This window comes from Pinus tabuliformis, chromosome Q, assembly GCF_031772625.1.
Source record: "Pinus tabuliformis cultivar Carrire ecotype Pingquan chromosome Q, CPIR1, whole genome shotgun sequence".
Taxonomy (NCBI): domain Eukaryota; kingdom Viridiplantae; phylum Streptophyta; class Pinopsida; order Pinales; family Pinaceae; genus Pinus; species Pinus tabuliformis.
In genome coordinates, this window is record NC_142296.1 from 394,772,984 (window position 1) to 394,917,162 (window position 144,179).

At 38.9% G+C, this 144,179-nt stretch overlaps 3 pseudogenes; all 3 read right to left on the bottom strand.

Annotated features, from left to right (window-relative positions):
* Positions 1–5,628: 5,628 nt before the first annotated feature.
* On the bottom strand, positions 5,629–6,389 carry LOC149219848 (replication factor C subunit 3 pseudogene; annotated as a pseudogene).
* A 5,037-nt stretch (positions 6,390–11,426) lies between these two features.
* LOC149219849 (replication factor C subunit 5 pseudogene) lies at positions 11,427–12,214 on the bottom strand (annotated as a pseudogene).
* A 738-nt stretch (positions 12,215–12,952) lies between these two features.
* LOC149219850 (BTB/POZ domain-containing protein At5g48800-like) lies at positions 12,953–91,838 on the bottom strand (annotated as a pseudogene).
* Between the last annotated feature and the right edge of the window lie 52,341 nt (positions 91,839–144,179).

The window sequence follows — 144,179 nt, forward strand, 5'->3', positions numbered from 1 at the left end:
GCACTGTATCCGTGCACTCTTGCAGTGAACCGTTTGATTCATCACTCCATAACACTATTTGATTCATCACTCTGTTTGAAGGTCGCGCATTTGAAGGTCTCATATCTCGCACAAGGGGAACGTCCTTCATCATCTCATTCTTTTTCTTGCTTGGTAGGCGGAGGGGTCTTGCTCGAAAGCATCGTGGAGAACCAGAGGATTGTCCACAAAATTTTTCTGCTGTTCTATTCCAAGTTTTGCCGGCGGCATACTTTCGGGGTTTCAAACTCGTGATCGATTACTGAAAGTATATGGACTCTTTCCTCTCTCCGAATGGAAAGTGCAGGCAACTTATAGTCCAGGAGCCCGCGATTGCGAACTCGAAACCTCTCCAAGAAGGCTGTCTACAAGATTTCGCTTGTATCTGACCGTTTTTTCATTCCGCTGTTGGTAGACGAGCAGTGGTACACGACCACATCTAAAGCAGGCCGAGGGTCGAGGTTTCCGTCGGCGACGAAAGGGATAGGAAACAGTTCTATCGATTTTCTGCTTTGGAGATTTGACTGCGAGATTCTGACACGGTTGAGGGCTGAGAGCGTGTGGGGCTGTAATCGTTAAAGATGGTTTAATTGGAGGGAACGAGAATTGGAGGTGGAATTCTTCGGGAGCCTGCTAGAGGATCTTGGGACAACTCCTCAGCTGATCAGACAAGGCATCCCCAGAAGTGGGATTTTGTTCCAGACACTAGAATGTGGAATGTCAGATGAAGAGGCACTTACATTTGTATCAGTTCAGAAGACTAATAAGTTAGGTCACTATGATGAAGCATCACATACAGCAGCTTTACGAATCCAGCGGAAGTTCCGTGGTTGGAAGGGTTGCAAAGAGTTTCTAATAATTCGTAAACGCATTGTCAAAATCCAGGCTCATATAAGGGGGCACCAGGTGAGGAAACAGTACAAAAAGGTTGTTTGGTCAGTTGGAATTGTTAAAAAAAGGAAATCTTGCGTTGGAGGCATAAGCGAGTTGGATTACGTGGTTTCTGGGCAGAGGCAACAATAGCAGATTCAGAGTCACAAGGGAAAAGTGATGAGTATGATTTTCTGCGAGCAGGTAGAAAGCAGACAGTGGCTGGTGTAGAAAAGGCTCTTGCACGGGCGCAGTCTATGGTCCGTTATCCAGAAGCACGAGATCAATATCGGCGGCTGGTGACAAATTTCCAGAAAATCAAGGTTGGTAGGGGACAGATTACAGATGACGGTGACTCCCAGGAGGAGAAAGAGAACAAGAAAAATGAAAATGATGAGCTGATGTCCATGATTGACTAATTCATAACACCTTTCAGTTTAGTCAATATACGTTAATTTTTTGAAAGGATCATTTCACGTGGCCATGTGTGACTACTAATTCATAATCCCAAGAGAGAAATTGTAAATTGTCTCATTTTGATGTATCTCTTGGAACGACTTTAACCTTCCTAGAGTACACATGTCTATATCTAATTCTCACTTCTTTAGCTTCTAAACAATAGACAGGAAGTTCAAAAACTGTGTTGCAGGTGATGTACCTCTGCTATAGAGGGTCTCAAACTTCCTCATCTCATTGGATGTGTGGCTGTGAATATATTGAAGACACTCCATATTTATTTCTCTGTCTTGGAGCTGAATACGTTGCATATATTATCACTGTGGTGTTTTCTCTATAATGATGGAGCTTCTTTGATGTTATAACACTTATCTACAGCCACTGTTCTTCCTAACATTTGCTGGTATATTCTACTTCAGATCTCTGTTATTATTAGAGTTGATATATCAGAGGTATATGTAATCCATTCCTGTAGTTGAAGTTCGAATCTCAAAGAAGGAAGAAGTCATTCAGTTGTGCATCCATACAAAGCGTATCTTGGTATACCTGAGCATTTTAAGGGTGAAACATATCTATTCTATCTGTGTTGGAAGGACTTTGAGCCTCTCATTCTTGCTGGACACAAATCTGTTAGTGATTGGCTAAATTCTTAGCTGGAATTAGTTGAGTGCCTTTTGAATACCTTCGGTGAAGTTTGTTACATCATTGGGGTCATTTCCAATAAAAAAAAGGGGTTGAGATTTATTATTGAAGGAAGAGGTCAAGCTACCCTTGTGTATATTCGTGGAGTTTGAGCCGTGTCTCCATTGCTGGTATTCGCGGATTTTTTTATTCTTTTGCATTCCTGAGCTTCCAGAAGGGATATAGAGGCAAGTTCTATAAAGTTTGAAGGAATCAGCTACGTAACTTAATTTAAAAAGTCTAGTCAGATGTGAAATTTCTACAGAATTTAAAGAACAGAATCTCTGAAAGTCTGGTATTGGACAATGTATTTTTCAAACTGATATTCTTAATTTTTGAAATCTTCAATAGTTGGGGTTTGTCTAGACTTGCTATAGTCTCCACTAGGATTGTTGAGTGTTCATTTCTTTGTTGAGACAATGGCTAGATTTGATGATGTATTAGAGTTACTGAATACACTAATACACTCCACTATTGGTGGGAAGGTAAATGTTAGCAAAGACACTCTTTGTGACATTCAGACCTGCCTGCATGATGCACAAGAAAAGATTGATTTTTTGCAACTAGAATCTCAGTTCCAGCAAGATGAGCTTCAACAGATTTGTCATTCCAAATTGTTTTCTGCTCAAAACAATATGTTGTTCAAGGTTAAACCAGCAAGTGGTGAAATTAGTAAGATTGAGGTTGAATTAGATCCAGAATCCAATAAAGCAGCAGTTGTACATGCAGATGCAGAAACTCAGTCTGCACTTCCCAAGCCCATCATCAGACCTTGGGAACAACTTGTCCACAACAAGCACAGAACTGGTCTTGGATATGACAAGGACTTGTCCTTTCATATTCCAGACTATGCCAAGCCCATTCAGTTTCAGAGTGCTGGATTCATTCATGACAGTTCAGCTTCAGCTGTTCCAGACTCTGCCCCTCTTCCACAGCAGCAGCAACAACAACAACAACAACAGATCATAAAATGCCAACACTGTGATCGAGTTGGCCATTTGAAAGATCACTGTTTTGATCTTCATCCATGTAAGCACTGTCATAAAACCAGCCATTCTTCACACAGATGCTTTAGAAACAAACGTCCTACAAGAACAAAGATTCATCTTGGATGGATCGCTTCTTGGCAATGGGCATCAACAGCCAAGAAGATATTCCAAACACATGTCAGAACTTGTTCTAGAGTATTGAACAGTCTTGCAGTTGAGTTTTCTCCATCTTCTCACCTTGTATCTGACAGGGGGGGAAATGATGGTCATCTACAAGCTTCAAAGTCACATCAAGCGAGCCTGAGCCACAACCTGCCACACCAGTTTCAGAGTTGTAGCCAGAGACAAAGATGCCCGTGAACATGCCTTCAGTTGGCAATCTGGGACACTTCCTCTAGCAGAAGACTTTAGCTTCTTGCCAGATTCGGAAGCATTCCAGGAACACAATTGAGAACACTTCCTCTAGCAGAAGACTCCAGCTTCTTGCCAGTTTTGGAAGAGTTCCAGGAATTGCATTAAGCATTCCAGAGTTGTTGGTCATCCTTAAACCATCATAGGTTGAGACTTCCCTTTTCAGGTTGAAGTTTTACCTTTTATGCGGGGTGAGACCTCCCTTTTATGGTTGAAGGTTTCCCTCTTTAAAACAATAGGATCACTTCCTCTAGCAGAAAACTTCAGTTTCTTGCCAGTTTTGGAAGAGTTACGGGAACTGCACTAAGCGTTCCAGTGTTGGTGGTCATCCTTAAACCACTGCCCTTTATACCAACATTTCATAGAGCACATTCAGCCTAGTGCTGCCATGTATTTTTTGCACATTTTGTATTACAGCTCTCTTCTTGGACTCATACATAACCCTTCGGATTAAGGGGGGGAATGTTGGACACCTAATCCTAAATGGGTTAGTGTGGAAGTTGAATGGAAAAAAGCAGTCCAAGAGACCTTGGGATCTGAAACCCAAGAGTCACGTATTGTACTATAAATGTATATCTCATGTTAATAAAAAAAACATACTCACATGATTTATCTTTCCTATTCTATGTTTCCCATGTGTGTTTAACAATATATATATATATCTATATATATATATATATATATATATATATATATATATATATATATAGATAGATAGATAGATATATATATATTATTGGCATATGGTGGGTAGTACATATACAATTTATACCATATATATTGTTGGGAGGTATAAATGCTAGATTTACACCTACACTTAAATTGTCAATTCGAGGTTGTAAGACTTAGAGACGTAGCACCATATATGCCAGAATACGACCTCAGAGACTTGTAAGATCAAAACAATTTGAAAAGGGGATCATTCAAGAAAAGACATTCCAAAGTAAACAAACTACAACAAATAAAGAATGCAAAGCTTCTTAAAAGACTAGAACTAAGCTGCAAATATGAAAGCATGAAACAAATTCAATTTCAAACTATTTTAAAATATGTACTTAAGAAAAATCATTAAATGTTTCTTGCTACTAGAAAGGAATTGCAGTGTTCAATTTAAGAAATTTAAGTTTGTTGATTGGAGATATCTTCAAAGAGTTTTGTTGGATAATTCAGGAACTTGCACTGAAAGTATCCTCATGTTAGTTATGGCATTAGATTATAATGATGAAAATTTAAAATCCTAGGATTAAAAATGCTTATGAATGCCAAAATAGTATTAATTAATTAAATCGGAGTTTCCAACGATCATATCATAATTATTATATCCATTATAAATCCTTGCAATTGAAAATCTATTTCATTAGATAATGAATTGAACATAGCAAAGAGTGGAAATGATGAACACAAATAAAAGAAATGATGGATAACTAAATATACTTAGAAATAAATTCTAGAATAACGACATCACTGAATTCATGAATCAAACCTGCATAATTAAATATCAAAACATAAAAGAGATCTAAAAAATGAAATTGCAAAATCAGAATTTAAATCACTCACGTATGAAATCAAATGCAGTAAAATAAATCACACCAATAGGAAATAAAATGTAGTGAAATAAATAAATCCTAAGAAATTTAATAACGAGTTGGCTGATGGGCCCAACCACCCAGCTCGATCTTCCTCTAAAAAACTAAATCAAAACACCATCTTCAGAAATTCGAATTAGCATGGAAAATATAAATTAATTGCAAAATCATATTTTTATTGAAACCAAATTGCATGAATGCTAAATAATTAAATGCTGGGCTCCAGTGGTCCCCTCCAGGGATCATTCCATTGGGCTCAGATTCCTCTCATGGAACAATTGAAATCTTGACTCTAAAAATAATACAATGTATAGGTTTGATTTCCATGTACCCTAGCATTCTTCTGCAATCCCAACGATCATGTGCGATCCCGACCTCCCTATGCATGAACAACAATCTCCATTATATAGCAGTAGTGCTGCCTCTAATTAATCGAATTGATTGTTATATGGAATATAAATTTGGGATCATTGTCAATATAAATTAGTTACAATCAAAACAAGAGGATTTGTTTCCAATTGGGTTCGGGCTGGTGATTTGCTTCTATAAATAATTGACTCTTACGCATTGTTGGCAGAGGCACATCAAGGCACAGCTGGTTGAGCTTCGGTGGTCTGCTATATTTGTCCAACTCCTTTCCTCAACAGCACAACAGACACATTCACCACAGTATTAAAGAGATATGCCTTCCCTTGTTTTTTCCATGGTGATCCAAAACATAAAAGAAGCCAAATGAAGTTCCAATGTTGTACTTTGCAAGCCTCAAAGCAAAGAATTGCTCTCCTTAAGTCTCTATTATATTGTTGAGATATACGACCTATGAATCCCAAAGGAAGTTGTAGTCCTTCTTTCTTAGCAATATATTCAAGTACTTCAACTATTTTCTCCTTTGAAGGTGAATTGACGCGAATATTCAGACAACGGAATCTCACTCCTTCAAGTACGTTCGACACACTATCACAAATAAAAACGTTCAGCATGCTCCACTGTAGACTTCCATTGTGCATCAGACAGAGTGTTGAGCCTCTTTAGAAAGCTTATCAACTTTATTGAGAACAAGCACTTTGAAGCATTTATTCCCATTTAAATAAATGTGCCTACTCTTAGCCATTTCTTTGATAATCTCTTAAACAACATATTTATCTTAGAAACCTGCATTACTATGATTCAATTCCACATGATGATTACTTGATACTGTTGTCAACTCCACATCAATGGTCTTTGTACCAGCCTCAATATTCGATGGCTTTTTTTCTACCTTCACCTTCTCAGCCCTTGGACCAAATATATCCTTAAGTAAATCCATTATTAAAGTTTCCTTTCCAGCACCAGATGGACCATAGAATAGTAGATGAGGGCAGTCCTACTCATAAACCATTTGGCTTCTACGACGACATGGCATGGAGGCTTATCCAAACACCATGAAATATCTATTTAAACCAGTGTTGTGAGGAGCACACAAGATCAATTTTCTCATTTTATTTACCGCCATGACTTTGGTGTTTTCCTCTTGCAAGACCTTTCTTTTTCTTCGCTTTTGACTTCAAGCATACAATGAAGAGCATTACCCTGGCCGACCAGCACATGCAAGGAACCTCTCACCATATGTAATTGTTGGTGAGATAGCTGAAACTTCAAACCAGTTTGAGTCAACATCCACAAAGCACATTCCTCCGACAAAACCTGGACTAGCATAGATTTTAGTGAATCACGTCTTTGCTCATGGACCTGCACTCTCCTCCATTCGTTGGTTGAGGACTTTGCATCATTTTCCTTGATTATTGTAGTTGTATACAACCATTCCATATTGTTGATGTTCCAAGCTCATAGCCATGGATGCGCACTGTACTTGTATACTCATTTTGTAGCATTGGACTGCATACAAAACCATTCTCATATTGCCAGAAATTGGGAACCTAGCAATAAACATTTCTTGCATTAACAATGAAAATTAATGAACTAGCATTCTCAGTCAAATCAATTTTTTCTTGTGAAGAATCTCATAACCATAAGATATTCTTGACAGTATCATATGGTTGTTGTTAAACTTTTCCTGAGAGAGTGCAATCTTGCCATGAAATGGGCTGATGAATGAGATAGTGTAGGTATGTGGTTTTTACATCTTTGTCATTGAATTCGTGTTGTTTCTTCTGTGAATCCGTACTCAAATATGTTTCCTCTTCCATACTCAAATGCATTTTAAGAAGCACTCCTGCACTACTGGTGCTAGACTTATTCATCTGCCACCAAGAAGACATATTATTAATGAAATTTACACACAAGACATTCTTCGAGAATGATTTATTAATTTAATAGATATTGTCTCTAAATGCCTCTAACTATCAGATTAAGAAGATAATAATGATTAAAAACACTAGTCACAAGCATAGAATTATTCGATAAAAATTGTAAAAATCTGGGCAAAAAGGCAGCTCAACATCCCCCCATGTTGATCTTCTTGCACGTCCTTGTGCAATCCAAACCTTTAGACTATAAAACTATGAAATAATGCAGGGGAAGTGTTTGAAGATCAAACTATGCTTCCGATAAATGTCAGCAAAAATTTCAACAATGATGAAGATGCCTGGTATTTTAAAGCATTCATTAGCTTGCAACATAACTATTACAATACCAATACTACAATATCGGTTGAAACCATGTTACAATTCTAATGATATTATCAATTGTAGGAATGTAACAAGATCAGGTACAAAAAGTAGACATTATGGATAAAACATATTGCACATACCTGTTATCTTGACCCAAATGAACTCCTAGTTTTGTTTCTGTCCAGAGTCTTATGATAAAAATCAAATTTTGCTGAAAAAGGTGCAATTTTCAAGAAGACTATCACAAGATTTCTGCACCTATTATAACAATATTGTACCTAAGTCATGTATCATGTATTTAGAGGTAACTACAATCAATACACATTGCTGCCAATCAACACTTTGTGAGTAAACATGATTGAGTATTTCATCACTTCAAATACCATAAGAATTAAAGTTATGATACTAGAAAAGGGAAAGCAATATGACACTTTCGTGGACCAATCAATAACCTCTTTATTGAACACTTAAATTTCGTTAGCATTCGGATTCGAAACAAAGTTTCTTCTTAATCTAGTACAAAGAATTACCTTCACTAAGGGTACCACTTCATTAAAGATTCTTGATTTTTGAAAGATAGAACTCAAAGCATCATATCCAAATCGTCTTAAAACCATTGTCCAAGAATTAAAATGACGAGTTTCAGGGAAAGAGAAGGATAACCAAGAAAATCATAGTATATGATCAAATTTAATACCACAGACATGGCCCTGCTACCTGCAGGTGTCCATAACCTCGGCAGGGATGTCTTTTAACCCAATGAAATGTTTGTGTCCCACTTACTCGATATAGATTTAGAGTTAGATTATTGGACTTTTAGATGAAGGCCACTGTCCTGGCTTGGTAACCAGCTGATGGAAGTTCCACTCACAAAACGTAACATGAAAGAATAGGCCAGCTCGTGATGAGACCTCTTGTCTTACAACTTTTTGGCTGAAAGACATTATTTTGGCTTGGTGACCAACAACAGTAATGTCATGCATGTTAGGTCTTATGATCGTGGTAGGTCAGGTCATCACAAGACCTCCTATCCTTTCTTGAATCGTTTATAAACTCTGATTATGATTAACCTTTAAAAGTTACTAAATAAGTGGGGAGACAGATCTACTCCTTAAGAGTACAGGATGGCGTGAAGAGTTTTTAATGACTAATCATTACTGGCTACTTCCTCTACCCTAAAGGCTTATTAAAAATATCCCAGATAATGATTGAAAGATTCTTTGAGTTAATAATGCTAGTGTTCTCATGAACAACTTATTATGATCTTTTACATGAGTGTTACACCATAGGAGGCTCTCCAATAGTACATTGTAAGAGAAACTAAAAATATATATCTCAGATGACAAATCATTAGAGTGATTAATCATGGTTACTTTTGAAAAATCATGAGGTATTAGAGTGAATCGTACTCAACAAGATTTGTCACAGATGTGTGTGTTCACAACTAATAGGGATTAAAAGCAATTTCAGTGGCAGTTCTTTAAAAGTCAAAACCCTAATAATATTATCATAACATATTTTATTCATGGCATTAATTTATTCTCCTACCCTATTCTAACCTAAAAAGCAGAAGACTCCTTTTTAAGTGTAGGATTACTTCCAATGCATCCATGTGTGCAACAAAAGGATAATTATACTCATGTTCAAATTCGAAGAGTATATACGAGAAAATACCAGAACATGAGGTACCAACTACACTAACTGATGTCATGCTACAAGTTGTCGAATGATAAAGGAGGAGTGGATACTGATAGTCATTTGGAACTAGGATTCTATGGGATCCATATACTCTTGGTTACTTGATTCATGGGAAACATCCAGCGCATCGTGCAAATCCTCCACATTTCCTTGTCTATCCTCTAAAGTGCAGGTCAGATCAGATAGATGTTTTGCTTCTAATGGCTTCTCCTCATCATGCATGATCCACAACTTCTCGGTCTCCTTAGGAAGATCTTCTAGATCTTCATGAATCTTCTCTTCCAGAGGAATAGACCTTTCTCTGATTGATGCCAAAATGTGATCTTTTTGTGAAGTACAGACCCCAGCTTCTGCTAGAATTTGAGATAATTCTTGGAATAACATCACACTTTTTGACATTCCTTGCTAGATGGAAAATCTGATTAGCACCAAACTTGAAATCTTTGTTTATTTGGGAAACCAAACTTTGGAGTGACCCAAACAAAAGTGGATGCATGGATCTTCACTCAAGTCTTACCGTCATCTCCACCCTTTAGTTTCCCTGCGATGGTAAAAGAAAAAAATAAATAAATCAACAAATCTCAATTGTAGTAAAGAAAACTTGACTTGTGAGCTTTCTTGCAATACTGTCCAGTATGCTTCAGCAAGCAAGGGAAACCTCATTAATCTAAAAATTCAATTGCGAAGAAAAAGCATAGCAAATCATGAGGCCTTATCCTACAACACCTCCCCAGCAACGGCACCAAAATGTTGGGAGGTATAAATGCTAGATTTACACCTACATTTAAATTGTCAATCTGGGGTCGTAATACTTAGAGACGTAGCACCATATATGTTAGAATACAACCTCAGGGACTTGTAAGATCAAAACAATTCAAAAAGGGGATCATTCAAGAAAAGATATTCCAAAGTAAACACACTACAACAAATAAAGAATGCAAATCTTCTTAAAAGACTACAACTAAGATGCAAATATGAAAGCATGAAACAAATTCAATTTCAAACTATTTTAAAATCTGTACTTAAGAAAAATTATTAAATGCTTCTTGCTACTGGAAAGGAATTGCAGTGTTCAATTTAAGAAATTTAAGTTTGTTGATCGGAGATATCTTCAAAGAGTTTTGTTGGACAATTCAGGAACTTGCACTGAAAGTCTACTCATGTAAATTATGGCATTAAATTATAATGATGAATATTTAGAATCCTAGGATTAAAAATTCTTATGAATGCCCAAATAATATTAATTAATTAAATCAGAGTTTCCACTGATCATATCATAATTATTATCTCCATTATAAATCCTTGCAATTGAAAATCTATTTCGTTAGATAATGAATTGAACACAACAAAGAGTGGAAATGAGGAACACAAATAAAAGAAATGTTTGCTAACTAAATATACTCATAAATAAATTCTAGAATAATGACATCACGAAAATTATGAATCAAACCTGCATAATTAAATGTCAAAACATAAAAGAGATCTAAAAAACGAAATTGCAGAATCAGAATTTAAATCAGTCAAGTATGAAATAAAATGCAGTAAAATAAATCACACCAACAGGAAATAAAATGCAGTGAAATAAATAAATCTTAAGAAATTTAGCAACAAGCTCACTGATGGGCCCAACCACCCAGGTCGATCTTCCTGTAAAAAACTAAATCAAAACACCATCTTTAGAAATTCGAATTAGCCTGGAAAATATAAATTAATTGCAAAATCATATTGCTAAACCAAATTACATGAATGCTAAATAATTAAATGCTGGGCTCCAGTGGTCCCCTCAAGGGATCATTCCACTGGGCTCATATTCCTCTCATGGCGCAATTGAAATCCAGACTCTGCAAATAATACAATGTACAGGTTTGATTTCCATGTAGCCTAGCATTCTTCTGCAATCCCAGCGATCCTGTGTGATCCCGTCCTCCCTATGCATGATCCCATTATATAATATAAGTGCTGCCTGTAATTAACCAGATCATTTGTTATATGGCATATAAATTTAGGATCATTGTTAATATAAATTAGTTACAATCAAAACAAGAGGATTTGTTTCCAATTGGGATCGGGCTGGTGACTAGCTCCTAGAAATAATTGACCCTTACACACTACTGGCAGAGGCACATCGATGAACAACTGGCTGAGCTCCAGTGGTTTGCTATATTTGTCACAACTCCTTTCCTCAACATCCAAACAAACACGTTCACCACAGTATTAAAGAGATATGCCTTCCCTTGTTTTTTCCATGGTGATCCAAAATGTAAAAGAAGCCAAATGAAGTTCCAATGTTGCACTTTGCAAGCCTCAAAGTAAAGAATTTCCCTCCTTAAGTCTCTGTTAGATTGTTGAGCTATACGACCTGTGAATCCCAAAGGAAGTTGTAGTCCTTCTTTCTTAGCAATATATTCAAGTACTTCAACTATTTGCTCCTTTGAAGGTGAATTGATGCAAATATTCAGGCAACGAGATCTCACTGCTTCAAGTACTTTTGACGCACTATCACAGCATAAAACTATTCGGCATGCTCCACTGTAGACTTCCATTGTGCATCGGAGAGAGTGCTGAGCCTCTTTAGAAAGCTTGTCAACTTTATTGAGAACAAGCACTTTGAAGCATTTATTCCCATTTACATCAATGGGCCTACTCTTAGCCATTTCTTTGATAATATCTTAAACAACATATTTATCTTGGAAACCTGCATTACTAGGATTCAATTCCACATGATTATTACTTGATACTATCGTCAACTCCACAACAATGGTCTTTGTACCAGCCTCAATCTTTAAGTAAAGCCATGACCAAATATCTCCTTAAGTAAAGCCATGATTAAAGTTTCATTTCTGGCACCAGATGGTCCATAGAATAGTAGATGACGATAGTCCTTCTCAAAAACCATTTGGCTTCTATGATGACATGGCATGGAGGCTTATCCAAACATCGTGAAGTATCTATTCAAACTAGTGTTGTGAGGAGCACACAAGATCAATTTTCTCATTTTATTTACCACCATGACTTTGGTGTTTTCCTCTTACAAGACCTTTCTTTTTATTTTCTTTTGACTTCAAGCATACACTGAAGAGCATTACCCTAGCCAGTCAGCGCATGAAAATAACCTCTCGCCATACGTAATTGCTGGTGAGATAGCTAAAACTTCAATCCAGTTTGAGTCGACATCCACAAAGCATATTCCTCCAACAAAACTTAGACTAGCATATATTTAAGTGAATCACATCTTTTGTCGTGGACCTGCACTCTCCTCCATTCATTGGTTGATGATTTTGCACCATTTTCCTTGATCATTGTAGTTGTATACAACCATTCATATTGTTGATGTTCCAAGCTCAGAGCCATGGATGCACACTGTACTTGTATACTCATTTTGTAGCATTGGACTGCACACAAAACCATTCTCATATTGCCCGAAATTGGGAAGCTAGCAATAGACATTTCATGCATTAACAACGAACATTAATGAACTAGCATTCTCAGTCCAATCAATGTTTTCTTGTGAAGAATATCATAAGCATAAGATGTTCTTTACGACATCATATAGTTACGGTTAAACTTTTCCTGAGAGAGTGCAATCTTGCCATGAAATGGGCTAACGAATGAGATAGCGTAGGTATGTGGTTTTTCAATCTTTGTCATTGAATTCGTGTTGTTGCTTTTGTGAATCCATACTCAAATATGTGTATGCTTCCGTATTCAAATGCATTTTAAGAAGCATTCCTGCACTATTGGTGCTAGACTTATTCATCTGCCACCAAAAAGACATATTATTAATGAAATTTACACACAAAACATTCTTCGAGAAGAATTTATTAATTTAATAGATATGTCTCTAAATGCCTCTAACTATCAGCTTAATAAGGTAATAATGGTTAAAAACACTAGTCACAAGCATAGAATTATTTGATAAAAAATGTAAAAATCTGGGCAAAAAGGCAGCTCAACATATACATAAACCAATGTAATGGTCATACAACAATAATGACAAAAATTGGCAATAGTTATTTCAAATGGTTGTGGTCGACATTTATTTTAAACAAAGTTTAAAAACCATATAAAAATATGGTTTAACAACTTTACATCGTAAAGTATGACGTTTTCTATAACGATAATGGGTATGGTCACAGGTTTTGACCTCAGACCTACCCAAACCTAGTGTTTTAACATCAAGTGACAACCGACAAACTTAGGCAGGGGCCTTTGTTTATTTTGCCCAGAGGTTTTTATTTAAAGCCTAATTCATTTTCATGGAGGGGCGTGGAAGAATGGAGCGTCGAACGAAGGAACTATGAGTAGCAGAGCCAGGTGAAACCATGCCCAGGTGGGCACGTTTTTCGAGCATTTTTTAGAAAATATTTGAAAGGAACATTCCACAAAATATTCCCATGTAGAATCTTGATGAGAATCTTTGAGATTCTTTTTGAGCCAAAATTTCACTATGTCATATTCATGCCAAGTTTATACTCAAACGAACCAGAATTTCACCATGAGTCTAATGGTGCGATTGGTTTTCTAATCTGAGCAATGGAATTTTAGTCAAACTGCAGAACAAAATCTTTGTGGAATCATGAGGAATCTAAAAGATTCCCTTGGGGATAATTTTTCATAGTGACAAAATCATGTTAACTTTATACTCAAACGAACCAAAATTTTTCTAGGAGTTTGATGGTGTGATCGGTTTTATGATTTGAGCAACAGAATTTCATTCAGTGTGCAGAACATAGTATTTGTGAAATCATGAGGAATCTAAAAGATTCCCTTGGGGCCAATTTTTCACAGTGACATAATCATGTCAAATTTATACTCAAACGAACTACAATTTCACTAGGAGTCTAATGATGTGATCGGTTTTCTGATTTGAGTAGCCAAATTCCAGTGAACTAGTGAAAAGGAATCTTTAAGATTCCCGGGGGTCCAAATTTTGACGGTGTTAAAAAGGGGTCGATTTTAGGGTCATTAAACATGATTTCATGCCACAAATTCAATGATGCAGTACATTTCATCAGTAGAGCTATGCATTTTTAGGTCATCCCCAGAAGTGGAGGTATATGATGCAGTGATTCCATGTCTTTCATTTGATTTGTTGAGATGATGATTTTGTTGTTGAGATCCATGTTACCATTATGTTGAAGGATGCTTGTATGCCACATCATTTGAGAATTTATTATCTTCTCATGTTGAAGGAAGGCCCATATGAGTGTGATTTCCTATAGGAGAATGTCTCATGGAGAGACATGCCACTCTAGTTGAGGGAGTTTATCCTTGTAATGACAAAGAATGTACAATGTACTCATCATCATCTTGCAACATTTAATGAAGTGACCTCCCCACTCTTGACACCAGGCCCGAAGACATAACCCACATTGGGTGACCTCTGTTATCAATGTGCGTGTGTATTTGATTTGATGGTTGTCATTATGTTTCCTCTTCTTTAAAGTATGCACATGTGGTTTCTCATACTCTTTCGCATGAAGTTTTGCTAACATTACAGAAGTAAAAAATCTTGGTTAGTTTCGGTAGCTGAGAGATCTGGATCAACTATAGGTTTGACACATAACTTAATTTTCATCTAGCCACTTGTACACATTTTGTTTGATTGTTCTTTTATGCACAAGGTTTAGCATTATCCTATTTCTATGTCTACACTTTCAAGTTCAATTTGAATTTCATTTTGGAGAAAAGCATAGTGACTTATGCCATGCCTTTAATAGATATTCAAGGATTTCTTTGAGGTTGGAATCTCTGTTTTTCAACCATGCATCCCAACTAAATGTATCGAATTTATTACTCGGCTTCAATCTTTTCCCTCAAATAACCTTTAATTATAATGAATTTGGCACCTCACCTAATCATCCATGTGAGGGCTTTTACAAGTGCCACTCATTGGATTTTCTAGACTCAAGGTTTGTTGAAATCACGTGTTGTGGAAACAATTTATGACCTCAAGCTACCTTTGAGTCTATAAATGATTACGGTTCCATATATCACAACTTCGATGGATTTTCCAAGAGTTTTCTACATCCAAATCTAGAAACATATTTGGTTTCTTTCACATTAAAAGAACTTCCCATCGAGGTAATGAATCTCCCCCACAACCTTATGTATTTGTATTAAAAAGGTATCCAATGATGGCCTCTATCCATTTCTTGCATTCCCTGCCTTTTACAATGGATTACTTCCATGTAGAGCCTACTAAAGTATTTTATGTCACCCCTTCAATCAGTTTTCAAAGTTATTTTTTATATGTGACATATAATTTATGGATTTTATTGGGATTTCATCCATTCACAAGTTTGTTTGTTTCTTATTGTTAGTTTTTTTTTCCAAACCTATGTTGATGACTAGTATGTGAAAACTATTGGAGATGCCATCAATGAGGGTAGAAAAACCAATTGGAGGCCTCAATTAGACCGACTTTCATTTGGAGTGGTAATCTTCGACTAGTAAGTGGGATCGGTTGCCACTCCCACATAAGGAATTATTTTGTAAGCTATAAACTATGTCTATTTTTAATTAACATTTTTATCCTTACATTTGTAACTATTTTCATTTACAGGGAATAATAATTCTTTTAGGATCAAAGAGATTAAGTTATAGACTGAATGGAACTAAAGAATGATAAGAAATGTTATTTAGAAGTAAATTTTAAACGATTGCAAACTTACCAAAATGTTTATTCATTCTACAACCTTTAGAAGAGAAATTCACATTAAGGCTAATCAATCAATTATAATTAAATCTTTCCATTCTCATAAGTTTATGTAGATACACAATATTCTCACATTGTAAACATTAACAATTACCATATATTAGAGATGCATTTATCTTCTCGACAAGTCAATTGCATTAACTAGAAAATAAAGACTTTGTTATAAAGTATCGCAAAAGGCTTTTTAGTGGGAAATTTAAATGTTTCAGTTTTTTACTCCCACTTCCTCACATTTCTTCACAATGGGGAGATTTTCTACTTATACTTTGAACTACAGTTACTAAAATTGCAATATTTAGGTAACTCTTTTGGCATTGATATAACTTTAGCAGTTCTTTGGAGTTAATTGTTGTAGATACTTCTTCGAGGTTACCTAGATATTCAAGATTTCAAAGATTTTGGGAATGTCCATCTTCAATACCTGTTGCTCCCCTTTCAATGCTTGGTTCACCAACCTTTTCATATATGTTTTCATAGTAGTAGTGCAACAATCGAGTTGAGTTGCTTCTTTGGTGGGAGTGGTGATAAATTTGTCTATTGACTCATATTCCCCTTTGGAATCTATTTGATTTCGGTGACCACACTGGCCCTGGCTTTGGTTATTTCTTCGATATTCAATGTGATGGGGGTTGAAATGGGTATATATTCCATGGTTTCAATATCATATTCCTCTATAATATCCATGGAGGTGTCACACATTTTCTTGGCCATCTTTTTAGCTTCATTCATTATTTATTTAATTGTTTCACACACTAATTTCCATACATCGATCAAAGATCAATATTTTCATTTTTTCTATTTGTGAACTTGGGGTACTGAGTCTGGAGTGTCCCAATGCGTCTTTTTCCAATAAATGATTTTCTTGAGAACTTTGCTGGCTAAATTTTGGTCTTCCAATTGGGTGTTACTTTCCTTGGCTATTCACTACAATTGTACAAAGTATTCTTGGACCTCCCCAAAGTTTCCCATGAAATAAAATTAGGTGTTTTGAAAATCATTATTAATTTTAATGACTTGTGCTTTAAGTACTTGAAGGTCAACTTGGGCCTTCTGAAGTTGTTCCACTTTAACATTGATATCTTTCATGTGACTCTCTTTTAATGCCTTTATCTCATTAATATGAGCTTACTTCAACTGCACTATTTACTACTCATATTGAGCCCCAAAGTACTTTGACAGTCCTATACACTTTTCTTCTAGTCTATCCTATCATTCAATATCCTAAAACAAAGGTTGTGTCCATTGCGGCCTTTTGATTGCTTTAGCTGGAAACACTCCATATTATTCTTTTCTTGAGGCCCTCCAAAATGAAATATTCCTTTGCTATTCATCCTATATGGACATTGTCGATGATGGAATTTTGATATTTTCTATAATAATATTCTCCTAATTCAATTCATTATTGAGAGTCTTGGGATGATCAACATTAGGCATAATAATTGCTTGCTTAATGACCGGTGGAATGAAGGAAATTGAATTTTGGGGAATGATATAACTTTGTACAGGGGTAGTTTCTAGAGTTCTTGTCTCTGATACTTCCCTTTTTCAAGAAGATTCCAAGGGACACTCTAGCTCCTTCCCATTGATGGTATCCTTTTTTTATGCATCCACCTCCTTTTGTGCTTCCTCTTCATCAATAGTAATTTATTCTATAGTTGGGACTCTAGCTTGGGCCAACATTTCCTGTTCCTTTCTAATTCTGGATTCAATCCATTTCTTTTCCAAGGCATCATATTTCACTCTTTCCTTTTCATATTTTGACCTTTGGATTGATTCTATCTTTACAAAGCGTTGTTTTCTTTATCTTTCTCTTTTCACTTCTTTAGGATACTAGATGGGTGATATGTCTACTTGTTCCCTCCCTTCTATTCTTCATTTTACCTCTTAGACATCTTAGAACACTGAGTCATCAGGGAGGGACTCATTTTCATATGCAATCAAAATCTTCAGGGACCTATAGTGTTCTTTAACTATTCCATGGGGGTTACATGTCTTCTGAAAACACTGATGGATATCAGTATTGCAACAATATTGTTGCAACTCCAATAAACTCCTTTAATTATCAACTTGGGGTTCATACAAACTTAAGAGTAGTCAACATTGTATGAAACAAACATCTTCCTCTTCCTAGTCTGACTCCCTTTTATGCAAGTGAAAGAGGGAAATGAGACAACTTCATATGAGCAAAGATCTTGGTAATCTTCTAGTCCTAAGTTTTAGAAGGTAAGTAATAATAAGAAAACCTATTCTAATTTTCTGGAAACTGAATGATAGAAATAAAATATGTTCTACTTGCAATAATATAAATAACACATCTTATATTAATTTTGCAGAAGGGAAACACTCCTATAATCTACTTTTGCAGGAAATAAATCACATATTGTTGAATGTAAATTGCAGGAAAGGGAATCTAATCTAGTTGCAGAAATTAACATTTAATAAACAATCATTGTGGAAGCTAAATGGTGTCTCTACCAAGCCTCATCTCAACCAAAGCGGTCTTAGAACAAGGGAGAATCTTGAAAACTAGCTGCTATAGGAAACTCTGTTTTGCTACAGGAAACTACCAATAATCATGTCTGTCGAGTTAACTTGCCAAATGATTAAGCTAATAAAGTGTAAATACTATGGGTTCGAATTTGTAATTAAGTTGAAATTTTTCAAACATCAATCCACATGGAATAATCTGAAAATAGCTTCATTAACACATGCTAACATTCAATAGAAATTTACTACTAAAACCAGAAATTTTAGAACAATGAACTAGTAAGCTAATCCAAGTAACTCAGTGATGAAAATGAATTTGTAGTGCTATTTTAAGGATGCATCACACTTATAACTATATGAATGGCATGAGAACAATATTAATTCAATAATTTAACTAATTTAACCTACAACAAATGAAGCATGAAAGATAAGTGAAAAAATGATAAATGTAACTAAGCAAAAAAATGTTGGAAATAAGAGAAATAAAATACACAAGTCTCTGAGGCTAATGGGATGGACAATCCCATGGATACTCAAAGTACTTTAAAGTAAACCAAGCCTTAGAAGCTAAAAATGAAACCAAACCTAGAATCAAGTTAAGTGCATCCCTACTGGAAATGAATGTAGAACTACTAAATAATATTTTTTCTTCACAAAAACACAAAAAATTCCTCACTCTAGAGGCTAATTCTAATGAGTACTTATAAAAATTGATGGGGAAGAAAACTCCTTGAAGGGAGAGATTATTTCCCCTCCAAAAACCCTCAAAAAGCATATCTGGTCCCCAACAGCTAGAAACTTCATTAAATGTTGAGTTCTCGCTTCTCTTGTAGCAAGGAAAACATCCTTATATTTTCTCAATTAGTGGATCTTCAAAATCTGTTCAATAATTTCATAATATACTATTCGTTTATTATCCAATCCAGTTCCATACTATAGAGAAGAGCAAGTCCCTAAATTCTCTAATTCTTCATATCATCAAAATTTGCCGAATATTCTCACAATATTTTGCAAAATAAATAATATTAGGCACATAATCAAGAAGGATAAATATAATTCCTAAGGACACATTAAGACTATGAATTGGCTCTATAATGTGCAAGTAAAGGCGGTAAACAAATTTTTAAATTGCTTAGTAGTGATCAAATGGGCCTTAATATATACATTTTTAGGGCCCATGATCTCCCCCCTACTGAAACTATTCCTCACCCTTGAGCAACTCATTCTTCTTCATTTTCCTTGCTTTTGTCATGGTTTTCCTTTGCCTCTTCTTTATGTCCTAGGAAGTTGTACAGGTGGTTGCTTCAACTGAATAAAACCCTGCATGCTACTCAGTCTTTTCCCATCTTGTAACTTCATCCTCCTCACTCAAGTGTTCTTCAAAGCTAAATAGGAGTAGAGGGTCATATTGCAATCTAATTCAGTTAACCCCTAACTTCTTCATGATCCTCTTGTACAAAGAATTCCTTTAATTCTCTTGTTCCTCCATTTGCCTTTGTTGCTAAGGTGTCATTGGCTCCCCTGTTTTGTGCTCTGTAGGTTGGCCTATCTCATGCTCTGGTTTTTGCTCTATTTTTTGGTCTATGTTTTTCTCCTCTTGCTGCCCATTTTTCTACTCTTCTATTTGCATTCCTTCCCCTGTCACATTTTCCCAAGGAAGTCCTAATTTAGGTTCAAGATACCTCTTCCTCTTAGGTGATTTTTCAACTGCAATGGGTTTAGTTTGTGAGGGAAACACCTTACTTTTGGTTTGTCTTATTGGTCTTCCTTTGGCACATCACCTCGCAAAAACAAGGATTTATTTAGATTCATTGCCTCATGTCTGAATTCCTTATCCTAATGCACTCCCCATAGGTAAAGTGGTGATTCTACTAATTTAATTCTTATTGAAGTGGATATCCAATCCTCTTACTGCTAATAAAAATTCTTGGCCACTTGGATCTTGTAAATTGACTGCAAATTGAAGTGAAATATCTTCATCATACCCCATTAGCCTTTAAAAGAATCCCATTTAGTTGAAATTTTGGAAAATGGTAAGCACTTCAGGATGCTAATGGATTATTTCTATGTTCGTGGGTTCTCTCCTGTTAAATCCTCCTCCCATATTTGCAAATTATGAATTATGTGTGCCGGGTTATGGTTTTTCTTGTATCACTTAGTTTTTAATTAATAGGAGTTTAGGTGTCCTTGATACCCCCAAAACACAAATTGAGGGATCCCCTAATGTATTTTCCTTCTAGCCTTTGTAAAACTCCTCTCAGAGGAAAAACAAACAATCTAGTGGAAAACAATGGCTACTATAGGAAGCAAAGTTTCCTGTGGAAACTTTGTAAAAAGAACAAAATTTGACAATAGTTCCCTCAAATTTCAATTGCATGAGTACTCTCTAAATTTTTACTCATAACTCATTGAACTAACCACTAGAGCTTTGTGAAAAATCTTGATAATTATTTAGCATTCTAGTACTCTGTCACCTCATTCATATATGGGAAATATATGACACAAAGTTCTTTTCCTTTCTTTTAGAGAGAGAAATGATGATGAAAAAAATAAGGAGTTGGTGATACAATCAACATAATGAATGAATACCTTTATCTCTTGGATAATTTTATCACTATGTAGCTCTAATGACCCCTGAGAAAACCCTCCACAACAGTTCTTTTGTGTTTCTTTACCCTGTAGCAATTAATTAATCATTGTCCAATGCCCTTTAAACATATATTTTGTATAGTAGCTCTCTTGTAGCAAAGTTTTTATATAACAAATCCCTTGCAACATGCAAACTTATTTAACTATTTATCCTTGAGTTGAGGTGGCAGATGGCATGCTCGAGTTGTTGGTATGTGATGGTACACACAATGACAACTACCCCATCTATCACTTGTAATTTAAAATTAAAATAATGAAAGATCATGCACCCCACCACATAAGTTAACAAACACCTTTTTGATTGATATATCCTCTTTTGTCTCTTTCTATCCCCACATGTGGGAGTTGTGGTAGGTAAATATTGAGTTTTGCCGAGAACTTAGTCTTTTGTTGGCTACTTATACTGACCCCTAATACTTAGACAGACACAAGAGCAATTACATAATGTTTCATGAAATCCAAAGGGTTTGATTTGCATATCTTTATTACTTGTGGAGTTGTTTCATGGTACTTTGGAGCAAAATATTGTGTTGTAGGTGTTGCATGGAGGCTTTCTTCTTCATTTTTGACTACATGGAGGTTTTCTTCTCATTTTTTACTACAAGGAGGTCTACTTCCCATTTTTGGTTACATGGAGATATTCTACTTTCATTACTGCCAAACCTTATTCTTCTCATTGTTGGGGTCCTTTCATGATCGGTTAGGTGATGCCAAGGCCCTCCCAGTCTCTCTTCTTTAATCTGTGCTAATGAATGGTGGCTCTATTAGGCCCTTGAAGGCTGCTAGTAGAGACATTATTTCCTATAGAATTCATAAGGGCTCCATAAAAGCACCATTTCATAGGGTTGTAACCACTGTGGATACCTCATGGGGATCATGTAAGAATTTTTTGCATGTATACATGGTCAAAAAGGAAAAATAGAAAGGTCAAGTCATGCCTATGGTGAGGAGGCAGGGAATTAGCCCATGTAAATGTGAATTTTTTAAAGTGCTCAAATTCCAATTCTACTTGATTGGATCAATGAGAATGATAATTAGAGACATGGTGGTGGATTCATTTTCCTTAAAAGTGAAAAAAAGTCAGATCTATTTTTTTTAAACAGGCTAAAATGCAGGAAACTAGCCCATACAATAATGTCATTTTATGAAAATGTTGGGATTCCTTTTATGCTTGATTGGATAAATGAGGATGATGATTAGGGACATGATGGTGGCCTCCTTTCCCTCAGAAAGTGAAAAAAAATCAAATTTGATTTTTTTTTGTGAAATAGGCTTGTTTTGGTTTTTAAGGCCATTTTTGGAAGTGTTCAGATCTTGGTTTTGACTTGGGGGATTAATGAAGTATTAAATTAGAAGCCTAATGACACATTACCCAAGCCAAATAGGTGACAAAAAGTTGTTGTTGTATCTTTCTCCTAAAACAATCATGTAAATAAGACCACAGTAAACTTGTAGAGGTAATGCAATGTGATGAGACCCACTTTTTGACCCTTTGAGGTAGTGCATGATTTTTTTTTGAAACTATGGGGGCCTTCCTTCCCTTAAAAATTCAAAAGAATTATGGGATATAGCTTTTTACTGAGACAGGGAGTTTTTTGTACCATTTCACGAGTTTCCTATCGCATTTTAGGGAAAGGCTCCAAATGATCAGAAAATGTGTGATTTTGAATGGTAGAAGGTTTGGAAGTGTATTAGGAGGATGGAAAGAGATGGATTAACTTGTTATTGGCCTTGTTGTAAGATCTTGATAGAAGAGGTGAAAAACTCAAATTTGACTGCCCTTGACTAGATGCCTCGTTTTTTTTATCAACTTCTTCTTATGGTGCTAACTTGTTGCTAATGCTTGTGCAAGTTGGAGAGAACTTACATACATCAAATAGATATACTTGGAGCAAAGGATCCTTTTTTTTCTTTTCATTTTTCTCATTTTTCAATTTATTTTCCTATCTTTTCTAGGCCTATTGGTTGCCTCAATGAGGTTTTCAACCAGCAAGTCTGCCTAGGCACCTCAGAGGAGGTTTTCATCTAGGATCTTATTTCCTTTTTATTTTCAACTCATTGGTTGCCTCATAGAGGTTTTCAACCATTAAGCCAATCTTAGATGCCAGGTTTTCACCTGAGATTTTATTTTTCTCTCTTTGTTTTTCCTTTTATGTCATCCTACCCTGCTTGAAAAACAAAGTCTCTCTCTAAAGCATAGGAATACTGTCAATGGAGCCATGTACATACTAGAGTGAAAAATAAACTCATATGTATGTTTCAAATATATGATTTGATATATACCATAATATGAGAGATAATTTTCTTTGATTGAGATGCTATCAAAAACTGTTGAACAGGAGCATGGTGCCTTAATTTAATGATTGTCTAGAACCATTGTTCAATATAGTTGTGATTCCCTTGGTTCACTTGCTCATCTTGATCCGTCTCTATGTCCTCTTCTGCCATGACATTCATATCTTCTACTTTTTGTTTATTATTCTCTTAAACACATAAATGATCTAATGATAAGCATAATAGAAATTCTTCAATCTAAGGCTCTAATTATTTCTCTCCATCAAATGTGGTCCATGATTCTTTACTCTCTTTTGGATGTTATTCTTCAATGAGAACAAGAGAATCTATCTTTTACAATTCTCTTCCTAATCTAAGATGAATATCATTTCAATTAAGAGTTGTTTGGAAATTTTGTGCCTCAATATTGTAAGTGAGCTAAGTTACTTTATTGTTTGGGTTTACAAATGGTTGTGCAAGTAGTTGAGTTGGAGTGGGTCTTTGAGATGGTTTTGGTCGAGATTGTGGTTATGGTGGAGGTGGATGGTATTGATATTGGAATTAAGGATACTGAGTATGTTGAGGGAAATATGGACCACCCGATTAAGGAGGTTGGTGTTGTTATGGTTGAAAACGAGGAATGATATGTTGGGGACGATAAGTACATGAATATTGAGGGAAATATGGATCACCCCATTAGGGAGGATAGGACCATGGAGTGGGGATAGAGAAAGGTGAGGTGCTCGGTGGATACCAAGGTTGAAGTTGTGCAATACAACTTATATTCAAAGAGAAGGGGTAGGTTATTACTTGCAGATATCAGTTGATAAAGTAGAGTTGATCCATGACTCCTTCCAACTTCTCTACCACGTTTTCTTCTTCTACCTGTAAAAGTGTATGGTGATGTGGTTCTTACTGCACCACATGATCAAGTGGGGGGTAGGTGAAATTTCTTTTTTTTGGTATTTTTCTAAAAAAATAGGAAAAAAGTACTAATGTTAATTTTTTTTCTTTCTTTTTATAAAAAAATATGAATGTAGAAACTAAAGAAGGAATTAGTAAAAGAAAAATAGAGTGATTTATTTGAAACCATCCCTGGAAATGACGCCAAAAAGGTGATGGCTCTCAGTATTGCAGTGAGATTGCTACAATCGCAAGAGCCTCCTTTTATTATCAGCATAAGGTTTATACAAACTTAATAGGGGTCGACACTATATGTGCAAAGTAGTGGAAACCGAGACCTTCCTATTCCTAGTATGACTCCCTTTTTTGCAAGTGAAAGAAGGCAAGGAGACAAATTCAAATGAGAAATGATCTATGTAAGCCACCAGTCCTAAGTTGCAAAAGGTAAATAGAAATAAGCAAGCCTATTCTACTTTGCTGGAAAGTAAAAGACATAAAGGAAATACATTATACTTGAATTAATGTAAATCATACATCTTATATTAATTTTGCGGAAGGGAAACACTCCTCTAATCTACTTTTGCAGGAAAGAAATCACACCTTGATGAAAGTAAATTGCAGGAAAGGGAATCTAATCTGGTTACATAAATCAACATTCAAGAAACAAGCATTTTAGAAGCCAAATGGTGACTCTATCGAGCCTCATATCAACCAAATTGGTCTCAAAGAATTTATAGGCCATTCTAAGAATTAAATCTGCCTCTATAATGGATTTGGAGTGAATCTAGGCAAGGGAGAAGCTAAAAAACATACTGCTACAAGAAACTCTATTTTGCTACAGGAAACTACCAACAAGCCTTTCCTGTTGAGTTAGCCTACCAAATGCCTAATTTAATCAAGTGAAAATTCTATCATTTTTAAATTAAGTTTAGTGTTTTCAAACTTCAATCCAAGTGGAATCAACTCAAAATAGCTTCATTAACATGTGCTAAAATTCAATAGAAAATTACTACTAAAACCATAAATTTCATAATAGTGAACTAGTAAGTTAATCCAAGTAACTCCGTGATGAAAATGACTTTGTAGTGCTATTATAAGGATACATCACACTTGCAAATATATAAATGACATGAGAACAAGCTTTCTTCAATCATTTAAATAGTATAACCTACACCAAATGAATCATGAAAGATAAATGACTATGCAAATAAATGTTGGAAAAAAAGAGAAATAAAATGCACAATAGGGCTTTGAGGTTCCTAGGATGGCTAAGCCCAAGGATACTCAGAGTCCTATGAAGTAAACCAAGCCTTAGAAGCTGAAAATGAAACCAAAATTCATTACTAGAATCAGGTCAAATACATCCCTACTGGAAATGAATGTAGAACTGCTAAACAACAATTTTTCTTCACAAAAACACCAAAAAATCTTCACCCTATATACTAATTCAAATTAGTACTTATATAAATTGATGGATAAGCAACCTCCTTGAAAGGAGGGATTCTTTCCCCTTCAAAATCTCTCAAAAAGTGGATTTGGTCCCCAAGAATAGGAATCTTCGTTAAATGTTGAGTTATGGCATGTCCTGAAGTAGGGAACACAACCCTAGATTTTCCCAATTGGTGGATTTTCAGAACCTATTCAATAATTTCATAATATCCTATTCGTTTATTATCCAATCCTAGTCCATCCTATACTAGGGAGAAAGTCCCTAAATTCTCTCATTCCATAGATCTTCAAATATGCCTAATATTCTCACAATATTTTGCGAAATAAATAATATTATGCACATAATAACCAAGGATAAATAAAGTTCCTAAGGACACATTAAGACTATGAATTAACTCTATAATGTGCAAGTAATGGGGGTAAATAAGTGTTTTAAGTTCTTAGTAGTGATCAAATGGGCCTTAAAATATATACATTTTTGGGCCCACAAAACACTTGTGAAGGCCTTGAGCTCCTTAATACTATCTTCTTCTTTCATAGCTTGGGGAAATTTAGTCATTGTATAATGGTTGATTCTGATAAGAAAAATTGGCTACAACTTCTTAGAGTTCTTGGCTAAAACCATTGTTATTCCAACTCCAATGGTTTAATAGGAAATTTCTATTATCATTATTCGACTGGGGACCAACTAAGGCATCAAGTGAGAGTGTATTGAATAACCATATATTTGGATGTATGTGTAGTGCTATTCACATTACCACTTCACTAATCCTATTAGAGCCACTCTAGATTCTTTGAATTATTGGGGGCTAGAAAACAAAACGTGATTTCATTTCTTGGCCCAAACGTACCAAATCGTTTTTGGCCAAGAAATGGTCACAAATTTCATAGAAAAACTTAGGGTAATAGTCTGCTGACAACCATTGAGAGTATATGTGGATGGATGGAAAATTGGGTGTCCACTTCTAGTTCATACCAGGAAACTCATTAGCAACATAGAAAACATATACTAGGTAGGATGGGATATAGAAAACGAGGCCCTGATTTTCTCAGGATCCCTTTATTTTGAAGAGGGATTTCAACAATTTGGTTGACAAATGCTTGAAAAATTGAATATATCACCAATGGAAACTATTTCTGTCACTAGAGGAAACCATTCAATTTTAAAGTGAGAGGCATTGAAGTCACTGTATAACCTAGTGATCACCACTCTAAGATGACAGGATAATGCTTGCAAGTGTTAAGTGGGGTACTTCTTATTTGTGCACTCTTTGAATTAGTAACTATCCCACCACCATCCCTTCATAATCTTAATGAATTTAGGATGAGTGGCAAATAAATTGTCCATGTACTATTTGTTTAGCTTAACTTCAAGAGGCTTGACATGATATATATGATAGAAAGATTCAGCCTTCATAGAGGCCGCAAATTTACTTGTGGTACTAACAATAGCTTCCTACTATAATTAGACTTATGCCACAACCCATGTGGTCATGTCATTATATGGAATTATGGGTGATCTCATGTCTATCTGATATATCCTATATTTTGAAAGTCTTGGATATCCACTCTTTTGTATTTTGGTGTCTAGTACTAATCACCTAGTTGGAAATATTGGATAGTTTTTTTCTTGTCTATTGCTTTAGGATTTTTCAGTTGATGGTTCTAAGAATCCTAGATTTCCATAGGGTGCTCTGGTTCATTTTGATTTTGTGTTTTCAAAGTGGCTAATAGATCAATTCGGCAATCGAGAAGTATTCACAAAATTTATCCCAATATTGTGGAGCTTTAACCTCAAAGGCATAGGCTAGGTGATACTAATTCACTAGAGACAATTAAACCAGAGACAGAGGAAGTGAACCCTCCCCCCAAAGGATCACCATCAGAGGAGGAACTTGACACTTAGGGGATTCTTTGGATTTTATCAATTCCTATTGGAACTATGTTTTAATGAGGTTCATAGGGTATTTTAGATTAGGTTGAAGTCAAATATATCCCAGATAATTCTCGTCTTAACATTAATCCCCTACCATGGGGTGGTCTGTTAGTTATATCCTTTGTAGGAGATATAGTTCAGGATAATCTTTTTTCTTCTCCTTTCTTCATGATATACAACGTAAGTATCACTAGAACTGTTATTGGAACTAAGGGTGTCGACAACCCATATTCTATTGTTGGTGGAGGAGGAGTCACCCCTCCTTTCTCCATTTTATCTATGTTTATTCTAGTTTCTATAGATGTTAAGCCCTCCTCCACTCCAAACCTAAGTGGGGGCACCCATCCTTCTACTTCTTATGTTGGTGCATTCACTTTTGGGATGCCATTAGTTGGGGTTCCTATAATCTCATCCATATATAGGTGGATATTGGTGGCCACCCACCTATTCCACCTAGACCTCTAGTCGATCTCATCAATTTCCTTGATTATAGAACAATCTACTATTTTTAGCAATTTTTTGGGTCATGAAATCCCGAAGCTGTTTTGACCCCCTAATTGACATTTCTTTGAGTTCCACAATTGGCTCATGCCAATCCATTTCAAATCTTGTAGTACTAGGAGATACATTTCTAATAAGGTATCATACATGCCAAACAGAGATCATATGACCAAGTTACAACCCCGGGAAGTTGGCTGCCCAACTAACCCCAATGGGGCCCACAAACGCTTGGCGTTCCATCTCCTAGGGTTAGGGTTTTGGTTGTTTGGGGTTTCCTTTTGTTCTTCAATAATAAAAAGGCCCTTGAGCTTCATTGTAACATAGTTCATAGGCAAGTAGCCGCCACATCTATTCTCATATATGAGCTACCATCGCCTAAGCTAGTTTATTTCCTTTTGGTAGGTAAGCCTCTTTCAATCCTTTGATATTAATGAAATGAATATTTATATCTGTATTCTTTTTTGTTCCTGCATAAGTCTATATCAGTGGTATTAGAGAGGTCTTCTCTTTCTATGTTTTTTTTTCATGTCATCAATGAGGTCGGGGTATAAGGAGTTAGGGGTTGAATTGGTTAAACCTTTCTAAGATTTTCCTCACAAACCCCAACAGCCTCCCATGGCAGAAGAAAAGAAAGAAGAGGGAGAAGGAGATCCTTTCAAAATGTTGCTCGAAGAGGCTCTCGAGCCACAAAGGAATGTGATGATAGACATATTTACCCAGATCCTTTGGCAAATGCCCACAGGAGACCCATCTTCATCTGACAACCATTCTGGAGGCACCACTCCCTTAAAGGTAGAAATCAACTTTGACATTCCCAATTTTGAAGGGAAGATAGATGTAAACGCTGTAAATAGATGGATAAATTTGTTGGAAGGATATATTTCGGTTCATGAATTTTCCAATAGAGAAAAGATTACTTTTACACTCCTCAAAGAAACCCCTCATGTCAAGGATTGGTGGGAAACCTACTGTAAACAGGGGGATGAGAGAGAACCCTCACCGTTTTCAGCTGCACCCACTTGGAATTCTTTGTGAGATAGAATCAAGGAACAATATTACCTTGTGGGGAGCTATGAGGACAAGTACATATAATGGAATACGTTATGACAGCAAAGGGATCAAGATGTGTGTGACCCAACAAATATTTTCCATACCCTACACATAAAGTTTGGTATCAAATATTCTAAGAAACATCTGGTTCTCAAGTACCGAATTTGATTGCACAAATACATTCAAGAGGAAATGGAGTTCCTCGACATCTCCTCATTTGGTGCATCATACTGATATGCCGCCAAGATTGAGCAAAAATTCAAGTAAAATAAGTGAGACTTTGGATTTGTGAACCTAAAGCAGAGAAAAGGCGCACCTAAGCTATAGAGTAAAGAGAAGAGTCGAGTCATGACACCCTAGGACAACTCCTCAAAGGCACAAGCTAAGAATAATGGAAAGGCAAAGAAAGACATCGAAAAGTGGTGTGATTTCCATAAAACTACCACTCACAACAAGAAAGAATGTCACGTGAATGAGGCGCTGGTGGACGAGCTAAAAGACTCAGAAAATGATGCATGATTTGATTTTGAGTTGGAACCCAATAAGGGAACTGACAAAGGAAAGCAGATCATTGACATCAAACCCTCTGTGACAATACCCACCACCAAGCTCCAAAAGGTGGACCTTGAGGATACAGAAGAGGGGGAGTGCCTCTTCCACTCATAGATGTGGGTAAAGGGTTTTCTAGTACTATTCATCATTGACAATGGGAGCCAAAATAACTTGATCCTAGCTAAGGTCATTAAGATATTGAAGCTTCCAATGACACCCCATCCAAAACCGTACACTATACAGTGGCTCCATCAAGGGCAAGATCTCCATGTCAACCAATAGTGTCGCCTTCCTTATAACATCAAGCCCTTTATAGATGAGGTAGTATGTGATGTTGCCCCTCTGGAAGTCTCTATTGCTTTATTAGGTTAGCCATACCTATGGAAGCGTCATATTGTATATGAATCTAGACCTCATTTTGTTATTATTACTTTGGGTCAGAAATTGTATAGGATACTAGAGGTAGTGTCGCCTACTGCCTTTTCTTTGATCTCCGCTAAACAATGCAGTATAATTATTTCCAAAAATGGGAAATTTTTCTTCCTTATGATTCACCCTCAGAGTAAGAGGAAGATTGTGGCCACATCCGTATCCTCTAGACAGGGATCCTTCACATGATAGCAACATATGGACAAGGTCGTTGAGGAGTACAAGGACATCTTCACCTCATCCACATGGATAGCCCTACACTGTTAGGTCAAGAACTCCATCGATCTAAGCCTCGGTGTGCCGCTACCTAATGGACCAATCTACCCACCGCTCTGTTATGGAGAATAATGAAATCAAGAGGCAGATTCAGGATTTGTTGTAGAAAGGGTACATTAGGCCAAGTTCATCACCATGTGGGAGCCCGATCATGTTGGTATAGAAGAAGGACGGAACATAGAGGCTTTGTATTGACTATCAGGCACTAAAAAGAGATCAATGTTTGGAATAGGTATCCAATGCCAGAGATTGATGACCCTTTTGACCATCACAAGGGGGCCTAATATTTCAGTAAGATTGGCTTGAAGTCTGGTTATCACCAGGTACCAATTGAACCCTCCAATGTGTAGAAGACTGCCTTCAAATCCAAGGAGGGCCTTTTTGAATGACAAGTCATGCCTGTTGGGTTAACGAATGTCCCTGCAACCTTCATGTGGCTAATGGATGACATCTTGTGGTGATTCACCAACTCATTCGTGGTAGTATAATTGGACGACATCCTAATATTTAGCAAGACCTGGGAAGATCACATACATCATATTCGATAGGTCCTCCAAACCCTGCGACAACACAAATTGTGTGCCAATTTGGAGAAATGAAATTTTGGTATGACCCAGGTTCAATATCTAGGGTACATCATTGATGAGCGAGGTTTGCATGTGGACCCAACCAAGATACAAGTTATTCATGATTGGATAGCCACAACCACTCTAACAGAGCTCTGCAGCTTTCTGGGTCTTGCTAATTTCTATAGCAGGTTCATGTTCGGATTCTCTCATATCACTTGGACTTTAAGTCAAGTCACCAAGGGTGGAGTGAACGAAAATTTCTTCTTTTCCGGATCCTAACATAAGGTGTTTTCCTAGTTGAAGCATTACCTCTGCTCTGCACCAATGCTCACTTTACCAAACATGCACCAACCATTCGAAATTGAGGCAAATGCCTCTGACTATGTTGTTGGTGCAGTTCTTACCCAGCAAGGACATATGATGGAATATCACAGTGAGACACTTTTAGATACAGTTTGAAAGTATCCCACCTATGATAAATATATGTATTCCATTATGCAGGCCTACTAACAATGGAAGCATTACATTATGGGGAAGGAAACATTTATCCACACAAACCACTAATCCTTGCAGTTCATATAGACAAAAGGAAAGTTGTGGAATGAACGCCATAAAAGATGGTCCACATATCTGCAACATTTCCATTTGAACATCAACTATAAGAAATGAAACACCAACAATGTTGCAGACTGCCTCAGCCAACGATTAGTTATGGTGCTAACTACTATGCTCAACTCTTATGGACACGAAACTTCAGGATGGATGCATATTTACAAGAGTGATCCAAAATTCAGCACCACATACCATATGCTCCTGGAAGTTAAGAAAGTTCCAAACTTTCACCTCCATGATGCACTATTATGCCACCTGGGACACCTCTGTGTTCCTTCAAGTGAGCATGCCAAGATTATTTGGGAGCCACATTATAATCAGGTCGTTGGACATTTTTGGTTTAGAAAAGATAGTGGAAGTGCTGCAGAACAATTTTTATTGGCCAAACCTTTGACAAGATTTGGGAAGTACATAAGATCCTGCACTGCCTACACCATTTCCAAACATACAATCAAGAAGCAAGGCTGGTATACTCCCTTACCTACTCCTATCCAGCCCTTGGAATCCACCTCCACAGATTACATGTCATGCCTTCCTTTTACCAAGCATGGCAACGACTATGTTTTCATGGTCGTCGATAAGTTAGCTAATATGACCATTCTAGAAACCTGTAAGAAGAGCATCACAACAGAATCCACTGCCAAACTCTTCTTTGAACGAGTATGGGTACACTTTGGGATCCCACAATCCATTATCATAGATCGGGACATCAGGTTCATAAGTACATTATGGTAAAGTCTCTAGTCGTTGTTGGATACCAAACTCACTAAGTCAACGACCTTCCACCCCTAAACTGATGACTAGATAGAGGTCATTAACAAGATGATTGTGCACATCCTGCACATATACAACTCAAATCATCCATGCATGGGATAAAAGCCACACCTAAGTACATCACATCTACAATAGAGATCTATACAGCTCAACTGGCCATAGACCCTTTCAGATGGGATTGGGATTTTAGCCACTATGTCCCATTGATGTTTCCATACCACTTGTAGCTACTTAGGTCCATGACATATTGAATAGAACAAATGTTAGGTACAAACAACATCATGTTGAACATTAGGTGCCACAGGAGTTCCAGGTGGGCGACAAATTTTGGTTACATTTGCAGAAGAAGTGCCTTGTTGGTTCCCACCATAAGCTTCGCCTATTTTGATATGGGCCTTACACCATCACTAAGCCTATAGGGGGGAATTCTTTCAACCTCAACATTCCACCATTCCTTAGCCTGCACCCAATATTCAATGTGGACCGACTGAATCCAAACTTTCCTCTATTGTTGGACACATCTGGCGTTGCTGAGAAGCTGACATCAATAGAGCTCAACCCAAATTGTATTGAACAAGCCACACTAATAGGATCATGGAAACATAGATCAAGAAAACTCTCCAGTAGGGGATCCAACCATATCGAGTTGTCGAAGCAGGCCAATTCCTTCACCAGGGCAAGTGGCTAACTAGGGACCAGGTTGAACAAGAATTTCCTCAGCTCATGGAGGCTTTGGATGCAATGGGGACCATTGTTTCCTAAGGGGGGAGGACTAATATAGGTGGATATTGGTGGACATCAGCCTTTTTTTCCTGGATCTTCAGTTATTTTCATTAGTTTCCTTGATTATAGCACAATTTACTATTTTTAGCATTTTTTTTTGGGTGCTAAACTTCTACAGTTGTTTTGACCCCGTAAATGGCATTTTCTTAGGGTTGTAGTAGACTCATAACCATAGGAAAGGTATGGATATATCTTTAATCTTGCAGTACTTGGATAGAGATTTCTAAAAAGGTATTGTACGTGCCAAACGAAGATCATATGAACAACTTACGACCCAGGAAGTTGGTTTCCCAACTAACCCCAACGAGGCCCACAAACTCTTGGAGTTCCATCTCCTAGGGTTAGGGTTTTGGTTATTTAGGGTTTCCATTTTTTGTTCAATAATAAAAAGGCCCTTGAGCCTCATTGTAACACATTTCAAAGGAATGCATCTGCCACATCTCTTCTCAGAGATAAGCTACCATCACCTGAGCTAGTTTATTTCCATTCTATAAGTAAGTATCTTTAAGTTCTTGGATATTAATGAAATGACGATTTATTTTTGCTACATCTATTCTTTTATGTTTATCTCTGTATTATGTTTCATTCCTACATAAGTCAATATCACATCCACATTTTCCACAATCTTCTCGTATTCCATGTCTAGCATGGCAATCACCTCAAATCCTTTACAAGATTTCCTATTTAATGGAAAGCATGTTCCTCCTTTGAGTCCTTCGCTAGGAAGTGGGATTTCCCATTTCTTGGTTTTACGATGGGTTCAAATACTTTACCTTGTCCCCTATTCTCAAAGAATCCCTGCAAGTGAACACTGGGAGTCCTCCCGTGAGTTGACAATGGAAATATCTCCTCATTAATGTCACAATGTCTAGCTCTCGCCTTGTGAAATTCATCACAAGGTCTACTAGATTTTCTGGCAACACACCCTTAATCACAACGTCATTAAATCCCAACATATATTGTAGTTTATAAAATTTCACTACTAGAAGATACAATTGTGAAAATGTAAACAATTTGATTGTATTTTGGGTAAATTAGCACTTCAAGAATATGACATGAATGAGCTTTTACTGAAATGCATTATTAGTTCAATTTTTTTGATGCATTGATGTTCAAATATATATTTGGATATCTTTATGGAACTATGATTGTCACACTAGAGGGTGATTGGATGTTGTTGGAATCCAAACTCTAAAAGGTTCAATTGAAGCCAAAAGGCTTATTATGTTGCATTAACTGCTACTTGATATTTTAATTCTATTCAAGCAAGAGTAATATCATGTTGCTTCTTGCTATCCCAAGTGATAGTTCTTGAACCAATAATTAAAACATAAAATGTAGTATACTTCCAATCATTAGGGACACTAGCCTAATAGAAATTAGTGAAACCAACCAATAAAGGAGTCCCTCCAGGAACTATAGTGTATCTCAAACTGAACTAGAGCTTGGATATATTGAAGTATCCTTTTTTACTACTTTCTAATGACTTTCATGTGGTGTTTTCATATATCATGAAACAAGACTAACAACTTAGAAAAAACTAGGATGTATATGAGTCAAATGTAAAACAATACCGACTAATTGATGGTACAAAGTGGCATCTACTTAGGGTATGGTGTCGGTGGTAGAAAATTTGACTCTATAATAGAATGGAAAATAGGTTGGTTTACAATATTACATCTGAAAGAAGTGAAGAAGGTCTCATGCATACTTAGATTGGGGAAGAGAAATTCCTTTGTAATATTTGGAGGCCACAAAAATAATGCAAATATCCTATGTATTTGATTTCAAACTTTTTCTTAAGGATAGATTTTGTTGGAATTCACAATTACTTGGAGAGGAGGAGTGAATCAATTGAATAAGTAACACAATATATATAATGATAAATATAATGAGAGGAGGAGTGAATCCAAAAAATCATAAAACATTTATCTCATAAATTGAACAAGTAACACAATATATATGTGGAAACCCTTATAGTAGAAAACCACAAAACTTCTTTATATGAAAGATCTTGTAGGCACCAACCTACGTGACACACCAATACCCTCTATTTTTTTGTAGGAAACAACTTACAAGAGACATCAATCCCCCCTTCTAATTTGTATGCACCAACATAGAGGAGACACCAAACCCCTCTACTGTGTTATAAGAACCAACCTATTGAAGAAACAAATCCCCTCTGCTACTCTGAAGGTACTAAATCACAAGAGACACCAATCTCCTCTGCTAATTTTCTAGCACCAACTTATAGGAGACACTAATCCCCTCTACTATTTTGTAGGAACCAACCTGCAAGAGACACCAATACCCTTTGTTTTTGTAGGCACCAACCTATAGAAGACACGATTTCATTCTGTTGTTTTGAAGGAACTAACCTACATGAGACACCAATCCCCTCTGTTGTCTTGTAGGAACCAACCTACAAGAGACACCAATCCCTTGTACTATTTTTTAGGAACCAACCTATAGGAGACACAATTCCACTCTGTTGTTTTGTAGGAAGCAAACTACAAAACATACCAATCCCATTTGTTTCTTTGTAGGCACCAACCTACAAGAGACACCAATCCCATCTGTTGCAAATATTTGTAGGCACCAACCTACTCCAATGAGTCCACTTGCTTCTTCGCAATGTCTATTACTTTCTTCTTCTTTCACTAAGTTTATTTGTTTCTTTCACCTTAATTCAGTTTATTAATTTTTTATTCGTTCACTACTTGTTTCCTCTTCTTTCACTAAGTCTACTTCTCCCAAAACTTGATTCTTTTGGATTCTTCCCAAGAATGAACTTGCACAAGATGCCACATATCCAATTATATAAATCTAGTGTTAAAAAAGTATACCATAAATACCTAAATATATCTTCTCTGCCTCCTCTATATTTCACAACCTAAAACATCTCAAAAAGAATGTTATAACAAAATTTCCAAGCTAACATCTTTGAAGCACCTTTCAAGAGCATTCAGAAACACTAAATCCATTAGATCATATCTTCAAAATTATAGTGAATCAAGGTCTAAATTTTCTAACACAGATACATTGATATCTCTTCTCTATGTCCTCCATTTTTCACAGTTTGAAACATCTCAAAAAGAAAGTTATATAAAAATTTCCAAGCTGAATTCTTTGAAGCATGCTTCAGGAGAATCCATGGACAAAAATATCTTCATATCAAAGATATGAAATTATTGTGAAATGAGGTCTAAAATTTCTATCAAAATTATCTCGAGAAATTTTCTTTGTCTCCTTTATATTTTAGAAACTGAAACATAATAGAAAGAAAGTTATAATGAAAATACCAAGTTGAACTGTTTGAAGGAGATTTTAGGAATTCAAGAAGCACAACTTCCTCTGACCATATCTCTAAAATTATAGTGAACCCAGGTATAAAAGTTTAACCACGTGTACATGAAAATATCTATCCTTATCCTCTAAGTTTCACATTTTGAAACATCCCGAAAGAAAATTTATAGAGAAAATACTAAGCTAACCTACTTGAAGAAATTTTGAGGGGAACTCAAGAGGCCTAACTTACTTATAGAATACTTCCAAAATTATAGCAAACCAAGTTTTAAATTTTTAAGCACAAGCACATGAATATGTTCTATCTGTATCCTCCAATTTTCACATTCCGATACATCCCAAACAAAATTTATAGCGATAATTCCAAAATGACTTGGTCACCCCATAAATCACATCTCTACTCCCACCTTTAGACTCCAATAATCAACCCAAAAATTATTTTTTAGCTCCTCTTGAGACGTAAAATATATTTTTCCTTAGATTATATATAAATTAACTTATATTCCCTTTATTTATAGTGTTCGTACACTCACTTATGGGGCTAACTTGTAAAATCGATTGGGTTGGCCTGCTTGTTTTTTGGATCGATCATCCTAACAAAATATTTCACATATCCTCATTCATATGGATTTAGAGTGAGTGAAATATACCATTGGAAAGGTATATGAATAATATTTCTAACCATGTATCTTATTATCCATTTCGAGCTATGAAATTAGAGTAAAAATGTCTTCAAAGATAGGTATCCAATTTGGGCATTAAAAGTCCAAAAACCATATTTCCAACAATCTTCATTTTCCAATACCTATATTGGACATATGTAGTCTCCCCATGTCATTTACATCAATTAGAAAAATGTTTCCAACAATTTCCCCCTTTTTCATTAATGGGAACCCTTAGTCAATTCTACAATAATATTGAAGAACTCCCCTTGCCTGCAATGTTCCTTGTGCCTGCAACTTCTTCCCCTTTCGCATAAATGGAAAAGTGATACTCTCCCTAAACCTATGCTTCTCCTTATTTGTAACTCTTCTTCTATTTGCAACTTTTCATAGTGTCTGCAACTCTTCCTCTAGCTATAACTTCTCTTAGCGCCTATAACTCTTCCTCTATCCACAACTTCTCTTAGTAATCGTAACTACTCCCCTTGCCTTTTCTCTCTCCTTATGTTCACATATTCTCCCCCCATGACATCAATTGAAATGGGGTAATTTTAGTTATGGCTACAAATTCTCCCCCTAATATCTTAACACAAAACAATTACTTGCTATGATTGGTTACTTCCCCTTTTTCTGCAACTAGGATCCCCCATCAAGGCTATGTCTATCTATCCCTGCATGCCACATTTCCTCTTATGTAGCTCTGCTCTTGATATTGCTCCCCCTGTGATTGAACTTTATTTTAATTCTTATTTTTGGGAGTGCTCCCCCTCAAGTTATGCTTTCTTTTGTATACAACTTAACTCTTTTAACATCAAAGGGCTTCTCCCCTTGAACTGATGCTTCTCCTTATTTTAAAATCTCCCCATTTTTCTTTTCTTTCCAATTTAATTTCACCATTCACTTCACTTTCAACTTCTAATTCATATCCTAACAAACTTGTATCTCACTCTCAAAAGTTCTGATTTTCTTCATGTGGCTTGAGGTGTTATAGTCTCTCACTTATATTATATTTTTCTTTTAATAAAGAGTTTTTAGGTATATTAATTTTTCTTTCTTTTAATTGCATTAGGGACATATACATTGTTTGGAAACCCAATTACATTTGCTACCAATCTTCATGAACATAATTTTCTTATTTCACATACTTTAGAATGGAATGTGATATCACACACTTGATTAACCATTTGAATTACACTGAGTATATTGTGCTTTAGAAATTACCCCAACCAAATATTCTAAGTTTTTGTCCTTCCATCATCAATACTTATTGTTACTTTTCAAGTTAATCATTATTTCGAAAGGTGATGCTACCTCCTTTGGCCCTTTTAAGAGGATAAATTTACTTTTCTTTGTTATCACATGCTCTAAACATCCACTCACTATATACCACTTGCTATCTTTGTTTTGAACACATAGAACTAGAGCACATAAGCTTCCTTATCCATACCTTTATTCTTTGATTTCCATTTGTGACAACACCTTCTTCTCTACTTTGATTTACATGCCTCAATATATTGCTTCTATAATCTTGAGAGTTGAACCAATTTTGTTTGCACTTGAAACATTCAACATAACCTAATAAATCGGTAAATGAATTGTAATTTCTTACATCATTCTCATTAAAAATTCTAGGATTGTTTCTCACGCAACCATTCCTTTAGATATTATATGATCCCCTACTCCTATTCTTCATAAAGTAATTTCTTGCATATTCTTTGAAATCTATTTCCTTATTACCAAAATTATTACATGAGCAGCGATAGCCATAAAATAGATTTTGATACTACAAGTAAAAGGCCTTATTGGGGAAATAATTCTTCTGATTCCATTCCTCGGTCTTGGCTATTCTTCACTTCCTTTCCTGGTGTTTCTTTATTCCATTTAAGGATTATATCTTTGTTAGTCCTCTCATTCTTTTGTACTAATGTTTTCATTAATAGATCTTTTGAGCAAATTAACATAGCTTTTAGATTCCATACTATTAGAGGATATCTATGGAAACTAAAAATGTTATCTCGGGTTGTGTTATATTCTTTCCACGTAGTTAACAGGGGGTTTGAGGGGCACCCATAACCCCACTATATGGGGTGCAGGGCAGCGCCCTGGAAAATTTTGGTTTTGGACCCTATGTTAGGTTGGGCAGACCCACCTATGGTTTTGTGCATGATTTTCGCACATGTTTTTTGGACACGATGGTTTTTTGGTCCATGGTATTGGACGTGATGGTTTTCGGTCCATGGTATTGGACGCGATGGTTTTCAGTCCATGGTATTGGATGCTTCGACATGTATAAATATGTATTATAACATTGAAAGGAACATAATGAGAAATCAAGCTGGTAGTCCTGGTTTTGGGATCCAGGGGAAAATCTCTGTGTGTATGTGTTTTATGTGTTCTGATCCCGCATTATTTATTTTTTGTGTTTTAGAATTCGTATGCAAGTAATTTATATACGGGGTTAAAACCTACATTTGGTATCAGAGCATATTTGGCTTCAAGGGGATGCCTTTGTTGCTGAGGGGTTTTTCTTGGGCCTGTGGTAGACCCTGTTCAATGGGACATCTGTGAGATCGATTCTGGTGGTGAAAGAAGATGGCAAGCGGTGGAAATATACAGATTGAGAAATTTAATGGTCAGAGTTTTGAGTTGTGGAAACTCAAGATGGAGGATCTGTTGGTGGATAAAGATCAGTGGATCGTGGTAGATTCAGGTACTAAACCAACGGGAGTGTCCGATGAAGAATGGAAGAAGTTGGATCAGAAGGCAAAGAGCACAATACAATTGTGTGTCTCAGATTCATTATTGTTGAATGTATCAGGGGAAGCTACAGCAAAGGATTTGTGGGACAAGTTAGGGACTTTGTACCAATCTAAGTCTCTGGTGAATAAACTGTTCCTACGGAAAAAGCTGTATAACCTGAGGATGAAAGATGGAGACTCGGTGACAGAGCATCTGAATGCATTTAATATTGTGGTAATTCAGTTAGCATCTGTTGATATGAAAATTTTAGATGAAGATAAGTGCATCAGTTTGTTGTGTTCTCTACCAGATTCGTGGGATAGTATGGTTATTGCAATAGGTAGCAATGCAACTACCTTGCAATTTGATGAAATAGTCTCATCCTTGCCGACGAAGGAGATGAGACGGAAAAATATGGAGAGTCAAAATGGTGATGCCTTGTTTGTACGAGGACAGTCCCAGAACAGAAATAAAAATAAGTCATTGAGTGGGAGATCTAAATCTAGAGGGAGATCTAAATCTCCAGCAAAACCTGTAAAGGTGGGGTGCTAGAAATGCAAAAAGGAAGGCCACTTCAAAAGGGATTGTAAATCTAAAGCTCCTGACAAAGGAAAGGGATCTGATGAGGCTCCTTCTGTAGAGGCAAAAACCACCTCAGATGAAGGTGGGGATATGTACTTGGCTTCTTTAAGTACACATGTAGATCATGAAGCATGGTTGATTGACTCAGGTGCATCCTTTCACTTCACTCCCCATAGAAAGTTGTTCTGTGAGTATGAGAAATATGATGGTGGTGATGTCTTCTTGGGGGATGACAGGAAGGCTAGAATCATTGGTCGTGGAAAAGTAAAGTTGAAGCTGCAAGGCGAAAGGGTTATAACGCTTTTGGGTGTTCTGCATATTCCTACATTAGCCAGAAATCTGATTTCTATTAGTAAGATGGATGATGCAGGTGTAAAAAATAGTGTTCAAGAAGGATGCCTGCAAGATGGTTCAGGGAGCATTGGTATTGATGCGGGGAGTTCGGATTGGAACTCTGTACAACATGCAAGGTAGCACTGTTGCTGATGGGTGCAACAGTTCCATGGTTCCTGAAAGTGGAGCAGAAAATCTAGTGGTCTCTGGAGAAAAGACCATGCTATGGCATCAAAGGCTTGGACATATTGGAGAGAATGGCCTTTGAATACTTCATGGTAAAGGTATGGTAGAAAGTATGAGTAATAGCTCTCTGGATTTTGATTTCTGTGAAAATTGAGTATACGGGAAGTAGAATCGGGTGAGTTTCCCCTTTGGTGGTAAGAGCGAAAAACATATATTAGAGCTTGTGCACAATGATGTGTTTGGACCTGTGAAGGTTCCATCATTGGGAAGTCTGTGTACTATGTATCATTTATAGATGACTTTTCAAGGAATACATGGATATATTTCCTTAAGAAGAAATCTGAAGTCTTTGATAGGTTTAAAGAATTTAAGGCTCTAGTGGAAAACCAGACAGTGAAGAAGATAAAGGTGCTGAGAACAGATAATGGTGGAGAGTTTTGTAGTAAGGAATTTGAAGAATTCTGCAAGAAGTGTGGTATAGCACGACAGAAGACTACTCCATATACACCTCAACAAAATGGAGTTGTAGAAAGAATGAACAAGATGTTGATGGAAAGGGCAAGAAGCATGCTCAAAGGTGCCAGGTTAGGACAAGAATTCTAGGCAGAGGCGGTGGATGCTACATGTTACCTGGTCAATAGGTCACCTTCATCAGCGTTGGAGGATAAGACTCCACAAGAGGTATGGACTGGTAAGAAACCCTCTCTTTCACATCTGAGGGTATTTGGATGCGATGCATATGTACATGTTCCAAAGGAGAAAATAACAAAGTTGGATAGTAAATATGAAAAGTGCATCTTTATTGGGTATAAGGATGGTTTAAAGGGTTATAAGCTTTGGAACCCAGTAACAAGGAAGGTTATGTACAGTCGAGAGGTGGTGTTCAGAGAGGTGAAATATGTTATTAAACATGAAGTCCAACCAAAGGAACCTAAGCAGATAGAGTTTGAGGTAAAGGAGGAAGAATCGAACTCTATAGGAGAGGAGGAATCAGAAGATGAAGAGCCACAAACTTCGGCTGTGAGAAGATCAGTTCGAGAAAGAAGGCAGCCAGAAAGGTATAGTCCATCTGCTTTCTATTCAAACTTTTCTTTGTCTGTTACTGATGATGATCCTAGAACTATGAAGGAAACAATGGATTTAGAGGATGGAAAACTCTAGAAAGAGGCCATGGTGGATGAAATGGCATCTTTGCACAAAAATGAGGCTTGGGATCTGGTGGAGTTGCCAGCTAGAAGGGAACCCGTTGGCAACAAATGGGTGTTCAAAAAAAAGATAAATGCAGATGGAAAAGTGGAGAAATACAAAGCTCGGTTGGTAGCAAAAGGTTATTCCCAAGTGTCAGGAATTGCTTTTGGTGATATTTTTTCTCCTGTTGCCAAGGTAGCTTCTATTAGGTTACTTTTATCTGTTGCTGCTGCTTTTGATTTTGAAGTAGAATAGATGGATGTGAAGACAACATTTCTTCACGTGGATCTAGAAGAGGAGATCTACATGAAGCAACCTGAAGGCTTTGCGGTGAAGGGTAAGAAAGAACTAGTATGTAAGTTAAAGAAGTCTCTATATGGGTTAAAACAGTCACCAAGGATGTGGTATCAGAAATTTGATACATTTATATGGGGACTTGGCTTTACCAGAAGCAAAGCAGATCACTGTGTGTATTTTAAATTAATTGGTAACCATGTTACTTGTCTGGTCTTGTATGTGGATGATATGTTGTTGGTTGGAAATGACAAAGAAGTTATCCAGGATTTGAAGACCCAATTGTCCTCCAAATTTGACATGAAAGCTATTGGTGCTACAAACTAGATTTTGGGCATGGAAATTAAAAGAGATTGGGTGAAGAGGAAGCTCTGGTTTAACCAAAGGAAGTATGTCGAGACAATACTGTAGAGGTTTAATATGCAGGATAGTAAATCGGTGAAGGTTCCTATTCCTGTAAGTGTGAGGTTATCTGCTGAACAGTGTCCCAAGACACAAGAAGAGGAAGAGGACATGTCTCGTGTTCCATATGCAAGTGCAGTCGGGAGCCTGATGTATGCAATGGTCTATACTATACCACACATTGGACATGCAGTGGGAGTATTGAGTAGGTTTATGTCTATAAGTAGCAGTGAAGCGGATTTTCAGGTATTTGCGTGGCACTAGTGATTATGGTTTGTGCTACCAAGGAAGACCAGGATTTGACAAAGTGTTGGATATTCATGGCTTTGTTGATGCAGACTGGGCTAGAGATTTGGATCAGAGAAGATCTACAAGTGGGTATGTGTTTAGCCTATTTGGAGGTGCAGTCAGTTGGATGAGTAAGAAACAATCTATAGTGGCACTATCAACTACAGAGGCAGAATACATGGCAGCCACTCATGCAAGCAAGGAAACAGTTTGGTTGCATAGATTGTGTTCAAGTATGGGGTTAGTACAGAAAGCTATAAGGATAGACTGTGACAGCCAAAGTGTAATTTTCTTGGAAAAGAACCCCGCATATCATTCAAAGACAAAGCAAATTGATGTTCAGTATCACTTTGTGAGGGATATGATAGAAGACAAAAAGTTGTTGCTGGTACTTTAAAGAATACTGCAGATGCATTGACAAAATCTGTGAGCTCTAAGAAGTTCTCTTGGTGTAGAAATAAAATGGGCATTTTAGGGCTGGAAAAATGATTAAGCTCTCTTGTGGCCCCCTGTGGAAAGAAAACAACAAGTGGGAGAATGTTGGGTTGTGTTATATTCTTTCCACGTAGTTAACAGGGGGTTTGAGGGGCACCCGTAACCCCACTTTATGGGGTCCGGGGTAGTGCCCTAGAAAATTTTGGTTTTGGACCCTATGTTAGGTTAGGCAGACCCACCTATGGTTTTGGGCATGTTTTTGCACATGTTTTTTGGAAATGATGGTTTTCCGGTCCATGGTATTGGACGCGATGGTTTTTTGTCCATGGTATAGGACACGATGGTTTTCGGTCCATGGTATTGGATGCTTCGGCATGTATAAATATCTATTATAAATTGAAAGGAACATAATGAAAAATCAAGCTGGTAGTCCTGGTTTTGGGATCCAGGGGAAAATATCTGTGTATATGTGTTTTATGTGTTCTGCTCTCGCATTATTTATTTTCTATGTTTTAGAATTCGTATGCAAGTAATTTATATGCGGGGCTAAAACCTACATCTTAGCTAATAATTCAGTCCCTTTTACAAAATTTAATTTTAGATTCAACTCATCTGAAAATCGATGAATACTCCTCCTATCAAAAACCGACTGTCCTCTAACACTTTGCAAGTTAACAAAATAGGTCTTTAAAGGTAAAAAACATTCACAACTTCTTCAGGAATGTGAGTTAAGTTTTCACATGAATTTGAAAGAGAAACAAATTCACATGCATCTCAAAATGATAAAAACAAGAGAAGAAACCAGTGTTTGATGACAGAGTTCACCCCTCCTTGGCTACATATCTGAGCCTGCTCTAACAAATAGACCAATATATTGATTTCAACAGTAAATGAGTACATACAACTTGTTGACATTTGAGTGGCTCATTTCTCCTACAAAGAAACATTCTACTAAAAAGAAAAAATTTCCTACTGTTGGGCGCGGGATCCCCCAAGGGCAGTTTTGGGGCTTAAAGCCCATATTTTGGTCCAATTTTGTAATCCAAGTGTAAAGACTTTGCATTTTGTGGTCGTGGAGCGTGTAGTTGTTAAAGAGTCATAGGGTTGTCTGCCTTATTTTGAAAATGTAATGTCGCCTATAGAAGATCTACCCATGGTCCGCAAACCATGGATTGTATGAATAGAGCTAAGCTCTAAGTAGTTAGAGACAATTAGAATAGAATCGATGATCGAAAATGTATGAGAGATAGTTCTGAAGTAGAAGTCTAAGTTTGGGTCGTAGTGTAGGATGAGGCTTTGTTGCTGAGTGCACAGAGGCCTAGAAGTTCACAACTAAGTGCGCGGACCCCTGCAGCTGAGTGTGCAAGGCGAATCGAGTCTGTAATCATCTGGAATTGTCAATAAAGAGAAGTATTCTATAATTTCTGTGTCTTTATTTCCTGTTTATGCATTTTTTATATTGGGTATAAATTTCACTTCTAATGCTTATATGATGCGTGAATATATGTAAATGTGTTGGTTAAGTGAACGCAAGTAAGAACATCTACTTACGTGAAGCTAACTAATATCTGTTAATAAGCTAAGTAAGATACTTATCCTAGTTTAGGAGATATCACATTTTGCTGCCCTAGTAGCGCGAAAGGACTTCAACCCCCGGTTAGGGCTGCACGGAAGCCTGTTGTAACATTTCGCAAGGGTACTAAAGGGTAGAGAAAAGGGATAAGCAACCTGCGTGAAGGCAGGTATAGTTGGAATAAACTGACATCACAACCATCTCAAGGGTGCAAAAACTTGGTTCTAGCATCCCCCCATACTGCTTCAGTTAAGACTTCAATCCGTGCTCCATGGGCTGATGCCAAAAGGGCCAGTAGCATAGGGATTAACCTGGGTCAGGCCCCCTCAAGCCAACAAATGGTTCCATTGCTAGGACCGGAATCTACATAGAGATGTCTGATGTCGTATCACTAGAATCCAACTAAGAAATAAATCGAAGGCTGGCTGGATAGAAGGATTCACGAGTTCACGGCACAAGAAATTAGAAACCCGTGACTATCAAAAGAACAGTGGTTGGACCGATACCTGTATACAGATATCCACAAAATATTTTTTGCATCCCTCCCTACTGAGCTATATGAGTGGATCGTGAAGCTAGCAGATAATCAAGGAAGGTGGAAACTTGACGGTTCTATTGTGTGGACCCCAGAGCTAGTGTGAAGGTTGGAAGCATCGGAGGATAAGATTGCGCGTGTCGTCAATCATTAGCTCGATTGCATCATATGAGGATTTGTTACTTAGTTCACGGTTGACACCTCAGTCAAATATAGCGAGGCAGAGCGACACTTTTTCAAAGGACTGCAAGGTACGTATGTAAAATCTTTGAATACTTGGATTAAAATGTTGTTGTGTGAAAAGCGGGTTATGCAGCTACCTTGATTTTCAGGTCTACGCAAAGCAGAAGAATTTACAGATTTGAAGGAAATAAGGGTCTAGAGCATAGCCCCTTGATTTCACCTCCACTAGGGGACGAAGAAGGGATCATGAAGGTCTCTTCGCGAAGTTCTATTCAGTTGATAAGACAAAGATTTCTACGAATTCCACCTCCACCCACACCACCACCAGTTTCACCTCCATCACCTCCAACTTCACCCGTACCACCTCCACCTCCACCGTGATTCAATATGGTGAACACAGTGAATTTTCCTTTGTTCAAAGGCTTGGGAAATAAGGGCTCGTACTAATTATGGTTCATTGTGAGGGCTGTATGGGACGCTCAAGGTGTTACAGATGACCATATAAAGAAGGAAAAACTGGTTAGTGCTCTGCAAGATTGCGCACTAACTTGGTATATTAAGTACTCCAAAAATAACCCAAATGCTAGAGTAGCGGACATCCAAGAAAAATTGAATAGGGAATTTAGTAGGCCTAAATCTGAAGTGCAGTCAATTGTTGGATTCAAAGAGATCACGATGCTACCAAGTGAGATGCCTTGGGAACTAGATCAAAGGCTGAAATGTACGATCCGCGAAGCCAACATGAACTTGACAGATGGAAAGCATCGCGAGTGGTTTGTGGCTTCACTACTACCACACTTAAGAAGTGCGTTATCGTAGCAGAAGATAACAACTCAGGCAGAGACCTTGGAGATTTCCATGAGACTGCATGAGACCCCGATGCAAGATGATAATCTAGGAGTTCAGTAGATCCACACGTAGCTGAAGAATCTGTGCCTTGAGATGCAAAGCTTGAAGCAGGATAGGACAGTTCGGTCAGAGCTATGCGAAGAATTATGGTGCGTGAAATGCAAGAGTCAGGGTCATGACAAAGACCACTGCCCAGTCTTTACAAATTACCTTGTAGGGGGAGGACCGATGCCTTTAAGGCTGGAAGCGCAAGCAGGACCTACCGCGGTGCCTTCTTTGTGGTCCGTTATTTGTCAAATAGTTGGAAAACATGCCACGGATAACTGCCACTTGTTACAAAAGTATATGCAAACTCTAAAACAATTGTTCTGCAACTTTTGTAGATCAGTGGGACATGATGAGCATACTTGTAGGAGCTATGAATTGATGATAGATAGAACACCCACCTACAGAGTTTAGGCTGAAACGCGGCCCCTTGACCTAAATGTAGGGATGGTACAGACAAGGCCAAGGTGGAGGAGGACCTGGTAGAGGTTGCAGAAAGTTGATTTGCTACAATCGTGAAGGGCCGAGACACTATGCCCGTGATTGCACTAATCCAACACACCCATCGTGCAAGTATTGCACGTTGTTTGATCATGAAATAGAAGATTTTCCTACGTTGATAGCCAGGATATGTGACAAAGAAGCGCTAGCACCTCCCTTGACTCAGAACCTACAAATGATGAGGTATGAGCCGCGCGAGGAAGATCCGAACATAAATATAGTGCATCGAAGTGGAATCACAACGGGAGATGACAAGGGGAACAACCAGAAGATAGTACCTAGGTTTGCAAAGCCCCGGCGAATGAGGCTAATTTTGATTTGGAGTGCACCTTGGAAACCTTCATGGAAGCTAAGAAGAGCTTCACTGAGGCCTCCACTTCAGGAAGCAAAGATAAGCCTGAGCCGGAGATAGACCCCTCTATGCTCACTACTTTCCTGGAAACCTGTATGAAGTTACTGCACGACAGTAAGGCTATAAAAGGGTTATAGGAACTTATAAATAAGTGAACCATGCGTAGTCCAAAACATTAGAAACCATAAAACAAGGACGGGGCGTGAAATGAGACTTGCCGCGCAGATCGGAGAATACAAGATGGATCAAGTAATTTTGGATTTGCGATCAGAAGTGAATGTTTTACCGAAACAGACATGGGAGCGAATGGGGAGGCCTGCGCTATAATGGTCTCTGATTCAGCTGAGAATGGTGAATTAGCAGAAAATCATACCCATGGGGTGCCTGTAGGGAGTAACCGTGGATATTGAGGGAGCGAGCGCGCTCGCAGATTTTGAAGTAATATAGATTGTTGATGGTAGCAATCCCTACCCTGCACTCCTGGGAATTGACTGGGTTACTGGTATGAATGGGGTAATTAATATGAAGAAGCGGAAGATGATATTTGAGAAGAAATCACTGCACGTAATAATACCCCTGGATTTTGCTGAGGGATCATGATATACGGAACCAATCCGCGACTATGAAAGTGATGATGATCTAGACTGCATCTATAAGATAACAACACGAGACCAAGACTGGGTGAATCCCACCACATATGGGTGGATTACATGGGATCGCAAAAGTTCCTGCACTTCGGATTTCGACGAAGAGATAGAATGCTGGCAGAATCGATTACATGAGGTAACTATGTTGAGTTACAACATGATGACCCGGTCCTTGCGCTACGTGTCGACAGAAGTAATAAATCTGACTACTTATGATGGTCTAACTGAGGTAGATACTTTCTTGGATGCATTTGAAAGGGAGGTTCCAGAAAATCAATGCTTCTAGGCCTTGGACTAGGTACTTTGCGCTACGCCCGAAAGATGGTGGGGTATGCACAAAGGATGATTTGATGATTGGTGCGAATGTAGGAGAATGATGCAAGCACGATTTGGAAAACCTAAGTTGCGACTAATAGAAAAGTATGATGGGCAGGATGATCTGTGCATGCATCTAGCCAAATGGATGCAAGCATATGGAGAAAAGCCCCAACCTGAGAAGATGCATATGTACTCCGCGCTAAAGTACCTGGTCAATAGCCTATGTTGGGGGAGCGAATTTGCAGATGGCTCTTATTGTTCCAAGCATATGATTTTGAAGTTGTTGTAAAGCCTAGTCGATTGAACGCAAGACCTGACCACCTGTCGCGCATCGAGATAAGGGAGGAACCTACTAGTTTGGAGGAAGGATTACCTGACATGTAGCTCTTCGCTGTGCGTGTTGTGAATGGAAATTTTGAGGATATAATACACTTTCTAACAAATGGAACTGCGTTAGAAGGATACTCTGTCCAGCAAAAGAAGGAATTAGTGGTGCACATTGCAGAGTTCTCTATCATTGTTGGGCATCTATACAAGATCTGGAATGATGAAATACTGCGAAGGTATGTACCTAAGTTTGAACGAAGCAACATCCTCGCGGACACTCACGAGGGTGCCGTAGGAGGAAATTATGCAGGAAGAGCAACCACGTAGAACATTCTATGTGCAGGGTTGTGGTGGCCAACCCTTCATCAGGATTCAAGATAATATTACAAGGCATGTGATGTATGTCAGGGGACAGGCAAGCCATCGTGAAGGGATGAAATTCTTTTGAATCCACAAGTAACATTGCAACCCTTCGGAAGGTGGGCAATAGATTTTGTAGGACCTATTCAACCCCAAGAAAAGATAGGCGCGAGGTACATTATCACTGTGACAGAGTACTTAACTCGTTGGGCAGAAGCGCAACCGATGAAGGATTGCATGGGCATGATTGCCACAAAGTTTCTATTTGAGCATGTACTAATGTGATTTGGATGTCCAAAGATCTTGATGAGCGATCATGGTACACACTTTCTAAATGAGACAATTACCACACTAATGGAGGAATTTCAGGTGTATCACCAAAAGAGCACACCTTATCACCCACAGGCTAATGAAACAGTGGAGGTGTTCAACAAAGTGCTTGAAAACACAGTGACCAAGGTATGCAATGCTCAACGAAGTGATTAGGACCTACGCATACCTGCAGTATTATGGGCTTATCAGATGACATGCAAGAAGCTGACGAGACATACAACTTTTAGGCTTGTCTATGGAGAGGAAGTCATAATTCCTATGGAATACATCATGCCTATTTTTTGCATAGCAGTGCTCACAGGTATGACAGATCGGAGAGCTCTGGAGAAGAGGTTCACACATCTGGATGAGCTCGAAGAAGAATGATTTTTGGTTGGATTTCACCAGCAGGTCCAAAAGCAGCATAAAAAGGCATGGCACGACCGACACATCAAGCTGCGCACATTCAAGGTAAATGATCTGGTTTTGTTGTATGATAGTAAGTTTCATAAATTTCCAGGGAAACTTAGGATGAACTGGTTAGGGCCGTATGTTATTAAGGAGATTAACGACGGAGGCGCAGTATAGATGGTTAAGTTAAATGGAGAACCTTTCCCAGGAAAGGTGAATGGCGGTTGCTTGAAGCCATACACCGATGATCTGGCGATGTGACTATATGGAAGTAGCACAGTCTTAGCACTCTAGACAGCTGAAAGGAGGTGTGAGACTATAAACTACACTGTCGGGGAACTGCGCTATGTCAGGACTGCGTGAAGCAACAATGTGTCACAGAGTCCGCGATAGCGCGAAGATGGCTACGCTAATGTGCAGGTCCGCCGGAAAGTGATCGTTAAAGTCACTATTCACGATTTGATGTTCGGTCTAAGGCCAAATGGAGAGGGCGGCAAGCATTTAAGGTGAAGTTTGTGGATTAGATTCTTGGAAATCTGCTGCCAATCTATCATTAATGGGCCGAATGTGGGGGGAATGATCAAATTCAAATTCTGAAGGCCCTATAAATTACAAGTGGTTTTCCAGCGGAAAACACTTGGCATTTTGAGAACTGAGTTGTTGTGTGATCAAGTATACATGAACAAAGACTTATTAGAGACTCTAAAACTGAATTCATTATTTGAGCAACTACCAGAGACATTGCAAGAACTGTGGAATAGCATTATGTCAACACCCACAGAAGCCATGGAAATAAGAGTAGTGACAGCTGAGGAAGCTGCTTAGGAATTGCGGTAGTAGAAGCCCCAGAGAGTGCTAGAATAATAGTTGAGGTCCCTAAATCACCCAAAACACTGAGACATAAGAAAGATAAGTAAGCTATGATCCTAGTGTGCGTTTTGCCCAGAAATCCACAGAGGACCAAGCTCAACTTGCAGGAAATGGGGAAGGCCATTAATCAAGAGGCCAATGAGGAGGAATCTGAAGAAATCCTGGCAGACGAGGAGGACGAAGAAATGGAAGTTGAAACCCAGGGTGCGGACCCTATTACTGGGTTACCTGAATATGTTCCTCCACGCAAGGGTAAAGCTAAGGTACCGAAGGACATAGATGAGAGCAAGATTTATCTGCAAACTCAGTTGCTCCTAGACGTTATTATTTTTTAGGGACCGCACTTGGGGCGGGTTCCTGTGTTGAAGTTTGAAGATTAGGACCTCACAGACCACGAGAAGTTCCCGCATTTAGCAACTGAGAAGTTAATGCGCTAGAGGATTGACGCGACTCCTAGAACAATTCAATTGGAGCCATGGACATGGCTCAGAGGCGTAGAGAAAGCCAGGTTTCTTAACCTGCTCTGGGTGTCGCATTACCACCGCACCCTAGTGACCATATTTGTCATCATGCAACTGCTCTGCTTGGTGCATGATGGTTGTTTGTGGTTGGAGGAGCCCATCCCCATCACAGACCATCTGATTCACTGTATTACACAATTGCCTTACTCGGGGGAGGATCTAGCCAACATTTTAGAGGGAAAAGGTGGCGAGTTGGCCCTCGTGGAAGCGATGAAGAAGAAGTTTAAGTTGGAGAAGAAGAAGCGAGGATATGCCATCTCCAGCATTAACAACCCTACAGTCAAGGTTGCGCCACAAATATTAGTAGGGAAGGTGATGCAGAAGTGCCCCACGGATGAGGTTCCTGCGCCAGTGATTGCACTAGCGGCCCAATGCACTGAAGGAGTCGAGTTCAACTAGGTGAATTATATATGTGGAAAGTTCCTTGCGAACTATCACGAGGCACAAGAGTAGGGAAAAACATTTCACTAAGCATGGCTCCTACTTTTAATAGTACTGGTGGCATGGTAGCTACCCGAATATAGCCAATTCCCTTCAGTCACGTCAGACCTTCTAGAGGCAACGAAGTACACTTCACTATGGGCGACCAAGGACATGTAGCGAATAAAAGAAAGAAAGATTTTTTGGGTATTAATGGAGATGAATATCCAAATGGGGATCAATTGCAATCTGCAGTTGTCGCCTATAGTATATGCCAGTCTACAGAGTTTTGCAGAGTTCAAAGAGGATTTCCACCATGTTATGAGAGAGCAAAAGGACCCCACAAAGACATGGCATAACCTACCATACCTGGTGACTGATGATGTAATTTTAGCAGTCTTGGAGTCTTGGCTACTGAAGTGGCACGCTCCAACTGGCTCTGTGATGGAAACAAACAAATATGTTGAACAGTGCAAGAAGGAAGAGACAAAGCTTTGAATGACACAGCTGGCAGAGAAGCATAGAAAATAGGAAGCAGAGGCTAAGGCCTAGGTAGTGTGCGATGCCGCGAAACTGGCAGAACAACAGAAAACAGGAGGATAAGAGCGCAAAGGACAAAAGTCACCTTTGCCCAGCACCAAGGTAGAAATAGAGATAGAACAAGGTGGCGAGGACCTGCCAACAAAGTCCACCAAACTCAAACATCCGCGATTGCAAGAGAAGGCAATGCCATGAAAGAAAACAAAGGCATCAAAGACATCCTTCGACCCAATCACCCTCACTGAGGGGGTTTTGCATGACATAGGCGAAACAGTGAGGGATGTGATTGCGGAGGCCCTCCACCAATTTGAAGAACAAAAACAACTGGTATTGGGGGCTCTCAAGACAGAGTTGCGGGAGTTGTAGGTACTCCATAGGCTAGCATAGTGTCCACTAGCCTTGTGATCAGCACTTCAGCTGCTGAGGAGATGTTGCACACAAGGATAACCAACACGTTAGTGCTACCAAACGAAGCACTCACTACAGAGAAGGAGGCCGACAGGGCCACGGTCAGCAGTTTGAAAGGGGTCAGAGTAAATATGGTCGTGCTCCCTCAGGAGATTCTCTACCTCTTGTAGGATGGAGTCACTGTGGAACTTTAGGCCAGGGAGAGTCATGCTCTACAAGTGATGAGCGAGCAATGCATCAACATTGAGCAGTTGGTCCTGCAATGCAAGGAAGTAGTAGAGAAGAATAAGCAGATAATGCAGGTTTTGGAGGAAACTTGTCAGATGGTCTTGGAGTTGGCCATTCAGGTAGAGGAACCGGTTGAGGTGCGCATCCGCAAATTGGCCATAAGGATGCATGATGCTCGATTAGAGATGTCCAGGGTTCAGTTGGAGCTAAACTTGCAGATCACAAAACTGTAGTGGAAGGCTTAGCCTTCAACTCTGCTGGAGATCAGGGAACAACGTACCACTGCCGTTACGACAACAATAGCGGTGGCAGTGGAGTGGCAGACTGCATGCAACTTTTTGAACAGTCATTTGAGGTCCTAACCACCCTGTAGGAGGACCCGAATGTAGAGCGCTTAGAGACAGAGGTGCTCAAGATCCAACAGAGGTATGGTGAGGTAAAAGGTACTATGTAGATGGTTTCCCTTACATAAAGGCTTGCACAAATGCAAGAGGCAAATGCGCTCAAGGAACACATGGTTGTCGCTCATCACAAAGAAGCGGTCCTAAAAGAACGCCTACAACCATGGATATATGAGACTTACATGATCACATCCTCGATTGAATGAAAGCTCGCAAAACTACAGGAAGCTCAGTAGAATATTCAAAGCAGTAGTTCAGGAGCAATCACTAAACAACGCGTGGAAGAAGTCCAACAAGCGGCCGCTCATTACACTGTCGAAGTTGTGATGATCCAAACAGAGCTGGGAGGTATTCGCGCTAAGATCTCTGCACCTGTAGAGTGACTCGAGGGCGAGTCACGATGTTTGTGTTGGGGGCCTGTTGGGCGCGGGATCCCCCAAGGGTAGTTTTGGGGCTTAAAGCCCATATTTTGGTCCAATTTTGTAATCCAAGTGTAAAGACTCTGCATTTTGTGGTCGTGAAGCGCGTAGTTTTTAAGAGTCATAGGGTTGTCCTCCCTTATTTTGAAAATGTAATGTCGGCTATAGAAGATCTACCCATGGCCCATGGACCATGGATTGTATAAATATAGCTAAGCTCTAAGTAGTTAGAGACAATTAGAATAGAATCGATGATCGAACATGTATGATAGATAGCTCTGAAGTAGAAGTCTAAGTGTGGGTCGTAGCATAGGTAGAGGCTCTACAGCTGAGTGCGCAGAGGCCTAGAATTCCGTAGCTGAGTGCACCCCTGCAGCTGAGTGTGCAGGGTGAGTCAAGTTTGTAATCATCTGGAATTATTAATAAAGAAAGGTATTCTATAATTTCTACACCTTTATTTCCTGTTTATGCATCTGTTATATTAGGTATGAATTTCACTTGTAATTCTTATATGATGCGTGAATATATGTAAATGTCTTAGTTAATTGAATGCAGGTAAGAACATATGTTTACGCGAAGCTAACTAAGATATGTTAATAAGATAAGTAAGATACTTAGCCCAGTTTAGGAGATATCGCAGTTCATTGCCCTAGTAGCGCGAAAGGACTTCAACCTCTGGTTAGGGCTGCGCGAAAGCTGATTATAACATTTCGCGAAGGTACTGAAGGGTAGAGTAGAGGGATAAGTAACCTGCATGAAGACAGATATAGTTGGAATAAACCGACATCACAACCATCTCAATGGAGTGGAAACTTGGTTCCAGCATCCCCCCATACTGCTTTAGGTGAGACTTGAGTCTGCGCTCTGCGGGCTGATGCCGAAAGGGCTAGTAGTGTAGGTATTTGTTTAGCTAACTAATGCTGAACCTGGGTCATGCCCCCTCAAGCCAACACCTACAAAGAATACTCACTCATAAAAATTACTCCTTACAACAAGTCATGAAAATGGCAACATAAAAAGGACTCTCACACAATATGTCCTTATACTCCATTAAAAATCAAAAGCATAAACATACAACTCCTCCACAATCAAGAGTTAAAAATGGCTTCTCTTCTTAATACATTGAGAAAAGACTTAAAATAGTTTCTCTACAAAAGTAACAACCACTGCAGATGAAACTGGAAGGTTGGAAAACCTCTAACTAGGCTCTCTCCATACTCAAATATGCCTCCAAACTACTTCAAAGCTGACTTTGCCTTTAGCACTAAAAGACTTGATTCTGAAAAAATGCTAGCATAAATTTGCTTAAATTAAAAAGTTGAGGCTACCATTGAGTCCAAAACAATCAGAAACCCCCATCTAGGCTCTTCTTAAGCTCAAAAAGGTTAAAAAATTAAGCAAGATATGCTTCCCCAAGCCAAGCCAAGCTCTATTATCTATCCTACAAATTGGTAAAACCTGCTAACTACGCGACAATCCCTTTTATCAGTCCGTCAAGTGATAATTTCTCCCAGGACAGATGAAATTCCTACCCTAAAAAGTGAAATTTATCTCCTCGTTAATTTTTCCAACAACCCTATGCATTAGATCAGGGCCACATGGCGTCCATAAGGTCGGGGGTTGGGCCAACTGTTTGCCCCCACCAGCTTGACTCCTTTTCGGTCGGGGAGTGCTCATGTTGTGGTAATGTGGTTAGGGGCCAAGGGAAACCTCGCACCCCTGCTGGCTGTGGCTCGACCTATGGTCATATTTACCACCGAAAATCAAGGGTTAGGGATTATCTTCCTGCACCCTCCTCTTAGGCCTCTGCTTGTGGTCACGTCCGTGTTGAGGAACTTGGGGCTAGGGCCAAGTGCCTCGTCCTTCTTGTTAACTCCCTCCTATGGTCACGTGGTATAGAAAAAACCAAAGGTTATAGATCCCACTCACCCCACTCCCTTTAGCTCTAGGTGTGGACACATGGCAGTAATTCAACCTAGGGCCCAGGGCTAGCTGTCATACCCCTCCTCCCAATGACAAAACACTATCACCTTAAATGTAACCGACCACCTATGTTGGTTAAGAACCAAGGTTATGGTGTGATGGTTGGGCATAGAGTTGTTATGCAGTAGGTCTGGGGGTTGAACCCTGCATAGGCCTTCGGGCCTATATAAAATTTTTGACCAATCATAGAGGGCCACATGGCACCATCTAATATGTGACGATCTCTAATTGGGCCACCTCTGACTGTATGAACCAGCCACGCTATGCCATATGCAACTTGTTTGACGATGCCATGTGTCAGCATGGGATTGGCCCATTTGAGACCGTACCCTACATAGTCAGCTTATGACATCAGCTATACGGACTTCCCAGTTAGCAACCTAATCAACCTTGGTGCTGACTTTTTCGCTATTTGTCAAAAACATCAAAACATCATAACTTCTTCATACAACATCAGATTGTGGTGATTCAACTATCACTGGAATCAAGACGATGAACACTACGACTTGATGTTGGTTTTGGGAGAATCCAAGCACTTTAATTATTGAGCCTATTTTTTATCTCCGGGTCATACCTCCCCACTAGGAACTTTTGGACCTCCAAAAGTTTATCTTCACTCAAAAGATAAGTGAGGGAAAACCTCACTAAATTTCCTGAGTTGAACCCTTTTTTTCTTTGAATTAGTGCTTTAAAGCTCCAATCAAGGTACTCCACCTTGCCTCTCCATGAAGTCCTTATCTTCCTATCTAGAATTAAGCCAAAATTCTTTTAAACATGCAGGAAAAAAAATCCGATGGATGCAATTTGAACATTCTCTCCAAAACCATCTTTATTTGTCTCAAACAGACTTCACCTTGAATTCTTTCCTTGTTGAGCCGAAACTTGATTGTCCACCTGGAAATCATAAGTAACACAATGCTTTCCATGCACTAAGTCGCACTTTGCTATTTTTTCCCTCAAGCTAGACTTTTACTCTTAGATGTACTAACTAAATTTTTTCAATGACATGCTTAACTTTGTCCACATAATCATGGTCATGTTCTGCACAATCTTTATCAAAGTTTAGATTCACAAATAAGCTTCATTTTGAAACACTTTTATAGATCAGTTCTTAACACAACTGTAGACATATTGGATGAAATATAAATGCTCATCACGAAATTCCCCAAACAAATGGAGTCATCATCAAGACAAAATAGCATAACGTGCAAAAGAAAACACACTTTCTGTAGATAAGTGATTATACATTACTTCACTTTACAAAGTACCCAAATGGGAATATACAACAAGTAATTACAATTTTACAAAGAAAACAAACTGTAAAAAATAGTCTACCCATACTTTGCCTATCCTAGGCTTATGGTTTCTCTTTCTGCACACTCTCTGCTTCAAAGTTTTCTTTAGGAACATTAGTTTCCTCTTTTCTACCTGTTCTTTTCCTTGTAAGGGATCACGTGACCTCTTTTTCCTTCTTGGGATGAAGTTCCAGATGGAGTTTCGAACACTTTTCAATTTGGTGCCCATTCATGCTACAATGGGTACAAAATTCTTTTGCTTTCCCATTGACAAGGAAGTATTCATAACAAGGAGAGATTCCTCATGCTTTGTCCCAAGGATTTGACCATTATTTTGACCATCACCTTAATTTTCTCACAATCAGCCACACAATGGTCAATTGCATCACAAAATGTGCAAGGAATTTTTTCCCATAAGTAATCAAAATCACCAACATTTCTAAAATCCCCATGGCACTTATACCTGTCCTTTGGGTTGTGACTTTGACGATGAGGACTGGACTTTCCATGTCCCTTGGAACATTCATCTCTCTTTGGAGATAATTTACCATCATCACTAACATCATGGTGTGACACATCATCACTTGATGATTTCTTTGCCTCAACAACTTTAGAGAACTCTCCAATTTATCCATGACCATAACCCAATCCTTCATATTGTAGTCGTTCCTTCATCGTGATAGGATTAGTGATACCTTGGCCATTGACTCTGAGGCCTCTTCCTTTATAACCCATAAAAGTTAAAAGCTCCATACCAATACCTTTGCTATGCTTTTCAAAAGCTAAAAAAGATGTGTTATCAACATTAGTTGAAGGATTAGACGTAGAAATGTTAATTACCTCCTTTGGCTTATCACCCATCTTTTTGTTTCAAATGTTGATGAAGAAGTGGATGATGACTCAAGAAAACCACTTTTACCAATGGGAACATAAGGATAATCTTTCAAACGCTGACAAAACTCACAAGCGTCATTCTCAACATAAGGTCCATATCTTGTTTACAAACCATGCCCATAAATTGAATTCATCCTAGAGGGATTCTTTGTTGCTTCTAGGATGGAACTCTTAACAATATGTTCCTCCACTACATGCAACAATTGTAGCCGCATTTTCCTTTTCTCCTCCTCTGCAATTTCAAGCAATCTCCTCATCTCAACATACTCCATTCGAAGAGATAGATTAATCTCCTAATATGAAAATGGACGAACACTCCTCCTATAAAAAATCAATCGTCATCTAACACTTTACAAGTTAAAAAAATGAGTCTTCAACGGTAATCAAGTTTCACACCCTCTTCAAGAATGTGAGTTAAGCTTTCACATGAATTTAAAGAGAAAAAAATTCACATGCATCTCAAAATGATAAACATGAAGAGAAGAACCAGTATTTGATGACGGGGTTCACCCCTCATGGGATACATCTCTGGGCCTACTCCAGCAACTAGATTGATATATTGATTTCAACAGTAAATGAGTAGACACGAATTGCTGACAATAGAGTGGCTTGTTTCTTGTACAAAGAATTCTCAGTCAGAAAATGACTCCCTACAACAAGTCATGAAAATGTCAACATAAAAAGGACTCTCACACAATATTTCCTTATACTCCACCGGAAATGAAAATCATAAACATGAAATTCCTCCACAATGAAGAGTTAAAAAGGGCCTCTCCTCTTAATACATTGAGAAAATACTTAAAAGAGCTTCTCTACAGAAGTAACAATTGTTGGAGATGAAACTGGAAAGCCATAAAACCTATAATTAGGCTCTCTCCATGCTCAAACATGCTTCCAAATTGCTTCAAAACTGACTTTGCCTCTAGCAATAAAAGACTTGATTTTGCAAAAGTTCCATCATAAGGTGCTCAAATCATAAAACTAAGGTTACCATTGAGTCCATGACACTCAAAAACCCCGATGTAGGTTATTCTTTCACTCAAAAAGGTTAAAAAATTTAGCAAGATATGCTTCCTCAAGCTAAGCTTTGCTATCTGTCGTGCAAATTGGAAAAACATGCTAACTAGATGACAATTTTTCCCTTTTCTTAGTCCACTGATTGATAATTTCGCTTAGGACTGATGATATTCCCACCGCAAAAAGTTCAATTTATTGCCTCGATAATTTTTCTAATAACCCTATGTGCCAGATCAGGGCCACATGGAGCCCATAAGGTCAAGTGTTGGGGCCAACTATCCACTGCCATTGGCTTGACTCCTTTTCCATTGGGGCGTGGTCATGTCGAGGAAATGTGGCTGAGGGCCAGGGCCAACCACCCCCGCTAGATGTGGCTCCACCTGGTCACATTAACCACCAAAAACCAAGGGTCTGAGCTTATCTACCTATGCCCTTTGCCTAGGCCTATGCCTGTGGTCGCATTGGTGTTGATGAACCTCGAGCTAGGGTCAAGTGCCCCACCCCTCCCATTAACTCCCTGTCATGGTAACGTGATATACAAAAAACCTGAGGCTAGAGCTCCCACTCACCCGACTCCCTTTTTCCCTAGGTGTGGACATATGGCGGTAATGTGACCTAGGGGTCAGGGCTAGCCACTCGACCCCTCCTCCCAATGCCAAAACACTATCCCCTTAAATGTAGCCAAACAACAATGTTGGTTAAGAACAAAGGTTGTGGTGCAATTGTTAGTCACAAAGTTATTGTGCGACAGGTCTAGGGGTCAAACCCTGTCGAGTGTTATAGACATTTTTGGGCACTGCAACCCCAAGCATAAAATGTCCATAAACCAAGGGCTCCTAAGTCCCTAAAAGTTTTGTTCTAACCCCTAAAGGAACAAGGTCAACTGATTACAGCTTCTCCCAAAAGTTCTCCTTGAAAAACCACTCAGAACTGGTCAAAACAGGATCATTTCACCTGCTCCATAGGCAAAGTGCGTTGCATCTCACCTAAGTACACTCTGTGGGTGCGTTGCATTTCACAAAGCTCTTCTATGGGGTGCGATGGGTGAGAAATGACAAATGGCAGTGTCAATCCGCGAGGTGGAGAGGCATGGAATCTTCTAGAAACTTCTCCTGTGACACTTGCCTCTCTGAATTCGACCAAGGATGAGTAAGAGATCATCAATCTCCAAGTGGAAGCAAGAACTATCAGAGGGAAGACACTAATCAAATCACAAGCTGACTCATCTCCTTTATAGATATCTATATATGGATCCCTCATCCCAGAGATCCAGAGGCTGGAATTTTGCATCTTGTAAGGAATTGTTGTTGGTTTCTTGAGACAACATCATAGTGTTGGGTGATCTAAGCTTTGTATGAGGTGAAGAAGGGCTTACTTGCTGAGAGGATGATGCTGGGTCAGAACAACTGGTTGTAACTCCCTTGGCTCTTTCTTGATTATCAATAAAAGCTATTCAAGTTTTCCTCCATACTCTTGTGTCATTTATGTTTTATGCATTTGTATGGTCAATTCACATCTGATCCTAGATTATTTATGATTATAGATCCATGTTCTTGTATAGTGTTATGCTACTCTGATTCTACAGGTACTCTGTGAATCTGGGCGTACAAGGAAACAAGTAGCAAAGGACTATTAGAAGAGAGAGGAATCGAACTAGGAGCCAAGCGCAAGACAGAGGTTGGTCTCCTTTGTTCTTCTCTCATCTATATTTCATAAAGGAAAAATGAAAGTAGCTTTACTTTGTTTGTTTCTAAGGTAGCTACCACACCTTAGTGGGATTAGCAGTTCTGCATAGACACTTTTCCCTGTAACAAAATGGCGACTCCATTGGGGACTGACTAGGTTGTTTGTTTATCTACCTTGTTGTTTACTTTATAAACTTACAGACGGAGCCTGAAGTCGAGCCAGGTAGCTTTCGAACTGCATTTGTTATGCAAATTCAAAGTAGATAAATGCTGCTTCAGTCAATCTCTAGGTTTTGTTTATGAATTAAACAACTGATTTACAAACTCTCTAATTGCCCTTGTGGTGGCTCTCGTAACCTCCTTAGATCTACCCCTGTTGTTGATTTACTGATTGCCACTTGCTCGGCCAAAATCCCTGAACTGAACTGCAAACTGTGACCCGCAACCCAAGCAAAGTCTCGTCTCTGGCCCAGCACAGTCTCTATTCTATGAATCTGCAATTCAGCGCACTTCCCAAGTGTAGTAGGTGCGCTGCATTTCAAGTTCACTGTGTTACAGGTGCGCTGATCAGACTAGGCATTGTTCCTCAGTTTTGGTTTCTGTGTTCATTCTTTTCAGTTTTATTCATGAATTTTGCTGCCTGTAGTCAGTATACCTCTGTTTGAAACCCCTTTTCCTTGCCGTTATTCCGCCTCCATTGTGCAAAGAACTGTAAATGTTTTTGTGTATTTGTTGAGTCATTTTCAGTTCTCCTTTGCAAAAAAGTAACGTAATTGTACTGTCGTTTCTTGATTTGAAAGTGTCGCAAGTGTCGTTTTCAGTCGTAGAAGAGAGTCTGATTGCTCTGGATAGTCGATTACCCTATTACTATTGTATTTGATTTGGATTTGTAGTTTTTCTAGTGTCGAAAGCAAGTATTCATTTCCAAATCGCAAAGTGTTGTCATTATCTTCATTTTTTATTTTGAAAAGAAACTTGTTAGTAATTGTCGCTTGAAAAGTAATTCAGATTTGTGCATTAGCTTTCTTTTTATCATTCACATATTAAGAAAGCCGAAAACAAATACATGCATGTGCATTTGCATTTAGACTGTTTGATTGGTTTGATTTAGGACAGTGCATATAGTGTGTGCTCTTTGCTCTTTGTGAAAGAATATTGTCTCTCTTTCCTTAGTAGCTAGGATTTTCATTGCACAAAGAAGATAAAAGACATTTTATCATCTTAGATTGCATTTTAGGAATTGTACATCTACATCACGCGGTGAACCTGAAAGGAAAATTTCTTAAGCAAGATCAACTATAAAATAAGTTTAATGAATCTAACAACGCTTTGGAACCTAACGCACAACATCTAGAAGTCTAGGCTAGAGACGTATTCCGGCGTCGTAAAGCCTGGTAACTGTTGTTCTCACTGATGGTTGGGTGATTCCTCCACTTTGAGACGATAAGTGCCAGTACGGACTTGTGCTCCCACATACCGTCGAGTATATTTTGGGAGACCACAATAGGCTTAATCCTTTATCCATAGGAAGCCGTGTCTGCCGCCCTATCGATCGCAATGCACTAAACATAGCATTCGGGAAGATTGACTACCGTACCGTAAAAAGTATTCTGCAGTTTTGCGATTGGTTTGGTAATCCCTCTGCCTAGATTTCCAGAGCAGTCCCTTTCGTTCATTTTTAGACTCCTTAACGGAAAAGGTCCATCTGAGCACTTGTCACTTCAGACTCATTAAAAATCGAAGGCAACTAGAGTCATCTTTTGTTTTTTCTCGACTCTTTAAAATTGAAAAAACAAGTTGTGTCAAAGCATCTAAAATTTATTTTAAACGAAATAATCATCACCCTTTCCTACTTTGATCTTAGGTTGAGAAAATGGAATCCACCAACCAAGGAATTCCCCTTGGAGGAATTCCTAGTCCCTTCTCCTCTTGGGGAGATGTTGTTGCACCCCATATGGCCACACTGTCGCTTCCAAGACTGACAATCGGCTTGCCCATATGGCTCTTCTCAACCTCTGTCGTTCAGAACACCGCAATTCCTGAGCAATCGAATCAGCAACTAGATGATTCCAGAGTTACCCCCCAACCCTCTACTTCCTCCAATTCTTCCTCTCCTCCTTCTTCTTCGCTTGATGAGGCTGGTAAAGCCAAGAATCAAGTACCTGAGAAGAAGAAGGAAAAGAAGAAGAAAGAGAAGAAGAAGAAGGAGCCAGAAGCGAAAGTGGGCAACCAAGCGTCGTCTAGCGAAAATCCACACACTGCACCGACGAGGCCTAGATCACCATGTGTCATTTACAAAGGAGACCACTATCATAGAGATTGTCCTTGCATCCCCCAGATCTTAAGGGACTGGTCTCCTCGTTTGCACAACCTAGTGTCGTAAACCTCTGATGATCATGTTGAAAGCACACTGTCAACTAGTGAAAGTGAAGCCCCAGGACAAAAAGGAAAATATAGATTTCCTTGTAAACTGTGCGAACACGATCATGCCATCCACCGTTGTCCCTTCTTAGACGAGGCTAAAAGAGTTTTGGATGATCATCCGGTTTCACCGTTACGACTTCCTCTTGGATATAAAAAACTCTTGCCGAGTCCGTCACTAGTTCAAAATCCGGCTGACCCACCCAGGTTGTCGGCCGAAGTGTCTATCATTGAAGACAAACCATCTGAACCCATACCAGACGAAAGTCAAAAGGTCGAGGCAGCAGTTGACCCGGTCTTGCCTTCAGAGGTTCCATCTTCAGATGATACAGTCACAGAAGAGAATAAAGATGACATCGTCCAAATTCTTTTCGTAAGCACAGACTCCGATGAACATGGGGGCAATTTACCCATTCCTTTACCGCATGAAGGAATTTCGTCAGAGTCGTACCCAACCGTCTATTCGGTCCCACCTCCAAGAAACCTAGATGTTTCCTTCGACTGGAATCAACTAGGCAGACCCCGCTTACTGGCTAGTGTACCATTCCGAATCATTGCTCAAATATATAGAATGGTTATGGCTGGTACCATCATAGATGAAGGGGCTTCTGTGAGTATCCTTTCCTTGACTGTTTGGAAAGCGCTTGGTTCGCCATCGCTTTTGCCTGAGATGAGAAATCTAATAGGCTTTGACAAAGGAATCGGTCGACCGTTAGGGATCCTTCCTGAGGTGCCCATAACATTGAGAGGGAAAACCGTTCAAATGAACGTAATGGTAGTCCAAGGACCCTTGGATTATAATCTACTCCTTGGACGAGACTATATTTATTGCATGGGAGCAATTGTCTCATCACTCTTTAGAGTAATGTGTTTTTCGCACGAAGGAAGAGTGGTCAAGCTCGTAGACCAGCTTTCATTTCCTGGTTCACACATGGCAAATAGTCATATACCATCCCTAAATGTTCTTTTCACACAAGGGGGCATGCACCCTGGTCTGTTTCGGCAGGAAAACTTCGGGTATAGGGTAGGTTTCCGCGAGAGATATATGACTAGTCTGTACTCCTGTCCGTGATTGGAAAAGGGGGTTAGACTGGAACAAGATTCCCTCGTCAAAGTTATGTGAGTGGATTGTCTCACCTTTGTCTATTTCGGTAGACATCGTCGAAGAAATGTTTTGTTTGCGCAGTGAATAGAACAATATTTGGTAACTTGAAAGAGGTAGGCCTTTCCTGATAAAACAAATGTTTTGTCGGTAGAACAAAAGGTGACCTTGAAGCTTTATTTTATACCTGGGGGCATGCAAACCTTTTGGCGTGCAAGCGAAGAGCAACTATTTATTTTTTTAAATTTGTAGGTCCTCAAACCCTTTAAACTCATAGGATTGGTCGTTTCCTAACTTGCATAAAGAAAGGATGTGGGGCAAAACTCTAAAAATTGTCGTTTTCATATATGAGACATTCTTATTATACGACTGGATTAATCGAGTAGTTTTAGCACATAGTTCAAGCTCGTTAAAAAATAAACATAAGTCATGAGCAAATGTTTCTCCCCGCATTTAAGCTCATTAAAAAATGAACTATTTCCCAGTAAATAACCATCGTGAATGTAGTACTTCAGCCTTTAAAGCCTTGGTCGTGTTCTCATCATCACCTCCACTCTGTATTGGCCGATCATTCACCTCCATTTGATTTTTTACCCATTTTGAGGAACAGCTACGAAGAGTGATCCCGCTAGCCATCCTTGTAACACTGCCGTGATTGGAAAATTCCAAACCTTACCTGGAATCAGCTACTACCCAATTTTATCACTCGTTCCTCAAAGACGAGTCTCCTTTAAGCTCTTTTCAACTGACTCGTAAAATATGAAAAGATTGCCAAGCCATTGGCCTCTCCAGCTCGTTAAAGGGACCGGAAGTGCTATCCTTCCTTTAGATTTTAATCTTTTTGGACCTGAGGGATTATTACACAAAAAGATCGAGCACTTGTTTTGTTCGGCTCGTTAAAAGTATTGAAAATTCATCCCTTCTGTATTGTTTTATACTTTTTCGGACTTAAGGGATTAGATGACGAAAAAGGAATTTTGGAGTTTACTTTACGTCCCTTTTCAGATTCTCTAAAATTGAAAAGGACCGAGTTATCTTTGTCGTTAAACTCATTAAAACCTAATAGCGACAAACCTGTCCATAGCATACAACAATGAGTTTCACTATCGCTAGGCTCGTTAAAACATAGTGATGGGTTTGCCCGAAGGGCAAATTATAGAACAAGCATATGTTATCCTCCTCAAGCTTGACAAAAATAAAGAGGTACTGGTCAGCAATGACTGGGGAAAAATTGGGAAGAAAACTTGAAGAAACTTTGTTGGTAGCAAGTCGCTCTTGAACATGACACTTTCACTCCTCATCCAAGTCGGGTTGGGTTGTTTCATTCACCGATCACATCACCATGGTCCCATCACACCATCCACATTTGGGGTTAATGCTACCAATCCATCACGTCAGTGTCGTCGATATGTTCAAGAGAAGTCATCAAAGAGTTCACCTGTGTCTCATCCGCCGCAATACATTTACGCTCCATTCTTTCATGACCGCCACCCTGAACCTTATATCACCAGATCATTTTCACCTCCATTAAAATAATTTGCTCCATTCCGTGTCATTAATGTGGGATTCATTAAGGCCCTTCTATGACGGATCGCTTCTTGTCGACATCAGCTCATTATCCAAGAAGTCGATCTAGGAACACCCCGTTCAGTACTTTGAAGCTTGCATGCCTCAATGGCAAGTTTCTCACTTCCGGTGACAAGTTTACATCAATGGCCTTCGACCGAAAGATTTTGTGTGGTGTTCGATGCCAAGTCCTTTATTCACACCACGTGAATTGTACTGCAGTACCTTGAGGGTCATTATCATTATCGGTGATTCCTCTCGCGCCTGTTAACAGCTTACATCATTGGCTAGTAATTAGGTGATGTCTTTCCATGTTCGACTCCAGAACACCTCTCACATGGATCGACTTGTACTTCGAGTGAAGATCGAATGAGATTGAAGACCTCGGATCTAGTTTCATCCATCCGGGCTGCGATATATATTCAGGAAAATAAATACATCAAATGTACATCATTGCTGCACAGATAATCATCCAATCAAAGGGATGATGGCTCTACCAGAATCATCAGTCTACACTCAGACGATTGTCTGTCCTATGTACATGAAAATGAATTTATAAATCTGAGCATGGGAATGCCCGCCTCACCTAGATCATGAAAAAATTATGAAGATAATGTATTGTATTGTATCTTATTAAAGGTCTCCTCCCGGCTTGAAAGAACTTCAGATCCTCATAATAAAGCATTTCACCCAACATCAAAAAAGATTAACGACCTCATGCTTTAGGGGGCAACTGTTATAGACATTTTTGGGCACTGCAACCCTAAGCATAAAATGTCCATAAACCAAGGGCTCCTAAGTCCCTAAAAGTGTTGTTCTAACCCCTAAAGGAACAAGGTCAACTGATTACAGCTTCTCCCAGAAGTTCTCCATGAAAAACCACTCAAAACGGGTCAAAACAGGATCATTTCACCTGCTCCATAGGCAAAGTGCGTTGCATCTCACCTAACTACACTCTGTGGGTGTGTTGCATTTCAAAAAGCCCTTCTATGGGGTGCGATGGGCGAGAAATGACAAATGGCAGTGTCAATCCGCGAGGTGGAGAGGCATGGAATCTTCCAGAAACTTCTCCTGTGACACTTGCCTCTCTGAGTTCGACCAAGGATGAGTAAGAGATCATCAATCTCCAAGTGGAAGAAAGAACTATCAGAGGGAAGACACTAATAAAATCACAAGCTGACTCATCTCCCTCACAAATATCTATATATGGATCCCTCATCCCAGATATCCAGAGGCTGGAATTTTGCATCTTGTAAGGAATTGTTGTTGGTTTCTTGAGACAACATCATAGTGTTGGGTGATCTAAGCTTTGTATGAGGTGAAGAAGGGCTTACTTGCTGAGAGGATGATGCTAGGTCAGAACAACTGGCTGTAACTCCCTTGGCTCTTTCTTGATTATCAATAAAAGCTATTCAAGTTTTCCTCCATACTCTTGTGTCATTTATGTTTTATGCATTTGTATGGTCAATTTACATCTGATCCTAGATTTTTCATGATTATAGATCCATGTTCTTGTATAGTGTTATGCTACTCTAATTCTACAGGTACTCTGTGAAGCTGGGCGTACAAGGAAACAAGTAGCAAAGGACTATCAGAAGAGAGAGGAATCGGACTAGCAGCCAAGCGCAAGACAGAGGTTGGTCTCCTTTGTTATTCTCTCATCTATATTTCATAAAGGAAAAACGAAAGTAGCTTTACTTTGTTTGTTTCTAAGGTAGCTACCACACCTTAGTGGGATTAGCAGTTCTACATAGACACTTTTCCCTGTAACACTGAGGCCTTTGCGCCTATATAGAAATTTTGACCAATCATATAGGGCCACCTAGAGCCCTCCGATAGGGACATGTGGTGGCCTTTGATTGGGCCACCTCAGACTGTAATAACCAATCACACTACACCAAATGCACCATGTATGACGATGCCATGTGTCAGCACGTGATTGGCCCATCTGACAACGTACTCTACAAAGTCAGCTAATGACGTCAGTTATATAGACTTCCCACTCAACCTTGTTGTTGACTTTTTGGTTGTTGGTCAAAAACTCCATAATGTCATAAATTCTTCATACATATTCGGATTGAGGGGATTAAAGCATCGTTGGAATCAAGACGATGAACACTATGACTTGACACCAGTTTCAATAGATTCTGAAAACTTTCATTTTTTAGCCTAGCTCTATCAATAGTAGAGAACTCTCCAAGTATGGGCCAGAAACTGAAGCCTGAAAGACTATAAGAGTTGGAGGAGATGAATCTATCTCTTCGAATGGAGAATGTTGAGCTGAGGAGATTTCTTGAAATTGCAAAAGAGGATAAAAGGCAAATGTGCCTACATTTGCATCAAGTAGTGGAGGAATAGACTGGTGATAGTTCCATCCCAGAAGTAGCAAAGAATCCCTTTAACATGAAGCCAATTTGTGGGCATGGTTCATAGAACAGATATGGACCCTTTGTTAAGAATGATTCTTGTGAGTTTTGTTAGAATATGAAAGATTCTCCTTATGTGCTGTTGGTAAAAGTGGTTAGCTTCAGTCATCATCTACTTCTTCATCGACATATTAAATAGAAAATATGGGTGATAAGCCAAAGGAGTTAATTAGCATTTCTAGTTCTACTCCTTTAGCTAATGTTGATAACATATCTTTTCCAACTTTTGAAAATCATAACAAAGGTATTGGAATCCTATCGAGGTGAAGGAATGAAAATGATATGAAGGATGGGGTTATGGTCATGGAGAAATTGGAGAGTGCTCTTAAGTTGTTGAGGCAAAGAAATCATTAAGTGATGATATGTCACAAAATGATAGTAGTGATGATGGTAAATTGTCTCCAAATAGAGATGAATGTTCCAACAGACATGCAAAGTCCAGTTCTCATCATCAAAGTCACAGCCCAAAGGATAGGTATAAGTGTCATGGGGATTTTAGAAATGTTGGCAATTTTGATTATTTATGGGAAACATTTCCTTGCAAATTTTGTGATGCAGCTCACCATTGTGTGGCTAATTGTGAGAAAAGTAAGGCAATCATCAAAAGAATGGATCAAATCCTTGGGACAAAGCATGAGGAATATCTCCTAGTTTAGGAATACTTCCTTGTCAATGGGCAAGAGAAAGCATTTTTGAACCCATTGTGGCATGAATGGGCACCAGAATAAAAAGTGTTGGAAACTGCATCTAGAAATTCATCCAAAGAAGGACAAAGAAGTCATGCTATCCCTTACAAGGAAAGGGACAGGTGGAAAAGTGGAAACTAATGTAGTTATTAAACCAATCTTTGAAGTAGAGCGGGTGTAGAAAGAAATCCCATAAACCTGGGATAGGAAAAGTATGGGTAGACTATTTTGTACAATTTGTTTATATTCCCGTTTGGGTACTTTGTAAAGCGAAGTCATGTATAATAACTTATCTACAACAAGTGTGCTTTATTTGGAATGTTATTCTATTTTGGTTTGATGATGAGTCCATTTGTTTGGGCACTTTTGGGAGGAGCATTTGCATTTCATCCAGTATGTCTATAGTTGTGTCAAGAACTCACTTATACAAGTTCTTTGAAATCAATTTTGTTTTCAAATTTAATCTTTGATAAAGATTGTGTAGAAGATGACCATGATTATCTAGAAAAATTTAAGCATTTCATTGAGAAAATGCATCCACTGCATCTAAGAGTATAAGCGCAGCTTGAGTGCAGCAAAAGAAAAGTACGAATCATTCCATGGAAAACATTGAGTTGCTTATGATTTCCAGGTAGAAAATCAAGTTTGGGTTCAACAAGAAATTACTTCAATGTAAAGTTTGTTTGAGACAAAGAAATATGGTTTTGGAGATAACCTTCATATTCCATCCATCGAAGTTTTTATTCCTACATGTTTATAAGAATTGTGGCTTAATTCTTGATAGGAAGATAAGGACTTCACGCAGAGGCAAGGTGGAGTACCTTGATTGGAGCTTAAAGACACAAATTCTAATAGAACAAAATGTTTGAGATCGGGAAAGTCAATGAGATCCCTCACTTATTTTCTGAGTGAAGATAAACTTTTGGAGGTCCAAAAGTTCCTAGTGGCGAGGTATGATCGAGAGATCAAAAATAGGCTCAAAAATGAAAGTTCTCAGGATCTCACAAAAAGAGTATCACGTCGTATTGTTCTTCATCCTAATTCCAATGATGCTTGAATCTCCTCAATCCTAAGTTGTATGAAGAAGTTATGATGTTTCGAAAATTTTGACCAACAAAAAGTAAGTCAACAATAGGGTTGATTGCGCAGTACATACAATTGACATAATCAACTGACTGTGCAGGGTATGGTGTTAGATAGACGAATCCCATGCTGACATGTAGCATCATCATAAAGGGGGAATTTGGTGTATTATGGTTGGTTCATACAGTCTAAGGTGGTCCAATCCGAGGGCACCACGTGGCCCTTTATGATTGTTCAAAAAATTTATATAGGCCTGAAGGCCTCGGTGGGGTTCGACCCCCAGAAATTTTGCACAATAACTTCGTGCCTAACCATTGCTCCAAAACCTTGGTTCTTAACCAACATAGGTGGTTAGTTACATTTAAGGTGACAACGCTTTTGCATTGGGAGGAGGGGCCAAGCGGCTAGCCCCGACCCCCAAGTCACATTACTGCCATATGTCAACACTTAGGGCAAAAGGGAGTGTGGCGAGTGGGAGCTCTATCCCATAGTTTTTGTTATACCACATGGACATGATAGCGAGTCAATGAGAGGGGCAAGGCACTTGGCCCTAGCCCTGGGTTCCTCGACACCCACGCGACCACAAGTGGAGGGTGTTGGCGGATAAGCCCCGACCCTTGGTTTTCAGCATTTAATATGACCACAGGTGGAGTCATAGCCAGTGGGGTTAGGCAGTTGGATTCAACCCCCAACCACATTGCCAAGACGTGACCATGCCTCGATGGAAAAGGAGTCAAGTCGGTGGGGGCAGATAGTTGTCCTCAACCCCTTGCCTTATGGCTGCCATGTGGCCCTGATCTAACCCATAAGGTTATTGGAAAAATTAACGAGGCAAAAAATTTCACTTATTGATGTGGGATACTTGTGAGTCTTGGGAAAAATTGTTGCTCGGAGGACTGAGAAAAGTGCGAAATTGTCGCGCAGTTAGCAGGTTTTGCCAATTTACAGGACATATAGTAGAGCTTGGCTTGGGGAAGCATATCTTGCTCAATTTTAAATCTTTTTGAGCTCAAGAAGGGTCTAGATGGTGGTTTTTTAGTATCCTAGATTCAATGGAATCCTCAATTTTATGATTTGAGCAATTTATGATGGAATTTCTGTAGAATCGAGTATTTTAGTGCTAGAGGCAGAGTCAGTTTAGAAGCAGTTCGAGGCATATTTGAGCATGGAAAGAGCTTAGTTAGAGGTTTTCAAACCTTCCAGTTTCATCTGAAGTAGTTTTTACTTCTATAGAGTAGCTCTTTTAATTATTTTCTCAATGTATTAAGAAGAGAAGCCCTTTTTAACTCTTCATTATGGAGGAGTTCCATGTTTATGCTTTCGATTTCTGATGGAGTACAAGGAAATATTATGTGAGAGTCCTTTCTATGTTGACATTTTCATGACTTGCTGTAGCGAGTCATTTTTCTGAGTGAGAATTCTTTGTAGGAGAATGCTTCTTTACAGTAGAATGTTTCTTTGTAGGAGAAACAATCCACTCTATTATCAACAAGTTGTATGTACTCATTTACTATTGAAATCAATATATCGTTCTAGTTGTTGGAGCAGGCCCAGAGATGTATCTCACGAGGGGTGAAATCCACCATCAAATATTGGTTTCTTCTCTTCATGTTTATCATTTTGAGATGCATGTGAATTTGTTTCTCTTTTAAATTCCTGTGAAAACTTAGCCTACATTACTGAAAAGGTTGTGAAACTTGTTTACCTTTAAAAACCAATTTTTTAACTTGGAAAGTGTCAGAGGATGGTCGGTTTTTGATAGGAGGAGTGTTCCTCCATTTTCAGATGCACTCTCCAAGTATGGGCAAGCAAAATCATATTCCTTCTATTGGTCCTTTCTCAAGTATACAACCTATGCATCTAGATTTTTACAATTTCTTTCCTTTTTTTTTTCAGTTGAATTGTTGGTGTATCCTCCATTTTCTTAGCCTATTATATTTATATGTTTAGGATGTTAATTCACGCTTCACTAGAATGATAATATTTCTTTCATATTTCTGTAATAGATCCTTAAGGTATTTATTCTTTCTTCTGAGCCTTTTTGTTTCTTTTAAGGCACTAATAAGTTCTCCCTGAAAATCTACCTTCCCATCAACATTTTCTTCATCCAAATATGATTTCTATTACTCAATGTATTAAGCCTCCATGGTCATGGGTAGGAATTACTTTTTTTATTATCAGATTCATAACTATTATTTTCTTTAGTATGGGCCACATATTTCCTTTCCACACATAGTATTTTCCCTTATCTTCATGCTCTTCTTTATTAGTACTATTTTCCAAAATTACATGTGGACATGTAAAATAAATATGAGCTATTCTTATACAATTATAATAGAATAATAGCTTACTTATGGATTGCATTTCTTTTTCATCTTCTCACTTTAAACTTCTTCATCTGAGTATGACTCTACATTTTGATTATTAACAACTTGAACATTCATGGCTAGGAGATCTTCTTCATATTCACAATATTCCAAATTTATATATGGACATTTAGAAACATAATGACCTATTCTACCCTACTTAAGACATTTGGATAATAGAATACTTTTAATTTTCTAGATCCTCTTGAGATATATTGCACTTTTCATGGATTGTCAAAACAATCACATGCTTTGGATTTTTTTATTTTTTTGAATCTTTTAGAGCTTATTCCTTCTAAGTTGACTTCTCTTCTCTTACTTCATATTTAGTATCCATCTTTAGATTCTTCTTATCTTTCATTTCTTCAATGGCACCTCCATCATAGGTTTTTTGCAACTCATCCAACATTTATTTTGTTATTTCACAATTAATCACTTTATCAAACTTTGATTTTGATAAGCCAATCAAGATGGTACTCATGACTTACGCATTATGTGTATATTCCATCTATTACAAATTTCAAAGCTTCAATAACAAGAGACATCAGATATTCCCTCATTATTTTCTTCTAGAAGGCATCTTTTGATCCATTAAACATAGGAGCTTTAATCAAACCTTCATGTAGCCATGGTCCTATTGAGATATTCCTTCCAATGATTAGACTTCTTTCAAATGAACCTGATCCGATCCAAATTGATGGGGGGGTTATTATAATGAAAATTTTACTTATTTAAATCCAATCAAACATCATAAAGAATCAATCTCATAAATTGAACAAGCAACAAAATATATACAAAGAAACCCTTATAGGAGAAAACCAGAAAACTTCTTTATATGAAATATATGGTGGGCACGAACCTATTATTAAATCAATTAGACATCAACATACAAGAGAAATCAATTCCCTTTTTTTATATATTTACCAAACTAAAAGAGACACAAATCCTCTATGTTTCTTTGTAGGAACCAACCTTCATGAGACACTAATCCCATCTACTGCTTTGTCAGCACCAACGTATAGGAGACACCAATCACCTTTGTTGCTTTATATGCTGATCCGGATTTAAGCAGGAACGCAATAGATTACAGAGATAACCATAAATATAGAGATGCGATAACCATAAAAATAGAGATGCAGAAGAAATAATACTTCATTTCATTAATGGAGAATACTGAAATATGCTTACAAATAGAAATAACCCAGCTAGGGCGATGGTAGCTTATCTCTGAGAAGAGATGTGTCGGGTACATGCCTCTGAACTGTTTTGAACTGTGTTACAATGAGGCTCGAGGGCCTATTTATTGTTGAGAAATAATGGAAAACCCTTCACATTCCAAAACCTAACCCTAGAAGATGAAACGCAAAATTGTGGGCCCTGTTTTTGGGTAAGTTGGTACATCAACTTCCCGAGGTCGCGAATTGGTCGTACTATCTCCGTTTGACGTGCATGATAGCCCATTGGAAAGATCTCTTCGAGGACTACGACGGAAAAGACGATTTTTTATCATAAAAATTTCTGGGGGTAGATTTCCCAAAAAACGTCGTTGAGGGCCTCAAAACGGCTCCGGAAGTTTAGGACCCGAAAAACCGCTAAAAATAGTAAACTGTGCTATAATTAAGGAAACTGAAAAAAACTGTAAGAAGCACTATAGGGGATCCAAGTGGAATTAGCGGGTGGCCACCAATATCCACCTGGATCATTCCTCCCCCCTTAGGAAGCAATGGTCCCCATTGCGTTGAGTTCCTCCATGAGATGAGGGAACTTCTGCTGCACTTGGTCCCTGGTGAGCCACTTTCCCTGGTGAAGGAGTTGTCCTGCTTTGACAACTCGATACAGTTGGATATTCTGCTGGCAAGTGTTCTTGATCAGTGTGTCCATGATCCGATCAGTTGCAACTTGTTCCATGCAAGCTGGATTTAACTCTGTGGGTGTGAGTTGTTCTGCAATGTTGGACATGTCTAGTAATTGTGGAAAGTATGGCCGAAGGCGGTGGACATTGAACACCGGGTGCAGGCCAAGGAATGGGGGAATGCTGAGCTCAAAAGCATTGTCTCCCACAACCTTGGTAATGGTGTAAGGGCCATATCGGAGTGGTCTGAGTTTCTGATGGGTTCTGGTAAGGCGCTCCCTTTGCAAATGTAACCAAACTTTGTCGCCCCCCTAAAACTTGTGTGGTACCCCTCCGGGTAAGGAGAAGTTGTTCCTGTGTTCTGTCACGACTGTATCCCTCTGTTGCTGCTGCTGTGTGGAGGAACCCTTCGCGGGGGTCATGGATGTAGCGACGATCTTCCCCTTACTTTGGGAGCGAACCAGACAAAAAATAAATTTCCTAGTCTGTGAGATGAGCTTGTTGCCTTTGTTAGCAGTGATCAAAGAGGTGGCGGTAGGTGGGGCTACCTCCAGTATCCTGTATAATGAATTATCCAAAGAAATGATGACAGCCCGAGGCCTTGACTCATACACAGCATGTCACCTCCACAAGTATGGCTGGCATAATAGTACATCACAAACATCTAGAGGTGTAACATCACACAATACCTCGTCTGTGAAGGGCTTGATGCTGTAGGGAAGGCGGCACTGCTGGCGAACTTTGAGATCTCGTCCTTCGTGAAGCCAACCGATACTGTACGGCTGTGGGTGTGGTGTAGTTGGTAGGCCCAACCGCTTCACGACCTCTGCTGAAATGAGGTTCTTTTGGCTGCCACTGTCGACAATGAATTGCAGCGGTGAACCCTTCACCCACATCTGTGAGTGGAAAACACGTTCCCCCTCCTCTGGATCTTCGGGCTCATTTTTCTGGATCTTGGTAGTAGCAACAGTGGCACTGGGATCCGCATCAATGATCTGCTTCCCTTTGTCATTCCCCTTGTCGGGTTCTGACTCAGAGTCTGAACATGCATCTGATTCAGAAGCCTTCAACTTGGCCACCAGCAACTGCTTGGTCCGACACTCACTTGTGTTATGAGTGGGACTCTTGTGGAACTCACACCACTTTCCTGTGTCCTTCTTCGGCTTCGTGGTGTTGTTATTTTCTTGCGGCTTTGACGGGTTGTCTTGGGTCACCCCGCCTTGGCTTTTTCCTTTGGGCTTTGGATTTGCAGATCCAAAGTCTCGCTTCTTCTGTTTGAACTTTTGCTCGATTTTGATAGCATATCGGTATGCTGTGCCGAGTGAGGAGATGTTCAAGAACTCCATCTCTTCCTGGATGTATCTGTGTAGGCAGCCACGGTATTTGAGTACCAGATGCAGCTCAGAATCTTTGATACCCAATTGTGTGTGAAGGGTATGAAAAATGTTTGTGAACTCCGGCACATCTTGGTCTCGTCCCTGCCGCAATGTGGTCCATTTGATGTATTTCTCCTCATAGCTTTTGACAGGGTAGTACTGCTCCTTGATGGCATCCCAGAAGTCATTCCAAGTGGGTGCGGCTGAAAACAGTGAGCCTGTACTTTCATCCTTCTGTTCGCAATATGTTTCCCAACAGTCCTTGACGTGGGGGGCTGCTTTGAGAAGAGCGAAAACAATCTTTTCCTGACTTGAAAATTCATGAACAGAAAAATACCCATCTAGCAGATTTAACCGTTTATCTACGGCATCTGCGTTTATTTAACCCTCGAAGATGGGGATTTCAAAATTAACTTGTACCTTAAATGGTGTGGTGTTTCCAAAGTAGCTGTTGGAAGATGATGTGTCGCCTCTGGGTAGCCGCTGAAGGATCTGCGCAAAGCTATCCATCATCGCGTTCCTTTGTCGCTCGAGGGCTTCTTCGAGCAAGATTCTGATAGCATCTCCTGCCCCCTCGTCTTTCTTCTCATCCGCCATGGGAGGTCGTCGAGATTTGCGAGGCTGGTCTTGCAAAGGTTCGACCAATTCAAGCCCTAACTCCTTATATCCCGACCTCGTTGGGGACATGAAAAGAAAAACAGAGAAAAAGCAGACCGCTCTGATACCACTGATCCGGATTTAAGCAGGAACACAATAGATTACAGAGATAACCATAAATATAGAGATGCGATAACCATAAAAATAGAGATGCAGCGGAAATAATACTTCATTTCATTAATGGAGAATACTGAAATATGCTTACAAATAGAAATAACCCAGCTAGGGCGATGGTAGCTTATCTCTGAGAAGAGATGTGTCAGGTACATGCCTCTGAACTGTTTTGAACTGTGTTACAATGAGGCTCGAGGGCCTATTTATTGTTGAGAAATAATGGAAAACCCTTCACATTCCAAAACCTAACCCTAGAAGATGAAACGCCAAATTGTGGGCCCCGTTTTTGGGTAAGTTGGTACATCAACTTCCCGGGGTCGCGAATTGGTCGTACTATCTCCGTTTGACGTGCATGATAGCCCATTGGAAAGATCTCTCCGAGGACTACGACGGAAAAGATGATTTTTTATCAAAAAAATTGTTGGGGGTAGATTTCCCAAAAAACGTCGTTTAGGGCCTCAAAACGGCTCCGGAAGTTTAGGACCCGAAAAACTGCTAAAAATAGTAAACTGTGCTATAATTAAGGAAACTGAAAAAAAACTGTAAGAAGCACTAGAGGGGATCCAAGTGGAATTAGCGGGTGGCCACCAATGTCCACCTAGATCATATGCACCAAACGACAGGGGACACCAATCCCCTCTATTGTTTTGTAGGAACTGACCTATAGGTGATACCATTCGCCTTTGTTGTCTTGTAGACACCAACCCGCAAGAGACACCAATCCCCTTTGTAGTTTTGTAGGCAATAACCTATAGGAGACACTAATCCCCTTTGTTGTTTTGTAGTCACAAACATACAAGAGACACCAATCCCCTTTGCTTCTTTGTAGGCACCAAACTTCAGGAGACACCAATTACCTTCACTACAAGTATTTGTGGGCATCAACCTACTTCACTAAGTCCTCTTGCTTCTTCACATTGTCTATTAGCGACTTCTTCTTTCACCAAGTTTAGTTGTTTATTCTTCCTTCACTAGTTTTATTAATTTCTTATGCCTTCACCAAGTCTACTTTTCGTAAATCTTATTTCTTTTGGATTATTCCCAATAACAAACTTGCAGAACATGTCACATATCTAATTATTCAAATCTAGTCCCAGAACTTATACCATAGATACTTAGAGATATCTTCTCCATCTCTTCTAGATTTCACAATCTAAAACATATTATTAAGAATTTATTGAAAATTTTCCAAGCTAACCTATTGAAGCATGTTTCAAGAGCATTCAAGTAAACCAAATCTCTCAGATAATATCTCCAAAAATACAGTGAAACAATGTCTTAAGTTTCTACCATAGGTGCAATGAAATCTCTCATTTGTCTCCTCCATATTTCAAATTACGAAACTGTTGACAAGCAAAAATGTACCGCCAAAGTCTAAGGGGTCTCCCCAGTGAAAGTCCCAATTGACTTCACACCATTTGGAATAGGAGCCCCATCCGGTATGTGGGCCCGACTGCCACCATTATTGTTGTCTGCTCTTGGTTATCAAATGAGAAGGTGCTAGAGTGGGGCGAGAATGAAGTGCTCGGGAAGCAAAACAAAGTTAGACCAAGACTGAAAAATTGTAGAAAGAGGTTTAAACAAGTCACAGCAACAATAAGAAGTGATAAATGATGAGGGCGAATAGTGAAATAAAACCTCATTGGACATAATAAATAAGAACATGATGGAGGTAAATTGCGCAGTAGTTCACAATAGGTCACTGACATGGAATGGAATGATTAAACATGGATTCTAAATCGAAACATACATGCAACCACTATGTATTAGTATATAACATCTCGCATATATGCAAGCACACATACAAATATGGTGAAGTACCAGACAACTAATACAACCACCATGAGTAAGCATGGGAATTAGTGGAAAAGGTAAAAGAAAACATCTTATTAATATGGATGCAACTTCAAATACATATCATGCAACTTTTCAATACCCAATAGTGGAACATGGATTGTTCATACCGTCGCCCGGTGTCAAAACCCTAACCCTACTGCAAACCCACTCTCCTAGCTACCAAGAGCTGAGTGGCCCTAACTCTCAAACATCAATCAACTATCTATATTGGCCTCAATTTGAGTGCTAAAGTCCTATGGAAAGTGAGGGATGAGGGCACATTTAGAGAGGTCAGGTGACCATTCACCTACCATGACCTTTGGCCTTCTCTCATGCTCTTTCAGCTACCTTCATGCCCCTTGAGCTTCCTCACTGCTCTCTCATGCCTATTGCCTAGTACAGGCTTAATTTCTCTTAGCTTAACTGTTGGCATCATAGGAGAACATTTACATTATGGTAAGAAGAAGAAGAGGATGTAGAGGGTTCTTGTAGACCCTAGAATGCTTGTCACCAAGGCAGTTTCCAGAGTACAAGACCAAATTGTGTGGTTCTTTGGTTGCATGGAATTCCATTGTGGTTACCATCGTGTCTCTATCAACCATGCTGCGCAAACTGATTTACTGGTCGAACATCCTAGCTACAGGTCTTACCATGCATAAACCTAGATATCTCCTCATAGGTCGGATTCCTCGCACTCTTGTACCTTGTAAGACAGTAACCATAGTCATACATGATGATAATTGAATAACCACACCATAAATGTAGCAATAGATAAATAAATAACAATAATCACGGAAAAAAATGAAAATCAACTTTAGACCCCTGAATAGTCCTATCATGTGCTACAATGCAATCCATTAATGTGATCTTTATGGGGCGTCTCTAGGCTCCAACATGTTTACAATAGTTCCTTAAAGGACTATCCATATCTCTGCTTGCTCTAATCAATCATCAGGAAGTGTTTAGGGTGAAGGACCCTGGGCATTTTTTATCTTCTATGGGGGAGATGCAGTGCTAAGAGGCATATAGCTTCCCGGGCTTCAAGATCCAACACTTTAATGCATGTGGTCAAATCTCTTGAATTTGATGTTGGATGAATATGGAGGTTTCTTCTCAATACCATATATGTTCATCTACAATCCAAATTTTACAGTAGTAAAAGAGAATGGCGTTTCATCATAAAACTAGTAATGTAACTTCCATTGTTCTGAATAAAAGGCAACTCCATCAAGAAAACTATTGCACATACCTTCTATAACTCCCTTATCATTTGGGTATTGATAATATCTCCCTTTTTCATCAGTAAGGCTATCCAGGAGATGATTTGTAACTAGTGCACCCATGTAAATAGGCAGAAATTGTTTGTCATTTATTTACTTCATGATTTCTTTTGTCTCGTGGTTGCTACACGTTATCATTATTATTTTAAGGGAAAAATGTATAATTATCATTTTCACTGCGCATGCAACATCTTTGAACGATTTGAGAAGACCCTGTTCAAACCAAATCATGTGATCTTCATCACCTAATCGTGGATTCTGCAGCCTCACAATCGTTAAATCAATCACATTTGGAAATGCGACTTGCAGACGTTCGACAACCTCATGATCCTTGAATAAAATGTGACCTGTGTGAGAAAAGTCGATTTATGAGGTCATTTGCAATTTATGAAGGTCACATAATTGCTTTTCAGCAAAGTCGCATCTTCTGGCTTCTTCCATGAGGCATAAAAATGTGATTATGTGACTTCGGTGGAAGGGTGACTTACCAGAGGTCGCATAGTCGCATTGTAGACAGGTCGCTCACTCTGGCTGCTTCCTTGAGGCTATAGAGTGTGATTATGCGAATTCGGTGGAAGGGCGACTTACTAGAGGTCACATAGTCACATTGCAGATGGGTCACTCACTCTAGCTGCTTCTTTGAGGCTATAGAGTGTGATTATGCGACCTTGGGAGAGTTCATAGTTTGAAAAATGTGACTTGATGAGATTTTATGACTTGGAGCTTAGAACAACGAAATTTTTCCTTGTGGGTATTTCCTTTTAGTTCGATATATTTTAATCTAAAATGGGCCTTCACATAGAGATCAATGGCTCTATACAACCCATTGTCCACTAGGCATGCACACTCTTGCATCAATTCAACAATGGTTATACATTTCACAGGCTTGAGATTTGCATCTGGTGCTATTTTTCCAGGTAGTTATCCAACCACTTGGAAACTTTGATGATGGCAGCCTGAGAAGGAGAATCAGCCAGGCCACTAGACTCATATCCACCCAAGTTTGAATCCACTGCATCCTGATTCTCATCCTATTGTAAAACGTTTCCTAATATTCTATGCACTACATCCACATCAAAAAGAGTATCTTCGTTGTGTAATAAGGAATGGATTAGAAGACCCTCGAGGTAGGCACATTCGAGCTAATGCCCAGTTCTTTTCTCCAGATCCAGCCTACAAGCAATAGTGGAATCGAGCATCAAAAAAATACGAAGCAGGCTGAAGGGAAAGGTGATGGGTATGGTGATTTTCTCTATAGGCAAGAGGCTCACAAAAGTCTCGACCATGATTCTCTATTCATGATGCTCCAATGCAGCAGCAAGGTTGGGCAGCTTTGTCCGAGTAGAGGCATCACGTTTCTTGGCAAGCTCTTTCAAGGCCTATTCGGCATAATGCATGAGCGATTCCCTGATTTTCTCATGCATTACACCTATAGATTTCGTGGCTAATATTACTTTCTGATACATTTCAATGCCAAGAACTGACAACTCTTTGATCCACCATTCTCCGCCTGAACAGTTCTGTTGATACTTCTTGCTGTGAAGCCTGCCAGAGCTACTAGAATCTAGACATGACATGCTCGATGCCATCTTCTCCCCACAAGCCTTTGAAGCAATTGCTTCAACACATTGTTTTACAATTTTCAGTTCCTCTGCAAGGGGAAGTAGACTGCCACAACCGTGTATAACTTCTGTAGATTTTTCAAGGCTTTGGGCCACAACTTCGTTAGGATAGGCCTTCGTGTGGGCCATTAGGTTTTCTTCTGGGTATTCCTCAGTCATTTCAAGATATTGGGAAACACACTCGGCGAAATGTCTCCTTATAACATGACCCCAAAACTAAACTAGAGTAGCATATTCTCCACGCGATATCGCTAGGTGTGCCTTCAATGATCCAAAAAAACTTTATTCATGATTTTTGTGGGTGACTTTGAGGCTACCAATTCATGTATACACATAATATTTATGTTTTTTGAAAAAATTCCACTCCAACGCAATGTTAATGTGTGCGGGGCTTGAAACGTGAGCATCATAGTGTTCTGCTTTGACATCTCATTGGATATACATATATATCAAAACCTCTACTTTAATATAACGTTTATTTGTGATTTCCAACTCATTTTACAATGATCCAAGGTTGATATTGATTGTCGAAAGGCCTTTAGGATTTTAGCTTGCCTTCATAGTCATAAAATGATACTGTGCTTTGGGAATAATGACATGAAGCTCAACTAGTTTTGTTTCCAATATTCTTTACTGCCTTATCTTGCCTTTGGGTCATACTTTCCAATGCCTCTATTCATCTATGGATAAGAGAGGTCACACCAATCCCTGCCTTCTTCATAAATCGACCCTCTGCCCCTAATTGTTAGATTGTTTATTCCATGAAAGAGTATTCAATGATTAGATTTCAAGTCTGCCCAAATGCTTGGATCCTCAAAGGCGATGATTGTCCTAGAAATCTTGACTGTGAGTGAATACTGATGGGGACTAGAGAAGATGAGGGGCTTGACTAGGTAAGAATTTCCTCTTGGAACTAACAAGATTGAAGGGCAGGCTGAACATGATTCATTTCACGCTGTCATGAAAGCTTGGGTATCATCAGTGTATCCACCACCTATAGCACCAAACTCATCCACATTCACTACTAGATGATTAGCAGTGAATATGTCTGAACCAGTTTCCATCCCTGGCTCCTCAATTCCAGGCCTATAAATTCCATTGTGACTTATCCTTCTTCATTAAATATGTGCCCAATGCAACGCTATTTAAATCCCTGCACAAAAAGTGAGATAAATGATCCAGACCATGAAAATAATTTCATCTGGAGGTGATATTAAAATTGTGACCGAAGTAAAACAAGAGCTGCTCGGATTCAAAAATCAACACAACATTTAGGCTCCTGAATGGACTTATGAATTGCAAGCAATTTATGTGATGCCAAAAGAAATGGCGCAGTTAACAATTTAAGGATGCAGTGTAACATGGAAATTTGAGGAATCTTAATGCACCTGAGGGGGCAAGGACCAAGACAAAGCAGGGTTATTGTCATGATGTGTTATCACAAACCCTTATGCATATGTGTTATCATGCTTTAGGGTGAGTCAAGAATAACTTAAAATGACATCAGTACTTTGCTCACAAATGTCTAGAGCTGCAAGGGTAGTATATATTATTTGCAAGCCCTAATGCTCATGTGGAGATGTAGAGCCAACCAAGAACCTGGGGGAATACGATATGCAACCATCTCTACCATGATGCCTCACAATGTTTATGGAAACGCACTCTTAGCGGGAGGTGAGTTAGTTCAAATCAAGAGAGGAATCACCTTTTCTTATTTAGGGTTTTGCCTAAAACTCAATACTTCCAACTGTAAGGAAAACCAAATTGCATGTACGCCTACTCAAATATAGGACATCTATTGATTGCGATGCAAATCATGCGAAGATGAGTTTTAAAAACATGAGAGACTCTTAATGCATTAATGAAGCCATTGAACTTCAAAATCCAAATGTGATTTTGATGTTTGTATCTGAGGTAAAACATGATGCGTGAATGTGATGCATGAAAAATGAGTGGGCACACCAAAGGGTTTGGATAGGCAATGTCACTGGGAGAGAAACCAATTGGGGCCCTATCATAAACCCTAGAGGCTCGGGGTGAGTAGTGGGTTACCCAAAATTTTGAATATGCCCAAAAATTTGGGTGGTGTTGTAGCAACTACAACAATTGGCGAACCACTGGTAGAATCCAGTATCTCTGTCAACAGCCCTGTAGTAGTTCAAGTGCGAATAATGATGCAAGGGAATATTGAATAGATGCTATGGGCACATCTTGCATTATCGCGACCTTTGCAGTTATACCTTCCCTCATGCCTCAGCTAGGTCTTTCCAGTTAGTAAACACCCCATTGACAATTCACACATGCCGGTAGTTGATGATGATGCAAAGAACAGGGCAGAGGGCTTATTGTATTCAGAATTTTAAAAGTAAGTTTCTGGTGTTGCTCCATTGCCAGTGGGCCTAGACAGTACCCTGGTGGAGTCACTTCAAGAAATCACAAACGTTGCTCCACTGCTAGCGAGCCTGGTCAGTACCCCAGCGGAGTCGTTGCATTACCTCTCTACGCAGGAAGCCTTTCTCGATCCTTTACCCTTTATTTGGTTTCATTTTCTTTTACGTGTGCATTTGCACTTATTTCGGGGCGTTCATTGCACCAAGGAAAATGAGGGATCCTGACTTATTTTACGAGCAAGAGAGGTTGTTTCTTGTTTGACAAAAACTAAGAGATATCCTGATTTAGGTTTGCCCTCATGCCAAGCTTCCACATCTCATTTCCAGTTAGCAAGTGAAAAGGAGCACAGGACATTGAAACAATCAAGACCACGCTGGGCACTAGGTTCAGGTTATGGGTATAGGTGATTCAAACAAATTAGGGTTCCCCATGAGAAATTTGTTCTTATTTTTCCTGAACTAATAAATTAAACTCGTAGGAGAGATATTCAGGATGCAAATTTGATGACTGGATCTAAGAGAGGCTACCCATTGGTGTAACCATCACAACTTCACACAATCGCATGGCTAGGGTTTTAGTTCTAGGGCTAGGTGACCAGGAAACTCTCCTAGGGTTTACAAAATGGTGTGAAGAGGTCAAAGCAATGCACTTGGAGTAAGAGTAAAAGGTGTGAGAAACATTTTCATGGAACCACGGTTTTGAAATCTTCAAGTTCATGAAGGCTCATGCAGTGACATGCAACATAGGTGAAAATTCTAGGCTAGGTCAAAGGTGAGTGTGTGCCAAGTGAGAAGGAAAATGAATTATGCAATGCAACAGACAGGGCTAATGATGCAATGTAATGCTATTTGCGGAAGTTATCAACCAATTTGAATTAAAGGACCAACGCAATGCATATGTAGATATTTCATGAACGCCATGCAATAATAAACAAATGCAAGGACATGAGTGAAAAAATAATAAGCAGGGAACTAACTACCATCAGTAAAGGAAATGAAGCATGACAAATTTAACTCATAAATAAAACGCTAATTAACGAACTAATAAGAAAAACTAAAACCTAACTAATTTAAAACCCTAAATCCTAATTTAACCAAATCATAGGTCGGGTTATGTGAAATTGAACTTCCAATGCAGCCACCGCAGCAATTCCCAACCTGCAAAAGCAAAGATGACAGCCATTAGAATGTGTGGAAAGAGTTGTGCAAAACATAACATGCTTACCTGTAAAGCATGCACAAAAAAAAGAACATATCAGCCATCTACAAGGAAATGTGTCAAAGAAGACCTTTCAAGGCAAACTGCAACCCAATCGTAGTAAACCGAACCACAAGTGTGAAATTTATAGTCATCCAACCATAACATACATATGTTTATGCTTAACCCTAAATCCAATGCAAGTAAGGCAAGATGTTGTTAACTAGTAAAGGAATCTGCCAGATTGATCCAATCAACAACCCTATCATGATGTAGAGGATGAACGACTTGATAACTCTAAAGAGATGGGCCTCTGCTGGGTGTAATTGCGATCCCTAAGGATTCAAACATAGTGTTATCGGGAAAACTAGTGTCCATTCAGAGCTGCTAGTCCCACTAAGACGAGTAGCTATCTTAGAAACAAACAAACTAAAGTTACTTGTGTTTTCCTTTATGAGAGATAGATGAGAGAGAAGTAGAGAGTACCAACCTCAGTGTTTTGCTAGTCTCCTTGCTCATTTCCTCTCTCCCTTTATAGAGCTTTCGCCACTCCTTTCTCACTTGTCCTGCTTCAAAGAACACCTGTAGAGTCAAAGCATAAAAATACCATCAAAGCATAGAGATCTATAACCATAAATAATGTAGGATCATATGTACATTAACCATATAAATGCATACATAAACAAGATTCAGAGATATACAAGCATATGGAGGAAAACTCAAATAGCTTTATTGATAGAAGTAGTAGAAGAGAGGATTACAACCAAGCTGTCTAATCCAACATCATCCTCCCAGCATGAAAGCCCTCCTCACCTCATACAAAGAAAGATCACCCAACAATGTCTTCAAAGAGAAACCAACAAAACTTCCTTGAAAATTACAAAATTCCAGCCTCTGGATCTCTTGGATGAGGGATCCATATATAGATGTTTTCAGGAGAGTGATTCAGCTTCTGGGATTTTGATTAGTGTCATTTCACTGATAGTTCTTGGTTCCACTTGGAGACTTCAGATCTCTTACTCATCCCTGGGCGAATTCAGAGAGGCAAGTGTCATATGAGCAGTTTCTAGAAGATTCTATGGCTTTCCACCTAGCACACTGCTTCTGCCATTTGTCTGCTCTCTCTAATCGCACCCTACAGAAGGGCTTTCCAGTATGCATCGCACCCCCCGTGTGTAATAGGTGAGATACATCCCACCCTATGCATGGAGCAGTCTGTATGGTCATGTTTTGACCAGTTCTGAGTAGTTTTTCATGGAGAACTCCTGGGAGATGATGTAATCAGCTGACCTTGTTCCTTTAGGGTATGAAACAAAACTTTTAGGGGTTTAGAATCCCTTGGTTTATGGACATATGTGATTAGGGTTTCAGTTCCCAAATATGTCTATAACACATAGAAATCCTAATTTCAGAAGCCTTAGTTTGAAATTACTGATAGACTTCGTCAAGGATGTGAGGAACTGACATAACCATCAGCGGAAGCTGAAGTGCCTCATCATCTTGGTCAACCTATGAACCTTCAAATGACACAACATTAAATATTTGTAGCTTCGTCAGGTTTGTAGATGGGTGTATACGGTTATTGTTGGTTGTGACTGGGCAACTATGAGCGAAAATATTGTGGATTGGATTCATCGTCTGAATATTGATAGACCGGCAGCTCGATAGATCAGATTCTTTAGATTCCCAAAAAATGAACTGAATCAACTGAAAGAGTCTCAGGCAAAGGGGAGATCAGGAAATTGGAACCCTCCCATATAGGAGATTCTAAGGTATCATTTGATCGTGTATTTTGATGGACTATATTGGCTAGGAGATAATAAAAAAGATCCAAGACAATGGCCAGAGCACTCCCTTCAAAAAACAAATTAGTATATAGAGGTTGATGCACATCAGTTGAAAGGCAATGGCAATATTTCCTCAGAGAGACATTGCTCAAATCAGAGGGTTTCCAAGGTGTGCTCGCATCTGGCGAGAAAATGTTGTGAGGAGCGTGATGTGCAAAATCCCTAATTCGACTTGGTTTAGGAGTCTGCTCAGGAATGTGAGAACCTGACATAACCATCAGTGGAAGCTCAAGTGCCTCAACTTCCTGATGAGTCCCTAAACATTCGAAAGGTGGATCATGAAATTTTGGGGGCTTCTTAGGATCAACAGTTGGATAAGTAGGAAAATCACAAGATGTGTGAGTGAATATCTGTCTGGAAAAAGGAGAATTGTTGAAAAAGGGATTAATGAGAGACCCAACTTGAGTTGGGCGAGATGCATGACCCTCCTCTTCACCTATTAAAATCTGGGAGTGGCAAAGATCAGGCATGAGGGGTTCAACATCCACATCCCTTGACCATGAAACATGACCCCCATGTACATGATTGTAATCAACGCGAGCAAGATAAAGGTGTGAATGATCTGAAGGAACCACCGGTGTAGTAGACCTATGGAGTAAATCAGGGTAGAATGGATGCACAAGGTCAGATGAGGGAGCATTGATCAGACCCAGACTCACATCCTACCCATTTATGTTCACCAAATAGAAAGACAGATTTACAAGCCTGATCCGTTCCGTGGATTTGATAAGACAATCAACGTTACTTGGGACAAGATCAAAGCCATCATGCATAGGTGAATGAGATCCTAGGATATAATGCAACATATGTTGAATGGACTCGATAAAAAGAGATGTTATGTGATTTTCAGATTCAAAACCAAAAGAATGTATGAGGGATTTAGAGGCAAGACCATCAGATCTGTTTCCTAGAAAGCACTGTTCATCGTTTGAACCATTTACGGTCACAATATTATTATGTAACAAGTCAAGAGGAGGATGAGAAATCCCACAAATAGTAATCTCTTCCTCGGGGGTTTGAGGTTGTTCCAGATTCAAAGAGATCGGAAAAACAAAATTACGGGTAGAATCTGGACACTTTGTAATCTACAAATTATGATGATACTCACGTGAAATATGACTTGTTTCTAATAAAAAATGTTGTAAAGAAACGAGAACCAATCGCTGAAAATTTATATTCAAATACGCCCAGTCAGCATCACTTTCAGGAAATTCAAAGCAAATATGCACATATCTGAAAGAAAAATCCTCTAAAGGTTCCTCAAGTTTCATCCTAAGCTCATTTATCCTATTTAACACATCTTGAAAAGCGTACCTATCAAATGCATGTTGGAGCTTACCAACAAGTTGCTCAAACGAATTAATGGACGTCGTAGGCAACATGTGGCACCATTGCTTGGCGCGACCTTCAAGGGTGAGGGAGAAAAACACACAAGAAAACTCTTCATCGTCGATCTCAAAAGATTCACAAAACTCGAGGAAATCAGAAATGTGCTCAATTAAAGGTGTTCCATCCTCACCATCAAACTTTAACTGAGACAAGTGATGGAGTTGCTCCTAGGGAATGGAAAATCGAAAAATAGACAAACGAGATAAACACCTCGGGAGCAAGATTCTGGTTGGAGCCATTAACAGATATGAGACTAAACTGCAGGCTCCAAGGGCTCATCTTGTCATCTGGCCCTCCTTCTAGCACCAATTTTTTGACGAGACAAAATGTACTGCCAACATCTAAGGGGTCTCCCCAGTGTAAAGTACCAATCAAACTTCACACCATTTGGAATAGGAGCCCCATCTGGTATGTGGGCCCAGTTGCCACCATGATTGTTGTCTGCTCTTGGTTATCAAATGAGAAGGTGCCAGAGTGGGGCGAGAATGAATTTCTCCAGCAGCGAAACAAAGTCAGACCAAGACTGAAAAATTCCAGAATGAGGTTTAAACAAGTCACAACAACGATAAGAAGAGATAAACGATGAGGACGATTAGTGAGCTAAAACCCCATCGGACATAATAAACAGGAACATGTAAGAGGTCAATTGTGAAGTAGTTCACAATAGGTCACCGACATGGCAAGGAACAATTAAACAGAGATTCTAAAGTGAAACATACATGCAACCACTATGTATCAGTACATAACATCTCGCATATATGAAAACACACGTACAAATATGGTGAAGTACCAGACAGCAAATACAACCACCATGAGTAAGCATGGGAATTAGTGCAAAAGGTAAAAGAAAATATCCTATTAATATTGGTGCAACTTCAAATACATATCATGCAACTGGTCAATACCCAGTAGTGGAACATGGATTGTTCATATCGTTGCCCAGTGTCAAAACCCTTACCCTACTGCAAACGCACTCTCCTAGCCACCAAGATCTGAGTGGCTCTAGCTCTAAAGCATCAATCAACTATCTATATTGGCCTCAACTCGAGTGATGAAGTCCTATAGAAAGTGAGGGATGAGGGCACATTTATAGAGTTCAGGTGACCATTCACCTACCATGACCTTTGGCCTTCCCTCATGCCCTTTCAGCTACCTTCATGCCTCTTGATCTTCCTCACTACTCTCTCATGCCTACTGTTTAGTACAGGCTTAATTTCTCTCATCTTAACTACTGACATCATAGGAGAACATTTGCATTATGGTAAAAAGAAGAAGAAGATGTAGAGGGTTCTTGTAGACCCTATGATGCTTGTCACCAAGGCAGTTGCCAGAGTAAAATATCAAATTGTGTGGTTCCTTGGTTGCATGGAATGCCATTACGGTTTCCATCATGTCTCGATCAACCATGCTGAGCCAACTTATTTACTGGTCAAACATCCTAGCTGCAAGTCTTCCCATGAGTAACCCTAGATCTCTCCTCATAGGTCGGAGTCCTCACCCTCATGTACCCTGTAAGATAGTAACCATAGTCATACATGATGATAATTGAAGAACAACACCATAAATGTAACAACAAATAAATAAATAACAATAATCACAAAAACATCGAAATCAACTTTGGACCCCTGGATAGTCCTATCCTATGCTACAGTGCAGTCCATTAATGCGATCTTTATGGGGTGTCTCTGGGCTCCAAAATATTTACAATAGTTCCTAAAAGGACTATCCATATCTCTTCTTGCTCTAATCAATAATCAAGAACTGTTTAGGGTGAAGGACCCCAGGCATTTCTTATCTTCTATGGGGGAGTTGCAGTGTTAATAGGCATATAGCTTCCTGGGCTTCAAGATCCAACACTCTAATGCATGTGGTAAACTCTCTTGAATTTGATGTTGGCTAACTATGGAGGTTTCTTCTCAATACCATATATGTTCATCTACAATCCAAATTTTACAATATTCAAAGAGAATGACATTTCATAAGAAAACTAGTAATGTAACTTCCACTGTTCCGAATAAAAGGCAACTCCATGAAGAAAAATGTTGCCCGACCCTTCTATAACTCCCTTGTCATTTGGATATTGATAATATCTCCCTTTTATATTGGTAAATCTATCCAGGAGATGATTTGTAACCAGTGCACCAATGTAAACGGGCAGAAATTGTTTGTCATTTATTTACTTCATGATTTCTTTTACCTCATGGTTGCTGCACTTTCTCATTATTATTTTAAGGGAAAAAATGTATAATGCTCATTTTCACTGTTGCATGCAACATCTCCGAACGATTTGAGAAGATCCTATTCAAACCAAATCATGTCATCTTCATGAGCTAATCGTGGATATCGTAGCCTCACAATCGTTAAATCAATCACATTTGGAAATGTGACTTGCAGAAGTTCAACAACCTCATGATCCATTGAGTAAAATGTGACCTGTGGGAGAAAATTCGATCTGTGATGTCATTTGTGATTTATGAAGGTCACATAGTCATGTTGCAACAAAGTCGCATCTTTTGGATGCTTCCCTAAGGCATAAAAATGTGATTATGTGACTTTGGTGGAAGGGCAACTTACCAGAGGTCGCATAGTCGCGTTGCAGACAGGTTGCTCACTCTGGCTACTTCCCTGAGGCTATAGAGTGCGATTATGCGACTTCGATGGAAGGGTGACTTACCAGAGGTCTCATAGTAGTGTTGCAGATAGGTCGCTCACTCTGGCTGCTTCTTTGAGGCTATAAAGTGTGATTATGCGACCTTGGGAGAGTTCATAGTTTGACAAATGTGAGTTGATGGGATTTTATGACATGGAGCTTGTAACAACGAAATTTTTCCTTATGGGGATTTCCTTTCCATTCCATATCTTTTAATCCGGAATGGGCCTTCATGCAAATATCAATGGCTCTATACAACCCATCGTCTACTGGGCGTGCACACTCTTGCATCAATTCAACAACAGTTATGCATTTCACAGGCTTGATATTTGCATCTTGTGTTATTTTTCCAGGTAGTTATCCAACCACTTGGAAACTCTAATGATGGCAGCCTGAGAAGGAGAATCGGCCAGGCCACCAAACTTGTATCGACCCAAGTTTAAATACATTACATCCTGATTCTCATCCTATTATAAAAAATTCTCCTAATATTCTATGCACTGCATCCACATCAAACAGAGTATCTCCGCTGTATAAGAAGGAAGGAATTAGTATTCCCTTGTGGTAGGCATATTCGAGCTAACACCTAGTTCTTTTCTCCAGGTCTAGCCTGCAAGCAATAGTGGAATCGAGCATCATAGCAATCTGAAGAAAGCTGAAGGGAAAAACAATGGGTATTGTGTTTTTCTCTGTAGGCAAGAGGCCCACAAAAGTCTCCACCATGATTCTCTGCTCGTGATTCTCCAAGGCAGCAGCAAGGATGGGCAGCTTTGTCCGAGCAAAGGCATCACGTTTCTTGGCAAGCTCTTTTAGGGCCTATTCAGCATAATGCATGAGCGATGTCCTGATGTTCTCATGTGTTATGCCTATGGATTCTGTGGCTAATATTACTTTCTGATACATTTCGATACCAAGAACTGACAACTCTTCGATCCACCAATCTCCGCTTGAATAGTTTTGTTGATACTTCTTGCTATGCAACCTTCCAGAGCTGCTGGAATCTAGATGTGATAGGCTCGATGCCATCTGCTCCCCACAGGCCTTTGAAGCCATTTCATCAACGCATTCTTTTACAATTTTCAGTTCCTTTGCAGGGGGAAGTAGATTCCCACAACCGTGTATAACTTTTGTAGATTTTTCAAGGCTTTGGGCCACAACTTCAATAGGATAGGCCTTTGTGTGGGCCATTAGGTTTTCTTATGTGTAGTCCTCAGTCATTTCAAGATATTGGGTAACATACTCGGTGAAATGTCTCCTTGTAACATGACCCCAAAACTAAACTGGCGTAGCATATTATCCACACGATATCGCTAGGTGTGCCTTCGATGATCCAAAATTACTTTTTTCAGGATTGTCGTGGGTGCCTTTGAGGCTACCAATTCATGTATACACATAATATTTATGTTATTTGAAAAAATGCCACTCTAGTGCAACGCTAATGTGTGCGGGGTCTGAAACGTGAGCATCATAAAGTTTTTCTCTGACATCTCGTTAGATATACATATATATCAAAACCTTTACTTTAATATAATGTTGATCTATGATTTCCAACTCATTTTACAATGATCCAAGGTTGATATTAATTGTCGAAAGGCCTTTGAGCTTTTAGCTTTCCTTCATAGTCATAAAATGATACCATGCTTTAGGAATAATGACATGAAGCTCAACTAGTTTAGTTTCTAGTATTATTTACTGCCTTTTTTCCCTTTTGGTCATACTTTCCAATGCTTCTATTCATCTATGGACATGAGAGGTCGCACCAATCCCTTAATGCTTTCATAAATCGACCCTACACCCCCAATTATTAGATTGATTATTCCATGGAAGAGTATTCAGTGATTAGATTTCAAGTCTGCCCAAACGCTTGGATCCTTAGAGATGATGATTGTCCCAGAAATCTTGACTGTGAGTGAATATTAATAGGGACAAGAGAAGTTAAGGGGCTTGAACAAGTAAGAATTTCCCCTTGGAACTAACAAGATTGAAGGGCTGGCTGAACATGCTTCATTTCACACTATCATGAAATCCTAGGTATCATCGATGTATCCACCTCCTATAGCACCAAACTCATCCACATTCACTACTAGATGATTAGCAGTGAATATGTCTGAACTAGTTTCCATCCCTGGCTCCTCGATTCCAAGCCTATAAATTTCTTTGTGACTGCTCCTTCTTCATTAAATATGTACCCAATGCAGCTCTATTTAAATCCCTAGACATAAAGTGGGATAAATGATTCAGACCATGAAAATAATTTCATCTGGAGGTGACAGTAAAATTGTGACTGAAGTAAAACAAGAGCTACTTGGATTCGAAAATCAGCACAACATTTAGGCCCCTGAATGAACTTATGAATTGCAAGAAATTTATGTGATGCCAAAAGAAATGGTCCAATTAACAATTTAAGGGCACAGAGTAACATGAAAATTTGACAAATTTTAATGCACCTGAGGGCGCGAGGACCAAGACAAAGCAGGGTTATTGTCATGATGTGTTATCACAAACCCTTATGAATATGCGTGATCATACTTCAGGGTGAGTCAAGAAGAACTTAAAATGAAATGAGTAATTCGATCACAAATGTCTAGAGATGTAAGGGTAGTATATAATGCCCTAATGCTCATGTGGAGATGTAGGGCCAACAAAGAGCCTGGGGGAATAAAATATGCAACTATCTCTCCCATGATGCCTCACAATGTTGATGGAAACACACTCTTAGCGGAAGGCGAGTTAGGTCAAATCAGGAGAGGGATCACCTTTTCGTATTTAGGGTAACCCTTCTTGTCCAGTAAAAACAACTAGTTAGGACAATTTATGGATAAGTCCCTAAGTATGGGGCAAGAAAGAAGGAACCAGGCTAGGGCTCTCTGCAGTAATAGTTGTCTCTCCCTATACCTACTGCCTGCCCTACCGCCTGTCCTTACCTTAATGTCCTGTTTTGGTCCTACACTGTTGTCATGTCTAAGGATGCCTAACCGCTTCTTTCTCTAGATTGATTCTCAGGGCGGGACACTGCAAGGTGGGTAGTTTATCTGGGGCGGATGCCTCCTAAAGCTCAATACTTTCAATCCTAAGGAAAACCAAATTGCATGTGCACCTACTCAAATATAGGACATCTACTGATCGCGATGCAAATCATGCGAAGATGAGTTTTAAAAACATGAGAGACTCTTAACGCATTAATGAAGCCAATGACCTTCGAAATCCAAATGTGATTTTGAGGTTTGTATTTGAGGTAAAACATGATGCGTGAATGCGATGCATGAAACTTCAGTGGGTGCACCAAAGGGGTTGGATAGGCAAGTTCATTGGGAGAGAAACTGGTTGGGGCCCTATCATAAACCCCAGAAGCTCAGGGTGAGTAGTGGGGTACCCAAAATTTTGAATATGCCCAAAAATTTGTTGGCATTATGTTTTCTGGTATGACTGTATGTTACAGATGTTGTACTTGATGGCAACTCCAGTGGCAAGGCTCTCAGTTTGTTGAAAATTAAGAAGGACGCAGGAAACCAGTTCAGGAGGTGCGTACCCGCAGGTACACCATGCAGGGTCCGCGTCCAGCGACGCTGGCCAGCCGTTCAGGGGGTGCGTCCACCCAACGCACACATTTCAAGGTAGAGAAAAAGCATGTGGGGGTTTCTTGTGTGGTATCTGGCCGACGGTTTTGTGTTTCTATGGTGTCGGCTCGTGGTATTGTTCCATGTTTTGGGGAGGAGCTTGCCTATATAAAGCAAAGGAGTTCATTTGGATTTAGCATTGTCTTTGGTTGAATATCTTATTTGGTGAGATCTAGTCCAGATCTAAGAGGGCGAATCTTCTAATGGACTGTGATCTCTATGGCGCATGATCAGATCTGTAGATCTGACTGTTTGGGTTAATCCTGAAGTCTTCATATCATTTATATCTGAAGGGACGCAGGTTCAGTGAAAGGAAAGCGCGCCGGGACGCAGTGCAGAGTTTGGAGATCTGCGTGGGGACGCAGGGCAGACGAAGTTCAGGTGCGTCTGGGACGCAGCGCAGTGACTGTAGATCTGCGTGGGGACGCAGAGAGATCAAGGTTCAGGTGCGTCTCTGATGCAAAAGACGCGGCGCGATAGTGTGTTCAGGTGCGTATCTGTAGCGAAAGACGCGGCTCGATAGTATCTTTGGGTGCGTCCCTGAAGCAAAAGAACGCAGAGCAGTTAAAGGAACAGTGCGTGGGCACGCAGCGCAGCAGAAGGATATCTGCGTGTGGACGCAGAGTAGCAGAAGGTTTACTGCGTCTGGTCGCAGGCCACAGAAGGAAAAACTGCGTCTCTGTTTTAAGATGTTCTGTTGATTGAATTTCTCTATTGATAAGGTGTTCTGGGTTAGTTCTGTTATTGCTGATCTGATATTTGTAGTGGTCTATATCTGTTATGTACTTGTTGATCATCTGATGCTTTATGAAAAGAAGTAGGGGGTTGTAGCTCCCTTCCAGGAGTAGACTGGAAAACGAGAAAGAGAGAGAGTTGTAGCTCTCTGCAGGTTGCAGCCTGCGTACTGGTAAAGGACTGCACCAGTACAAAATCATTGTAAAAGAAGTTTCTAAATTGAAAGAAGATAGAGACATATTGCAGCAGGTGGTTTTCTCCCACATTGGGTTTCCACCTTACATCTTGTGTTCTTTGGTGTGACTGTCTATTTTCTTTGTTCATGCTCATTATTTTATGGTACTGATATGCAAGAATAATTCAAAAGATCAAATAAGGAAGATTTGTTAAATTGCTAGATAATACTGATTCACCCCCCCTCTCAGTATTATTTCCAACAATTGGAATCAGAGCAGGTCCTTCAGAGAAGCTTGATCGCTTGAAGGTAGATCGTTCATCATGAGCAACTACGAGAGAGAAGCATCAATCAGGCCACCGATTTTTGATGGGACAAACTTCAATTATTGGAAGGTAAGAGTTACTGCATATCTTCAATCTCTTGGTACAGAAGTTTGGGACATTGTAGAAACAGGCTATGCTTTTCCTTCAGCTACTCCTACAGATCCAGCTGAGAAAAAGAAGTATGAAACAAATGCAAAAGCAGTCAGTACTCTATTAGGAAGTATATCCCAAACAAAATTCATGAAGGTAATGCACTTCAAATCAGCAAAAGAGATATGGGACAAAATGGTCACGAGCTATGAAGGAGATGAACAGGTAAAACGAGCTAAACTTCAAACTCTTAGGATTCAATATGAGACTCTCAAGATGTATAATGATGAAAGTGTGGCTAATTATTTTCTTCGGGTAGATGAGATTGTTAATTGTATGAAAAATTTGGGTGAAGAAATAAAAGAGGCTATAGTAGTTGAAAAGATTCTAAGATCATTATCCCCCAAGTTTGAATCTAAAGTATCTGCAATAGAAGAAAAGGAAAATCTCCGTGTTCTCACTATGTCTCAGCTACATGGAATTCTAACTGCTTATGAAATGAGAAAGGGAGGTCCATCAGACAGAAGGGAAGCTGCTTTTAAGGCATCAGGCAAAGAAGATTACTATGAAGCAAGCCATGTTCCAGAAGAAGAGGAAGAAGAATCAAACTTTGTCAGAAATCTTCAAAGGGGTTCTGGGAGGTTCAGAGGTAAGCTACCTTTTAAATGCTTTGCTTGTGGAAGAGTAGGTCATTATGCTGCAAAATGTCCTTATAAGGATAAAGGAAAGGAACCTGCTAGATGGAATAAGAAACAAAGTACAAATAAGAAAAGCTACTACACCCATGAAGATAGTGATGGCTTATCAAACAGCGATGAAGATGAACAAGGTAATAAATATAAGCTGTTAATGGCATTTGAAGATGATGATTATGAGGATGCTGTAGATGTGGATAATCTCTATGATGAAATTACTAGACTCAAGAGATGTATAGAAGAAAAGAATGTGATCATTGATACTCTACAATTTCAAATTGATGAAAAGGAAAAACATCTTGAAAAACTAGAAGGTGAAATTGTTGGTCTCAAAAAAGAAATTGAGAAAACAAAAGCTATTAATCTTAAGTTTGTCAAAGGATCTGAAACTTTGGATGAGATTATCAATGTGCAGCGGTCTCCTCTAAACAAGACAGGTTTGGGCTATAATGGAGAAACCTCTCAAGCATCCACCTCAAAAAGTTATCTTGATGCAGCAAGAAGAAATGAGCAGAAGAACAATGAAGATAATCAGGTAAAGCAGGGACGAATTACAAACAAAAAATATCAGGGGCAATCCATCTTAAGGGTGAACAAAAGCTACAACCAGCCACAGGTAAAATCTTCTCAGTTTGGTTCAAGAATAGATGAAAATAGAAATTACAACAGTTGGCTGGTAGATTCAATAACCACAGAAGCTTCTTCAATGGACAATGCTTTTCTTGCCATAACTTTGGTCACAAAGCAGCTCAATGTGTTGCATATAAAACAATCATGACTAGGGAAGCTCAAAAACAAAGAAGTATGACAGGGATTACAAAAAGTACCTATAACAACTTTTCGGCTCTTGAAAATGAAGTTGAATGTTCTATTTGCAATAATTTTGGTCATGAAGACTCTGAATGCAGGAGTAGGTTTCAGGAGAAAAAGGAACAAGAGCGGAAATACATTGACAGTGGATGTTCGAAACATATGACAGGTGATAAAGAAAAACTTGAATCTTATTCTACTTTAGAAAAGGGAAAGAAAGTTTCTTTTGGAAATGATACTCCTGCAACTATAAAAGGAAAAGGGATTGCTCCTTTAAAAGAAAAGGTCAAGGCTGGAAATGTTTTGTATGTTGATGGATTGAAGCATAATCTTCTAAGTGTCAGCCAGATGTGTGATCAAAGAACTGAGGTCATTTTCAGATCGAATGGATGTCTTGTTCGTGATCTTGATACAGGTAAAACAGTACTCAAAGGCAAAAGAACTCCAAATAATTTGTACATATTTGAAGAAGGACAACAACAATGCTATCTGAGCAAGGATGAAGAGCACTGGTTATGGCATCGAAGGTTGGGACATCTAAGCTTCTCACAAATAAGGAAAGCATGCAAATATCAGGCAGTTCGCGATCTTCCAGATATCAAAATTCCTGACAACACCATATGCAGATCATGTCAGTTTGGAAAACAAACCAGGACTAACTTTCCAGAGAAGGAAGGATCAGCTAGCATGCCTCTTGAGCTAGTACATACAGATACATGTGGTCCATTCAGGAAAAGAACACCTAGAGGAGAGGAATACTTGATATTATTTATTGACGATTTCTCCAGGTTTGTCTGGTTAGGACTTATGAATCACAAAGATGAAGCTTTCGAAAAATTCAAATCCTTCAAAGCCTTGGTTGAAAATGAATCAGGTCACAAAATTAAGTGCCTCAGATCCGACAGAGGTGGGGAATTTACTTCAAATGAATTTTTCGATTTCTGTGATGAACATGGCATAAGGAGAGAATTCTCTACAGCTAGAACTCCTCAGCAAAATGGAGTTGTTGAAAGAATGAACAGAACAATCCAACAAATGGCTCGTGCTATGCTTGATGAATCAGGAACTCCCGCAACTTTCTGGGGTGAAGCTGCACATGCTGCAGTTATTATTCTCAACAAGACAAATGTCCGGGTGAACAGCACTCAAACTCCTCATGAGCTCTGGAGTGGTAAAACTCCTTCCGTAAAGCACTTCAAAATCTTTGGGAGCAAATGCTATATCAAGAATACTGATGAGCAGCTTGGCAAACTTGAACCTAGAGCAGATGAAGGCATTCTTCTTGGTTACTCTCCACATAGCAAAGCATACAAGTGCTACAATAAAAGACTTGGCAGAATTGTTGACAGCATTGATGTGGTGGTTGATGAGAAGGGATACATTCCTAGGCAAGTACATTGGGAAGATATCGAAGAAGATGAAGGCTACCCTCAAAGACAGAATGATGAAGAAGAAGAACCTCAAGAAGAACCTCAAGAAGAACCTCAAGAAGAACCAGAGGAGCAGACAAGAATAGAAGAGAAAACTCCATCCAGATATGTTCATAAGAATCATCCAGAATCTCAGATTGTGGGGCAGAAAGAAGCAGGTGTACAAACAAGAAGAACAGTTGCAGAAGCCTCAAGCTATTTGGCATTACTATCCTCTACTGAACTACAAAATGTGAAAGAAGCATGCAAAGATGAATGTTGGGTAAAAGCAATGGATGAAGAACTTGAGCAAATCGAAAAGAACAACACTTGGGAGCTGGTTCCTAGACCAAAGGATAAGAATGTTATCGGAACAAAATGGGTCTTCAAAAATAAATTGAATGAAAATGGAGAAGTAATTAGAAACAAAGCCAGACTTGTTTGTAAAGGGTATGCGCAGCAAGAAGGAATAGACTTTGAAGAAACTTTTGCTCCTGTTGCAAGACTTGAGGCCATCCGAATGTTCCTTGCTCTCTCAAGTTTTCAAAACTTCAAAGTATTTCAAATGGACGTGAAATCAGCCTTTCTGAATGGAGACTTGGAAGAAGAAGTGTACGTTGAACAGCTAGATGGGTTCATTCTTGGAAATGATCCAAATCTTGTATGCCGATTGAAAAAGGCTCTCTATGGTCTCAAACAAGCTCCAAGGGCTTGGTACTACCGGTTGGACAAATATCTTCATCAACAAGGTTTTTCAAAAGGTTCAGCAGATAGCAATCTGTATATAAAAGTTGAAAATGACAAATTGCTAATACTTGTTGTGTATGTAGATGACATTATTTTTGGCAGCAATGAAGAAGCTATGAGTCAAATTTTTGCCTCGGTCATGCAGAAAGAATTTGAAATGTCCTTGCTAGGAGAACTGACATATTTTCTTGGTTTGCAAATCCAACAAAAGGAAGGAGGAATCTTTTTATCTCAAACCAAGTATCTCAAACAGATTTTGAAGAAATATGCCATGGAAGATGCAAAACCAGTATGTACACCCATGGTCACAGGATGTAGTCTCAGTGCAAATGATGAATCTGCAGCAGTACATCAACCAACCTACAGATCTATGATTGGAAGTTTACTATATTTGACAGGTACCCGACCGGACATCATGCATGCAGTTGGAATAGTTGGAAGATTTCAAGCAAATCCGAAGGAGACTCATCTTCAGGCAGTAAAGAGAATCTTCAAATATCTTCAAGGGACTCAAAATTATGGCTTATGGTATCCTAGAGATACAGATCTTACTCTTCATGCTTATACAGATGCAGATTGGGCCGGAAGCGTGGATGACAGGAAAAGCACAAGTGGTGGTGCGTTCTTTATGGGTTCCAGACTGGTATCTTGGTTCAGCAAGAAACAGAGTTCGATCGCCTTGTCTACAGCTGAAGCGGAATATGTTGCTGCTGCATCTTGTTGCACCCAACTTCTTTGGATGATGCAGACTTTGCAGGATTTTCAAATCACTTGTACACCACCAATCCCCATCTTATGTGATAATACAAGTGCAATCAGCATCTCAAAGAACCCTGTTATGCATTCAAAAACCAAGCACATACCAATCAAGTACCATTTTCTCCGAGAACAAGTGCTTGAACAGAAAGTCAAGTTGGAGTATGTTCCTTCCAAGGAACAAGTTGCTGATATTCTCACCAAACCATTGCCCAGGGACACGTTTGAATACCTCAGGCAAAAGCTGGGGGTTGTTGATGCATCATCTTATTGTTGAACATCTTCTTATTGGTGGTACAGGCTCAGGGGGAGCACATAATGCATTGTTGGCATTATGGAGAAGGAGATCTTGGAAATAGCTGCAATATGTCTCTATCTCTTTCATGGTGGATCTCTGGTTATTTGTTGCAGATCTGGAGGAGCTTGAGCTTAGGGGGAGCATACCCTTTGCCCTTGATGTCAAAGGGGGAGAATGAAGCTGAAGTTTGTAAGGTTGCCATCAAGTCCAAAGGGGGAGATTGTTGGCATTATGTTTTCTGGTATGACTGTATGTTACAGATGTTGTACTTGATGGCAACTCCAGTGGCAAGGCTCTCAGTTTGTTGAAAATTAAGAAGGACGCAGGAAACCAGTTCAGGAGGTGCGTACCCGCAGGTACACCATGCAGGGTCCGCATCCAGCGACGCTGGCCAGCCGTTCAGGGGGTGCGTCCACCCAGCGCACACATTTCAAGGCAAAGAAAAAGCATGTGGGGGTTTCTTGTGTGGTATCTGGTCGACGGTTTTGTGTTTCTATGGTGTCGGCTCGTGGTATTGTTCCATGTTTTGGGGAGGAGCTTGCCTATATAAAGCAAAGGAGTTCATTTGGATTTAGCATTGTCTTTGGTTGAATATCTTATTTGGTGAGATCTAGTCCAGATCTAAGAGGGCGAATCTTCTAATGGACTGTGATCTCTATGGCGCATGATCAGATCTGTAGATCTGACTGTTTGGGTTAATCCTGAAGTCTTCATATCATTTATATCTGAAGGGATGCAGGTTCAGTGAAAGGAAAGCGCACCGGGACGCAGTGCAGAGTTTGGAGATCTGCGTGGGGATGCAGGGCAGACGAAGTTCAGGTGCATCTGGGACGCAGCGCAGTGACTGTAGATCTGCGTGGGGACGCAGAGAGATCAAGGTTCAGGTGCGTCTCTGATGCAAAAGACGCGGCGCGATAGTGTGTTCAGGTGCGTCTCTGTAGCGAAAGACGCGGCGCGATAGTATCTTTGGGTGCGTCCCTGAAGCAACAGAACGCAGAGCAGTTAAAGGAACAGTGCGTGGGCACGCAGCACAGCAGAAGGATATCTGCGTGTGGACGCAGAGTAGCAGAAGGTTTACTGCGTCTCTGTTTTAAGATGTTCTGTTGATTGAATTTCTCTATTGATAAGGTGTTCTGGGTTAGTTCTGTTATTGCTGATCTGATATCTATAGTGGTCTATATCTGTTATGTACTTGTTGATCATCTGATGCTTTATGAAAAGAAGTAGGGGGTTGTATCTCCCTTCCAGGAGTAGACTGGAAAACGAGAAAGAGAGAGAGTTGTAGCTCTCTGCAGGTTGCAGCCTGCGTACTGGTAAAGGACTGCACCAGTACAAAATCATTGTAAAAGAAGTTTCTAAATTGAAAGAAGATAGAGACATATTGCAGCAGGTGGTTTTCTCCCACATTGGGTTTCCACCTTACATCTTGTGTTCTTTGGTGTGACTGTCTATTTTCTTTGTTCATGCTCATTATTTTATGGTACTGATATGCAAGAATAATTCAAAAGATCAAATAAGGAAGATTTGTTAAATTGCTAGATAATACTGATTCACCCCCCCTCTCAGTATTATTTCCAACAAAATTTGGGTGGTGTTGTAGTGGCTACAACAAAAACCATATAAAAAACCAAGATGACTTGTTTGATGGCATGTTTCAGGAGCATTCAAGATCACAAACCTCCTCATATCATATCTACAAAATTATAGTGAAATAAATTATGAAATTTCTATCAAAATTACCTTGATATCTCTTCTTTGTCTTTGCCATATTTCAAAGTCTAAGACATAATAGAAAGGAAGATATAATGAAAATAAGAGAATTCAAGAAGCATAACTTCCTCTGACCATATCTCTGAAATTATTGTGAACAAAGGCATGAAATTTTATCTAGAGGTACATGAAGAGATTCTATCTATATCTTCCAACTTTCACATTCATAAACATCCTAGAAGAAAAAATATAGTGAAAATACCAAGCTAACTATGTTTGAAGAAGATTTTAGGAGCATCAGGAAGCCTAACTTATTTAGAGCATATTTATGAAATTATATCAAGCCAAGGTATCAAATTTTAACAATAGGTACATGAATATTTTTTATCTATATCTTCCAAAATTCACGTTCCAAAAATTTCGATAATAAAAAGTTATAAAGAAAATGCTAAGATGGTTGATTCACCCCATAAATCACATTTTCGCTTGCACCTTTAGAATCTAATAATCACCCTAACAATTATTCCTCGTCTCCTCTTGCGACATCATATCTCTTCCTACTTGTATTATATGAAAATTAACTCATATCCTATTTATTTGTAGTGTTTATACATTCACCTATGGGGCTAACTTGTAAAACTAGTTGGGTCGGTCTGCTCCTACTTTAGATGCATTATCCTAATGAAATAGTTATATGTCCTCATTCCTATGGAGTTAGAGGGAGTGGAATATACCATTGGGAAGGTATCGGAATAGTCTTTCCAACCATATGTATTATCCTCTCTTTTGAGCGATGAAATTAGAGTAAAAATGCCTTCAAATATAGGGTATCCAAATTGGGCATCAAAAGTCCAAAAACAATATTTCTAACAATCTTCATTTACGATATTTATCTTGAACATATGTAGTATCGTGATTTATTTGACATCAATGAAAACAATATTTCCAATATATTTCACATGGCCTAAAAATTTAGTGTAACTACTAAGGCTCTAATAATATGTTTGGGAAAACAAGGTGTGTGTAACCCTCTTATTATATTCCCCCATATTCAACTCTTGGAAATGAGTATAACGTACCCCCTACTATACCTAACCCTCAAGTAAGGGTAGAAGGAGGCATTTACTAAGATAAACCAACCTCCAAAGTCCAGTTATGGAAATGTGGTCTAAAGTTTTTGATCTTCTCAAAACTTAAAACTTATGACCTCGTTGCATTCATCTCATCGAAACCTTCCAACAATATAGAATTTTCCTAAACTCGACTCTCAGATCAAAAGATACGACCATTAAAATATTATCCTATAAGATAGTGCCACATCATCTACCTGCCACATGGTGCCCACATGGTCCCCATGTGGCATCCACATGGATTCCCAAGTTATCCATCTCACAGTCACATGGCAGCATTAACCTAGTTTCAAAACCATTCATACCAGGTCACAAATTAATTCCATTCTTATGTTCCACATGGACTAACCCATAAAAAATATATGTATATAATATTTGATGAAATGAATGTGGGTGTGGGCCCTTTATGACCACATCACCCCAGGGATAAAATCCTGACGAGTTCCAATACAACTCCCTAATGAAACTACCAAGGAAGAACCCTCCAAGCTACATGGATTTTTGGTGGTCCCTCCTCCACATGTCCCATTTCCACTAGTTACCATAGTAATCTCAAGGCTCCACCATTGCTTCCTCTCCCTATTATTGCCTCACCCCATTGATTTAATCTTAGGAGATTCTTCTCAGGGCTCCATCTTACGAATACAGGGTGCCTCCTGGAAAGTACTGGGGTTACGTAGCAATGGCTTAGACTCCCCCTTAACCTATAATGGACGTAAATTTTCATGTCATATGAAAATTCTCCCCACTAAGCAGGCCCCGTGTGCCATGTCACCCCAGGAATTAAAGTGTGGAGGTTCTACCATGTCCTCTGTTCAAAATCTCCAGGGTCCAAGATTCTAGGGTGACACCATCGACCGTCATGCCCTCCACGTGGCTTAAGTCCCACGTAAGTCTTGAACCCCTACAATTTAATTTCTTTCACATTATATGTGATTCTTGGGCCTTCCAACTTATCGCACCAATGCTTAACATAAGACCCCACCCACCATGTTGTCTTGACATTTTGACCTTGGTGGGACTTTCCCAACCTCTCATTGAATTCTCTGGGGTATCAAACCTCTGGTGCATGTGTAAAACTATACATTGCTCTGCTTATATTGATGATCCAAATAGCTTTTTCCTTTTTTCTTGGTTATAGCACCCGAATGCATGGTTGTATCAAGGCTTAACACCTTTCCTCCAAAATTTTAATGGATTACCACTTCACGCAAATACATTGTCTTACACCTACTTAGTTTTACACAACTCTTTAGAGCTATCCCTCTTGGGCTTGATACTCTTTCAAACCCCATTGTCCTGCAGCATATACATGGACTACCTGTGGTTATTCCACCTTTAACGACCTCCCACTATCTCTTATGAGCTTCCCAAGGCATTGACTCAGCTTGTGAATACATAGATATTTAGACCTATGCTTATGTATAAAAAACATTATCCTTCCTGAGCTTATGAGTAAATTATGGCATGATAGCCATGTCGTTTTGGTGCAAGCATCCATTAAATTAATAGATATCTAACCATCTCTTTTATACCCAACCATGTAGACCAACTTAAGGGCTCATGACAAACACAAGAGTAACCCACTCCTAAACATTAATGTAAGCAGTTATTGAATATGTTGCTCGCAAATCACAATGGTATAAAGAGCATGAACAAGCACTAATATATCATCTTATGGGGATCAACCATCCCTCAACATTAACATGGCATTTAGCATCATTTATCCACATAGGAATCAACATCCCTCAACATTATCATAGGCATTAAACTAGCAACTACCCCTTGCAAAACCAATAACCTTCCTAGCTTATAAAGTAGAAACAAAACCTACTAATCATTCCTTTCATAGAGTAAAAAAAATACAAAGATTCACCCATATCTTTGATATTTAGGCACACAGACCATAGTTCTAAATCAAGGACTCATGAGACTCAAGCATTATTGGAAGACCAACCATCTAATATAGGATTATGCTGAAACTAAACATAGGAATCTAAACCATTCCCAATCCATGCTTTTAAAACAACCATGTTCATCTAGACAGGAATACCTCATTCCTTAGCATTACAAGCCATGATAAAACAATGCATTAAACAAGCACAAAAAAATCAGATATGAGAGTCGTGATCAAACACTTATCTTTGATAAATTGAGCTACGCAACCAAGATTGGGACTTCAACTCTCCACCCAATCTTAGACACACTACAACCACATATTTCTTGCATTATTCACCCCCAAGCCAGATTACAAAGATTGAGGTTCAATGCTTAAGGGATTAAACCAAATATGCCAACTGAAATAGGGATTTCAGAGGACCACCCACCTCCACCCACTAGCTACTTCATACAATCAATATCTCATAGGGAACCCATAGGTCCACCACCTCCACCCCTCAGATCAACAAGGGAATCCATAGGCTATACCTCCAACCTCAATCAATAAGGGAATCCAAAGGCTATGCCTCCATCCTCAATTAGAAAGGGAATCCAGAGGTTGTTACTCCACCCTCAAAATAGCAGGGGAGTCCTAAGGTTGTTCCTCCACCCTCATAACAACAAGGGAGTCCAGAGGTTGTGCCTCCACCCTCAAAACAATAAGGGGATCCAGAGGTTGTGCCTCCACCCTTGAAACAACAAGGTAGTCCAGAGGCTATGCCTCCACCCTCAAAACAACAAGGGAGTCTAGAGGCTTGTCTCCACCCTCAAAGCAACAAGGGAATCTAGAGGTTGTGCCTCCACCCTCAAAACAACAAGGGAATCCAGATGTTGTTCCTCCACACTCAAAACATCAAGGGAGTCTAGAGGTTATGCCTCCACCCTCAAAGTAACAAGGGAGTCCAAAGCACATTGTGTAACTAAGAAAAATAGACATATGGGGCTAAAGAATTTCTCCTACCAGAAATCCAAGGAGTGGGTCTCCACCCAATCTATCAAGGGAATTCAGAGAAAACCATCTCCACCTTTTAGGCTTATAGGGAATCTAGAGACTACTATCCTCATCTGAGAGCTATTCTTCCACCTCCCAATACTTAACTGAAGAATGGATCTTCTCCCTATGTTCAAGCAACATCATAGAGTTACCATTTTCTCTTTCTTGCCCAACTGCTTTTCTTTCCTTGTCTCTATTTTATCTTCTCATCTTTAAAATCACTCCCCCCGATGTCTGTGAGTTCTCTCTTACCAAGAATATTTGTTCTATAGTGCGCATTGTATGATCATCCTGATCCTCTCCATTACTTTGTTGCAACCATTTGTTGGTTGCATGGGCAGACAATACTATCGCCCTTTCCTTCCCATACATGGTGGTTCTATCCTGTGTGGTGGTGGGGGATGTTGTGTGTCAACACTTCCTTCCACCCCACTTCTAGTTGGTCGACTTATCTGTTCACCAACTACCAATGCAACCCATGCCTTATTAAATTTTGTCCTTTCTTCCTTGTAGATTTATCCAAGGTAGTCATAGTTCTACTGTCCTTTCCAACTCAATTAATTTGGAAAACAAGGCCCTTTAAGTCACACTAGCTAGCCTTCAATGGTTGTCATGCAACAAGTCAAACTTCTTTTAAATCCCAAGAAACCTCCTTCCTCAAACTCTGGAATCTGTGTCCCAATTTCTCAGTCCTTTTAATTATAAATCAAAATATATGAATTAATGACAATGAAGGGGAATTAGCTTGGGGTTGTCATAATGTGTAACTTCTATCCCTTCAAAAAAATCCATCATAGATTAATTAATCCAACTTTGTGCTTATATATTACATAATTGGCTTCAAAAATGTCCCCGCAACATGTCCAAAATCTCAATTGCTTTTATATGTCTTTGAACTTCTAATATCAAGTTGTCTTATTCTTCATCTTTTCCAATATTAACCCTGTTTTTCTTAGAAAATTCACATCAACTTTCTCCTTTCTAAACTTGTACTTTAGTTCAAAAACATAAAATTGTAGAAAATATACCCAGTTTACATGTCTTTGTTAATATTTGCTCATTATTGATAGAACTCAATGCCCATTCCCATGATCTACGTGCAAAATGAACTTTCACACCATCAAGTATTTACTCTAATGGTTCAAAACATGCATATTATCATAAAACTCAAAACCATAAGTAGAATACTTATGTCATATAAGTGTGTGTGTTTACACACACACACACACTAAAAGAAGCTATTGGCATTTCTGGTTGAACCTCATGCCAATAAATACCAACATCACATCATAACCAACCTATAACACTTAGGTTAAACAATTTGAACATAGGATCTTTAGTAATCCTCTATTTCAAAAGCTCAAATATTTTCTTTCTATGTATGCACACTCCATTGGAATCCTTGTAACTTCTTAAAGTCTAGTCATTAATTCATAGATTCTCCTAAATCTTGTGATGAACATCTTATAAAAAATTACGATCCCATGAAAATTTGTGAGCTTTGTGACATTGAAATTACATGCAAGACATTCTACGATCATATTTCTCTAAATTCACATTCTCTTCATCTCCACATAATGTCATTGTCAAAAATAAATCATATTCCACATCCTTTGAAACATATATGACCTTTTGTTTAACCTATTGGAGTCTTATTTTCATTTCTTCTAATCATGCATATATCATCTATTATCTGTAATTGTGACTTCTACCACAACCACCTCCTTAACCAAAGTTTCTCTTCTTTTTGTTGCATCCAAGATTTTCTTCTACATTTCACATTAATTAATAGCCTTTCTCAATTGCATGCATGTTCTACAAGCTATTTTCATATTGAATGACAAATTTTAACCATTCACATATGTTGAACCTCATTTTTTTTTTATCTTCTTTAGACTCTACACTCTAATATAGAATTTTTGTAGAATTCCTTGGTGTACTCCTCTACGCATTGCTCTCTTGTCTCAAATTTTAAATTGCTTGAATGTTGTTTTATTTTAATATATAAAAAAACCTCTCTTTATCATTTCAAATTTTCCCATAATATATTAAATCCTTTAAAGATATTTCATTATCTCGAATTCAAAGTATCCCTCCATATTTCTTACACATTTAATATGTGTTTACTTTTAAAACTTCACTCTAAATAATCTTAACCTTTTCTCACATTTTTTAATTAATTAAATCTAATTAAGATTAATTAGAATTTGAAACCTAGTATCTCATATATATATATATATACCTTAACCATAATTAAAATGCACAGATTTTATTACACACTTTCTTATGGTACACAGTACACATTCCTTCCTGTTGAGCCATATTTATCTAGATGATGACTCAATCCAACGTAGGCAACTCCAAGCATCACTTAGGAAGAATTCTATGTTTTCCGACCGATATTTCTACAAATTTAACGAACTTCATAGAATATACTTTTGAAAAAGTTAATAACTTCCGGGACACGCTGTGACAACCACGGACAAAGGTAAGTTCTTACACATGAACACAGAAAACCAAACATGAGTCTTAACCAGAAGGAACAAACGCGAGTTTTCCCATCAAAATGGATTCGATGATATCATTGATTACATATTATGGTCCAAAACATGGTCAATATGGCTGAATAGGGGAAGAATATTCTGTCACTTACAATGAAAAAAATTAAAGGAGACGGATTGATCTACATAACGCCCTTTACACTCTTCCGGCTGCAACTCAATTCAATTTACATGTGCAATGTGATGGCATCGGGTGAGGGGATGCCGATGGACCTCACGTCTGTCTTCTCAACACATTTTTGCAAAGAGTCGTCACGGGTTTTGCTCTGTCAATGGTGGGAGCCATCTCGGCTTTTTCTCTGGTCGATTCCTAGGAGTGGTTGTTCAGGAGGAAACTCGGTAAACGTATCGGTGGGGATAAGGTGGAAGGTGAGTCGGTCTATTGTTACCTGTGGGAGTCGTTAAATTAGGTAACAGATATAGAATGTATATTTCCTTACCTACATGCATTTTCTGACGGGTGGGATGGAAATGGAGTAAGAATTTTGATTATGTAGTCTTGCATTCTCTTGACTTCCTCATTTATCGTTGGCCATTGAGAGGTTTTCAATGTGGGGATTTCTTCTGGTCCTCTTAATGAGATGACCCAATTTATTTTCAACCATTACTTAAAAAGAGACAAAGAAAATGAAAATTTTACTTTTCAGCTTTGTAAAGTAAAGAAGTGTTGCATTTGATCATTAATAAAAGTAAGAATATATCATGCTCCATAAAATGATGGAGTAGGAAATGGCGCACTGATATCACCATAATATAATTCAAGTGGTGTTCGTGGTTAACAAGAATGGCTAAAAAGAAAAAATTGTTTGCGATGTTACCAAAAAAAAACCATAACAAACACCATCATTACATGAAACAAGGTGTAACTTGTGCACAATTTAGTGCTTCACGAATTTTTGCATGTAACATTAGTTCAAATAATCAAATTTTCTTAATGATTTTGGTATGTGATGAGGCTCAAAACTATCAAATATGTATATTCTTGAAGAGTCATTAGTATGTCTTGAAGCTGTTATAATAGATGGATCCTTTAGATCTCTAATTACAATATCATGAGGAAAAAAATCGATAGTTTTCCAATCACTAAAGTGATTAATTTGAAAAATGGAAAGAAAATTTGCAAAAAAAATAAGGAGAGTACATTATTGAATTTCATGTCAAGAAGATCTATCATTCCTACTCCTACAACATCTAGAGGAAATCTATCATGGACAAAAATATGTTGGATTGTACAATCATCAAGACTAGAGAAAACATCCCTATGATTGACCATATAACAAAAAACCCCTAATTCTAAAATCCATCCATAAAAGGACTGACATGCAACTACAAAAATAGCATGAGGCTTAGAAGAAGTAGAAGAGGAGGAAGTATCAAATTGAGTATTATGTTTTTCATTGTAGCTTCCAATACTTGCATCTTGTTCCAATAATGTGTGTCGAGATGTCCATCTTTGTACAAAAGGATTAAGACTTAAGAGGTTTCTTCTCCTTTAATGTAGTAACTTGTTGATACTTTGGATGTGGAGGAGTCATTATAGGAGGCTTGGTTTTCATGCTCTAATTGGTTTTCCTAAATAACTTCTTAAAGGCTTTGAAGCCCTTGTGATAATGAGAAAACAATGTTTTCTACTTAGTACTTGTGTCAAGTGCACTCATATGCAAGAGCTTATGTTATACACATGTTAATTGACAACAAAGTAGCTCAAAAGTTGACATTTTAAAATTGGCTTTTAATGCATCTTTAGTTGAATAAAAAGTTGTGGACAAAAAAATCAAAAGGAGCTTTGAGTTTAGAAAGAATTGCAATTATTGTTTAATTATTTATACTATTGATTCCACAACCACCAAGTTGGAGTCTTAAGATGTTAAATTCTATGATAATTGTCAAATCAAGGAAGATGAGTTGATTTTTAGGTTGATGAATTCATATCAAATTGATTTTTATATAGAGTTAATCAAATTTCAACAAATCTTTATATGAGGTGTAATAATAAATTGAATGTGAAATTCAAAGATCTTTAGAGATAATCATGTCAATTAGAAGTCTATCTTTATCATTATGATTAAGCCATATTTTATATTTCTTTACATTAATTGGTCTAATATCTAACCTAATAATCATGCCATATAACCTTATAACTCTTAAGTAAATTCTTCAACTAAAATTTCTAAAAATAATAATTTGGGTTAGTTAATTAAACTCATAAATAATTTCGTCAAAATAAAAAATAAAATACAAAATAAGGTAAGACTTATAGCTTTATATTAATCTTTAAAAAAAACTAAATTGCCACGTCATAAATCTTGAAAATTTATCAATTTTATAAAATTTAAGATATTAAAAAAAAATATGAATGAAAACGAAACCTACCTATCTTTAAAAAAAAAAAAACAATTTTCACCGTATTAAACTAAAAAATAAAAAGTAATGGAATTATTTAAAGCATCTCCAAAATTGAATGTGGAAACTTAGGCTCGAAGTGCCATGTGGTACTTTCCGAGGAACTACACAATATGCCTTGCATGAGTTTTGACTAGATGTAATGTGACATTGAGCAGACATCTAACTATACATGATGCCTTGCATTGAGTTAGCTTAATGTTGAGTACATATAAAGGTATAATGTAAAGACATAATGTGACACTGAAAGCCATACAATGTGTTACTTGGTAATTGGTTGTTGAGTTAATGACAGTTGACTGGTGTGGGTGTGGATGTGGATGTGGATGTGAATGTGGATGTGGTTGTTATTAATTTTTGGTAATTATAAACTTTCATATGTGAAGGCTGATTATGGATTTTTTACTAACTTGTCCTTATAACAACCATTTCCATTATTATTCTCACTAATTCACTGTCTTAGCTTAGCTGAATTCTTCTTTCACCTCCTATCTCTTCATGTCCATTTTGTCCCTTCATCTTCCATTGCAACCTTTTAGCATCTATTAAACTCTTCCTTTGTTTTACTCACTTCCTTATATGTGCCAACATACACATTATAGTAGCTTTTATCATGTGTACGTGTTTCATATATGCCTTAACCATACTAGGCATCTACTTTTTTTATATGTATATTTTTTCAAATCACATGTACTTGTTTTATATATTTCTTTATGTTTTTCTTTTTTATATACCATGGCAAATTGGTAACACGTTAGAGTAATTTGGGTGGTGTTCAAGATCAAATCTAGCGGCTTCCACTATAATATCAAATGTATATCCAACAACTAGTGAGCCAAATATACCAAGAATTTATTACTTAGCAAGAGTCATGAATTCATGAAGGTGGGGAAACCTACTCCTTGGGCCTTATCACAACGGCCCAAAAATATTCCCATAGAATTTGAAACTTAGTATCTCATATATACTTTCACACATTCTTGTCACTCCGCTTCCACTATAATACCAAAAGTATATCCAACAACATGTGAACCAAATACATCAAGAATTTATGACTTAACAAGAGTCGAATTTGAAACCTAGTATCTCATATATACTTTCACACATTCTTTTTCACTCTGCTTCCACTATAATACAAAAGTATATCCAACAACCTACTAACCAAATATACCAAAAATTTATGACTTAACAAAAGTCAAGACTTCACCAACCTAGGAAAGCCTACTCCTTAAACCTTATCACAACATACCAAAAATATTTCCATAAAATTTAAAACCCAACATCTTATATATACTTTAACCATCATTAAAATACACAACTTTTATTGCACACTTTCTTATGGTACACATTCCTTTCGCACATTCTTGCGAGTCCATCTTTATCTAGATAATCATAAAGTCCAAAAACTGAAGATGATGACTCAATCCAACGTAAGCAACTCCAAGTATCACTTAGGGAAGAATTCTATGTTTTTCAACCGGCTTAGTTTATAACCATGATATTTCTAGAAATTTAACGAACTTCATAGAATATACTTTTGAAAAAGTTAATAACTTCCGGGACACGCTGTAACAACAACTGACAAAGGTAAGTTCTTAACCTGAGTCTTAACCAGAATGAACAAACGCGGTTTTCCCATCAAAATAGATTCGATGATATTATTGATAGCAGATACGCCAAAATACATGTTACGCTGCGGTTTTTCCATCAAAATAGATTCGATGATATTATTGATAACAGATACGCCAAAATACATGTTACGCTTCTACGAAAATCGAAGCAGAAGAGAAACTAAACTCTATATGGATTCAATATGGCTGAATACGGGAAGCATATTTTGTCATTTACAATGAAAAAAAATTACAGGAGGAGACAGATTGATCTACATAACGCCCTTTACAGTATTTGTTGCGCTCTGCAATAATATGATCATATATTATTTCGTTCAAGAGATCGTTGCAAGTCTGGCTGTAACGCAATTTACAGGTCTATGTATTAATTTTCGCAGATACATGTCAATATATTTCATATGAAAAATATGGGTATTTCCTCTATTATATCAAAGTTCATTGCAGAAATTGAAGGTGAGTGGACATGCTAGTCAAATTCCAGGGCATCCGATAACCAACCCACTCTTCGGTTGTCTCTTACAACTGAGGATCTTATTTCTTCTTCTGTTTTCTCGTGAGTTATTTTGAGAGGCACACCTTCAGAAATATCGTCAGTGTCTTGAATGTGAGGGTTGTCGATGAGAATGAAGGGGGCGTTACATTTCTCGCTGATTGTCTGCAGAGTTTCTCCTTCCCCAACCATGTATATCTCGTCGCACGGCCGTTCCTCAACGATTGGCCTGCCTGTAGCAAGAGCTGCCATAAACAATATGGCAAACCAGAAGAAGAAATTCAAATAAAACGATCTATTATTTACAGCTGCTGCCATGATCATTGAAAATATATGCGTTGAGAAGAAGCAAAGAATATGCACAAAAACATATGGTATAACTCCTAAACTTTTCAAACCAGTTGCAGAGAAGGAGGGGCAGCCATGAATATTTGTAGGCAGATAAGAGGATGTGAGGGACGAGTCTGGAATGTGGGTCAGGTACAATGTGATGGCAAGAGATTAGTGCGTGGGGTGAAGGGATGACCATGGATGTCACTTCTGTCTTCTGCACGCAACTTTGGCACCCAATGGGAAAGAGTCATCCCGGGTTTTGCTCTCTCATTGGTGGGAGCCATTACGGCTTTTTCTCTGGTCGATTCCTTGGAGTGGTTGTTCAGGAGGAAACTGGTTAAACGCATAGGTGGGGATAAGGTGGAAGTTGAATCGGCCTTTTCTTACGTGTGGGAGACTGGGAGTCGTTAGATTCGGTAGTGAATCTAGAATAGATATTTCCGTACCTTGGGATTTTGTAGTTAAGCGATTCGTCTACACGCATATTTTTAGGAGGGGGTGTGAATGGAGTAGGAGGACGATATCTACCATGATTATGTGGTCTTGTGTTCCATGCACTTCCTTATTCATTATTGGATCACTTAGATCTCTTTTCATGTGAGGATTTCTTTGATTCCTAATCTGGTACTTACTCTCATTTGCGAGGATTTCATTATTGTTCAGTGGTCATTTTCTTTTTTGTTTATTTATCTTATTTTTTTCTATTTATCAAACTCATTCATTTGTTATTTTATTTTTCTTTATCCATCTTATTTTCTTCTATTTGTCGATTTATCATGTGTCTGCATTTTCAGTGGTGATGATAAGTTTTTTTTGTTCTTTTCTTTGGTTTTTTTGGAAAATTGTTTGACTAGTTTTATTTTGGGATTTAGGGATTTAACTTTAGTGATTCTTTTTGCAAAATTGATTTTTATTTGAACATTATTTTGATAATATTTTTTTTTCTTTCTTTTAAGCTCATATCCATGGCCAGAATGAGCTTGACCTCTTCTTTGATCATCTCAATAATCAATCCTCAGCCATTCAGTTCACTAAGGAGCAGGAAGTTGATGGATGCCTTCCATTCCTGGATATTCTTATTTCTAAGAATAGTGATGGTTCCCTCGCCCATAGAGTTTTTCGAAAGAAAGCTCATACGGAGCAGTATTTTCATGCCAGTTCCCACCATTTCCCGGCTCAAAAGATGGGTGTTCTCAATACCCTTGCTACTCGGGCCCTTAGGATCTCGGACAAAAAGAGCTTTGAGAATGAGAAATCCCATCTGCTTGATGTCTTTGTTGAGAATGGTTATAGTAGATACTTGGGTCAGAGGGCTTTCCTTAAAGCTTCCAAGAATTCTCTGACAAAAAGGGAACCGAAGGAGCGAATTCCAGGTGTCCATCTTCCGTATGTCCAGGGGACCACTGATAGAATTGGAAGGATTCTCAGGAAGCATAGTATCCCTGTGTCCTTTAGGCCCCTGAACACCATTCGTATGTCCCTCAGATCTGTAAAGGATCCTATCGACCCTAAGGATATGAAAGGTGTTTATATGATCCCTTGTTCATGTGGGACCCCCTATATTGGGGAGACTGGTCGCTCCATCAATCAAAGGATTAGCGAACACGCAGCGGACCTGAAGCATAGGCGAGCTAAGTCTTCCGCTTTAGCTGAACATGCTGAGAAAACCAATCATCATGTTTGTATTGAGGAGGCCAGTGTTATTGCTAAGGTTTCGCATTTCCATCATCGTAAATTTAGGGAAGCGCTTGAGATTGAAAAAAGGCCAAGCAATCTCAATAGGGAGGATGGCTGGAAAATCAGTAGGTGTTGGGTCCCAGCACTCTCTTCCTAGTTGTTTTTCCGCCCTCCTCTTTGGGGTTTTTAGTATATTTTTTCTTTATTGTTAATTTTATTCTATTTATTATTTTAGGTGTTATTATTTTTATTTATCTATTAATAACTAATTTATTTTAGCTGTTTTATATTTATTTAATATTTATTTATTGATTTATTTATTTATTTGATGTTATATTGTTTCTTTATTGTTAATTTTATTCTATTTATTATTTTAAGTGTTATTATTATTTTATTTAGTTATTAATAAATAATTTATTTTAGCTGTTTTATATATATATAGATATAGATATTAATGTTAATTTTATTTTTAGTACTTTTTGTTCTTTTTTAGCTTAGACTTTTTAACTAATTTTCCAACTAACCTAACATCCTTTTGACATTCTTTATGATTAGGTCTTTTATGTTACTTTCTTTTCTTTTAATTATTAATTATTTTATAAGTTTTAATAATATTATTTTATATATTTCTTAAGCCTTTAATTGCAGATTTTAAGGTTATTTATTTATTTAGTTAATTTTCTTTATTGTTAATTTTATTTATTATTTTATTCATTCATTTAATTCATTTATATTATTTATTTAGTATTAACTAATTTATTTTAACCAATTTATTTAATTTTATTTATTGATTTATTTATTTGTTTATTGACTTTTTATTTATTTATTTATTGGTTTATTATTACTTTTTTATTTATTTTAACTTTGACTTTTTAACTAATCTTTTATGGAACCTAACTTCCTTTTGATTTTCTTTATTAGGTCTTTTTTGTAACTACCTTTCCTTTTAATTATTAATTAATTTATGATTTTTAATAATATTTTTAAATATGATTAATTTTTATATATTACTTAAACCTTTAAATTATATTTTAAGGTCCCTTATTTAACTAAATTTCCTTCTATATTATGATTAGCTTTTAATTTTTAATAATATTTTTTAACTAAATAACCTTCAAAAATTTGTTTTATACTTTTTGGTCCTAATTCTTTCTTATTAAACTAATAAAATAATTTTGACCCCGGTCCTAGAGTCAAACTAGCCATTGGTCAAGTTAGTTGTTGGGTGCTCTGCTCAGATTATTTAACTTGCTTTGCTGGATCTGTTTCTTCAACTTGTCCTGACGATGAACCACACTAGTTGGTTCGAAACGCGTCGACAAATGATATTCCTTGTGATTTTCGCCGAAAAATCTCTCTAACTTGATATGGATCACAGAAGCCTGAACTCTATTATTGAATCCCTGCACGGGAAAGCCATTGCAACCAAAGTTCATCATTTTGAACGGGCTCGCTTGCAGGTTTCAAGGTTGAAATCAGATCTAGCTTTTCTTAAGCGTTGCAGAGACTCCTCCATCATTCCCATTTTTGCCCGGATTAAGCACCGCCTTCACACTCCACGAAACCATCAGGTTTTCCTTAAGGCGAGTTTGGCATTAATAAGGGCGGAAATCAGTCGGGTCCGAATTTCCTTGAGTCAGCTTTCTCGGGTTCTTTTAGATTTACATCTTGATCTTGGTAACTTAATTTCGGCCTCCCTTTGGGCCAGAATAGATGCCTGTTCAGCTTTGAAATCTCTTCGGTTAGAGGAGATTAGGAAGCAGAATCAAGCTTCTAAGTTTCTTAGGCTAGCTGGGAATTCAGAGTTTCGAGCCGCGGGAGCTGCTTCCCGGAGCCGAGTCTCATCTGGGCAAATCTCTGCGCTGAATGAGTGGTTATCTGGCCGCTCAGGTGGGATGTCTGGTCTCCCGTCTCTGGATTCCTCGGCTCGCTTTGATGGTGCAGATTCTGGCGCTTCAGATCTGCATTCATCTTTCGGGGGTTCTGTTTTACCGGGAGGGAGTTTGCAGGGTCTTCTCGACGCAGAGGAAGAAATGGTGTTGGCTTCTCAGGTGAACGTTTGTCCTGGTAACTGCGTTACGGGAAATCAGGCCCATCCTGTCGCCAGGGATCCAGAACGCATTCCTTCTCCAAGCGTAAATCGTTCTTTTGACAGCAGCCTTGGTGTGGCGCCAGCTTGCAGCATTTCTGATCCAGCTGCGGGCATCCAGGATTCCGATCCGTTGGTTTTTAGTCCACATTCTCCTTCAGATAGCTCTGGCTCCTCAGCGCTTAGGAGGTTATCAGTTGGAGATCTGGCTGACCGGCGTGATCTGGTTAGCGTGGGGTCGGGGAATTTGGTGTCGCTGAGACTTAACTCCTCGTCCCCATTACCCAGCAAGATCGGGTTCTCTGATGGCGGTGTGGCTGGACCCGTTTCCCGGTCCTCGTTCATGAATGAGGATCCCTCTGGTAATTCGGGTTTTGATAACAAGAATTTTAATTATAATAACTGTCACGTTAATTCGAATGACTTTATTAATATAAACGGTAAGGGTTTTGTTAATAAGAATTGTAATTTTCATAACAATCACGTTAGTTTGAATGACCATATTAATATAAACATGATTTTTAATAATAATAATTCTATTAATAATAACATTAATAATTATAATAATAATACTTATTTTAATAATAAATTAATTAATAACTGTATTAATTATAATAATAATAATAAAATGAACTATTATGATAACAATAATAATATGAATAATAATGACATTATTAGTGATAATAGTTATAACAATATTTATGGTATTAGTAATAATAATAATCTTAGTAATAATTATAACAATAATGATATTAATAATAACAATTGGATGGTCAAGAGTAACAAAAACATCTCTAACTCGAAAAATAATAAGAATAAGAGGACTCCTGGTATTAATAATTTTTCTTCTCTTTCTAGTAACAATGTCATAAATCTTTCCAGTTTCGTTTTTCCCCCTTCTGTTTTTAAAGTTCTAGGCAAGGGTTTAAATTTTGCCTTAGCCCCTAGAATAATCCCCGTGGAAGATATCATTTGTGATATTGAGTTTGGGATCAGAGGTTTACCTGAAAGGATCAAGGATACTATTAGGCAAGATTGTGCAGTTGCCTTGAGAAAGGCTAGGCCGCCTAAAAGTAACCTTAGCAAGGATGAATTTTTAGCTCTTAAATCCCTAAACCAGAACAAAGATATCATTGTTCTGAAGGCAGACAAGGGTGGTGCTGCCGTCATTCTTAACAAGGTTGATTACCGAAGCAAGATGTTGGACCATCTTCATAATAGTGGTAGCTACAAAAAGCTTCCCAAAAATCCTTTGAAGAAGGTTGCTAGAAATGTGGATTTAGCCATTAAATCCTTTAGCTCCTTAAGTTCCTTGCACCATAAGCTCATTGAGAGCAACCCTATTACTCCTAGGATCTATGGTCTACCCAAGATTCACAAAGAAGGAGCCCCCTTAAGGCCCATCGTCAACACCATTGGGGGTCCTACCTACCTTCTTGCGAAGTTTCTTACGTTAAAGCTTAAACCCTTGGTTGGTCGGACGGAGTCCTTCGTTAAAGACTCTGCTTCCTTTATTGATGAACTCAAGGACATTAAGCTTGATCCTGGGGACATTCTTGTTAGTTTTGATGTTGTCTCCCTGTTCACTTGCATCCCTATTAATGAAGCCATGGAGGTGATCAACCGCCTAACTGATCCGGACACGGCCAGGTTGGTTGAGATCTGTCTCACTTCCACCTTCTTCAGTTTTGAAGGGGAGTTCTTCGAGCAAACCTGTGGGGTTGCGATGGGCTCACCGCTTTCCCCTGTTGTTGCTAATCTGTTTATGGAAGATTTTGAGTCCAAGGCTCTTAGCTCTTCCCGACTCTTGCCTAAGCTGTGGAGAAGGTATGTGGATGACACCAATGTCATATGGCCTCATGGCCAGGATGAGCTTGACCTCTTCTTTGATCATCTCAATAATCAATCCTCAGCCATTCAGTTCACTAAGGAGCAGGAAGTTGATGGATGCCTTCCATTCCTGGATATTCTTATTTCTAAGAATAGTGATGGTTCCCTCGCCCATAGAGTTTTTCGAAAGAAAACTCATACGGAGCAGTATCTTCATGCCAGTTCCCACCATTTCCCGGCTCAAAAGATGGGTGTTCTCAATACCCTTGCTACTCGGGCCCTTAGGATCTCGGACAAAAAGAGCTTTGAGAATGAGAAATCCCATCTGCTTGATGTCTTTGTTGAGAATGGTTATAGTAGATACTTGGGTCAGAGGGCTTTCCTTAAAGCTTCCAAGAATTCTCTGACAAAAAGGGAACCGAAGGAGCGAATTCCAGGTGTCCATCTTCCGTATGTCCAGGGGACCACTGATAGAATTGGAAGGATTCTCAGGAAGCATAGTATCCCTGTGTCCTTTAGGCCCCTGAACACCATTCATATGTCCCTCATATCTGTAAAGGATCCTATTGACCCTAAGGATATGAAAGGTGTTTATATGATCCCTTGTTCATGTGGGACCCCCTATATTGGGGAGACTGGTCGCTCCATCAATCAAAGGATTAGCGAACACGCAGCGGACCTGAAGCATAGGCGAGCTAAGTCTTCCACTTTAGCTAAACATGCTGAGAAAACCAATCATCATGTTTGTATTGAGGAGGCCAGTGTTATTGCTAAGGTTTCGCATTTCCATCATCGTAAATTTAAGGAAGCGCTTGAGATTGAAAAAAGGCCAAGCAATCTCAATAGGGAGGATGGCTGGAAAATCAGTAGGTGTTGGGTCCCAGCACTCTCTTCCTAGTTGTTTTTCCGCCCTCCTCTTTGGGGTTTTTAGTATATTTTTTCTTTATTGTTAATTTTATTCTATTTATTATTTTAGGTGTTATTATTTTTATTTATCTATTAATAACTAATTTATTTTAGCTGTTTTATATTTATTTAATATTTATTTATTGATTTATTTATTTATTTGATGTTATATTGTTTCTTTATTGTTAATTTTATTCTATTTATTATTTTAAGTGTTATTATTATTTTATTTAGTTATTAATAAATAATTTATTTTAGCTGTTTTATATTTATTTAATATCTATATATATATATATATATATATATATATATATATATATATATATATATATATAATGTTAATTTTATTTTTAGTACTTTTTGTTCTTTTTTAGCTTAGACTTTTTAACTAATTTTCCAACTAACCTAACATCCTTTTGACATTCTTTATGATTAGGTCTTTTATGTTACTTTCTTTCCTTTTAATTATTAATTATTTTATAAGTTTTAATAATATTATTTTATATATTTCTTAAGCCTTTAATTGTAGATTTTAAGGTTATTTATTTATTTAGTTAATTTTCTTTATTGTTAATTTTATTTATTATTTTATTCATTCATTTAATTCATTTATATTATTTATTTAGTATTAACTAATTTATTTTAACCAATTTATTTAATTTTATTTATTGATTTATTTATTTGTTTATTGACTTTTTATTTATTTATTTATTGGTTTATTATACTTTTTTATTTATTTTAACTTTGACTTTTTAACTAATCTTCTATCGAACCTAACCTCCTTTCGATTTTCTTTATTATGTCTTTTTTGTAACTACCTTTCCTTTTAATTATTAATTAATTTATGATTTTTAATAATATTTTTAAATATGATTAATTTTTATATATTACTTAAACCTTTAAATTATATTTTAAAGTCCCTTATTTAACTAAATTTCCTTCTATATTATGATTAGCTTTTAATTTTTAATAATATTTTTTAACTAAATATCCTTCAAAAATTTGTTTTATACTTTTTGGTCCTAATTCTTTCTTATTAAACTAATAAAATAATTTTGACCCCGGTCCTAGAGTCAAACTAGCCATTGCTCAAGTTAGCTGTTGGGTGCTCTGCTAAGATTATTTAACTTGCTTTGCTGGATCTGTTTCTTCAACTTGTCCTGACGATGAACCACACTAGTTGGTTCGAAACGCGTCGACAAATGATATTCCTTGTGATTTTCACCGAAAAATCTCTCTAACTTCATATCCATGTGTTTAGGTTTTTATTTATCATTTTACACTTTATTATCTATCTTGGGGATTTTTAATTTTCGAACTTTATTTTGCTTTAAGCTTTTTATATATTCTATTTACACTTGTTTTCCTAGTTTTTGTTTGGGAACTAAAGCTCTTATTAGTTTTTGTTGGTTGGAAGTTTCAATCGGTTGTTGTTCTTGGTAGTTTTCCTTAATTGAAACTTTTATTGGTTGTTGCTCTTGCTGGTTTGGTTGTGTTATAGACATTTTTGTGCCTTACAGCATTGAGCATGAAATGTCCATAATCCAAGGGATCCAAAGTCCCTAAATGAGTTGTTCCTGCCCCTAAAGGAACAAGGTCAACCAATGACAGCTTCTCCCAGAAGTTCTCCACCAAAAACCACTCAGAAACAGTCAATTCAGGATCAATTCAGAAGCTCTTCTAGCTGCCTGCGTTGCAATGCACCCCAGTACACTAGCTAGGTGCGTTGCAACGCACCTAAATGCACTACCAGGGTGCGCTGAGCGGTAAATGACAAATGGAAAGCTCATTCAGCGAGGTGGAAAGACCATGGAAGCTTCCAGAATCTTCCTCAATGACACTTGCCTCAATGAATTCGACTAGTGATGAGTAAGAGGCTCTCAACCTCCAAGTGGAAGCAAGAACTGACAGAGAGAAGCCACAAGTCAAAACATAAGCTGACTCATTCTCTCTGCTTACATCTATATATGGATCTCTCACCCAGAGGTCCAGGAGGTTGGAATTTTGTACTTTGCAGAGAATTGCTGTTGGTTTGAGATTGAGATTAGTACATTGGGTGATTTATGCTTTGTTGGAGGAGAGGAAGGGATTCCTTTGCTGGGAGGTAGATGCTGGATCGGGACTCACTTGGTTGTATCTCCTCTTGGACTTTCTTATCATATCAATAAAACTATTTGAGTTTCTCCTATATGCTTGTATATCAATGATGCTTTGTTATATTTGCATGTTTAGTTTATATCTGATCCTAAACTAGTTATGAATGTAAATCTATGTCTTTTGTGTAGTTTTCCTCTCTTGTGATCTTGCAAGAACTTCGTGAAGCTGGACTAGTGAAGGAGCAAGCACCGGGAAGCGAACAAAGGAGAGAGCGATTGGATCGACAAACTAGCGGAAGACACCGGTTAGTTACGTCCTTCTTCTCCATTTACATTTCATAAAGAAGAATACGACAATAGTTTTCCTTGTTTGTTGCTAAGGCACTATCACACCTTAGAGTGGGATAGGGGCATTCCGAATTGGATACTTTTCCCAACAACAAATTGGCGACTCCGTTGGGGATCGTATCTTATTAGTTTATTTGTGTTTCTATTGTTGTTCATCTCATAAACTCAGGAGTGCCGAATCGAACTGCATTTGCCATTTTCAAATGCAAAGTAGAGATCTGCTACTCTAGTCCATTCGCTGGGCCTGTTTATGATCTGAACAGCTAATCCACAAGTGCTCTAACAACCCTTTGTGATAGATCTTAGTCCTCCTTTAAATCATCCCTCTAATTGTACCTAATTGATAGCTTTTATCCGGCCAAAAACCGTAGATTAAACTGCAAACCGTGACCCAGAACCGAGAAACAATTCTCGTTTCTGCTTCAGCGCAGACTCTGTGAAGAGGTTCTGCATTTCAACGCAGGTCCCGTGAAGGCTACCTGCACTGAAGTTCTGTTTCTCTATGCTGGGGGTGCGCTGATCAGCCTTTGCCTTGTGCAGCTGTGGTTCCCTGCTTCCTTTTGCTCAGTTTTATCTATGTTTTTTGCAGCCTGTTATCAGTGTGTGTACCTATCTGAAACCCCTTTTCTTTGCCTCAATTTCGCCTTAGTTGTATAAAGAAACTGTATTTGTTCTTTGTGTATTTGTTACATCATTTGCAGTTTCCCATTACAAAAGTAAACTAGTCATACTGTCGCCCTTAGATCTAGACCTGTCATAAGTGTCGTTTTGATCTTAGGAGTGAGTTTGTTTGCTGTTCACAGTTGATTACGCTTTTACTTTTGTCTTTTGGTTTGAATTTATGCATTTCTAGTGTCGAAACAAGTATTTACTTCAAAGTCATAAAGTGTCGTAATCGTCTTTTTGATTTCGAAGGAAACTTGTTTGTGTTTTTCACTTGAAATCGAATTCAAATTTGTACAACAGCTTTCTTTTTAGGCATCAATATTAAGAAAGTGAAAAACAAATACATGCATATGTGCATTTGCATTTTGACAGTTTGTATGATTTGATTTAGGAAAAGTGCATTTACAGTGTGCTCTATGCTCTTTGAGAAAAGATTGTGTCTTTCTTTTCCCCTTGTAGCTAGGATTTTCATTGTTGAAAAGATATAAAAGCTTGCTTATCATCTTCAAACTGCATTTAGGAATTGTATCATACATCTCGTGGTGATCCAAAAAGGCAAACTTCTGAGAAAGATCAACCTAAAATAAATTGAATGAACTTAACAACGCTTTGTAACTTAACGCACAACATAGAGGTCTAGGCTAAAGACGTGTTCCGGCGTCGTAAAACCTGGTCACTGGTCGCCTCACTGATGGTTGGGTGATTCCTCCTGAGAGACGATAAGTGCCAGTACGGATTGTGCTCCCACGTACCGTCGAGTATATATTGGGAGACCCCTATAGGCATAAAACCTTTATCCATAGGAAGCCGTGTCGGCCGCCCTACTGATCGCAATGCACTGAACACAGCATTCGGGAAGATTGATCGCCCGTACCTTAAAAAGTATTCTGCGGTTTTGCGAAAAGTTTGGCACACCCTCTACCTAGAACTCCAGAGCAGTCCCTTTCGTTCCTTTTCGGACTCCTTAACGGAAAAGGTCCATCTGAGCACTTGTCACTTCAGGCTTATTAAAAATCGAAGGAGACTAGAGTCATCTTTTGTTTTTTCTCGACTCTTAAAAATTGAAAAAACAAGTTGTGTCAAAGCGTCTAAAATTTATTTTAAACGGAATAATCATCACCTTTCCCTCGTTGATCTTCGAAGTTAGTCTCTCTTCATCACAAGTTCTTGTAGAATCGCTAGGAAATCTTTTGGATAGACTAGATATGTCTGAACAACCATCGACATCTAGGACTGTGTCATCCGACACAGCAGCAGTAGAACCTCCTGCTACTACTCCAACAATGTTCGCCGGTATACCATCTGTCCCGGCAAGTTATCAACAACAAGCCGGAGTCCAATCAGGGACGACGACATGGTTAGTTCCTATTTCTTCATCCGGATTATCATCTGGTATTTCTTATGTTGAAACTCAACAAATTGATCCAATGTGTCTTCAAAGGCCAATCTACCCTTTAAGTACTGGATTTCCACCATATGGAGGGCAGTATGCCTTTTCATTGTTCCCTCCCGGAGAACAACCATATGGGAGTTTACAACAAAGTTCAGGTCAAACTGGAATTACATCCAGCGGTTGGGTACCAATACTGCCTCAGCAACCAAGGGTTGCATATTCAATGCAACCAGTCCACCCTGTGTCAAATATTCCCACTATACCTGGTATGGTGATTGCGTCGCAAGTACAAGCGCTACCTGTTGTATGTCAACCCCAAGTTTCTCAGGTTGCAATACAACAACCTCTTGTCTCGACAACTCAATCCCAACCTCAGGTTAGTGCCTCCTTATCTGGAGCGACTTAGGCTCAAACAAGTACTATGATTCCTCATCTTGGTCAATCATCCAGTATTGGACAACAGCAAATGGTCCAACAACCAGGGCTGGTTCAATCTCAACAACCGTAATTCCAGCAATCATATCAAGGGCCTGAGCAACAAGTCTTTGTAAGTAATGGGCAACTACATTTCCAAAGCGATTATCAACAACCATACTATAATGGTTATGCCCATCAATCTTGTCAAAGTTGCCAGCATCAAATACATTATGCTGGTATGCAAATACCCACTGCTCAGGCAATTCCATCTTATCCTGGGTATGCTTCGCCTAACCTGAATCAACAGTTGCCCTTTGTAGCAACTCTAGAATTACCAGATCTAAACCGGCTGACGAATGATCCAATTGCTTATGCCGCTTGGTAGCCAGCGATTCCGCATAAACTTCCATCAGATACTCCTAAATTTAATGGAAATCCAGGAGAAGACCCATCGAATCACGTGATGACATTTCATCTATGGTGTTCATCAAACACCCTAAACGATGATTCGATAAGGCTTCGCCTTTTTCAGAGGACGTTAACGGGTCCAGCGGCAAAATGGTATATTGAATTTCCTAGAGCTTCGTTCGACAATTTCAGTACCTTAGCCATGACTTTTTTAACCCATTTTCAATTACCGATAAGGTATGAAACGGGAATGGAAATCCTAACCAACTTCAAATAGACAACGGCCACTCACATATCTGATCATATACATGAGTGGCAACGACGTCGTAGGATGGTAAAAACGTACGTTCCCGATCAGTTATTAGCTGAATGGTTTATCAAGTCGTTACTTCCTGCCATAACGGAAGATGTGGCAAAGGGGGGAGTCGTAACGGAAGAGCAAGTTATCGCTCATGCGCAATATCTAGACTTGGTCTATACTCAGTCTGGCACGCTCTACGACAAAATACCTGACGCCCCTAGACCGGAGTTCTCAATTCCTCCTCCTCCTAAATCAAACAATGACTCTCATGCTGGCGATGGCGTGATTGGCACGACAAACACGAAATCGACAAAGGCTACGTCGAAGAAGGCCTGTAAGATTTCTAGTCAAAATGCAAATGAGGAACTTCTTGCCTCCGAAGTAAATGCCGTGTCGACTGACAAGGGCGAACAACTGAAGCAACTATGGGGCAAGAAGAAAAAGAAAGGGAGAAAAAGGAAACCCCCTGCAGGGTGTCATATATGCGATGAGGATCATTGGACAAAAGAATGTCCATACAAAGCTGAGCTTAAGAGATTCTGTAAGAGTTCAAAAACCTCAGCAGTATTGACTGATCCGTTTCCAAACCCGGGAACCAAACTGGTTGCTAATCAAAATTCTTCTCGATCCCAAGTGCTTATGTTGTCTATATCAAAGTAGCAAAATGATGCTTTGGCAAGGAATAAAGACTACAGGAATCCACAGGTGTCGAATAACAAGGCTAATGAACAACCTAGTAGTTCGACAACAACTTTGACCAAAGTTGTGCCACCCATTATTCCTAAACAAATGATAAAGTCGCCAAAGGGAGTAGTGCACAAATCGACATTTAATCCTCGTGCAAACATAGCACAGAATTATAATATAATAGAGGACCTGGCCCAATCGCCGTCCGCTATGTCGACACTTGAGGTACCGCAAAATTGCCTCTCCCAAGAGCAAGCTTTATTATCAGCAATAGGTGGGATTGACCCAATGGATTCCAATCTTGTGACCTTTGATCATAAAGGATATGACCCTCAATTACCAACTCAACTAGCTTTCCTTATTCAAGTGAAAGCCCTCAACAAAACTGTTCATCGAACAATTATTGATGAGGGGGCATCTACATGCATTATGTCGATGAGTTGCTGTAAAACTTTAGGATCTCCAACCTTGTCACGATCTTCGACGACATTAAAAGCATTCGACGGAAGGACATATACCCCATATGGTATCCTAAGTAACTTGAAAGTTGAACTAGGAGGGAAAACAGTAGGAATTGATGTTGAAGTAATCGACGGAAACCTTGATTACAACATCCTACTGGGAAGGCCCTGGATATATGCCATGGCCGTAGTTGTGTCGACCTACTTCAGGAATATTGCATTTCCCTTCCAAGGAGGAATTACAATCGTTGACCAACAAACTTTTCTCCCCAACAGTTCACAAGTTACGGGAAGCATTCCAATGATCCATGGAAGCAATCATTCGCTCCAAAATATTGGAGTAGGTCTCCTAAAAGACCCTGCCTTAATGGGTACTTTTGCCCTACCGCCTCCGAGTAATCTGGCGGAAGTGGCCACAGTGGAATATGAAACCTTCTATATCTAATGGATTTGGACTCCGAGGATGGTTCTTATCTCGTGTCAACCTCATTAAAAAATGAAACAAGGAGTCATGAGGATAGTTCTTTTACTATGTCAACCTCATTAAAAAATGAAACAAATCCCCTTTTCAAATCTCAAAGGTAAACCTTCATTCCAACCACCGAGTTGAATGCAATGAAGCTTGGGGGGCATGCACCTCGATTTGCGTTATTATGCTGGGGGCATGCAAGCTTATCATCGAGAAGTTTTAGCACATAGTTCATGCTCGTTAAAAAATAAACATAAGACCGAGCAGTGTTTTTCCGCGTTTAAGCTCGTTAAAAAATGAACTACCCTCCGGTAAATAACCACCGTGAATGTAACATTATCAGCCATTAAAGCCTTGGTCGTGTTTGCACCGTCACCTCCACTTTTCCATTGGTCGATCATTCACCTCCATTTGATTGTTTACCCATTTTGAGGAATAGCTGCGAAGAGTGATTTCACTAGCCATCCTTGTGACACTGCCGTGATTGGAAAATTCCAACCCTTACCAGGAATCAGCTGCTACCCATCTTATCACTCGTTCCTCAAAAGACGAGTCTTCTTTAAGCTCTTTTCATCTGACTCGTAAAATATGAAAAGATTGCCGAGTTTTGGCCTTCCAGCTCGTTAAAGCGACCGGAAGTGCTATCCCTCCTCTAGATTTTAATCTTTTTGGACCTGAGGGATTATTGCACAAAAAGATCGAGCGCTTGTTTTGTTCGACTCGTTGAAACTATCGAAAATTCATCCCTTCTATATTGTTTTATACTTTTTCGGACTTAAGGGATTAGATGACGAAAAAGGAACTTTGGAGTTATCTTTACGTACCTTTTCAGACTCTCTAAAAATGAAAAGGACCGAGTTATCTTTGTCGTTAAACTCGTTAAAAACATTAATAGCGACAAACTTGTCTTTAGACGAGAACGAGTTTCACTATCGCTAGGCTCGTTAAAACATAGCGATGGGTTTGCCCGAAGGGCAAATTATAGAACAAGCATATGTTATCCTCCTCAAGCTTGACAAAAATAAAGAGGTACTGGTCAGCAATGACTGGGGAAAAATTGGGAAGAAACTCAAAGAACTTTTATTGGTAGCAAGTCGCTCTTGAACATGACACTTCCACTCCGTGCCTGAGTCGGGTTGGGTTGTTTCATTCACCGGTCACATCACCATGGTCTCGCCATACCATCCATCTTTGGGGTAAATGCTACCAATCCATCACACAAGTGTCGCCGATATGTTCAAGAGAAGTCATCCAGAGAAGTCAACCGTGTCCCATCCACTACCATACATTATCCTTCATTCTTTCATGACCGCCACCCTGAACCATATATCACCAGATCGTTTTCACCTCCATAAAAATCATTTGCTCCGTTCCGTGTCACTGATGTGGGATACATTAAGGCCCTCCTTTGACGGATCGCTTCTTGTCGACATCAGCTCATTATCCAAGAAGTTGATCTAGGAACACCCCCCTTCAGTACTTTGGAGCTTGCATGGCTCAATGGCAAGTTTCTCACTTCCGGCGACAGGTATACATCAATGACCTTCGACCGAAAGATTTTGCGTGGTGTTCGACGCCAAGTCCTTTATTCACACCACGTGAATTGTACTGCAGTACCTTGAGGGTCATTATCATTATCGGTGATTCCTCTCGCGCTTGTTAACAGTTTACATCATTGACTGGTAATCAAGCGATGTCTTTCCATGTTCGACTTTAGAACATTTCTCACATGGATCGACTTGTACTTAGAGTGAAGATCGGACGAGATTGAAGACCCCGGATCTAGTTTCATCCATCCGGGCTGCGATATATATTCAGGAAAAATAAAGACATTGACATGTACTGCCTTGCAGCACAGATAATCATCCTACTAAAAGGATGATGATTTCATCAAAATCATCAGTCTACCATCAGACGATTGTCTGTTCTATGTACAGAAAAATGAATTTATAAAGCTGAGCATGGGAATGCCCGCCTCAGCTAGATCACGAAAACAGTATGAAAAATAATGTATTGTATTGTATCTTATCACAGGTCTCCTCCTAGCATCGGAAGAACTTCGGATCCTCCTAATAAAGCATTTCACCCGATAAACGGCCTCATACTTTAGGGGGCAACTGTTATAGACATTTTTGTGCCTTACAGCATTGAGCATGAAATGTCCATAATCCAAGGGATCCAAAGTCCCTAAATGAGTTGTTCCTGCCCCTAAAGGAACAAGGTCAACCAATGACAGCTTCTCCCAGAAGTTCTCCACCAAAAACCACTCAGAAACAGTCAATTCAGGATCAATTCAGAAGCTCTTCTAGCTGCCTGCGTTGCAATGCACCCCAGTACACTAGCTAGGTGCATTGCAACGCACCTGAATGCACTACCAGGGTGCGCTGAGCGGGAAATGACAAATGGCAAGCTCATTCAACGAGGTGGAAAGACCATGGAAGCTTCCAGAATCTTCCTCAATGACACTTGCCTCAATGAATTCGACTAGTGATGAGTAAGAGGCTCTCAACCTCCAAGTGGAAGCAAGAACTGACAGAGAGAAGCCACAAGTCAAAACATAAGCTGACTCATCCTCTCTGCTTACATCTATATATGGATCTCTCACCCAGAGGTCCAGGAGGCTGGAATTTTGTACTTTGCAGAGAATTGCTGTTGGTTTGAGATTGAGATTAGTACATTGGGTGATTTATGCTTTGTTGGAGGAGAGGAAGGGATTCCTTTGCTAGGAGGTAGATGCTGGATCGGGACTCACTTGGTTGTATCTCCTCTTGGACTTTCTTATCATATCAATAAAACTATTTGAGTTTCTCCTATATGCTTGTATATCAATGATGCTTTGTTATATTTGCATGTTTAGTTTATATCTGATCCTAAACTAGTTATGAATGTAAATCTATGTCTTTTGTGTAGTTTTCCTCTCTTGTGATCTTGCAGGAACTTGGTGAAGCTGGACCAGTGAAGGAGCAAGCAGCGGGAAGCGAACAAAGGAGAGAGCGATTGGATCGACAAACTAGCGGAAGACACCGGTTAGTTACATCCTTCTTCTCCATTTACATTTCATAAAGAAGAATACGACAATAGTTTTCCTTGTTTGTTGCTAAGGCACTATCACACCTTAGAGTGGGATAGGGGCATTCCGAATTGGATACTTTTCCCAACAACAGGTTGTTGCTCTTGTTGGTTTCTTTCGCTGGAACTTATGTTGGTTGTTTCTCTTGTTGGTTTTCCTTGGCTGAAACTTCTACTTGTTGTTGCTCTTGATTGAAAATTTCTTCTAGTTGTTTCCTTGGTCAGAAATTTATTTTGCTTGTTTTATTTTAGAAGTATAGGATTCCTTGCAGTGTTACACATTGGTTGTATTGTTGTAGGTATCTTTTACAACTCTCACAACTTTGGACTCTTAACTCAGTCTAACACTGATCATGTAGTGTTCTTACCATGATAAACCTATCTTGAAGATGATTCATCCATTTTCATCATGATCTAGTGGTTGCATGTTTTACATGTACAAATTCCTCATCCTTTCATGCTCTTCCAATGTTAGCATTATCTAAAAGATACTCCCCTTTTGTTAAGGGAGCAACTTCTTTTAGGTGTTGAGTTTTGTTAGAGACCCTTCATTGGGTATCCTGCAAAGTTTTTGTTGGATGCCCTTATTAAACCTTTTGTGTGTTTTATTTTTCTTTTATTCAACTAATCCAAATTGTGGTCAATATCAATTGTTATATTATAAAATATCTCCACCACTTTTATCCATTTCACCCTTACGATGTTGCATTAAGTTCCTTCTGAAGAAAACACCTCAAAAATGCAAATAAGAAAGTTTGATAAAACACATCCCAAAAAGGGAAGAGCGTTAGAGGATAAATCAAATGGGCGAAAGTTAGGTAGAGTCAAATAAGATCCAAGTAAGAGGGCAAATAACACTAGTATAGTAGATTATAAAAAGACCGTTATGATGTTTCATATAAATGAGAGGTGATTGCATATACACTTAGTAATTTATTTGAATGTACGCATGTGTGAATGTTCATTGCAAAAATGGAAATTGTGAGACTAATATCTTGCAAGATGTATTCCAAAGAAGTTGGTGATTGGGGAACACAATGGTCCTAATTATGTCATTTGGTATAAAAAACAAGGTTTTAGTTCCGAGAGAGAGATAATTGATCCAAGAAGTATGTCCAAAAGAAAAGAAAAATTTGTGTGAGGGAAGAAATTACAGAAAGAGAAGGGAAAATGATGGTAAAAAAGGATTGAAAGTTCTAAGAATATATCTAGGAGAGTTAGAAAGTACAAAACAAACTAATGGAACATAAGCAAGTGAATCTAATCTAAAAGGATAGGTATAAGAGGAAGTGAAAGAGAAGATCATAGGATTGTTGCAGCAAAATAAACTAATGAATCAACTCATACAAGTTTGAGACATATCTTTGAATTGGTATGTATACTGAAATTCTGTTGTAAACACCTATACGTTGTATGTGAGAAAGAAAATTCAAAACTTGCTTTCTTACCCCTTTTGGTGGGTATGATTCTAGATTATTATTACTCTTCATTAACATAGACTAGTAATTGTTGAAAACTATTCTATCTCCATTGGTTGCATTTAAATTCTTTGATCTGGAAATATTAATGCAAGATTTCTTTGGCTTGAACATTGAAGGTACATATTATTTTCTACTTTTGTGCTTGTTCCATAGTATATCTTAAATAAAATGACGTTATTACAAAAGTATATTATTTCTTAGAAAGATATGTCATTATTCTACTTAGTTGTATGAGCTTTGGAGGTAGTGTCTTGTTGTGTTGCTTGTCATTGTTAGACAAGAGATATATATCCTAGGTGGAGCTATTATATTACGATTGTATTGAGTGCATCTATTTCACATTGGAGTGAATTATTTTAACCTAGTTGAAGATTGACCAATAGGACATAAGTTAGCTTTTGTCAATGGATTCTATTCAGGATTGAAGTTTTCTTTTTACCTCTTTATTGAAACCTATGGATATTTGATAGGAACTTAACGCAGAGAAAAAGATAAGGTTGAAGATTGTCTCCCAATAAGAAATGATTGTTGAATTGGACAAATTGGTTTCTTGACTTTGACATGGGATTGATGGGAAGGATGAGAGAATTTGGAGGTTGCGGCACCATAAGGTAAACCTTGTTGCAAATGAACTGTAGACATCTACCTTGGAGAATTTTGATGGAGCTACAAAGATCGTTATCATAGAAAGACCTTCAGAATGTGTATTTAAGAACCTCATAGAAGAATTTGGGAATAAGATAGATCTACATGACGATTTGAGGGAGAATGGTAAAGTCCTCATACTATAATTATTATATTTGAGGATAAAATTTATTGGTTAAATAAATTCGATTTCCAATTGGAGATTGAAGCTATATTGTAGTAGTTCTATGTTGATGAACTTCATGAGCAAGCCACTCCCCTCTAGGTAGATAATGCTGAGTTGTTTGATGATACTAACATTGAATAAAAGATATAATATTGTATTGTTGTAGTTGGTTGAGAAAAATAAGACTATTTAGAGATTGCAAGGCTACACATAAGACCTTGAGAATGAATTCGATTGTATGTTTTGGCAGAGAAATCTAATGTTGAGAAGATCAATAATGTGTTTGAAATTCCATCTTAACCTACTTCAATTAATTTTCTAAAAAATGCATTCAATGATATTTCTTGTAGTCTTTTTTATTGTAAGGAGGACAATATTGACGGCATGGCCCTTCCTCATACTTTCTTGGCTACTAATAATAATATTTATCATATATTTGAGAAAAATATACAGGGATTGGGCATGGGTTGTTGAGTAAGATGGGATATATTAATTTAAACTTGGAAAGAGTGGACAGGGTATCATTGTTCCAATTTTTCTTGAGTTGAGATCAATTAGAGTTGGCATTAGATATGATGGGAACAAGAGAATGCACATGGCCACTGATCCGAATTTAAACAGGATGCAACAAATTACAGAGATAACCATAAACATAGAGATGTAGTGGAAATAATAATTCATTTCATTAATGTAAAATACTAAAATATGCTTACAAATAGAAATGGAAATAAACCAGCTAGGGCGATGGTAGCTTATCTCTGAGAAGAGATGTGGCGACTACGTGCCTCTGAATTGTGTTACAATGAGGCTCGAAGGCCTATTTATTGTTGAGAAACAATGGAAAACCCTTAACATCCAAAAAACTAACCCTAGAAGATGAAACGCTAAACTCTGGGCCCCGTTTTGGGTAAATTGGTACATCAACTTCCCGGGGTCGTAACTTTGGCATATGATCTCCATTTGACGTGCACAACATCTTGTTAGAAAGATCTATCCGAGAACTACAACTTTGGGAGGAGCAACATCAGTTTATGGAGCCATGACCCATGCTACTCCCAGTTTTCCCCAAAAAAACGTCGTTTAGGGCCTCAAAACGGCTCCAGAAGTTCAAGACCTGAAAACTGCTAAAAATAGTAAATTGTGTTATAATTAAGGAAACTGAAAAGCTGAGAGAAAAAATGGTGGGGGTCCAAGTGGACTTGGAAAGTGGCCACCAATATCCACTTGGATCATTCCTCCCCCCTTAGGAAGCAATGGTCCCCATTGCGTTGAGTTCCTCCATGAGATGAGGAAACTTTTGCTGAACTTGGTCCCCGGTGAGCCACTTGCCCTAGTAAAGGAGTTGGCCTGCTTTGACAACTTGATATAGTTTAATATTCTGTTGGCGAGTGTGCTTGATCTGTGTGTCCATGATCCGATCAGTTGCAGCTTGTTCCATGCAATCTGTATTTAATTCTGTGGGTGCGAGCTATTTTGCAATGTCATATGTGTCTAGTAATGGTGGAAAGTATGGCCGAAGGTAGTCCACATTGAACACTGGGTGTAGGCCAAGGAATGGGGGAATGCTGAGCTCAAATGCATTGTCTCCCACAGCCTTGGTAATGGTGTAAGGACCATATCGGAGTGGTTGCAGTTTCCAATAGGCTTCGGTAAGGCATCCCTTTTTGCAAATGCAACTAGACTTTGTCGCCCACCTGAAACTTGTGTGGCACCCGATGTTGATCATGTCGCTGCTTGTACTTGGCATTTGATTTCTCTAGAATGTCATGGAACTGCTGGCGAATATGTTGGATGTGCTCAATGAAGCTGGTTGCCTTATCTATTTTAGACTGGACAGGAGCCTAATCTCCGTGAGTAGGTGCAAATGGCATGGCCACATCAATGGGACATAGTGGCTGGAATTCCAATCCCACCTAAAAAGGGTTGTGGCCAGTCGAGCTATGAAGAGCTCGGCTGTAGTTGTGTTGAGCATAGGGGAGGCTCTCGTCCCATGTGCATGGATGCTTTGAGTTGTGCATGTACAAAATGTATACAATCATCTTGTTGACAACCTCTGTCTGGCCATCAGTTTGAGGATGGAAGGCTATGGACTTCATGAGTTTGGTGTCAAGCATCGACCAAAGACCGGACCAAAATGTAATGAGGAACCGACTATCCCGATCTGAGATGATAGACTATGGGATCCCAAAGTGCACCCACACTTGTTCATAGAAGAGTTTAGCAGTGGCTTCTGCTGTGATATTCTTCTTGCAAGCAGCCATAATGACCACCTTTGAGAACCTGTCGATGACCACAAAAACACAATCGTTTCCATGCTTAGTGGAAGGAAGGCTTGACATGTAATCCATGGAGATGGATTCCCAAGGTCGACTAGGGGTAGGTAGCGGGGTACAAAGGCCTTGCTTCTTGATGGTCAGTTTGGCAATGCCGCAGGCAGTGCATGATCTGATGTACTTCTCGACATCCTGTTGAAGATTCAGCCAATAGAAATACTTTTTCAGTACTGCCACCATTTTCTCAACCCCGAAATGCCCAGCAGCCTAACTGTATTGTGCTTCCCAAATCATCTTGGCACGCTCGCTTTAAGGAACACAGAGGTGACCCAGGTGGCATAACAAGGCATCCTGGAGGTGGAAATCTGGAACATGTCGACCCTCCAAGAGTGTCTGGTATGTGTGGCCAAATTCTGGGTTGCTTTTGTAGAGAAGTGGCCAATCAGAAGTCTTGTGCCCACAAGAGTTGATCACGGTGGTTAACACCATGATCGGTGGTCAACTGAGGCAATCTACAACATTATTGGTGTTGCCCTTCTTATACTTGATATTTAAATGGAACTGTTGCAAGTATGTAGACCATTTCTAATGGCGATCATTATGCAATTTCCCTTAGGTCTGTATGAACTGTAGGGGTCAGTGGTCTGTGTGGATGACTGTTTCCTTCCCCAAAATGTAATGCTTCCATTGTTGGCAGGCCTGCACAATGGAATACATCTCTTTGTCATAAGTGGGATTCTTCCGGACTGTGTCTGAAAGTGTCTCACTGTGATATGCCACTGGATGCCCCTGTTGAGTAAGGACTGCCCCAATAGCATAGTCAGAGACATCTGATAACACGAGAATTGGTGCCATGCAGATGCGATATTTCAACTCTGTGAATGCCTTCTGTTGAGATTCAAACCAAAAGAATTTTGCTTTCGCTCCTCCCTTGGTGACTTGACTCAAGAGCCAAGTGATATGAGAAAATCCTAGCACGAACCTGCGGTAGAAGTTGGCAAGACCTAGAAAGCTACGGAGCTCTGTCAGAGTGGTTGGAGATGGCCAATCTCGAATGACTTGGATCTTAGCTAGATTCACATGCACCCCCTGTTCATCAATAATGTATCCCAGATATTGAACCTGGGTCATGCCAAAAGTGCATTTTTCCAAATTGGCACATAGCTTGTGTTGTCGTAATGTTTGGAAAACCTGTCGGATGTGGTGGAGGTGCTCTTCCCAACTCTGGCTAAAGATCAGGATGACATCCAAGTATACCATTACAAATGAGTTGGTGAATGGTCGCAAGATGTCATCCATTAGCCTCATGAAGGTTGCAGGAGCATTCGTCAATCCTAAAGGCATAACCAACCATTCCAAAAGGCCCTACTTGGCTTTGAAGGTAGTCTTCCACACATTGTAGGGTTCGATTGTTACCTAGTGATATCCTAACTTCAGGTTGATATTGCTGAAATATTTTCCCCCCTTTAGTTGGTCCAGGAGGTCATCAATCTGTGGGATCAGGTACCTATTACGGACAATGATCTTGTTCAGCGCCCGATAGTCAATACAGAGTCTCCAAGTCCCATCCTTCTTCTATACCAACACGATCGGGCTCCCACAGGGTGATGAACTGGAACGGATGTGACCTCTCTGTAACAGCTCTTGAATCTACCTCTTGATTTCATCGTTCTCCGGAACGGAGCGTCGATAGATTGGTGCATTGGGCAGTGGCGCACCCGGGGTCAGATCGATGGAGTGTTTGACCTGACAGCGTAGAGGAACCCCTGTGGGGGAGGTGAAGATGTCCTCATACTCCTCCATGACCTTGTCCATATGTAGTTGTCATGCAGAGGGGCCTTGTTTGGAGGTCGTGGCCATTGTATTCTTCTTTCCTTGAGGGCGTATCATTAGGAAAACAAATTTCCCAGTTTTGGAAATGAGCATACTACATTGTTTTGCAGTAATCAAAGAGATGGCGGTAGGCGGTGCTACCTCCGGTATCCTGTACAACTTATTTCCCAATGTAACAATAACAGCACAGGGCCTTGATTCTTACACAACATTTCACTTCCACAAGTATGGTTGTCCTAATAATACATCAAAAACTTCAAGGGGAGAAATGTCACACAATACCTCATCCGTGAAGGGCTTGATGTTGTATGGAAGGTGACACCACTGGCTCACGCGAAGATCCCTTCCTTGGTGAAGCCACCCGATGGTGTACGGTTGTGGATGTGTTGTGGTCGGTAAGCCCAACTGCCTCACGACCTCTGCTGAAATGAGGTTCTTTTGGCTCCCGTTGTCGACAATGAATTGTAGCGAGGAGCCCTTTACCCACATCTGGGAGTGGAAGAGACGCTCCTCCTCCTCTGGATCTTCGGGTTCCTCCTTCTGTATCTTCATGGTGGCAACGGTGGCGTTGGGCTCCGCATCAATAATCTACTTCCCTTTGTCACTCCCCTTTTTGGGTTCTGACTCAGAGTCGGAACATGCATCTGATTCTAAAACCTTTAGCTCGGCCACCAGTGACTGCTTGGCCAGACACTCACTTGTGTTGTGACTGGAGCTCTTATGGAACTCACATCACTTTCCCATGTCCTTTTTCGGCTTCACGGCACTATTTTTTCTTGCAGTTTTGGCGGGTTGTCTTCAACCGTTCTGCCTTGGCTTTGTCCTTTGTTTTGTGGTTTGAGGGCACCATTCCCTTGCTTCGAATTTGCAGATCAAAGTCTCGCTTCTCCTGTTTAAACTTTTGCTCAACCTTGATGGCATATCGGTATGCCGTGCTAAGTGAAGGGATGTTCAAGAATTCTATTTCTTCCTGGATGTACTTGTGCAGGTAGCCGCAATATTTGAGTACCAAATGCTACTCTCAATATTTGATACCCAACTTTGTGCGAAGGGTATGGAAAATATTGGTAAACTTCGGCACATCTTGGTCCCTTCCTTACCACAGTGTGGTCCACTTTATGTATTGATCCTCATAGCTTCCAACAAGGTAGTACTGCTCCTTGATGGCAATACCGAAATGAATCCCAAGTGGGTGCAGCTGAAAATAGTGAGCCTGTACTTTCATCCTTCAGCTTGTAGTAGGTTTCCCACCAGTCCTTGACGTGGGAGGCTGCTTTGAGAAGAGCAAAAATAATCTTTTCCCGACTGGAAAGATCATGAACAAAAAAATAACCCTCTAATAGATTTAACCATTTATCTATGCCATTTGCATCTATTTGACCCTCGAAGATGGGGATTTCCAAATTAACTTGTACCTTAAAGGGCGTGGTGTTTCCAAAGGAGCTGCTGGAAGCTGATGCGTCGCCTCTGGGTAGCCGCTGAAGGATCTGGGCAAAGATGTCCATCATCACGTTCCTTTGTCGCTTGAGGGCTTCTTCAAGGAAGATTTTGATAGGATCTCCTGCACCCCATATTTCTTTTCATCTGCCATGGGAGGTTGTCGAGATTTGCGAGGCTGGTCTTGCAAAGGTTCAACCAATTCAAGCCCTAACTCCTTATATCCCGACCTCGTTGAGGACGTGCAAAGAAAAACAGAGAAAAAAAGCAGACCAATCTAATACTACTGATCCGATTTTAAACAAGAACGCAACAAATTATAGAGATAACCATAAACATAGAGATGTAGTGGAAATAATACTTCATTTCATTAATGTAAAATACTGAAATATGCTTACAAACAAAAATGGAAATAAACCAGCTAGGGCAATGATAGCTTATCTCTGAGAAGAGATGTGCGGCTACATGCCTCTGAACTGTGTTACAATGAGGCGCAAAGGCCTATTTATCGTTGAGAAACAATGGAAAACCCTTAACATCCAAAAACCTAACCCTAGAAGATGAAACGCCAAACTGTGGGCCTCGTTTGGGTAAATTGGTACATCAACTTCCTGGGGTCGTAACTTTTGCATATGATCTTCGTTTGACGTGCACAATATCTCGTTAGAAAGATCTATCGGAGAACTACAATTTTAGGAAGATAAACATCGATCCATGGACCCATGTTGCTCCAAATTTTCCCAAAAAACATCGTTTAGGGCCTCAAAACGGCTCTCGAAGTTCAAGGCCCAAAAACTGCTAAAAATAGTAAATTGTGCTACAATTAAGGAAACTGAAAAGCTGAGAGAAACAATGGTAGCGGTCCAAGTGGACATGGCAAGTGGCCATCAATATCCACCTGGATCAGCGACATAATCTTAATGAGAAAACAAACTATGAAATTGGCACATGATATACATGGTAAAACCCTCAAGGGAAAATTTCCATGGAATAAATAGGAAATTCTCAATTATTTCTTTCAAAATTCTTCTTCTTATACAATGAGGACCTAGGGATTTTATTTATAGACAAATTATTTCAAGCATACTACATGAAAACTACACATTTCTTACTAGTTCACCAAGTCAATAACTCAGAGATTTTCCAAGTTAAAATTACCTAAACTTGTGATTTATCCATGCAAGGGATACTAAAATTTATTTATTATGCATAATTAAATTATTTATATGTGCACAATTAATTAAATATCAATTAATATTGTGAATGTAATTATGCACCAACCTTGCCCCCCCATCCCCTATATGCTTGACTTGGAGCTGATAGGAAGGAAGGAGGATGTACATGCTACTTGCCTACTAATACAACCTCCTTAACTCATAGCAAGGATAAAAAATGAGGGAACCTAGCTCTAGTGATTGGCTTCATGAAAATATTTGCACTCTAATCTTCTGAATGACAAAATTACAAGTGAAGAAATTTATCATAAAGGAGTAGCTATATGTAGTGCATATTGACCTCAATGTGTTTATTGCGTTAGTGCTCAATGGATTGTGGGTAATGTTGTCTATTGTCACACTAAAAAGTTGTAGATTGATATTGAGAAAACCTAGAGGTTGTTACATGCAAGTCCCATGAAGTTGTGTTTGATGTACATCTGATGTACTTCCCAACCTTGAGAAGTCACAAATGAAAGAGCAAGCCATACTAAATTCATATTTGCAACCAAGGATAAATCTTCTAAGTAAATAATATCTTCATCATGTGAAAAACCCTTTGCAACAAACCAAGCTCCAAAGTTATCCTCACTTCCATTTACTAAAAACTTGGTTTTGTAGACATATTTGCAATGACTAAATTTACGGCTTTCATGAAGTGGAACAAGATCCCAAGTGTCATTTGTCATTAATAAGTTCATTTCTTCTTGAATAGTCACTTCCCATTCAAGTTGATCACTTGCTTCTTGATGTGATGCACCATAAGAGCTAAACCACATATAAAAAATTGAGAGTAGGTCTTACAAGGTTGGTTAGATCACCAATTAAAGTGCGAACAATTTCCTTTCTTTATAAAGTTTACAAAAATAATTTATTGGGTTTAGAATTTTCCTTGTAATATCAACCCTCTAGATCCATTTTGGAATTAGAGTAGTTGGAGATGTAGGATTTGTAGATTGAACTATAAGAGTGGTGGCTTCCAGTATTGTAGCAATAATGCTACAACTCCTAGAGCTTCCTTCTCTAATTTTATCAACCCGGTAGTTCGTAACAAACTTGGAAGCGACGGTGCTGTATGCACAAGTACTAGCTCTTGTCGCAGCTGTCACTTGGTCAGCTGGCACAAGTCCGCTAGGGCTCAAGCCAACTTCTATGAGCTCTCAGAAGAAGCTTTTTAACTGATGAATGAAAGCTAACTCAAAGGAAATTAACCTACTTTGCAAAAATGAACTGAAAGCCAACAAGAAATGAAAACCCTAGCAAACCCTAATTCTACCAGCTAGTCCTTCTGATGCAACGGTGGGAATGCAAACTACTAAAATTGATGCCATTACTTCTATTAAGGTGAGATGCATGTGTCTAGACTACTTTCATCTGAAGAGAACATATTTTTGTATTTTTGCTCCAGTTGTTGGAATTATTATGCATGTGCTTCTAACTGGGTCTTGACTGTGCAGGGATAGATCAAGGGGAGGAATGCTTGGAAGAGGTCAGGAAGGCTCAGAGAGGGTCTAAGGAGTCCCTAACATCCTTTCAGAGAGTTTCACAAAGTCTGGATGCCAAGCAACCGTGTTTATGAGCTTCTACAGGAAGTCTGCAGGGGTTCTACAGGATGTTCAGAATTTCTACAGGAAGTTCAGTAATTCCTACAGGATGTTCTACAATCGGATTTTTGGGTGATGGATGAGTGGAAGAGGCTGCATGGATGGATAGGGAGGTAGGAGGGGGGTTTATAATGGCTTATGGACAGAGAGATGAGATGAAGAGGGGGTGTGCAAAGCTGGTTGGTCTAGAGGAGGGTAGAGGGAATGGAAGGCCGAAAAGGTAGAATAACGTGGGTGATAGAAGAGTTAGGAGGCAAGTGGTCTAACTGGGAGATGAGTAGATGGCCTAGGCACAGCTTAGAAGGATAAGGGAGTGAGGGAGTAGTACTGCACAGTGTAAATGAAACAAATCATCCACGTCTTGCACATAACCGAAATTTCATCAACCTATTCTAACTGTTTTAATAAAACCAAAGAATAGCAACGTTATTTCTGAGGAAAATCATGCATGGTGCTGAAGCAAAGAATCATTCCACAAGATCTAAACACATGGACACTTCTACAAACAAAAATATTGCATCAAAGATTGCATGAACATGTAAAACAATGTTTTTGGTGGGTGGCACGGTCTGCAATTCCAGTCCCTAAACAGAGGTGAAAGTGAGTGTGCAGTCAACCCTTTTTGGAACTCTTATTAACTCCAATCTCCTTACTCTAATCTAAACTACTGAAGCAACTCTGTTCATAAAAATAACCTACTTAACCACACCAAGAAATTCAACTCAGCAAACTGCGTTTCCAAATGCATGTAAAGGAAAAGAAATACAATGCTGAAAGAAAGGTAACAATACAAAGGAAGGAGGCCTTAGGCTCTCAGGTTGGGCCCAACCCCGAGAGCTATGGCTCCTTTAAGAACTCAGAACTGAACTCAAATCTGCCTGCTTTTCATTAAAAGATAATAGTCATAAGTCAAATAACATGCCAAAAATGGCTTACAAAAGAGCAAAACAGAGCTATCAGCTCGTAGTTCAGAATATGCAACAAGGTTTCAAAAAGTCTTTTCTCGAAGGCTACAGCCTCATCATTTATACATTACGAGGGCCAAGCTGGCCTCCTAAATTAGTGGGGTTTGGCTGACCAAATTAAGAGTGATCTGCTGCTTCCTCAAAATCCGTTTGGTTGCCTTCTAGCTCGGTGGTGGTGGCTGTTGGAGCTCGGAGTTGGGGGTGAAGATCACGAGGAAGGTCATTCAATGTTGTGGAAAACCTTCCTACAAAATCGCAATCCCATCTTGGCTGTCTCCTAGCCCTCATCTGCGTGGTTTTGCTCCATTAAATGTCAAAAAACCTGAAATAAGCATGTGTTAGCCACCTAGGAATAGTGACTGCCCTCATTCGTACAAATGACATAAATATACTAAAAAATGATGCATAAGTTATGAAAAATGAAGGGTTGAGCAAGGGTAGTTAGGCCAAATGAGCCCAAAATGTTACCAAATTTGGGGCTCATCATCACCCCCCAGCTAAAATGATTGCTCATCCTTGAGCAACTAATCCAGCTCCTCGTCCTTCATTGCCTTCACTGCCACCCTCACATCCCAAGCTTCTGCAGTAGTGTCCTCCTTACTGACATGGAACCCAGCCTTTCTTTCCACCTCTTCCCACTATTCATGCTCATCTTTCTCTGTGCTGCCTTCCATCAATCCTAACAGCAGAGGTGGGCTTAGCTTGAGGCCAATCCAGCTGGCCTGGAGGTTCTGCATAGATTTCTTATAGAGGGGCACCCGTACTAGAGCTTCCCTCATTCGAGTTGGAGTGTGATATTCTCTGATTTTTAGACTGTGGGCCAATGTATTCCATCGGCGGGTGCAAGCTTGAACACAGTTGTCCCCTAACAGTCTCTCCATATCCTCAAAATGCGCTATGGCCTGGGCCTGCTGATCCATATATTTCAATAAAGCTTGAGGGTTGGTGGATAAGTGTTGGTGTGCCGATATTAATGCAGTTGGATCCCCTGGTTCTGCTCTAATTAGTAATGGCTCATTCAGCTCTCGGTTCATGACCGCTTTGGTTTCTGCTGCTCTTTTGTCTTCATGGTTCAACCATGAGGCAATTGCCATTAACTGCATATCCCCTAAGACCGTGTTGGGATCCCATGAAGTCACATTAGGAAGGGCCAAATTATGGAGGTAGAACTCCGATAGTTTGGCCTTATCCTCTGATGAACTGGTATTGCATAATTCAGTGAACTGCTGCGGGTCTTGGAGCTGAGAGATACCCCTTTGCGCCAAGGTATTGATTTGAAATTGCAGCCACTGGTCTCTCAGGTACAGGCCATAGGATTTGGCCGGCTGTCTGCATTGTATAGCATCCATGGCCCAACTGGCCATGCAGGCCAATTGTGCCTCTTTCTGCTGCAGCTGTTGTTTGAGAGCTTGCACCTCAATTTGCGCTTGCAGTTCTGTTTCCTGTAGATGCGTGGTTGGCTCCCCAAGACTGACTTGCAGTCCTTCTCTGCCTTGTTGTTCTGCTGTGATGTCCCCTAAGGATGTTCTCGTTCCTCTCCTTAGCTCCTGTAGCTGCAGTCTAAGTTTTTCGTTCTCTTCCTGTAGGAACACCCGCTGGCAATTTTCCACGTGTTTAGCCATAGCTAATTCCTTTCTTGCCTCCTTGAGTTGCTCCTCCAAGGGGCCTATGTGTGCCACACCTTTTGATTTGGCTATTTTCATCCACGTGTGGGTTCGTACTCTCTCTTCCTCTAATGCAAAGAACAGTGGCACAGTGAATTTCTGTGGTATAATTTTGCCAGCTTCTAAGAAGTTATAATATGAGCTCGGGCTTGGCTGAGGGCTAAGCTCCGGAATATGCTCTTTCTCTTCTTCTCTTGGTGGCTCTACTTCGTCTTCCCTCGGTGGTGATGAGGGTGCTTCTCCCTCCATCCTCTCTGTCTCCTTAAGTCGGGCTAAGGTTTCCTGTAGAGCAGCCTCAGCATCCTGTAGCCGGGCTTTTGAGGCCAACTGGTCCAACCTCTCTTTCCAAGTAGTTGTTTTCGGGCTCCCCCTCTCATAGGTGACTGATATCTTTGAGGGGGACCTCTCCCTGGGCGAAGTAGGGGCATCCTCTATAGTGATTGGGCTGCTAGATGGAGGCTGTGGCTTGCCCGTTTTGATTATCACACTTCTCCTAGCTTTAAAATATAGAGGGGCCTCCATCTTTCTCTTTTCCTTTGGCTTAGGAAGTGTACTGAGGGCGGCTAGCACGGCTGCTGCCTC